At 43.9% G+C, this 144179-nt stretch overlaps 1 protein-coding gene, 1 long non-coding RNA gene and 1 pseudogene across 2 annotated transcripts; all 3 read right to left on the bottom strand.

Moving 5' to 3' along the window:
* Window positions 1-53596: 53596 nt before the first annotated feature.
* LOC117285854 lies at window positions 53597-79994 on the bottom strand. Its single transcript, XR_004516942.1, has 4 exons — window positions 79975-79994; window positions 61374-63360; window positions 57004-57053; window positions 53597-54443 (listed from the first exon to the last, which is right to left on the bottom strand). It is a non-coding gene; the product is annotated as an uncharacterized LOC117285854 (long non-coding RNA).
* Pirt (phosphoinositide interacting regulator of transient receptor potential channels) lies at window positions 77722-93089 on the bottom strand. Its single transcript, XM_010614998.3, has 2 exons — window positions 92546-93089; window positions 77722-79276 (listed from the first exon to the last, which is right to left on the bottom strand). Exon 2 carries the CDS (start codon window positions 79142-79144, stop codon window positions 78731-78733), a length of 414 nt encoding a protein of 137 aa, XP_010613300.1. The 5' UTR covers window positions 79145-79276; window positions 92546-93089; the 3' UTR covers window positions 77722-78730.
* A 44297-nt stretch (window positions 93090-137386) lies between these two features.
* LOC109117750 lies at window positions 137387-137703 on the bottom strand (annotated as a pseudogene).
* Window positions 137704-144179: the final 6476 nt, after the last annotated feature.

Below are 144179 nucleotides of genomic sequence, written 5' to 3'. Positions count from 1 at the left end.
GGCTAAGCCTAGGCACTGGACCACATGGATTCGGACCTCAGCTCTGCTCCCTACGTTTTCAGTTTTCTGCCTGAAATGGGTTTGTGAATGCAGTGGTCCACAGAGGTGAGAGTATTATGTGAGTGAACACAGGCAAAGCATGAAGAGATGCACCTCCCAGGGCTGGCACTCAGGAAATGCCTGCTTCCCTCTTCACTCTGAGGTGAGGAATCCAGGTGAGATGAAGCAGCTGCTGCTAATTGCTAATCAAGTGGGGAGTCAAAATCTCCTCTAATAACTAATCCTTATCGGTGCAGCAACTTCATTCTTTCATACAGAAGCTTGGTCAAATTAGTAAAAATGTTTTGCCGCCAGCCCTTTTTGGATGGAAGGAATTAAGAAATACACAGGATAAAACAAGCAAGACGGGGCCTGGGGTGAAGTGGTTATTATAAGAATGCTACAGGGAAACGGCATTGATACAAGTCTCGGAGGATGTCTAGGTGAGTTCTTGAGTGCAGGACCTGCTGAATGAAATAGGTGTGCTTCACACCTTCTGGAGCCTGGAGGTGGAGCGGCCGTCGCCACGTGGGGATTCTTCACGCAGGACTGGTGGAGTTTTGTGGTAATGGTCCCTACTTCATGTGGCTCTGCTGCCTCCCTCTCCACTCATTCCCAGGCCCCCTCACTCACCCTGTTCTGTCTTTTCCCTCTTCTCCACTGCCTACTTAGGTGCTGGCCCTCACCTCTCCTCTTTCCTGACTTGCTCCATAACAGAGCCTTGTCGCTGTGGCCAATTTCCCGCATGAGATGTGGGCCAGTCTGGCCCCTCTTACTGCTCTCCTCCGTAGCAATTTCCTTCTTCCACACATGTGCCTGTAGTCTGTCCGTCTTGCCGTCATTTGTATCTTGGGGGAATTTGTGCTTTCCTTTCTGATTTTCCATTCTCTGCCATGAGCTTGAGTGGGATAGACCCTACCTGTGTTAGTCAGATTCCCATCACTCTAACAAATATGTGAGATAATCAACTTATCAGAAGAGATTTATTTTGGTTCACAGTTTGGGGTGTTTTAGGCCCCTGTTTCTTTGGGCCTGCCGTGGCACATTGTTGTGGGAGCACGCAGGAAAACAAAGCCTTTCACCTCATGGCTGGGGGAGTAAAAGGAAAGAGGGAGAGCAGAGGCTGGGGTCCTACCATCCCTTCACAGGCCTGCCCTTGGTGACCTAAGACCTTCTACTAGATCCCAGCCCTTCAAGGTTCCTCCATCTCCCAGCAGCCCCAAGCTGGGTGCTAAGCTTTAACACACAGGGCTTTGGGGAAACAGCTCAGGTCTAAACTACAGCACCACCTCAGACATAGGCATACACTTGGCCACACAGGGTGGGTTTAGAGACAGGCACGGGTCTGGTTTAGGCTAATGAAAGAGTGGCTGTTTCTCCTTTGCTGGTCTGTATAGTGTGAGAAGCAGAGATCTTATTTACCTTGAGATTCTGGGCCATGAGCCGGAGACTAAGAATGACATTACCTCTACATGAGACAGGAGAGAGGAAAAGAGAGGCAGAGAGAGAGACACACACAGAGAGAGAGACAGAGACAGAGAGAAAAAGGAGGAAGAAGGAGAAGAAAAAGGAGAAGGAGGAGGAGGAGGAGAAGAAGAAGAAGAAAATATGAGGTCCTGGTTGATGCAGTTAGAAGTAGTTTGAGTTACTGGATCAAGCCTCATTTGCAAGTAGAACTATTTCTGAACATCCAAGGGTTTTTTTTGTTTTTTTTTTTGCTATTACATTTCTTTAGCCAATTTTAATTGGGCTCTTAATTGGGTACTTTAATTGGGTCACTTGTAACCCCAAAGAATCCTACTGAGACACCATCTAGCCAGCAAGCATGAAGAGGTGTCTGCTGTGTGCTTTGCCTCACAAGCTATAATAATGAACCTATTTGGGCACCCATGCTGAGGCTGAATCTCATTGGGAAGGGCAGATAATCCCATGTGCAATGACAACGAACTGTGGCCACCCTACTGTCACAAAATAGGGTGGATGGCTCAGTAGGATTCATTTCTCAAAGCTGGTATTTACATATCTTTATGTGCCTTGTGCAGAGGAAAGTATCAGAGGGCTATGAACTCTAGGTGCTGTGGCAATATGATCTGTTTGCTTCTTTTGCACAGTGCTTTATTTTTGCAGTGAACCTTAATTATTCTAATGATCAGGAGGGGAAATGCTATTAAAATCAAGATGATAAGTATAAGTGCTGTGCTGGGAGAGGTACCAGAAGCTGTTAGGAGCACTTAGCAGGCACTGGCTTTGGGCAGCTGAGTGAATATGCAGGGAGTGGAGGAGAAAGCTTGGTGAGATTTTTGTGTGCACAAAGATCTACCTGCCTCTGCTCGTATAAGCAGACACTCGGAGGGTGACGTGGAATGAGCTGGTCAGGGAAGCCAGAAGCAGGAGGGTACCAGGGCCAGCCCCTTCCACAAACTATCTAGGGTATTGGCTACTTAATTCAGCCTGGAAGGTGGTTCAGCAGCCCATTTCTCTGTCTTACCAGGGGAGAGCTGGTGATGAGAAACACAAGGCCCTTTGCTCTCAGAGCTCCAGAAGCTGAGCATTAAGAAACCATTGCAAATAGAGTAATTGCTCAGAATGAGCGCTAATGTCCTATTAAAAACAGGCTGGTGCTGTGGCTGTAACCTCTAATTCAGCAGCCATTTCCTGAGAACCGTTGTAATGTGATTTGAGCTCATTCTCTCCTTGCTGCCTGGGGGCCTGGTCCAAAATGGTCTCAGGCTCTTGCCCTTCTCTATTGGCAGAAGCACAGGAATCCCTCACTCCCTTTCCTGGCAGGAGTGTTCTGAAGGCCCAAGCAGTGAACTGCGGCCACACTGAGCTTGACCTAGGACTAAGTGCTGAAGAGGTGGAGATGGGGGAGGCCACAGATCCAAGAGGCTTATGAACCCCAAGTGCCTTTGAGACATTTAGCATTTGTCTCAGAAATCAAAACAAGTGCGGTTAAGACACGAAGGAATTGGAGGCCAGTACCATATAGAATCTACTCTTCATTAGTTTATTCCTTCTGGGTGTTAGGGAGGTACACCAGTTATTTTCTCGGTACTGAGGCATAATACCTGACACTCAAAGTTAAAAGGGAATGGTTTATTTAGCTCAGAGTTTGCAGAGATTTTAGTCCATAATCAACTGGCTCCAAGGCAAAGTAACACTTGGCAGAGGGGTATTGCAGAAGAGAAACTGTTCATGGCACCCACACGGTAGCAAAAGCAACAAGGGACCTTAACAGCGTCCTTCGGTCCCTTTTATCTCATCCAGACTACCAGGATTATGATGGTGCCAAACCAATCAGTGCACTGGTTTAGTAATCACACACCCTTAATCCCAGCATCACCATACTCTAGATTCAGCCACCTCTCACCACACGAGGCTTTGGGGGGACATCTAAACCATAACAGGATGTGCTGGTGACTAAGGCAGCTCTGGTCCCCTTGTCATAGCGCTCATATTCTTTCAGGTAGACATTGAATAAACGACTGCACCATGATAGATCTGACTATGATAGTTGTGTACATGATGGGTGAATACGGGGTGTTTTGACAGGAAAAGGGGGAGTAGGGTGGGACTAGGGAGGTCTGGAAAAGTTTTCTGGGGAGTCATCAGAATGAGCAGGAACAGACAAAGCAAAGGGGAAGAAGAGCTTTGCAAATGGAGGGGTACTGTTTGAGAAGTATCTGAGTCTGGGCACAGACAACAGAGTAGAGAGGGGTTGATCAAGCAGGGTTGCTGGCTACCATGGTTCCTGCATGGTGCCCATTGCCAGGAGCTGGGAGTCAGGAGACACGGGTTCTAGTCCCACCTCTTTTGAAACCAGCTTTGCGTCCTCAGAGGAGATATTACACGGTATTGAGAAGCCATTCTGCTTGTGGGTGTCAACTCCTCAGTGGAAAATGATTTCTATTTTCCATGAGATTCTGTGCTGCGCAAGTTCTAGATCCTGGGTCCTTCAGTGACAAAATAGGACCAGCCAGGTCAGCAGGGATGGGTGGGTGAGAGAGTGAAGTGAGATCACATCATATTTTGAAGTCTGGGGGAAGGATCATCCAGCCTGTGGAGTGAGTTCTGTCATTTCTGGGTGCTCCAGAGAAGGACAGCCTCACTTGTAGCCCTGCAGTTGGGCTCTTGTCCAACCCTCACCGCTTCAGCTTGTCAGGTATGCCAGGATGCCTCGGAGTGCCAGTCATGGAGACAGCTTGAGTCCTATCAGGCAGAGGCCTGATGGCAAAGGAAGGGCTTATGTTGCAGGATCCAAGACACAGTGCCACTGTCCTTTGTTAATGAGTGACTGACTGTGGGAGACCCTGGAACCTCCACCCAGATCCCTCTTCAGGAATGAGGGACTTTTTCTCCCCACATTCTGAGGTGGCTCTCAGCTGTCATCTCTAAATTGCTTCACGTGAAAAAAACCCTGGAGGACAATGAGAAAGAGAGTAACAGGTCAGAAAAAGATTGAGATACATTACATGCATATAGGGCAACCCATGCAGGACCCTTCCTGTCTCTCAGGAGCTATTTCTATTCCCCAATAAATTTTCATACTCTTAACCTGTTATTGCTCCTTAGAATTCATTCTTTGACTTTGGAAAACATGAACTAGCATGTTAGAAGTTATATTCCCCCCTATATCATTTTGGGGGCCCCAGTAAGATAATTGGAAGGAGGTAAGAGTCTGTTTTTGTTCCATAGATTCTGGATTGTGAGTCATTTAGATAATGAGAAATTGTCATTCTTGTTTGTCAGTTACTTATGCCTTTTGTTTTATGCTTGTCTTCTTATGCCTTTTTTTTTTTTTTTTGTCAAATGATGCTAAATTTAAATTGAGACCATGGAAATATTAAGATGTTTTCTTCATGAGACATTTTATTTTTGCAGGTAGGGTCCTGTATTCCTGTTCTGTGCATGGATTTACTAGTTCCTGAATTTCCTGGTGTTCCTTGCTTGACTGGTTTGACTTGTTTAGACTGTTGTGATTTGTTGTCTTAGGAGCACTTAGGGAAAACTAATGTCAGCGGGTCCCTTATTGGACTTTAATATGAACCAAGATGTGCATTTGTAAAATGTAAAATGGGTCATTTTATGAAATCTAATTTATATGCAGGAAATAAGAATGCATCTTATAAATTTGGGACTTCCTTGGCCAGTTATTTGCGATAACAAGGCTATTGATCTTCAGTCTGGGAGGACAGGATTACCTGAGGCAGTCTGGCCTGATTCTCCCTTCATGCTCATGGAAGGGAATGTTGAGCCTGTTCTGCCTCAGTTCCCCTCAGGGTCTGCTCTTCCGCTGGTGAGTAGGCGTAGGCGGTCTTGAGATCCCCCATTCTCGCCTTTCTAGGCCGAGAGTGTTGACTTGGGGCAAAATGTCTCAGCAACTCACCGTGAGCATAAGAAGAGAAGACTTTCTTTTCTCTGATCTCATTTTTTGATCTTTTTCTGTCACTTTCTTTTCCTTTTGGAGGCATATTTCTTTGAACGATCAGAAAGAAAGTGAGAGACTCTGAAAAGGTTTTAGTCCCAGTCTGTCTCAACCTTCCCCTCCTATTCAACAGTTAAGAACTTTCAAGTTGAGCTCATAGAAAATGAGTGTTTGTTAATGCTGAAGAGAGAGAAGTCATCTTCGATGAGGAACACATACCTCGTCTCTGGGTCAGATGAGATCGGAATTTTGCCTATCCAGGAGAACACACATGAAGATGATGTCCCTGCCTCATGTTCTGGGCGCAGTTTTCTCTGCAGTGAGTATGGGAAATTGAAACCTGAGACCCAGTGGAAAGAATCAGCTTCTGAGTGACACCAGAAGGAGCTATTTCCTAAGCAATATACTTAAGGGAACAAAACACATTCAGCTCAGGAGAGATTTTCTAAACTATTCTTTTATCTCAACTCTCAAAAGGGGCCCAACCTCTTGACTTTCTCTCCCCTCCTAAGCCTCATCGTTTGTATGTACAGGGAGGGAAGTACTCTCGCTAATGTGTAAGTTGTGGCTGCCAGGCAATTAGTACAGGTTTAACTTTGAGTTTCATAAATGTGTAGAGACACAGAAATCTATAGAGTGGCTTTTGAGTAGCCTTGTCTTGCTGCTAAGGGGAATTGCCAAGGTGATGAGGTAGATAGCACAAATGTCTCAGTGACTGCCTAGAGTCCTAAGGCAGGACTTTTCCAAGCCATTGTTTGTCTCTGTTTATTTGTAGATGTGACCTCCTTTGCAGGCCATGAAGTGCTCCAAACACTTCCAATGTAGCTTTTCTTCCCTGTCTTTCTTTCAAAAAATTGTAATGCAGTTGTTCAGGTCTCTTGATCATTGGTTTAATTTTGCTAGCAAAGCTTCCTTTTTTAAATATGGCTGTTATAGTGGGTATCAGGTGTAGCTTGTGCTATTGGAGACACAATTTCAAGTTAAGAATGTGAATTTCCAGAGAAGGTAGGAGCATGCATTGGTAAAGGGGTAGATAGTCTGGGCCGACCTATCTTCTGGTCACTCTCCAGATAGCAGTCACCTGCTCTGGAGTAAGTCACCTGGAGGGATGCCTTGAGAGCACATAAAAACCAAGTAGGGAGTAAATGTGAGGCTCATTTTCGCCCTTGTTGTTTTTGGGAAACTCATTGTCAATTCTCTTACTCCTTTGAGATGCATTCTTAAGCACTGAAATTTGTTCAACTCTCATGTTTGAGAAAGAGCAGTTTAATATGTTTCTGCACCTCTGCTTGGCCTGCCTACCCCCTAGAGACAAAGTGGAAGCAGAGGGAAGTATTGATTATGATACTATTTTGCAACTAGAGTCATACTATACGAAAGAGGGAAAATGGTCATGGTCAGCATTATCTTATGTTCAAACTTTCATTAAGAGACAGTCCTCATCTTTTAGGACAAGTGCTCTCCCATGACTTGGCCTGATTTAAATTTTCCCAAGTCATAGTTTTGCAATATGTAGATGATATATTGTTCACTAATGATTTTTTTCTTTGCTAGAGAAACAAGATGCCTTGCTAAGAGGTGCCACTGACTAGCTAAATTTCAACAGGTAACAGAAACTGGTATGAAGGGATAGCCGTAGCCTTGGTCCCCAGAAGACTATTACTCTCTTGTACATGTGGCTATCAAAACAGCAGTTTTGGCTATCAGCTGTGGCTATCAAACAATTGTGACTACCAAAATAATGATAAGCCTGTATAGCTGGTTTTCCAGTTAGATAAACCATCAGCCTAGGGCCCATCTTAAAAAAAAAAACTGTCTTCACTTTCATAAGAGTAAAAAGTTTTTGTTCTGTCTTATTCTTATTACAAGAAATCTCTGTTAATTGATCTATAACAAGTTCTGCCTCATCCTATTTATAATTATAAACCTAAAAGCTGTAAAGGGGTTACTGTAATTCAACTTGGCCAAATATATGTGAGTGTACTCTGGCTAATAGCAATTGTCTTAGGTGTACCTGTCTGTCTGTCTGTCTGGTCAATTTGTGACTGGTTGCAACATTTACAGCTGTATTGTTTGAGCTCAAAAATTTTTTTCTTCTTTTTGCTTTTTTGGATTTTAAAAATATTTATGTCAGTAACTTAAGCTGGCTTATAGATAAGTGTCATTAGAGTTAAAACATGCTTCCACCGAGGTTGCCAGCCAATCAAAATGATGTCAAGACTGGTTTTACAAAAACAGTGTCTGTTATTGTCTATGTACAATAACTTGAGAGTCTTTCACTGATCAAGAATAATGTATTAATTGTTATGATCTGATTCTCATCTGAAAAAAAATTGTTAAGATAAAGGAATAGGGACCCTTTAGGCTGGGAGCCTTCCCTTGGTGACTAAAGGAGCAGCTTCCTGGAAACATTTATTCTAGTCTTTAGTCATTAATGGGACTCCAGTAATTTCCATAGTCTTATGGGAGACACACCCCAATAAACATTGCTAAACACATTATTGTAATATGCTTACACTGGGTATTATCAAAAGGTTAGGTTTTCTGTGGGTAGAAAAATACAGTTTTCTTATTAAAAGATACTTGTGGTACAAAACTAAATTAAGTGACAGAGGTTTCCATATAGCTGTGACACTCATTATTGGTAATTTCATGGTATGCAAAATGTATTCATGCCTTCTGGGTATACAGGTCTTCTAATCTGTAAAAACTAGGATTGTTTATAGTGATAACCTTTTCTTTTAGCCTCAGGTGTCTGCCTTTCTCTTGTGCCCCAGCTATTTGTGATAAGAGGCACATGGCAAGCCAGTATGAGACCATCAGTCAAATGATAGTTTTTATTTATTTATTTATTTTTCTTGGTACCAGGGATCGAATTCAGGATCTTGCACTTGTGAGGCAGGCAGTGACACCACTGAGCTAACCTTTCTCTTGTGCCTCAGCTATTTGTGATAAGAGGCACATGGCAAGCCAGCATGAGACCATCAGTCAAATGATAGTTTTTATTTATTTATTTATTTATTTTTCTTGGTACCACAGATCGAATTCAGGATCTTGCAATTGTGAGGCAGGCAGTGGCACCACTGAGCTAAATCCCTGGCCCCAAATGATAGTTTGTTAAAAAAAGTTTATATGATGTATATATTATATGTATGTAACTACACTTAGAGATGCTCACTTAGGGATAAGCAGTACAGACACTCTCATGCCTCCTTGATGATATCCAATTAAAGGATAATAAATTAAGTGAGACTTTCTTTGTTTACTAGACACAGATAATTGTGCTATTTTATTCTAAGATAGACATTTAAATGTGTTTCAAAGATAATTTGATTGCCACTCCACAATAATATGTGTGGCTCTTGATGTCAAGTTTTCTCTGTAGAACTCTATAATTGTTGTCTGTTAACATTCTGTAGGGACTCAACTTCTAAAACAATCATGGTTGGTAGGAAATAATAGTCCTCTGGCTATACTTTATGTATTTGAAAGTGCTTGATATCCAGATAAGGCTGTCATCGTTAAGCTCACTGCCCCACTGCACTACTAATGTCACACATCTTCTCTTCTGGGTGTTCAACAAGTGAAGTTTAGAGACCAGAACTAGAAAGGTAACTGAGCTAAGAGGACAGCCAATTTTTGGTGATGGCCCTCCAAGGTTAATAGTGACCCAGGACATAAGGGAACCTTTTCTACAGGATCCTACAACTTTGGTGAGTCACCCAACCTTCCAAGTAGGGAGACTGGTGGACTCCAGAGGACAGGAATCAAGAAATGTACCACTTGCCAAAAAAGAGGGTCACCAAAGAAGGAAAAGTCTCACATGCATTCACAGGAAGCAATATGACCTAGCAAGACTGTGACCCATCCTGGCAGCTGACACTGACAGAGAAGCTAAGAGGCTCTGTACATGGCTCCAAAAGTAATGCCCGAAGAGACTTAGCTGACCTTGATAGACACCAAGAGGTTAATTTTGATTAACATAGGTCTCACTTTAACTTGGTCTTAAACACCTAGCAGAAAGTATAACCAAAAGATTATAAAACAATACCATTGTAGTAAAGGTAGGTATGAAAGAGGCCCCAATTATTGACCCCTTCTGGCCATTTGTATCTAACCACTGTTATGGTTCAGTGAGGCTAAAAAAGTACAGTGGAAATTATAAAAGCTCAACAAGAGCCTTTAAATTCCTTAGCTAAAAGTGTACTTCAAAAATTATCAAAGTCTCCATCTTCTTACAGCTAAAACTAGAGGGACTTATAGATATAAATATAAGACTTATAGATAATCTCCATCAGCCGGGGGGGTGGTGTCTAAGGGCCAGCTGGTTACAGTCACTATTCCAGTCCCTTAAGAGCAGTGTCTAGATGTAGCTCTTTCCCAAACTTGCCTTTCCATTCTAATACTCACGCTTCAATGTCTTGAAAAAGAAATTCCTGCCAAACTCCAAGTGATCATGCAAATGGAACCAATGACAAATGTGCCAGGCTCCTTTTTGCCAGAATTGACTCGATTGACCTTGTGAAGGGAGTTCATAACTGCTGAAGTGCAACATGACTTCTATCCAAAGTCCATTAGATTATCTCTTTAGAGAAGGTTCCTGACTACAGTCTCCCCTACACTGACTCTTCTCAGTTCAAAGTAGCTAGATGGAAACTATGCCTCTTCTTCCCTAACCATAGTTAGGGCTACCTCTTCAGAGGGGGAAATATTATAGACAGCTAAGTTAGGTAGAAATTTTGTTGGCAGTCAGATAGGTAAGTGAATCTGAAGATCAAAGCCAAAACGGCTAGATTTACATATTTTCCTAAGGGATAAATGGAAGCTTTTAAATAAACCATTATCTATTAAAGAGTATATCTTTCCTCCACTGAGGATGGTCAGCTTCTTTGTCAAAAATGACTTAGCTAAGTACATCTGGATTTGTTTATGTGTCTTCCAATCTGTTCCACTGATCCTCAGATCTGTTTCTTTGCCAGTACGATGCTGTTTTTAATCACAGTGGCTTTGTAGTATAGTTTCAAAGTGGAAATTGTTATACCCGCTACCATGTCTCTGTTGCCTAGGATGGCTTTTGCTATTCTAGGTCTCATATGGTTCTAAATGAATTTTTGGATTATTTTTTCTAGTTCTGTGAAATATAGTGTTGGAATTTCAATTGGCATTGCGTTGAATCTGTATAGCAGTTTTGGTAGTATGGCCATTTTCACTATGTTGATTCTTCCTACCCAGGAGCAGGGGATATCTTTCCATTTTCTCGTATCCTCTTCGATCTCTTTTTTCAGAGTGCTGTAGTTTTCAGTGTAGAAGTCTTTTGCTTCTTTTGTTAGATTGATTCCTAGATACTTCATTGTTTTGGATGCTATTGTGAAAGGAATTGTTTCTCTAATTTCTCTCTCAGTGAGCCTGTTATTTGTGTACAAGAAGGCTATTGATTTCCATAAATAATGAGAAATTAGATTCATTCATGGGAAAATGGATACATATTGAGGATATACTCCTAAGTGAAATAAATAAGTCACACACGTGTAAATACCAAATAGTTTCTCTGGTGTGAAAAACTATAATAGTACATAATAATAGTACATAAGATCCTAATGAGATAATTGATGGTGTGAAATAGGAAGAAAAGGGCTAAAGGTGTAGGGAAAGTGGGAAGGGTAGGGGAAAAGTAATAAGGGAAAAGAAAAAAATATGAGAAACTGAAAAAAATGGAAATAAAGTGTTTGTAAATGGGGAGGGGAGAGGGGTGAAGGGAGGGCAGGGACAAGGGGAAAAACTGAGAATCAAGACCTGTTATGTAAAGGTACAAGATCCCAATAATGAATGTAACTGTACTGTATACCTAAAATGTACCAATAAACTCAATTAAACAAATAAAAGATTAATTATAATAAATAAACCATTATATCATTAGAGGTGGGCCATTCTTTCCTACTCAAGACTAAGACTACTAAGACTAAGACTAAAGTCAAAATTAAGACTATAGATTGTTGCAGGGAATGGTGGTGCACACCTGTAATCCCAGCACTGGGGAGGCTGAGGCAGAAGGATCACTGTGAGTTAGAGACCAGCCTGGGATACACAGTGCGTTCCAGGTCAGTCTCAACTACATAGTGAGACCCTGTCTCAGGAAAAAAAAAAAAAGACTATAGATTATTAACCAAAGTTAATGATGTCAGTCATATGCCTTGCTACTATTGGATCAATATTAGCCAAGTGGCAATACTTGTAATCTTATTTGTTGATTATAATTTGACCCATGTTGTACCCACCCCTAGTGACTTTACTCTATAAAATTTTCTCAGAGAAGTGAGCTCATAGCACCCATTCAGGATCCCTCCTATCTCTCAGGACTTGTTCCTATTCCTCATTCTTATTCCTCAATAAATTTTCCTATTCTTAAAAAGAAAGACACACATATCAATTTACCAAAGTGAACCTTACCATTCTATATTACCAACAGGCATTTAAAAAATAAAAACTAACCAGGCCCGAGGCCCCACCTCCTTCCAGAGCCAGTATGGGATAAATGGTGAATCAAAGGCAGGGTAGAAAAACCTTGTTCCTTCTCCCCAACTTGGGACAACTCTGGAAGTCCAGCTCAGTTCCAAAACCCCACAGCATCAACAGAGACCTTTATGGAGAGACGGCTGTGTAGCTTGGATCCATCTTCCCCTCCTGATGGACTGGCACACAGCTCTTTGTCTCAGCTTTGCCTCCCTGGGAGCCCCACTTTTGACAGCACCCTCAAGCAAATCCCTTCAAAGCTTTAAGTTTCCATTTAATTATCTGTAAAAAGGAATAATTGCTAGTTTAGTGAGACGATCTTAAAAAAAGTGCTAGAGGCATAGCTCAGTATTAGAGTGACTCTAGGTTTGATCCCCATTGTGGGAAAGAGGAATAATAAAGCCTACACCTTAGGTTGTAAGGATTTAAGGAGCTCAGGTGGTGGCATGATGTACGCAGATATCTATTTGTGTTGTGTCCTGTCTTCAGTGCTACCTGGATTTGGAGAGAATGGGAGAAATTCATTGGACTGACATTGGTCTAACTATTTTACCTCTGGGAATTGGCACAAGTGTTGTTCTCCCAGGAGAACAGATGTTTCCAAGCTCCCTGGAGACAATGTTCAGTTTTATCTGGGATGTAGAGGCTCATGGTGTTGGGGGCGAGGACAGCTGGAAATTGTTTGCTTCTCTGTGTCTGCTTGGAGGTAAGACTCAGGTGAGCGCAGGCCACTTTGCCCCTCTTCCCTTGCAGCCCACGGGTGAAGGAGGTGTCCATTGGTGCCTGTGGAGGTCATGGGCAATAAGGAACACTCCGTAGTTGAAACCTTATTCTGTGAAGGTCCAGCTCTGAGCCTGTGTAGAGAATCAGGGCTGGGCAGCCAGAACAGGGAAGACTGGACTTGTAATCACCTTCCTCCTCACCTTCTTTAGTGCACAGAATTAGAAGGAAAGTGCCTTCATATGTGGCTAAGGTTGAATTTTTCTCACTCTGATCAATAACAGTGCCATCCTAGATGATTGAATTTCTATGCTTTCTAAACAAATTCACACTGGCATTGATGACAAAGGGAGGAGGTATGTCAGGTGATCCAGGAAACAGTTCCAGCTGTCCTTTATTGGTGACTGGTGTGTCCGCTCTAAAGTGGCTCCTGGGTCATGGTAGGTGCTCAGTAAATGCTCCTTTCCCTTCTCTGTTTCCTCCTCATCTGTGCCCCATACCCACTGTGGTGTTTTGTGCATGCTTTCTCTATAGGTATGAAAGGATACACAAGTTACACTTTTATATGGCTTCCTACACTTTCATATGACTCTGGGATCTTAGCTGCCTGCACACGCTCATTTCCTCTTAGATAAGGGCTTCTCAACCTTGGCACTACACTGACATTTAGGGCTGGGTAAATTCTTCGCTCTGGTTTTTTTGTCCCGTGCATTGTAGGCTGTTTAAGCAGCATCTCTGGTCTCTACTTATTAAATACCAGTCAGAGTAAGATGTCCCACTCTCTACCAAGCCACAACAATCACATTCTTCTCCAGATATAGCAAATGTCCCTGAGGCATAGGGGAATCATCAACAGTATCCTGAATTGAGAACTGGATTTCAGTACTTCTGAAAAGAAAGCTGGGAAAATTATTTCCAGTGTCCTTGGGTAGTACATGCTTGGGAATAAGCCCCACCTCACACATCCTGGCTCCTCTGATATTGTGTCTGTGTCATCACAGTCACCACCATACCTCCTCACTTGTCATGATGGAGCACCCACTGCTGTCCATTCCACAGGAGGGGAGGCAACTGGCAGCCATTGTTTCTTTCCAGGAGAACATGAGCATCAGACTTCTTGTGATTGCTAAACTTGGTCAGACCCAGGAGAAAGCCTTCAGGACAGGAAACGGTACAGACATCTCTTATCTGGTGGCCAGTAATCCCTGCAGGGTCCTCTTAGTAGCAAGGAGCAGCCATGAGCTTCTGACCTCTGGTGACTGCAGCTCCTCCTTCCGGGAAGCTCAGGGACATGGTCACCTGGCAACAGGTTGGGCAATAGCAGCCCGGGAGCAGAGGAGACCCAGGGTCATGCACCACTCACTGTGGGCTTCATGGAAGAATCTGCTCTGGTGAGCGCCTGGCCTGACTCTTGCCCTCCTCACCCTATCCTCCCTCCACACTCCAGAGCCATTAATCAGAGGTCCAAGCTGCAACCCTGTGAAAGGACCCCAGGGAGGGGAAGCCTTGGGTGTGCTCTCTTATCAAGAGCTACAAAGGAGGCCAAACTCACTCATTCACCCCCTTCAGTAGATACATTTTGTGGCCCTAGTAGGTCTCTTTATTAAGCCACTAATATGTCCCCATCACTAGAACGCTGATTTGGCTGAAACACAGGACCAGTGCTCTGTACAACATTGGGGATTTTAAAGCATAATGTTGATCTCCAGGAGTTCTTTTATTTAGTTGAGGAAACCATGCACTCTTGGCAAAGCATACAAATAATAGGAATATCCCAGACAGTACAAGTACATGGGGAAATGTCAGGCTACCTGTGATGGAAGAGGATGAGCTGGGAGGGTAGACTTCACTTCGTGCCTGAGTATCAGAGCCCCTGGCACCTGTGTGTCTCATTCACCAGACGAGGAACATGGACTCAGGATGAGAAGAATATGTCCAGATGTATTCCCACCTCCAAAGACAAGGAGGGCTTTGGTGAGTTGAGGACTTCTTTCCCTTTTCTACATCTGCCTTGATCATCTGCCTCCAAACACACTCTGAGCCAGGCTACATCACCTCTGGCGTCAGCACCTCTTCAGAGTCCACCTCCTCCAATTTTCTAGAAAATTTGCTCTCCTGGGAAACCAGTCTGGAGCAAACACTGTACCAAGACCACTCGGGCTGGACCTCCTACCACCCGCACTCCATGAGACTCATAAAGGACTCAATGGTCTGTGGCTGGGGGCGACTGGATGCAGTTGGATAAGGATGTCTGTGTCACCTTCAACAGTGAAAGCAACCTAGAGAGGGTCTGTTTTGAGATGTTCACCTGCAACTTCCTTTTGCATTCTCTTTCTTCAAGGCAACTGCACAAATCTGTGCACTTCAGCTGTCTCCAGGAGTTTGTGTTTTTCTCCTAAGAGGCTGGTCCAAAGGGCTGCCTGTGAGACAGGGCTCCTAACTCTGAACTTAATTCTTCCAGGAGCTCAACGAATCCATTAAGGAAACCATCTGCAGCTCATTTTCCTCCATCCATGAGAGCACTGGTTGCTCTTCCAGTGCACCCAGACAACCTCCTTTCTTGTTAATTGCCATTACAAGAGGGATACTGGGCCAACACCATTCAGGCAGTGGGGGCTCTCTGGCAGCAGGCACATCCGGCTCATTGTGCTGGGCAACAGGAAATTCAGGAGATCCTTCCAAGGCACACAGAAAAGGTACAAATGGCAGGGAAGCTTCTCCTCATTAATCTGTGAGCAAACACACTTTAATTAAATCACAAAGATAAAAGTCTCTGGTTCCCTCTTGAAATTTAGCAGGAAATATGCCAGGAAGGAATATTTACCCAGGAAGACTCTTCAGATAAGACCATTTTCTAGTTTGGAATATCATCAGGGGCAAGAAGGGATGGGGAGGAGAGTGGTTGTCTTGGAGGCTCATTTGAAATCCCTTATGCATGGAGGAAAGGCTTATAAAAGAATTCTCACCTCCTACAGGTTGTGTTTATTCGAAACCCCGAGTGATTGTCTCAGTTGGCTGATGCTCCTCTTTAGGAGAAGGGATATGACTGGAGAATGAGGGGGGAGACACCCAGCGAAGAGGGACATTGGAAATATTGTAGTTGCTGCCATAAATGGATGATTACCTGCTCTTCTTCTGCCCTCTGTGGTGAAGAAGATCAGGCTCCAAGGCTCCTCTGATTTCTACGTACTGATGCTTTCAGCAGGGAGGGAGACACCCAGCGAAGAGGGACATTGGAAATATTGTAGTTGCTGCCATAAATGGATGATTATCTGCTCTTCTCCTGGCCTCTGTGGTGAAGAAGATCAGGCTCCAAGGCTCCTCTGATTTCTACGTACTGATGCTTTCAGCAGAGGGCAAAGACTCCTTTCCGCAGAGTCAGAGTCTCAGCTTTCCTGTGTCCTTTCTGAATGACCTCGCGTAAATTACCTAACCCCTCTCAGCACCAGTTTTCTCATCCGTAAAACGGAGATAATCGTCAATGAACCTTTTAGAATTGTTATGGAGATGAACTAACACTGGGTAAGGAGCCTTTCCTTCCCTTCCTCCTCTTCTGTCTGGGGCTCCGTTCTTTCTTTCTAAAGCTGTTCCTCCCCACAGCAGCTTTCTGAGACAGTGCAGAGTACTTGGTGGCTCCTCTCCCTTATCTCTCTATGTCCTTCCATACATCTGGTCTGCCCTTGGAGCCCTACTCAGTGCTACATTTCTATCTTTCACCCTAGAGCGCTGAACACCTGTATTACACTTGACTGAGCACAGAGCCAGCCCAGGAGAGTCCTATAAATGCCCCGGGAAACTTATTGGCAAACTGTCGAAAGCTTCCACCTGCCCTCAGGGATCATCGCCCAAGGTGGTACTTGTCATAGCAAATCCAACCCGAAACGGTCTTGACAAGGAGAGAAACATGCCCAGGTCAAGGCTGCCAAGAGAGGCTGGGGCATGTGTCTCACTTGGGAAAGGAGTCCTGAGTGGCTGCTTCCTGAGTCCAGCCCTCTGCAAGCCCTTCACCTCCTGGTTGGACAGAAGTCCTTCCTCCCTCAACCCCGCAACAGCTCAAGGATAAACGTCTCTGTGCTCCCACAGCAGCTGGGCATAGCTCTGCTAGGCTTCCTGCCCACCGGAGAAGCTTTATCTCCCCAGTCTGAGATTTAAGTTTTATCACCAACTAGCTCTGTGCCTTTATGCAAGTTACTCAGTTTCTCTGAGCCTGGATTTTCTTATATGCAGTTTCTCTGCATAACCAGCTTGAATTATGCCAAAGTGGTATATTTGAAGGGGAACATTTTCATCTCCCTCAACTGACACTCTCAGTGTTGTCCTACTGCAACTCCCTCCCACCTTGGTGTTCATCTCTGTGGATCGTAATTCTGTCACGGACTCGGGCCCCTGTCCAGCTCTGGCTGGCATACGGCTGAGCTCTGAGTTCACCTCTGGCCCTTCTTCATCTTCCTTTCCCAAAGCTCCTCTTGACTTCTTTTTAGCAGTAGTTCTAAAGCTGTAGTAAGCACCAGAGTCACCTGAAAGGCTTGTTAACATGCAGATTTTTCAGACCTGAATTTCTGATTCAGTGGCTAGGATGGGTGGATAATTGCAATTCTAATACTTTGCCAGGTACTAGTGACCCAACTTTGAGAACCACTGCTTTAAAAAGAGTGTGTCAGCCTGGGGACTCTTGACATTTGGAGCTGGATAATTTCTTGCTGTGGGGCTTGTCCTGTGCATTGTAGTATATTACATAGCATCCCTGGCTGATACCCACTAGATGCCAGTAAAAACTGTCCCCAACATCTTACAACCAAAAATGTCCCCAGACTTTGCCAAAATGTTCTCTTTGTGAGGGGTGAAAATCACCCCAATTGAGAACCATTACTTTAAAACCTTGGGGTGGGGGTAGGAGATGGGGCTTGGGTGGCCTTTGTGGGGACTTGACAGGTCCACTAATTCTATGGCCTGAAGTACAGCCCTCTCACACCAAATCAGGTGGCCACCTGCTTTCAGAAGTAAGCGCTTATCAGACCACACGGTCCCTTGGCTTGTTGCCTCTGCTGCTCTCTTGCTATGGCTGAGAGGCAGTGTCAAGCGGGTTTGTCAGAGACCTGGTCTGCAAAGTCTGAAACAGTTATTATTTGGCCCTTTACAGAAACAGTTTGCAGACCTCTGTTCAGGCCCTGTTCAGGTGCAATGTGATGAGAAAGGACACAGGTCCATATCTGTACCCACTGTGTCCCATGCAAGGCAAGAAGAGGTCCTCACGCTGAAGATGATGGGAGCTGCTGCTCCTAGTGGCTCCCTGTGTATGCCAGTGGTGAGCGAGGGCCCAGCCTGTCACCTAGCGACAGGCTGAGGATGTTCTACTGCTGCCTGGCTTGTGGTCAAGCTGTGCTTAGGCCATTTTGACTGGACCAAGGCTCTGCCTGTTTGTGGAGTAAACAAGGGACTTGCATAAAGCCCCCAAAGGAAGGAACTAAGATGGCAGGTACTAGAGGGAATCATAGGAGTACACAGCTTTTGGGAAGTGAGGACGAGGGCAGGAGGAAGGACTCTGCATTCATGTCTACATCATGCATTCATCTGGCATTTATGCAGCACCTGCTGAATCCTAGGCGGTATATAAAAGTCATGGGGATAAAGAAACTGTCCTGGTCCTCTTGGATTTGAGAGAGTTATGGGGAGACAAGCAAAGAAGGGATGGTGATTTGGGGGAGGCAAGAGGGCGATGAAAATAGAGGAGGCACCTGTCTTCATCCTGCTGTGAGGCAGACAGGACTTTGTGATAAGACCCTTGATGCCCATATGTGAGCCCCATATGAGGGCTCTGTTCCCCTCCCGCTAACTGGACCGATGTGAAGCCCCACTGCCCCAGGTCAATTTCTAAGTCTTGATCAACTATTCATCAGTTCAAGTCTGTGCCAGATTTTCACCCCTGTGCGGGGGTGGGGGGCTCAGCTTCCCCCTTTTTATTTTGTGGAAACTACGAGGTATGCAGGCTGTTTGCAGGGACCAAGTAGTCTACAGAGGTGGCAGCTCCACCAGTTACATCCTCCTCCTGCCTTCTAGCCCATCTCAATCCAAGTCCTACCTCAGCTTTTTCTTTATGACTATAGTTGGCAGTGTACTGCGGATGGCAGTTTGCAGGTAGCTGGTTCAACACTAAGCTCTGTATTCTTTATGGCCAAATGTAGCATGATGGTGGTTCACTAGAGATTCACAGCAAACGATTCACGAAGGAATGGATGAGTGAATGAATGAGCCAATGGCATCCTAAGGGCCTGAAGGAGAGGGAGGTGATGTCCATCTCTAATTCCTTACACTTGTCCAACACTTGATAGTTTGCAGGGCACTTTAAAACTTTACTTCAAGGATCACACCTTACAGAAACACTTACTCTTTTGACCTCAAAAACTCTGAGACCCTAGTTGCCCAGAGTCTCAAGCTATAGGCTGGGCAAAGCCTGCTCCGTGTCCTTTGGGAATTGCTGACTCACAGCCCATCCTGGTGCTTATTCTCTCCACCTAACTCTGCCTCCCCTAAAGGCCTCTCAGTCTCCAGCTGAGCCGGGCATGCTCAGTCTCCTAATCATCCACAATGGGAGCAGAAAGCCCTTCTCCTTCTCCTCCAGTCTTGCAGCTAAGTTAAGTTGTACCATTTTCACTTCTTTGGCCTGTAATTCCCCAAACTCTATGTAACACACACACACACACACACACACACACACACACACACACACACACACACACACACACACACACACACACACACACCCCTCTCTCTCTCTCTGCTGAAGTTCAGCTCCTTAACATCATTAAGCAATCAGCCTTCTCCTGAAAGCTCTCTTCTCTCTGGTCTTGTCTTCCTGTCTGTCCAACCAGCAGAGATCTCTGCACATTGCAAATCTGATTGTGTCCCCTTCCCCAAATCTCTGTAAAAAGCTTCAAATAGCACCTTGCTGCCTATGGTATGACTTTCCACCTTCTGTGACCTTGATCCACTTAAGAATTTATATAACCACCAATTTTTTGATCCACTTATTTATATAATGGAAGCAAAATTTATGAGAATCAATACTTACCTGAGTTTCTACTATATATCACTTTTGTAAACTGCTGGTCAGGACCCACTAAACCGATTGCATGATCTCCTAGTGAGTCACTATCAGTTTGAAAAATATTGGCTCCAAGAAGAAGGCTGGAGTCCTTTAGAATAGAACAGAAGGCTTGGTGTTATCCGTCTCCCAGGCCTCATCTGTTCACTCTGCTTCAGGTTCTTCTAAATTTCTGTTTCTTTGTGTTCTTTTATGCAGCCCATGCTGAGTTTCACTTTGATGCTTTTACTCACCCCATTCCCTCATTCCCACCTCCCTACCTATTTCTTCAAGAATCAATTCACTGCCTTGGGGTGGGTGAGACCTTCCTTGATGCCCCAAGGTAATTTGTGCATGCTACTTGTGTCTGCTTAGGTGTCGACAAAGTGGGGACCACTTGCCTCAGAATCAAGGATAGTCCTAGGCCCTAGCACAGGCCTACAGAAGCAGTCTTTGGAGGAACTGTGGTGAATCTGCATTTTTACCTAACCACTCCAGGGAGACTTTTGCACATGAACATCGACATTTGAGACTTACTGTTCTGGAGACCCTCAGATCCGCCAAGCGGAGCTATTCTTCTTGTATAGCCTGTTGTGATGGCTGTCTAGTGTCTCACCTCATCCCACATTTGGAGAATTCTCTGCCATACATCTTGATGGGGGACAAAACCCATTTTTCCACAGAAGAGGAAAGGCCCAGGCTTTGCTTTCCTAGTCCCCCAACACAGGGAACATGGGCATGTGGCCTTGTGTCACCCAACCAGACTCACACACCTGGGACTTTAAATCGGGAGTTGGTGATCAAAAGCAGCACAGATGAGGAAGAGTGCAGTGGTGCTGGAGTCTGCAGGACCGTGAGTGGAGTGAGTTGGGAACTGTAGGATGTGTGTAGCCCCTGATTAACTTCCTGTCTTCAGAAATCGGCTCCCCAGGATTTGTCGAGATTCCAGGAGCCAGTCAGTAGCCTTTCAATTCATTACCTTTCTTAAGTCCAATAGAGTGGATTTCCTTTGCCATCCTCGCAAGTACCGTTACTGGAGATTTAGGCCAAAATGCAAGGCTTGGCCATCTGAACCAAAATATTAAGGAGAAAAGCAGTAGTGAAGGGCAGGAAAGGAGGCTTGATAAGCAAAGCCACATCAGGAAGGATGGATAAGGAGGTTTAAGATCTGCCTTGGAGGGGCTGACAGAAGCTTTGGTGTTTCACAGGACAGGGAACAGGGCAAAAGTTGGGGGTTTGCATAGCAACCTGGGTAGGGGTTCCTGTGAGGTTGCTCCAGAGAAGCCCTTATGGTTGCGGGGAGGGGCATTTGGTTCCCCGTGATGACTGCTCCTGCCTTGGGCTTGGCTCTCCTCTTCCTAGAATCAGGTATGACTCAGGTTTAGGACAGTGACTGGGAACTTCTAGGTATGGCTTCAGACTGGAACAAGATGTAAAAATTGACGACTGATGGCACATGCCTGTAATCCCAGCACTCGGGTGGCTGAGGCGGGAGGATCACTGTGGGTTTGAGACCAGCCTGGGCTACATAGTGAGTTCCAGAGCAGTCTCAACTACATAATGAGACCCTATCTCAAAAAACCAAATAAATAAAGAAATAAGTAATAAAAAATTGACAGTTGAATTTCCCTGCAAATCTCACCTCAGGCTTGCAGAAGGATGGTGGGTTAGATAAATTTAGGGCTAATAAACATTATATTACTAAGTTTTAAATAGACACTCCTTAAGTGATAAACAGGCCCATGTGCAGAGTGGAGCAAGGATCTGATCCAAAGTTTTAAGGTAATAAAAGAGACAGACATAAAGTGGAGGGAGAGATGCAAAATTTTATCCTATGTTTAGTTAACCATTGAACATCTTGAGGCCCAGCCTCTAAGTCCCTGTTACAATATTGGCACTTTGTAAATCATGTAATTTGCTGATACAATGGATTAATCACTGCAAGACTGAATGCTGCTCTTCCAGCTTTCATTTTAATCTCTTCTAAATCCATCCTGGGTCTCCACCCCAAGCACCTAGCAACCAATCCTTTACCGTGGCCATATTTCCAGCCAGCGAGGCCTGATGTTGACAGAGACACAGATGGTGTCTCTTCCCTAGGAAGACATAGTTAATCCCTGCCGTTCTCAGTAGTGGTTGTGGGCAGGGTGTGACAAGTAGGGTGTGGGTAGGAGAATTCTCTCTCTCCTTGGAATGGAAGAAATGGCTTCCAGCTTTTAATGTCCTTATGCAAAGCAAATTCTTACAACAACTAGAATATTCTCTAGCTCTGCTTTGCTAATGAAGTATGTTCCATTCTCCTTGGGAGACGGATTCTTGTGGAGAAGCCTCTCTTTCCTCTCATTACTGATCATATTTCTACTTCTAATGGTCCCAGGCAACCGTCTGAGATTGGTGAGTAAGACTTAGTGGTCCATGAGAAAGAGAGAGAGTCTGTCCACCCAGGGAAAGCCTTCGAGGGCCCTACTCACCCTGTCATCCTTGTTGTTGGGTGTTGGTGAGGGTGGGGGTGTGAAATCACAAGGGGAGTAATAACTCCTCCCTGGGAGGGTCTGATGGGAAAATGGAAGGTGTTTCCCAGGGGAACCATGGAGGACTGTCAAGGAAAGAGACTGTATACCACGATGTGGGCAGGGTTATAAGAAGCCAGGTGAGAAAGCTGATGAAGCTAGGAGCCCATTTCTCCCACTTGACTGACAGGCAAGAGGTTGAAGTTGAGCTCTGCAGAGGGTGTCTAGAAGACAGGGCTCCCAGGGGGACATGGCATGGCAGCAAGGCAGGAAGGAAGTGGAAAAGAAACACTTTAATTTTTTTTTTCCTCCTGCCCTTTGGTTCCTATCAGAGTTTCTTACAGGCTGCACCCAGTTGGAAGCCCCAAGGACAGGCAGTATGGGTGCATCCCCCCAAAGCCAATCCTCTGGGGCACAGAGCAGGGCAGAGGAGACAGAGAGAGAGAGAGAGAGAGAGAGAGAGAGAGAGAGAGAGAGAGAGAGAGAAGGAGGAGGAGGAGGAGAAGGAGGAGAAGGAGGAGAAGGAGGAGAAGATGAAGATAATGAAGAGGGCTGGGCATTTAGCTCAGTGCTTCCACTGCCTGCCTCACAAGCACAAGGGGAGGGGAGAGGAGAGAGAAAAGGGAGGGGGCGGGCAAACAGGGAAAATCCAGCATAGAGTGGTGATGCTGGGTGGTCGTGAGCACAGGGCATACAGCAACTCATGCAATTCTTGGAAGAAGTGTTGTACTGATATTATACCCATTTTACAGATGTAGGAAAATGAGGCAGAGAATGGTTACATAACTAATTCAAAGTAAGTGTGACAGCAGCCGAGATTCAGGCCCAGGCAATCTAGATTCAGGCCCAGGCAATCTAGATTCAGAGTTTGTGTTCTTACTCATTCTGCTGAGATGCCCAGCAAGGTGACTATGGGCAGCTACACATGACTAAATATGAATTAGTTAAAATTAAATAATACGAATGAGCTCACTGGTACCTACCTTTAATCCTAGCACTCTGGTATGTTGAGAGAGGAAGATCACAAGTTTGCGACCAGCTGGGCAATTTAGTGACTTAATAAGACCCTATTTCAAAACGAAAAATAAAAAGGATGGAGGGGGAGGTAACTTAATGTAAAGGCACTATGTTCAATTCCCAGGATCAGAAAAAGGAAAAAAATTATCATGAAACATCCACCCAGTCCCATGAGCCAGATTTCAAGTACTCACTATGTGGCTATTGGCTACCATATTGGACAGGGACGATACAGAGCACATTCATACCTTCAGAGAGTTATGGTGGATAGTTTTGCTCGAGACAATTGACCCTGACCTTTCAAGGCCCCATTTCCTGCAAAATACATCTACCAGTAGCATTGGTGTCACTGGGGTGTTGAGGACAGGGCCACATTGAATTGACTTCTTAGAACCTTTTGTTCCTCTCCTGATGGCTGTCAGATAAGGTTAGCCTCAAGTGCAGCTCAAGAGAGATAATCTGAGATAGTTTTACGTAGGCCATGGTCTTTTCTCATATGCCAAGGTCCTTTTCCTAGCATAAATCATGAACATCTTATAAGTAGAAGCAGTTATATCAAGAGGCAGGAGGAGTGGCTGAAACATTCAGAGAGCTACAGGTCCTCAGGGTCTAGGACATGCTGGAATCAGGTGACACACGGCACGCTTCCCTCAGCTCCATGAGAAGATTCTCAGTTGGGTTTAAGTGACTCCTGAGTGTATCATACTGACGACAGCAATATATCATCTCCTAAAAGTCCAACATCAGTGGCCAAGGTGAGTGTGGAAGATGACATAAATCCTACCCATCAAATAGGTGAGAAGTGAAGCTTACCTCAGCATAGACAGTGGGAACATTTCAAAAAGGAATGCGGATCAATATTGGATGACCTTTTTAGAGATACAGAGATGTAGGGTCTTAGCAATCCAGCAAAGTACTTTCTGGGAGAGGAAACCAAAAGGTATTTCTGAACCATTTACGATTCTGCTTCCCAGCAAAAATGAGTGCTGCTTTTACATGCCTACACACCATATGGCATGTACGAACTATACATACCTTCTCTCTTGCACGTGATCCACATACACACTGTCATTTGTGTGGTTATGCTGTGTATGACCCTTGTTCATTGTATCTGTGAATGTTTATGCATTTCATTTTCAGGCAAATGGTAATCCCAGATGGTTCCTTCTGTTTCTTGTTACTTCTGTGCACTTCACATGTGCTATCTCAAATTTTACAAGAACGTAAAATGGGAGCCATTTTATTCCCATTTTATGAGTGGGGAAACTAAGGCCCAAAGGGAGAAAGTATCGTGCCCACAGTCACACAGCTAGTTTAGTAGCAGAAGTAGGACGATCCCTAGATCTGCCTGGCTCCCAGACCCATGCCATGCTCTTCCTGTAATGACACTATCTGATGACAAGTGTTTTACCAACTTTTTATTTTATTTTATTTTATTTAGCTCGGGAGTGAGTGGAGATTTTCCAGAATCCTGAGATATAAAATAGACAAGATAAGGCTGAATGGACTAAATGGAAGTGGGAAGCTCCCTTTCTTTTTCGCCCTGGCATCCTTCTGCCAGACATGTGGTTTGAACCTCTGCATACAGAAAAGGGCCACATTGGTTCTGTGGTATAGATCAGTGGCGGAAGGCCGGCCAAGCAAGCCCAAGTCCCTGAGTTCAGTCAAAATGAACACCCAAGACCGTTCACTGGAAAAGGGCCATGTGAAAAACACCATCTACACATTCCTTTAACAGACTGTCAGCGTTAACCTTTATGATTATCACATTGTTAATGTAACTGACTGCCTCCTCCTATAATAAGCTTATTTTGTGTCTTTGTGATACATTTTACATACTTTTCTGATGTTTTCTGGATGAATTTCTACAAGTAGGATGTTTGGATCAAAGATATATCTGTTTGAACATCAATATCTCCTTGGAAAGTTAGAAGCATATCAGTTCATATCCACAGGTGTTGAATTCTCCCTGGAATGAGATATTCCTATTTAAAATGAATGTTTGCCAGTTGTATATGAAAAAAATCACATTGTAGCTGTTTTATTACTCAAAATATAAGATACTTTAAAATGTATTGGATTCTTTTTCTTTTCCTATTTTTTTTTTCTTTTTTTGGTAGTAGTGGAGATTGAATCCAGGGCCTTTGCCCTGAGCTACATCTCCAGATTTTTTTTATGTTTTATTTTGAGACAAGGTCTTGCTAATTCACTAAATTGCCCATGTTGGGCTTGAACTTGAACTCCTCTTGCCTCAACCTCCCAGAGTGCTGAGATTACTGTCACCATACCCAGCTACCGTTCTTCTTTTGTACATACCCAGTTCACATTCTTTTTAATTTTTCTCCTATTGGGGGCAATGGTCTTTTATTGTCTATGTGTGAAAAATTATTTATAATGAAGTTATCAATCCTGTAAATGCTACATAGAATGTAAAGTATGACATGTAGTCATGCATGTTATTATGTCACAGGGAATTTTATCTTTTATATGTTTTTGGTCTACAGAAATCTTAGTTTTAGGCCTTGGGATCAGATAAACATTTACCTTTGTCTTTTAATTTTTTGAGTCTTTCTACACTTTTTAAGTTCCTTAGTCCATCTGAAATTTCTTTTGATGTATTCTATAATAATTAACTTAATGTCATTTTCTTGTGTAACTGCAATGACTCAGACTTACAGAATACTATTAAAATTTGGTGTGGTGGTTCTTAACTATGGATAACTTTGTTTCCCAAAGGACATGAGGCAGTTGAGACATGTTTTTGGCTGTCACAATTAACAGTTGAAAAAGAGATGTGTGTGGGACTGGTACCTCGTAGGCAGAGACCAGGATGCTGCTAAAAATCCTGTCATGCCTAAGATAGCTTTCCTCGTCAAATAATTATCTGGCTCAAAATATCAGTATTGTGAGTCCGAGAAAGCTTGTGTTAAACATTATGGAATTGAAAAGTCCCCTTTTGTTCTTGAGCTTCCCTCATTGCAAACCAGAGCATCATTCCTTAAAGATAGAGTAATTTATCCTCTCTTGACTTCTGGGCTTTCAGGGATTCATATGCATATAAAGGTTATGTGCAAATTATCCTTCTGTCACATCCCCCAGAACCTACTGTTGACCACAGAATGTGAAGAGGACACCACTGTAAAAAATGTGTGGATGCTTGGGTCAACCTCAAATGACAAGCAAAGAAAGAAAAGCAACAGACAAAAGTTGTACATTAATAGGGTATAATGTTGTTTTTCCTGTCTTGAGGCACCTGTGTTTCTTTAACAAGGAGAAATAAGAGCCTCTTCAGTTACCCACCTATCAGCTTTCTCCTGAAACATAAGATGGCATCAAATCAAGAATATGAACACTGGGGCCACAAGGATCTGGGTTCAAATCCCAGCCCTGTTGCTCACTGGCTGTACCCGTGAGACCCAGGGTAAGGCCCTTACCTCACTTACTCTCCACGTCTGTTCCCAGGTAACGTGTTTACTTGGCCATTCAAGTCAAGTTAGCCCTCTGTGCATGGGCTCCCCATCTGTGGATTCAACCAACTGCAGATTGAAAATAATTTTAAAAAAATTGTACTGACCACGTATAAAATTTTTCCTTGTTGTTAATCCCTAAACAATATAGTACAACAACCCTTTATGTAACATTTGTATTTTATTTGCTATTATAAGTAATCTAGGGAAGATTAAAATATTTGTGAGGATATGTATAGGTTATGTGCAATTACTGGGTTATTTTATGAAAGAGATTGGAGCATCCACAGATTTTGGATTTTGCAGAGACTCCTGGAACCAATCGCCTGAGGATATTGAGGGACAACTGTAAATACCTCGCTCTGTGTCTAGAAAATAATAAACGCTCATCACACACCTCTGTAGAGCTCCGTTCACATGTAACTAATGCTAGGGCTGTTTTCCTGCCCAGCTCTGAGAAAGGCATAAAAGTATCTGGATTCTCATAGGCCGTGGCTTTGACAAAGCTGCTGGGGCCCCAGAAGCCAAGAAAGGAGCTCAGCAACAAGCAACTAGTCAGGGCTTTGTGTCAGTTAATTTTTAAACAACTGCCACAGACCTGTGAGTTAAGTAATTTTATTATCCCATTTTACAGATGAGGAAACTGGGGCACAGAGTGGCTCAAACTTTGCCCAAGATCCCTCAGTAGGTAAGTCGTACAGGTGGGAAGTGAGAGCCCTGCACTTGCCTGCTTAGCCATGCTGCTTCCTCACCAGGTGGCCCCCTCAGCAGCTCAGCTGGTGGGCCCCCCTCCAGCACCCTCCTTCCCACCTCCAAGGCTCTTCTTGCATCCCTAATGTCACACCTTTGGGCAGCCCAGGGTTGGTGCTGGGGAGAAAGGGGTGGTGTTTCAGCTGTGGTCTTTGTTCAAAGCAACTGTCACCAGTTGACAGAAATAGCTCTCTGATCAGGTGTCATCATCCCCCAAAAGCCTGCCACTTCCCAGCATCCAAGAACTGTCCCCAAGGAGCTCGGATGGCAGCTGAAGGGCTTTGGGATCAGAGGAAATGTGTGTAGCTGCTCCTGCCTCCGCTGGCTTGGAGAGGAGATTCAGCTGTTCGGAATGAGCCCGGATTCTGCAAGGCCTGTCTTGTCATCACCAGCTGTAGTGTGCAGCCTGACAGACGCAGGCAGGCCTGCTGTGGGCTCGTTAACCTAATGCTGTTAGTCCCTCAGATCCTCTTGGCTGCAGAACTGCTGGGAACTGGGCCTTCCACACCAGGAGGTTCTCACCCAGGGACACTCCATCTGGGTGACCTGCTCCTTGGAGGTGGCACTGGTGTGAGCCAGTGGGGCAGGCACTCTCAGGACTGACCCTAGAGGGCACCAGCGAGGAAGCCTCATGTCCAGGTGGCATCAGCCTCCCTCTCTTCAGGAGTCTCACCACGAGCACCATCCTCAGGGCCACATTTGGCCACCTCAGGGCTCTGAAGCAAGGCACCGTGCATACGTGCATACAGTTCAGTGCCATCCACATTTTACAGGCATGGAAGATGGTGATTCAAAGTAGCTGAGCAGGTTTTTCAAAGCATAGCAACAGAACTGGATTTGAACCCAGTTTGGGTCCACTCAAAAGCCCATAATTTTGAAACAGCTGTGAAGGTATTGGGGTGTGTCTACAATGTGTTCTTGGGTTAGAATTTAGAGCATAAGCTAGAGATTCAAAGTTCCCCTTTCCATATGATAGAAGAGTGCTGAGTGCTTAGTGGTGGAGGGGGTTCCTAGACAGTGTAGTGCTGACTTGTTTGAAGAAGAGGGAGAAAAGGAAGAAGGAGGAGGAGGAGGAGAGGAAGAAGAGGGAGAGGAGGAAGAGGAGGAGGAGGAGAAGGAAGAAGAAGAAGAGGAAGAGGAAGAGGAAGAGGATGAAGAAGAGTAAGACAATGACAATGAAGAAAAAAGAGATACCAGGTATTAGTTTCTCAAGGATATGGCTTTGTGGGGTGGTTTGAGCCATAACTGCCCCTTTATGTATGCAGGTAGGCTCCTGCCAGGCACTTCATGCCCTTCTGTGTGGCAGATTGTGTTCTCCTAAAAGTGATCACTAAAATATTTCCATTTCCATCTGTGGTTCTGGAACCTTGCCAGACTTTCAGTGTAGAGGTGGGGCCTGCTCCTCCTCCCCTTGAAACTGCCTCAATGAGCAGAACTTGGCAGCAGAGGTGCTGTGAGGTGCTGTACCCAAGAATGAACCTAAAAGGCAACCCAGCTCCCACCTGGGTCCTGTCTGAGACAGTCCTCTCCAACATAGCTGCCATGTTGTGAGAAGGCCCAGGATGCATGAGTGTGTGGCAGACTGCCTGCGAGAGGCTGTCTTCCAATGATGAGAGCCTCAGTCTCCATGCTGAGTGGAACAGAGGCAAGCCGTCCTCCCTGAGCTCAGCCTGATTTGTAAATATCTGAGCAAAATGGATGATGTTATTTTTAAGCTACTAAGTTTTGGGATGTTTTGTTACATGGCCATGGTAATGGGGATGTCCTGAACTCATGGCTTCTAGGTTAACCTGTTACATTCACATACAGGGATGACACCCTGGTCACACAGGTTGTGGTTTCCCCAGGGTTCTGCTCACCAAACCTTGCCCCAGCTTGGGGCTGCATCAGCTGGGAGGGGAGACTTTTTGCATGTGGTCTTCCCAGGGGCACCAGGACACTGAAGGGCCAGCTTCTTCTTTGCTCTCAGGTCTCCGATCCCTAGAACACTTTTCTTGGTAGTGAATAAAACATCTACTTTTTAATTTCTGCCCATTTGTCCCAATCCTATTGCTGCAGAATGAATCTACTTTCTTTCTGGTGTCTTGATGGTTGAAGATATTTCTCATGGTCTCCGAGTTATTCCCTCACCCAGTTAAACTTTTCTATTCTTCTGGCCTTCCTTGTCAGGAAGAAATGTTCTTGGGTCCTTTACCATCCTGACTACCCTCTTCCTTGGGAGATCTCTGGCAGTCAAGCCCCACATTAGGCACCTCTTTCTAGGACAATGGCTCTGGCCAGCATTGAAAATAAACACCCAACAGGCTCACTGGTGATGTTTGCCCCATCCTCTGGAAAGGTCAGCTCAATCAGGCACTGGCTCCAGGAGAGGAACAGTCTCTGCTCCTGGGGCCTGACATTGGGGACTCCTTGCTACTCAAAGGACACAGACCATTCTCTGTCCAGCGTGCTTACAGTCACCCCATGGTGTCTATCACTACCTGAGGACAGAGAACTAGGCCTGCATCTTTCCATAATGCCAGGACTCTATATCGAGAGTAGTAACTATCAGCTCCATCTCATTTCCAAACATTTCCCTTGCCCCATACTGAGATATATCCTCCCAGACCTTTCTTCTTTAATTACTTGGGACAGGGTTTTGCTAAGTTGCCCAGGCTATGCTCAAACTTGAGATCTTTCTGTCTCAGTCTCCCAGAGTGCTGGGATTGTAGTCATGCACCACCATGTTTGGCCACAAATCATTTTCATCACCTCCAGTAGATACCTTGGACTCATTAAGTGGTTATTTTCCATCCCTTCTTCACTTGCATTCCCTGGCAGTCGCCAACTTGTTTTGTGTTATATTCTGTTGTGTTTGTATTCTGGATATTTCCTACAGGTGAAACCATCCGTATTTGGCTTTCAGAGCTCGGCTTCTTTTACTTATCACGATGTTTCTGAGGTTCATCTACACAGCAGCACCTCTTTCTGTCCCTGGCCCCATGCTTGGTTCCTGCACTCTGCTTTCTGTTCTGATGACCTTAAAATAGTTATTGGTCTGGATAATGTGGGTCAGCAAACATGGGACACTGCATCCATCTTCCTGTCCTTGTGCCCCACCAACATTTCAAGCTGGATCAGCAAGCCCTCAAGCCTTCACTCCCAGACTCACCGCCTTCCAACATCCCGCAGTGCCTAGCCATGAGGGGAGAGGTCCGAGCGATGGCCCACATCTCGCTCTGGTCGTGGCTTGGTCCCTCCTAGCAGGATGACTGTTGTCACAATCAGGAGATTGCACGACACTTGCTTAGACTACGTGAGGTTGCTGCTCAACCATGAGATGCAGAGGGAGGGAGAGGCTGTGAGAGAAGAGCAAGCACCTCTATGGTTTTAAAGCTCACCCCCCTTTGCCTGCCTCTCAGAGACAGACCTCCTATAGGCCTCTTCTTGCCTTTGTTTTCTTTTTTCACTTCTCCCCTGATCTCTGTATGTCTCATCCAAGTGGCTCCATCTTACTGAAAGCAAAAACCAAAGACCTTGCAAGGCTAACAAGCTGGTCTGATTTTCTTTTTCTTTCCCATCCTCTGACCTTATCCTGCTATTTTTTGATCACCCCTCCCAGGCCCATAGCTACCTCAGGACCTTTGTACTTTCTCTTCTCATTCTGCCCTCAGATATCTAAAGCTTGCCTCCTTAGTGCCTTTACTCAGACATTACTTTATCTGTCAGTCTCCTAAATTCCAATGCTTCTTCTTGTCTTTTTATTTTGATTTTTACCCTTAACATTAGTGTGTGTGTTGTGTTGTTGCCTCATTATTGTTGTTGTTAATCATTTTTTTTTTTGTTTCCCCTGCCAGCTAGAACAGAACCTGCAGGTTTTCTGTTTGGTCCACTGCTGTATACCAGTGCTAAGCACACGGCAAGTGCTTGATAAATACTTGCTGAAAGAATTAGTGAATGAATGAACGCTCTGTACTCCTGCTCGGGGGAACTGAAGCTTTCCTGGGGTGCCTTCTCCTACCCTGGTTGAACATACCTGTACTCACCCTGATATCAAGGACTTCAACACAGGTGTGGCCATCCCTGGCTTCAACTTGGCCAGGGGTCTGGTCAGAAAAGTCTGGGGTGAGCAGGTGTGTGGCTGTGGACTTGACTTTAACCCAGTCTGAAAGGACAGGCAGTATGACATGCATGTGAAGTTCAAAAATCCAGTTGGGGAGGGGTATGGGGAAAAAATGAGAGCCAAGGTACATCATGTAAAGGTACAAGATCCCAATGATGAATGTAACTGTACTGTATACCTAAAAAGTACCAATAACCTCAATGAAAACAAAACAAAACAAAACAGTAATACCGCAAAATCCAGTTTGCCTTTCTAGGCAGTAGGAGCTGGTGGACCAACCATCATTCTGAGTGTTGTGGTCACAGACATGTCATCCCCAGAGATGTCAGGGGATGGGCTGAGTTGGGAGATTTTCCTGGGTCCTGATAACTGAACAAGAGTGATGCCCAGGTCTAGTAATAGCAGAGGAGATCTGTGATCCTGGAGGACTGGAGTGGGAACCTGGAAAACTTTTTGAATTTGAGTATGCATCATTTAGAAAACAAGAGAGAGAGTCCTAGTCCAGGGAAGCAGACTGTGTTCCTTATGTACTGCAGAGTTTTTGCATGTGTGCGTTTGTGTGTGTGTGTGTCTGTGGCTGTGTGTCTATGTCTCTGTGTCCATGTGTGTGTGTATCTCTGTGTCTGTGTGTGTGTTGAAGAAATGCATATCAGAGGGACTGCTCCGGGTTCTTCCTCTGTGACATTTGAGACAGTATCTAGTGTGCATGGTGTCCAATTGCCAATGCAGTTCTCTGAGACATAACATAATTGCTCTATGTCCTACTGTTTTATTTCTCTAACACTGGTTTTCAGCCTTGCCTGCGGATTAGCCTCTGTTGGGCTTCATGCAATACTGGTGTGGTGGTGTACCTAAAACACCAGGAAAATCAGAGTCTGGACCTGGGTCTAGGGAACCACGTGTCAAGCTTGGCAGGTGACTGACTACAGTATGTCTGTGATGCCCTGCTTTAATCTCTTGTGGAGAGTGCATCGAGACACTTAGGAAGGATTAGGGGAAAATGTACTGAAGTTGGAGCTTGTGGGTTTCATTAGTGGCTCTGTCATTAAATTTCTTTTGACTTTAAGCAGGTTACTGTGCCCTTCTACTCTGATTTGTACTTGTTGAGATGAGGATAATTACACCTTCCTACTTCTCTTCTGCTCACAGTTATAAGGCCACATGTACGTAAGGGCTTTGTAATGTCTGAAGAGCTACACAAGTGCAAAATAAATCATTAGAATTTTTTGCTAGCCCTTTATAGATAGCAAAAAATGAAGCCAAGGATGAGTGTACAATTACAGGATGGTTGCAGTGAAAGAAAAGCAGAGAGGCAGGTGCTGCTGTGGTACCCTGATTTCACTTTGACAGACTAGCCAAAGCCCAAGGTATCCCTGCTTATAACTCCATGATCTGATTCTAGGTGGCACCTGATTCATGGCCTGGGCAGCTAAAATAATCTTTTAGCGACTATTTTCAACACCTTTAGGTTAGAACACAATCATTTCCTGAATCACCTTGATTAGAGTTTAAATGTTTTTCTTACACCATCTCTGCACAGTCAAATGGTGGGCTTCATTCTGTCCAAATTCTTTTCATCCCACCTCTATTAATACATCTGGCCATTGTAATAAAAACCCTTATTCTTGAGCCTGAAGTTGGCCTGGCAACTCTGATTTCAGAGCAACATCAAAAAGCTTTGTGGCTGGCAGTGAACCAGGGAGGAGGCCTGTTTGGCTTCTCTGCAGACTTAATTAGCTCTTGAGCGGCTCTTTCTGTCAAACCAGCCTCCACTTTCCTCCCTCCCTCTTGCTTTGAAGGGGGAGAATCTCATTTTCTGCTCCCAGGGGCCCATTCTTTGCAAGTCATTTCAGCTTTCTTCCCATCCTGTGATCAGGAGAGCGAGATGTAGATGTCATGGAGGGTAACTGTAAAAGCTGACTGACACTTCTTCTTCCTTCAATTAAGAAAGTCCATACTTTGGTAACTAAGCTAAATCATTGATTTCCTCCATCTCTGAAACTCATTCTTGGGTACAGGTTGCTCAACATAAAATAACTCAATACCTTCATAAAACCAATCCATCAACTTACCTTAGGTTTTCTAATATGAATCTAGGGTATTTTTATTGTATTGTATTTAAGTTTTTTCTTCTCTAAATGTTTGAAAACATATCTGAAATACATGGCTGTGGGTGTTATGGCTCACTTGTAAATACTTACAGAATCTTTGCAACACTGCGCACAAAACAATCACAGTGATGTCTCTGGGGAGATTAGGAGTTGAACTGGTTTGTGTTCTCATTAAAATCAAAAACAGAGAAGACCAGGGGCTTTTCAGGTGATTCAATGCCATCTACCTTCACTGCTCAGACCACAGAGTCAGTAGCTGGAAGGATAGGGAGTCTCCTTACTCTGATCTCACTAGCAGTTTGGGTCCTCAATTGTTATTTCAGATAGGTTCATGGGAGCATAGAAGGTGGGTTTTCCAGATGACACACTCAGGAGCCAAGGAAAGAAGCCACAGAGCAAATTGCTGAGTGACCAAGTGAAGTCAAATGAGGACGCCTCCCAGGTAGGTGAGAAGGGAGGAAGAGCTGGTGTGGTGACTGCAGGCAGCGGTCAGAAGAAGGTGGGTTGTGTAGCTTCTGGACACTAAGACAAGGGCCCTCACTGAGGCCTTTTGTTTGCCCTGGTCGGTTTCTCCCAACTGTGTACCCTCCCCATTCTTGGGAAAATTCCCTGGGACCCTCACCCACCTTCCTGCAAATCCTTCCCCCTTACAATACCCTTCGTCCTCTCTTCTCTTCTCTCTAGACTCTTCACCTTTCTACTTCTAGGCAATGCTTCCCTTTCCAGAGGCAAATATTTTCATCTCTGACCTTGATTTTTCACCATAGACTCTAGTGGTCCATTAGAACTGATCTGAAATCCAATATTCAACCTCTCTTCTTTCAGGGCAGGCAAATCTTCATCTCCTAACGTTTTTCACTGAGGCAAAGATAAATAGTAAAAGCAAAATCAGTTCAAGTTTCGTATTACAAGACTCTGGCCGCTGAAAGCCTACCTGTTTGTGCTTAAACAAAAGCACATCGGCACCTAACACAAATGGTAAATCAAGGCACACTGCCTCTCATCTTGTTTCAGACCCAGTGGGTAGCTACGTGGAGCAGATGTGGCTGCCTCACTTCTAGTTTTTTGCATGTTCCATTCCTTCTCTTTACGTGGGCACTCTTCCCTTTACTTCTCGGATCCCTTTCCTTTTACAAGGCCCTTGGTTAACTTTCCATCTTGGAAAGCAAAATTCCCAGTTATTTGTTAGTACCTACCAAACGTTTTAAAAACTCATAAGTGAAGTGTGTTGAATTGTTACAGTAAGGGTCCCCAACTTATCCGCAGAATTCTCAGAAAGAAAAACGTGACAGGTTCACTAAAGCTTGGAGAACTGGGATTTATATAATCAATGGAAAAAAGAATGCTGAAACAGAGCTGCATAAGTCAGCATAAAACTGGTTAATATCCAACACAGCAATAAAAAGTAACTTTTAGAGTTATCTTCTATCAGACTCAGAGATGGTACATTTAGGAAATGAAAGATGCTTACCATCAAATAAAGCCAGGGAGCCAGACTGCAGAAAGACAAGCTTGCCAAGTACAAGACACAGTGTACACTGGACAGAAACAAAATAAAACTGACATTGGGTGTGGTGGCACAAGCTTATAATATCAGGTTGCTGGAAAGCTGAGGCAGAAGGATCCGAAGTTCAAGGACAGTTTGCTCAATATACAACATTCTCTCCCCAAAGAGGGTGTGTGTATGTGTGGTGGGGCGGTGGCTGGGATGTATGTAGCTCAGTGTGAAAGCCCTGGATTCAATCCCAACCCTACTTATTAACAAAGGCTAAGTGTCTAAATGTATCAAGTTCACGTTAACCTTTCATGGTGGAAAAGATCTTTCTCATATCATCATCATAATCCTAAAGAACATGGCAAGTCTGGAGATCAGCAGAGCAACCACCAGGGATTGTAAAATGAATGTTGCTAGGGAGTATGGGTTTATGGAAAGTAGCCAAAATTTCATGATACAGAGGTCTTATGAAAAAGCTTCTTATTTTTCCCCTAGCTGCCATATATAAAGAAATTAATGATACTGGTATTGGAAAGTATTGGTGTCAGTTTTTATTTCTGTCCTTTTTCAAATGGAAAAAAAAAAACACCTCAGTTTCATACAAGTGAATGTCTACTATTATGTTTTGCCCTTAATCAAGAATTAATCTAACCCAGGTACATCCTCCAGAGACCCTCAGTTGGGACTTTTAGAGAATTGTCTACCATGGCCTGGTTGGTTACATAATCACCTTTTTGTCTTATTTTTAAGTAGTAGACATTTTCCCTAAACAGACCCACGGCCCAGGTGAGGTGTTGGTCCTCTGTGCTGCCGTAACACCTGAGCCCTCTTATCACAGTCTGGTCTTACATGCGAACACCTGTTAGTGAGGCCTCCTTCTCCACACTATGACCTACTTGAGACTGGAGATGAATGTTACTCACTGTTGGATCCCTGATGTGCCTGGATAAACATTTGCTGAGTGAACGTACCAACTGATTGTTTCCTCACATAACCAAGGCCACTCTTTCCCATACTTGGCAGCGCCAGAATTTCAGGGTGTGTTGTTAACCAGTGTCCCGGGTGATTCCTATACAATGACCTGCTGGGCTTGAATAGCACCAGCTGCTGAGAGCTGATTCTGAGCATCTCTTTCCAACTCTGTGCTTAATGATGGCACGTTGGGCCTGGTGGGAATATTTACATCAGCAAGTGCCCAAAATCATGGTTTTGTTTCCAGGAGCCAGTTTGCTAGCACCCCACAGAGTCTACTTATGACCGGTCCAGAGTCTAATGTTTGGAATTGTGGACCGAGGGTGGGGTTAGCAAACTGACCTATAGACCAAATCCATTGTGCTGCCTATTCTTGTACTGCCCATAGGCTAAAAAAATAGGATTTTTAAAATTTGCATTTTTAAAGGACTGTAAAAGAAGAAGGAAGAAAAAGAAGAGGAGGAATGAAGAGAAAAGGAGGAGAGGGGAAATAAAGGAACAGAAGTAGTGATAGACACTATTTATGGCCCTCAAAGCCTAAATTGTTTAATGTCTAGCATTTTATGGAAAACTTTTGCTGACTCTGACCCAGAAAAGCTTCTCAATTTTGCCAATTAAGTCCCCTCGAAGATCTTTTTAACAAATTTTGATGTTGAATCTTTAGTACCTAAGGTGGCATCTGGAGAACCTGTAGACTGACCGTAACAGTTCCCCGAGGGATGCACATATCCTTGTCTGTGGCCCTAGGTTCCCTGGCTCCCACACTCTCTCTCACAACTCCTCCCACTTACCTCAGTTTCCATTCCAGCAAGGTCCCAGCCACACTCGAGTCCCAAGGTGAGGGCCTCTTTAGTGTTGCCATGGATCTGAAAGTCATGAGTTTGTCTGGGAGCAAGTGGGGTGGGTGGGGTTTCAAAGTGAGTTTGACTCCAGAATGAGGGTGTGAGAGGAGTGCTGGTAGCTGGGCTTGCCTCAACCCTGGAAATACTTGGAGCCACCCAAGACACTGGGTAGAAGTAGTCCTGCTTTGGAGTGAACTGGGTAGGGGAGAAGTTGTTGATCATGTCTGATTGCAGGGTGGAGCCTTGAGACATTTCATTTGCTATCTCTCTGTGTACCCCAGAGCAGGAAGGAGGTTCAGGGCTTTGGAAGATGCCCAACTAACCTGCTGTACATATACATTCTTGCTTTGAGGTGTGATTATGAAGGAGTGTGGTGAATCATTTTTATTTGATGCACCAGAGCCAATAACACAATGGTGGAGACTTGGTAGAAGGTACGCACTTGGAAGGCTGCCATTACACCAGAAGCTGTGAAGCTTCTTGGGGAGCCCCTTCCAGGGCCTGCAGCAAGTTCTTTTGAATTTATTTGGGGTTGGTAATTTTCCTTTGAGTATAAGTTACTTTTAAGAAGTAACTAAAATTAAGTTGGAATCAAATGGATTGATACAGTCTGGGATTTAAAAAATCTGATAATCTATACAAAAATAAGAAAATTGGGTATCCATAGAGGAAATGTGGCTTAGAGCTTAAGGGTAGGAATTCTGGAGCCAGATTGTCTGGCCTCAAAGCCGGTTCTGTCATTTACTAGTTGTGGAAACAAAATTCATCTTGTTTCTTATTTTTCTCACCTGCAAAATGGGAATCATTCAGGTATTTACCTCATCAAGCCATATGAGAATTAATGAGTCTGTATACATATATTCTTGCATAGTTTTACACACACACATGTGTATATGTATGGCCAGGATCTTTATTGCTGTGGTTTAAGTCACCGTATAGTATATACTAGGTTGGAAACTTTAAAAAATCCCAGAAATATTTTGGACTGTGATGGCAGCACAAGTGTATCCACCTTAAAGCTTTCATGCTTGGCTGCTTTGAAGAACTAGTTTGTGTACACATAGGCTCTACTGAGATGGATTTACAAACCCTGACTTTTCTGTTGCCTGAAAAGGATGCGGGCTTTGCTCATCCTATCTCCCCACACACATTAAAGGTTGCATCTTTTTATATTTTTCAGCTTTAATTGAGTTTATTGGTACATTTTAGGGATACAGTACAGTTACATTCATTGTTGGGATCTTGTACCTCTACATGACAAGTCTTGATTCTCATTTTCTCCCCTTACCCCTGCCCTCCCTTCACCCCCTCCTCCTAAAGGTTGTATCTTACCGAAAGGTTTTTTCTGATCTTGTAAGGCAGAGCGGACAGCAAAAGAAGAGAAGGAAGGGCGGGAAGGGGCAGAATTTTCATATGGGAAGGGTGGGTGTGCTGGGATGTTGGAAATGGGGAACTTGAAATTGTATTTGACCCTAGACATCACTACTGTCAGGATCAAGAAGGACGGAAGGGATGAAGACTGCAGAAACCCCAAATTACCCTGGGTTCTCTTTAGCACTCTCTAGGGGGACAGGGAGTAGAGGATGAGAGAAGAGTGGAAACAGAATGTGTGAGCAGATGGCAGGAAAAGGAGATTTCAGAGCCGTTTTTCTGTAGCCTACAAGTAGAGTTCCTTTTGCAAATTTCAGGAAGTATAAAAGTTAAAAGACTTGAGTTTATATTCCATTTTATTTTTATAATTAACATACTATAAAGCAGACATTATTTGAGGGAATTATACTTCTGTGATTTATAATATGTATTAACTTTCCACTGTTGTGACAAGATACTTGAAGAAATCAATGTGAAGATTATTTTGGTTCAGTGTTTCAGTCCATGGTCATCTGGCTTGATTGTTTTAGAGCCTAAGGTGAGGTAGTACACCACAGAGTAAGCACATAGAAGGAAAAAGCAGCTTATTGCATGGTGCCAGGAAAGGAGAGAGGACAGAGGCTGAAAAAATAAAATATGTCCTTAAAGGACATAACCCCAATGAGCTACTTATTCCAAGTAGGCCCCTCTTCCTAAAGTTTTCACCTCCGGGGGACATTTGAAATCCAAGCCTTCACATCATTCAGGTACAGATCTGTTGAAATAGTTCCAAGGTCAGTGTACAGAGTAGTTCTATCACCTCCATGGCTTCCTTCCTGCTATGCTTTTGTGGTCACATTCTCTCCTCACCCCTACTTGGTGAATTGACCCTTTTATCATTATGTAATGTTTATCTCTATCCCTGATAATTTAAATTCTCTTTGCTCTTAAGTTAGTTCTGTCTGTTGTTTTGTTCTCCCACATTTACAGCTGGAGTTGCCCCAAAAGTTACAGAAGGAAGTTCTTAAAAGTGGGTGCCCCAGTCTCCCCCGCGATGAGGTTGGCTGGGATTCCAAAGAAAGAAGCCCCAAATGCCAGGGTAATCCGTTCGAAGCATTTACAAGGGGAACTTGCAGAGGACTGCTGCTCATACTCATGGGGGACATTGAGAGGAAAAGAATGTTTCATCTGTGTATGTCCTCAGGAAGGGGAAAAGGGATAGTTTATCTGAGGATTTAAGGAATTTGGGCTCAGGGCCAGGGTAAGTTTCTTCAGTATTTTGGACAACAATTGAAAGTGCTTTATCAGAACATTGGAATGTTCAAAGCCCAGGCACGGGCTCAAGCCTGCTGGAGAAGCCCTGCAGCTGATTGTATCACCCAGAAGTTAACTCTATAGTTTTCACACAGGACATAGGAAAAAAGTAAGAAACCTTACAGGTTACTAAGGCAGGTGCTCTTTTCCTTTTGGTTATGTTTACACACTTATCTTTCCCCATCCATTTGCTTTTAACACATTGATATCACTTTATTTGAAGTGACTGTGTACTCTTGAGTAATTAAAAAAAATACTCCATTTGGACAATCTCTAGCTTTTGTGTGTTGGGTTCAGACCTATCATTTTGCTATTTGTGTTTTTTTGTTTGTTTGTTTATTCTCTTTGTTCTTTGTTCTGTTGTTTCTTCTTCTCTGTCTGCTTTTTAATTATTGAAACTTTTTTTTCAGTATTCCATTTTAATTCTTCCTTTGTGTTTATCACCATGTCTCCTCTTGCAGTTTCTTAGTGGTCATCCAGTGGATTACAATATAAGCACTGGACCTACCATTCTCAGTTGACTTAGAATCAATATTTTGCACTTCCTGAGGAATGCAGAAATCTTCCCATCGTGCTGTGATCACCTTACATCAATTAAACGTGCCACCAACATCCTGTGTATCTGGAATTAATTTTGGTTGCTTGGCTGTGTTGTTTTGTTGTTACATGACTCTGAGATCTGAACAAATGCATAGCTCTAAATATGATGTAGAGAGTGTGGTGAACATGGTTTTTAAATAAAGGAAAAAAACATTTCCAGGGCAGATTTGTATCGATACCTACAAACTTGGTGTTAACAATGGAGTTTTACTGTGCGTGCGTGTGTGTGAGATGGACCTCCCTAAGTTGCCCAAATGGGACTTGAACTTGTGGTCTTCCTCTTCAGGTCTCTCAGTGCTGGGATTACAGGCCTGTACCACTGCACCCAGCTAGAAGTGCTTCCATTTAGTAACTGATTTAAATGTCTGTTAGCAGATCAGGGGCGGGGGGCTTGGAGAAGCAGGGGGAAAGGAATTGCTACAGCTTCAATTCAGGTTAGAAGAATGGGGAAGCAGGCTGTCTAGGCAGAGACTGAGGAGGTGAATAAATAGAGGATGGGTGGAGGGAGGGGAGAGGTTTGGGAGCCTGGGCCTCAAATTCTAGAACAGTTTGTTACTCAAATTCTGGAACATTAAGACTTTTGGGTAGTTGGGTTCGAATCCCACCTAGGAGACACGTGGCCCTATGAAAGGTGAAGGAACTTATGTAGTGGCACATAAGAGGTGCTTCGTAAATGGTAGTGATTATCCTTGCTGTGCTGTAAGTCCTCCTCCACGTGGCCTATGCCCTCACAAACAAACTCTCTCCCTAAACAAACTGACCTAAGGTTCACTGCCAGAAACTTGCCCTTGCTGCTGATTGCTCATATTCTATTTTTGACTGCACATTAGAGTTACCCAGGGATCCTGCAGTATGTCTGGGCCCCTCCCTCAGTGTCTTTTTTTTTTTTGAGAGAGAGAGAGAGGGTGTTACATTTGCTGTATAGCCCAGGCTGACTTCAAAATCATGATCCTCCTGCCTCAGCTTCCTGAGTGCTGGGAGTACAGGTGTATAGCTCAACACCTAGCTAATCTCTTAGAGATTTTGATTTAATGGCTCAGTGACTAATCGGCAGACAGACAGGCAGACAGACAGATTCATTGAGAATTACTGAAATCAGATATTTTTGGAGGGTCAGACAGGTCTCAAGTGGGGATGTTTAGTAAATGAAACCTCCCCATTCCCAGACCTCCCCAAGAAAGGTCTGCGCTATCACAAATGTGCTGAAGAATCTTCTCCACACATCTGTTTTCTGGGGTAATTTTCAATCACTCATTATGTAGAAGTGGTTATTTAGTGACCCTCTATGTACCTCCATGAACACTCATTGCTTGGCTCCAAATCTTGGTTCATATTTCTTATTTCCCCTCCTTTTTTTACTTGGGTCATTTTAAGCATATTCCAGACATCATGTTCTTTTACAAGGGGTATTTTTTTTAAGTAATTTTAATGTCGGTAGGATTTAAAATTCACCAGGCAAGACCTTTTATGGGCAAATGTCTAAGCCATTTTGGAGAACAAACCCTTCACAGTGCTCTCTAGTGAAATAAGACCTTGGAATCCATTGGACACAGAAGTTATATAGTATGTCTAGCTTCCTCATGCTACATTGCTACTTGGTGTTGATGATAAGTAACTCATGTAAATAAGAAATTAGCATCATTCAGTTAAGCTGAGTTTTCATAAAGTTTTTCCTTTCTGAGTTTTCCAAAATCTATAAACACCATGAGTTCAGTTTCATGACATACCCATAACCACAAAAACACACATTATTCATCAGGAGCAATTCTACATATTTTTGGGGAAAAATCATCTCACAATTAAACTATGATTAGGGTCTACTTTTCCTGCCTACAGGCCAGCTATGCTAAGACCTCAATGGTCCAGTGATGCTGTGATACTCCAGGGCAGGATTACACCAGTTGGAGACATTCCTGGAGGAACCAAATCTTCATTGCATAGCTCCTCATTATTCTAGGATTATCACCACTGCCCTCTGCATCCTCTGCGACATTTGTTTCTTCCACGTACTGAATAAAGGTGTGGCAATCTCAAGCCCCATCTGCTGCCCAGAGCAGCACTGATCAGGCCCAATGCTCAACTTCTTCTCCAAGTCTCAGTTCTGCCTGTATATTAATTAATTTGCCTTGTGCTGCTGTGGCTCACAGGAGACTGGTACCTGATGAAGAAGTTCTAGTAGTCTCCCCTCTCCCTGTTCCATACAACTGCTGTTCTTTAACAAAATTAAAAGTGGTATAAATTCTACTCCCCAGAGGCTGGTGTGCAGTACTCCTGGACCACCCTGCCCAGTATTCAGAGGTCTGGCATTGTCTATTCGTACCCTCCAGTTTCCCTTGGGCACTTGCTGCTGTGACCATGGTGCTTCAGATAACTGGCCTCAAGTGGCCCCACATTTGCTAGATCCTGATTTGAAATAATCTGCATTATAGTAATAGACTGTGAACAAATGACAGTGGGTAAATTTTAATCTCAGTTGTAAAAAGAGAGCCACATAGTGGCCATTTAATGGGAAAAAGAAATTTTTAGCATTCATTCCTTTGGTGCACATTTATTGAGCATATACTATGTACCAGATATTGTTCTAGGTATTTGGAGTACTTTGAAGAACCAATTAGACAAAGATCCCTGACATTACAGAGTTTACCAAAGCAGCTATATTGCTCTTCCCAAACAGACCTGGTGTTTTCTTTTGACAACAAATGTATTCTTTTATCCCTGTGGTCTGCTCTAGGCAGCACACCTACCCACAATTCCCTTGTGTTAGGAAGACAGGACTATTAAGCAGCAGCTACCAGCAAAAGGAGGTGGGCCAGATGGGGAAAGAGGTCTAATCCCCTGACATTTCCCCAACTTTCCCAAGTCCAGGCTGGACGTGGCCATTTGGCAGATAAGTTTGACTCTAGAAGAGAAGATGAAGAACTGATTGCTGAAAGCATAGGCAAACTTAAGTGCTTGTCATCTGGGAGAAGACTCAGGGAGAAGATCTCAGGCCAAATACCAGTGGATATTGTGTGTGCAGGAAAGCAGCACAATCAATTGGTGATAGCCACCATCGGAGGTGAGGAGTAAAAGAGTAAAATAAGCAGTTGGTCTCCTGATTCCTATGTTTGTAACCCCTATTTCCCTGTCCAGCTTCCTCATCACTTTTCCCACCACTGGAGATCTGTTACCTGTTACTATGGTTCAGTTTGCATTTTCTAAGCTTTCACAGAGAGGGAATCCTGATTTTGTGACTCATCATTGAACTATAATAAAAAGGATCATGAAATGTTGACATGAAGAAAGACAATTTGTGGAGAAAGAGGAACCTGCTCCATTGCTGGTGGGAGTGTAGACTGATGCAACCACTGTGGAAATCAATATGGAGATACCTCAAAGAATTAGGATTGGAGGTCACATTTGACCCAGCTATCCCCCTGCTGGGTATCTTCCCCAAAGAATTAAAAGAATCATACCACAGTGATATATGTGCACCTGTGTTTATAGCAGCACAATTCATGATAGCTAAATCTTGGAAGCAGCCCAATTTCCCATCATCAGGAGACTGGGTAAAGAAAATGTGTGTGTTTTTAAAAAATAAAATGGAGTACTACTCAGCCATAAAGAGTGAGAAACTAGAGACATTTATAGCTAATGGGTGCACATTGAGATGATACTCTTAAGTGAAAGAAACAGGATGCATATGTGTAAATACCAAATCATTTCTCTAGTGTGAGAAATTGAAAGTGTAAATAAGGACTAAAAGGTGTAATAGATAATGTGGAAAAAGAAGAAAAGGTGCAAAGGGAAAGTGGGAGGGGCAGGGGAAAATAAAGATGGGAATGGAATTAACATGAAATAAAGAAAAACAAGGCAACAAAGTCTTTGTAGATAGGGAGGGGTGGTGGGGTTGAAGGGAGGGAGGAAAATAAGAAACAAGATAGTTTATGTAAAGCTGCAAATTTCCAATGATGAATGTCATTACAATGTATACCTTAAATGTACCGATAAAATTAACTAATGTGAATCTTAGAATGAACTTTCAAATTTCTTTAAAACTATTCCTGCTGAGATTTTGTTTGGGATTGTTTGAAGCTATACGTCAACTTGGGGAGAACTATCTTAAAAATATTAAATCTTCCAACCCATAAATATGTTATATCTTTCCAATTTACTTAGGATTTTCTTAATTTTTCTCAGCAGTATTTTACAGTTTTTGAAATAAGTGAATTTTATTTTTCAGAAGGGTTAAAAATACAAATCCATTTTGTTTAATAGGTAAAAGATTATTCTGCTTATATATTTCCTCCTGAGTATTTGGAGATTGTCCTTTCCAGGAAATGTGCTCTTTTCATACAAATGTGTTGAATATGTTGGTGTGAAGTAATTCAAAGCATTCATTTAATACCTTTTTAGCATTTTTGGAATCTTTGGAGTTTCACCTTTCTCATTCTTTATTTTGATCATTTTTGTCTGATATTTTCCTAGTCAGTCTAGCTGCCAGCTTATGAATTTTATTTATCTATGACATGACCCATTGTTTGGGTTATATTGTTTTCTGTTGTATTTCATTATTATCATGTCCTGATTACTTCATTTGTTCTTTATTCATATGTCTAGTTATTCTGTCCCTCCTTCCTGGGTGGAGATAAATCTTTATGGTCTACTCCTAATTCCAAGAAACTCAAACTATAGCTTAATAAGAATCACTTGGTGGAAGTCATTAAAAGGCAGATGCTTCTGCCCAGAAATATAGGGCCTGGGGAGGCAGCAAAGAATATGGGCCATCATTTCAGATATGCTGACTTTAGATCTCTGTTCACCTTTGCCCTACACTACAGTGATCTTTGTAGATCTCAGAGTACTCTGGAATCAGATTACTTGGTTCTAGTCCCATCTCTACTTATTACCGACTATAATCTTGGAAATCTTTCTCAACTTCTCAACCTATCATAACTTCAGCCTATCATAACAATCATGTAAAGTTATGATAAGGTTATAGGAGATAGAGGTGATAGGAGATATTACTGTGGAAAGTGCTGATACATTATGGTAAGCACTCAATGGATATTAGTTATTATTGTATATATTACCTCACCCAGTAGTTATAAAAACCCATTTTATAGATGGAATTGGAAAGGGGAGGGTGTGGTGACAAAATCATTTTATTAGCAGGTTGCACAGCTAAAAATGGAACTGAGGTCTGACTTCAAGTCCAAAGTTTTCTTTACCTCAGTTGACTCGAATGTATAATTACCAGTAGTGGAACAAGGACCGTGTGTGTGTGTGTGTGTGTGTGTTTGCAGAAATGAGGGGAAACTTTGCATTACCATAAGGGGCAAGTCAGCTATTAAATTTAAACTTAGTAGGGGTTATCTCCAACCTATGAGGTTTTGTACCTTAAATTCCAGCAAATTAAAGCCTCTATACCCTTAGCTCCATTGACAGTTCATATTATATCACCAATATTCAGGGAATTTAAAGTATATGTGAATGTTAGAGGGAAGGAGGGAAGACTCTGGTTTTATGGTCTGGTTCCCTTGCTATGTCCTGTAGTTCCACCCTCCTCCTGCCTGTCCTAGTACAGCACATTCAGGAACCTTTCAAGTGTAAAGCTATTTATAATACAGAGTAGGATCTATTCATGGATAAAGTAAGTTACAAACAGAACCTTAAGCTACTAGTCATGCTTGTTTGGTTCAGGTTGAAAGTACTGAATAGCCCATTCCAAGTAATCTACTTCTTCAACTACTGTTTCTTGATTTTTATATTTTAATTCCATGCCAAGACTTTCTCTGAGTTCTCTTTGTAAGCTGCTGTAGCTTGTGAGGAAGCAAGATATTTTTCTCTGTTTAGAACAGGATCCACCAAACTCATTTCAATAGGTATGCACAAAAAGCAATAAAGACTTTCACTCTATCAGGTAGACAGAGAGAAATTCAGAATGGAGGATAATAAAAGTATAAACCTTACAGATTTATTTCAGAGCTACATTGGTTAATAAGTTTGCAGTTAATCAAGGCTCTTCCCAATTTGAATCACTTGTGATACACGTCAGGTAGACAGTCATTTGTGGGCAGGTTCATCCATTACGCAGTTGGCCCGGGTTCACCTGCACAGGTGACCCCTGACATTTGGCTTATATCAATGGTATGCAATAGCAAAGATGAGTGGATTTCAACTCAGAAGCTAATTTCAATGGCCTGGTGGTGGCTCCTGTGATCCCCAGGAGCACAGATACTCACATTTGTTGATGACTTTCACTGGCATTGGAGAGTTTGTTGTCTGTTACAGAGTCAGGCTCCCTGAGTTTTCCTGCACTTCCCTGTGTGTTTGTGTGTGTGTGTGTGTGTGTGTGTGTGTGTGTGTGCACTGAACTATGTTTGTAGTCAACAGGGCAGAGAAGGGAGAAGAAGGGAATGAGCAAACCTCCACCCGAGCCTTTCCTGTAGCAGGGTCAAGAGCCACACTCCATTTTGTCACATGGGTACACCTTTCCAAACTCCTTGTCTGTGCCACCCTGAAGTTTGCATGATCATCCTCTAGAGAGTGTGGTGCTAGAACTGACACTTCCATTTTAATGAAACAAACCAAAACAGCAAGCTTGCTTACCAGTGCCCAGGAGGAGATCCTGTTTCACTGCCAGTCCTTTGCCTTCACGCAGAGAGGAAGAATGGAAAGACAGGAGGGCAGCAGGTCAGGAGTGAGGAGATGTGGGTCCCAGGCCAGGCCCTGTGGTAACAGGTTGGACGGCCTTGGGTGAGTCACTGTATACCTCAGAGAAAACTCGGAGCTTGGGTGAGAGAGGTGCTTCTTGGTCTTAGGTAGGAGTGACTAGGCATGGTTGGACCTGCCTGGTGAGCTGCTGGGGTGAACCTGTGAGCTATCCATGTATGAGATGCTGAGGCGCCTCTGGAAAGAATGACTGTCAATGTGTGAATTCCTTGTCAGCTGAGCTTTGTGCCTCTCTGGAGTCTACGTCACTGGGCTGGAGGAAGATAAAATCATGCCAATTTTACTTGAAAATCTGAGGATATTTAAAAAGTAGTAGATAGACACAGATATACCATATGGAATAAAAAGCAACATTTGTACAAAATTTCAGGTTAAAAAGAAACTTTCAAGACCTTGTTGGAGGCAGACCTCTCCCAGCTCCATCCGTTGGTGGACCCTGCTTCTTCCCTCTTGTGTTATTAAGATATGTTGCTAACAAGTATCCTAAGCAAGGGAGGAGGCTGGCCCATCCAGCTTGAAACAGGAGCAAACCTCTAGGTGTAGGAGGGGAAGAAAGACCCTGAGCACTATGGTCTCCATCACTGCTCTGCCTCCCAGCTACCTCTGTGAATTTCTACCTGAGCAGGACTCTGCAGCTGGAGATGGGAAACATTTCCCTAGCACCTTGCATGATGCTGTGATCCAATGAGTATGGCCTTGAGATTGCTAGAATGGAGGGGAACACTGGGTACAGGGGCATGTCCTCCTTGCTGTCACTTACCACCCCACAGCCTACCACTCTCAGGTGGCTTCAATGGTGAACACCGAAGATGGATTTTGCAGGAGGTGGAGGCGAAGTCTAGTGGGGCAGCTATGCTGGAGGGTGCATGCAGGACAGTCCGTGCATAGCCTCCCCGGTTAGTACTGGCCTTGTTTGTGAGCCCATGTGAGATATCCTTTGGGGGCTCCCAGAAATGAAAGAGTATGGCATTTGTGGAAGGAGTCAAAGCCCTGAGCTGGCTCAAGGGTTGGAGGGGAGTGGCAAAAAGAGCCACATTTTGTTCATTGCTCTTCATGAACTGCTTTTGTTCATACAGGCCGCTGAGACCTGGAATCTCTAGTTTCCTTTGTTCCTCTTGCATCCCTAGTGGTTTATGGAGGTTATGATGGATTGTATTAAATGTTTCAAAAACTCTAATGGAAATTATAAAATGTCTCTTTTCTGCTTTTTGCACACCCAGTTATGGATGTTTGATTAATAAATCATGGAGAAATGAACTAATTATTCCTTAATGATTACAGTCACCTTGGCAGAGAATACATTTCAAGATAAGAGATGCGGGAGAAAGAGAAGAAGGCGGTTTGGTGCTGATGAGGTTGGTAACTAGCATAGCTCCAGAAGAAGGTCTGCAGGGCTCTCTCCAGTAAGGAACATCTTGCAGGAAGGGTACAAGTTGGCTAAAGCTGCCAATGTCAGGAGTGATGGAGTGCGTGGGAGACGCTCTCACCATTTGTTCCCTTCATTGCAGACTAAGGAAGTCGTTAGAGCCAGAGCCAGAGGTTGTGTGCCCATGCATCTCACTAGAGGGATTTCTGTTTCTCTCTTCTGAGTCAGTTTCAAGACAGACAATAAGCATGGGGCAAACCTACCATTGGGGCTTCCTACGTGAGGAAATAGAATTGTTCAGCCCAGTGGTTCTCAAACTGTAGCCTGCATCAGAGTTACTGGGAGGGCTTCTGAAAATGTAGACAGATGAGTTTAACTGCCAGAATTCCTAATTCAGTAGGTTTGGGGATAAGACTGAGAATCTGCAAGTTAAAGAACACCCCAAGGGATGCTGATGTTGGTCCGGGAAGACTGCGCATTGAGGAACACTCTTTCTCCACGCACTCCCGCGTCAACTTCTCTCTTCCACGCTTTCTTCAGTTCCCCATGGCAGCCTTATGTGAATCTCCCTCTAGACCGCTTCATCCCTCAATACCTCTCATACTTCCTTCTGCCTGGACTTCTCACTTGCCTCCTCCCTCTTTTTCCGTATACCAAACCCGGCCATAACCCCTACCTCACCTGGCTGTCTTCCCAAACAATGAAAAACTTCACACTTGAAAAAACACAATCCAAAAGAGACAGGAGGCATATCCTGTGCCTCCCCCTCAGTGGCCAGAACACCAACTGCAGGCAAAGTGGGGCTGTATAGGGGCCAGAACATGAGATTCTGCACAGCTGAGAGAGCTGCCTGGGGCTAGTTTAGCTTGGCTGGACTTCATGTGACAGACAGCAGGACAAGGTTTGCTTTTCTGCTACCAGGAGAGGGTAGAGAACACAGAGTCACACAAAGGGTTCACTTTAGACAGGTCTAAGATCAGTGCCCAGAACCCTTTAGGGTTTAGAAGTTCTAGTGCTTGACGGAGCATGAATCAGAATTCCCTAGAGGACTTGTTGGCTATGTGTCACTGGGCCCCACCTCCAGAGCTAGTCATTTAGCAAGTCACGGATAGGGAGAGAGTAGACTGAGTAAATCTTGATTTGCCCAGGACCAGGGGGTACCTAGGATGTGAGACCATCAACCATAAAACCAGGGAAGTTCTGAGGGAATGAGAATACGGTCATGGCCTTTTGTGAGTCTGGAAACTATTTCTACCAAGTTCTCAGGTGAGGTGACTATTGCTGGCCCCTGGGCTGCACTTTGATAACCACAGCTTTCTTGCTCCCAGGCAGTCAGAGAGAGCCTAGACCTCGATGCGGAGTCCCTGGACTCTTCATGAGAGAAGCTGAAGTTCCGCTTCTAAGTAGCTGCCGTCAGGAAGGTACACAGGGACTCGGGAAAGAACAGTGGCAAAGTCCAAGATTGCTGATGGTGAAGACGATTGGTGAGGAAGATGGGGCCAGGGGTGAGAGGACATCTGAGCTGAGGCTGTGCGTCAGGGGCATGCTCCAGGGAATTCAGTCCAGGGGCCTCTGCCCTTCTCACTGTGGAATAGGACTATGGCTTGGGCTCGAAAGCAAGCTGGGTGAGGAGGAAAACATCGTTTCTTGGGGCTCGGGCTAGTACAGGAGTTGCCAGTTGGGAGAAAGAGAAGCCAGAAAGAAATGAAATAGAGATCATTGTAAACTGGATGTCTGTATCTGGGAAGCAGGGTCAGGCCAAATCCAGTGGCTAAGTGGTTAACTTGTAAAATAGTGTGTCATGTCTATATTTGTGTCATTTCTCCTCATGTTGACAGGGAGAGTTGTGAGGCCAGCAGCTCAGTGAAGAGGGGAGCAGAGTGAAGTCATCTGCATCCTACTGCCTCCTCTTTTTTCTTCAAGTACCAGATTCAAATGGAAGGGATCTCTGAGGAGGGGCACTCCTTGGGACCCGGGTGGAATGAGGCCAGAGGTGACTATTAGTTGCATAAAGGAATGAATGTGAGTGTGAGGCTATATTGTTTCGGTGCAGTCAGTCACCGTTGGACTTCCCTTTGTTTTAAGAAAAGGGCTTTCTCACACAGCAAAGCATTGGCATCCTGGGACTCATATTCAGCATTCTGAGCCTTTTATCCCAAGCCTCCCCTCAAAGGGGTGATTGGCTATTATCCTTGTTTTATTGGCTGGCCTTCATTTCTTTTGTATGATGACCCTTCCAAGAAACTCCTGGGAATCTTGGAACATCCTGTGAAACCCCTACACAATTTAAGTTAGCTACAAGTCGTCACTTCCTATTTCATCTTCTTCTGGATGGTCAGTGTGTCTACCAGGAACCAACACAACTGAAGTCTATGCTGGACACTTCTCACTGCTGAACTGTAGATGCCAGTATTGCAGATATTTTTTTCCTCCTAAAAGCCAGTCTAACCCTTAGTACAGATTTCTTTCCGTAAACAAATATGGACTCTTGATAGATGAAAGGAGATGAACGTACCTGCAGAAAATCTCTTTTACTGAGGTGAGTTTGTCTGACTAGCTCCCTTTAGCTTCAGGTTATGTATTTGGTCTTTTAGGCAAATACATTTCAAAGACTGCCTCAACCTTGATGGAGGTTTGTATTCCAGCCACAGTAAGCTCCCCTTTTGCTCCCATATTGTAATTACACTGAAAGATGGGTCAAATATGAGGTTCTTTAAGGCTTTTAGTTGGGTCCTCTGGACTGTTTAGTTCCCCATTAGTCATGTGTGCAATAAAGCATGGGAATGAAGTTATATGCAGGCTTGATTATTAGTGGCAGGCTTTACTCTAAATAGCTTTTAAAATGACAGGTCTTACATTTCTCGAATCATTATGAGCCTGGCAAAATGATTTTAAGATTTACAGCTCTACGTTTTGATTTCTACAAAGGGAAGATGGGATGTTCAAAGTTATTTGCCAGTTCAGGAGGTTTCAGAAGGTCAGTGCTGAATCACCTAAGATACTTGTGTTTGCGATGTCACTATTAACATCTTTTGATTGGTTAGGGCCACCTACAAGGCCACTCAGCCCCTACGAGGCAGGGTAGATTGAGTTCAGGTATGTGAAAATTCCCATCTGTCTTCCTAGGGAACCAATAGGAAGAGGGGCTGAGGAGGTGGTCCTGGAGAGCAGTAGGAGTTACCAACCCCAGCTCCTTGGAAAACCTGCTGGGACGACAAACTCAGATCATACATAGCACAGCTTAGGGAGCCCCACCTGTCTCCTCATCTGTATGGGCACCTGTGCACTCAGCTCTCTGACATCTGGAGTGACGCAGAGCAGTGTGGAGTGCTGCTCACTCCTTGGCTTGAAGCACAACCAGATTGGTGCCCGAGGAGTGAAGGTGCATGACTCACTTGCAGTGTGAGCATGCCTCATTTCCCCTGGCTGATTCTCTGCTTGCTTGTTCTCCTCCTCCTCGTCCTCCTCCTTTTTTTTTGGTATCAGGGATTGAACTCAGGGCCTTGAGTTTGCCAGGCAAGCACAGCACCTCTGAGCTAAATCCCCAGCCCAGTTTACTTGTTTGTTCTGCCTGAGGCCCTGCAGGGCTTGGGAGAAGCTAGTTAGCTGTTTCTGGAGGAGAATGAAAACTTGGGCTCCAGACCTGGACCAGGTGCTTTCAGCTACTTGAACTTGCAAAAGCCACTTCGCCTGCAGACTTCAGGGTCTCAATCTCTGAAATGACTGGGTTGCTGAAGATCTTTGCTCTTCATGGGTCACAGGCTTCACCACCAGCAGAACCTTAGGGCCTGTTAGAAAGGCAGGATCTCAGAGCCTCACCAGACCAACTGAATCAGAATTTGCCTTCAACGAGATACCCAGGAGATTTGCATTTAGTTAGAAGAGCACAGCTTCATGATCTCCAAGATTGTCTTCCATGCTTCTGTCTCTAATTCAGAACCCTAAGGAGTCTCTGGACACTGTCTCTACAGATATGCAGTGTTGGACCAAGCCTCACCCTACAGGGATTGTCCTCCAATATCTGCATGCACCGTCTAGGTGTACCTTCTCTATGCCAGCTTTGTAAAGGTGCTTCCAGGGTGGTAGAGGATAAATTCCAAAGTCTTTTCACTGTGAATCTTTCCTTTTTCCCTAAGGACTAATCTAAAGGCTAGTAAGATATCAGCTGGAACTGAATTTTAATTTACTTCCTGTCCTGTTATCACACATTTATACTCCCCTCCCAATTTCCAAAGACTGCTCAGATGCTCCATCTTGCAAGCTCATGTCTTCTAACGTGGGAGAAAAAATTTAGAAGTCAAACATCGTATGCCCTATATGAAGGACCATTGTATATACATGTCACTGTCTTTATGTGATACAGTAACAGATAGAGGAAGGAGAGAGAGAAAGAGAGAGAGAGAGAGAGAGAGAGAGAGAGAGAAATTCCCTGGAGTGAGTGTGTTGTTTGAGGTGGAAATCAATTACTGCTTAGCCACTCTCAGCTCTTTTAGTCTTTTTTAGATGTGAACATATGTTCTGGGCTGAGTGTGATCCTAGTTTTTCAAGATTTGCATATTTTGAATAATGTGGCTTCTGCTAAGTGAAAGCCAATGATTGCATTTGATATCCAACCAAAGAAATAGCAAACAGTTTCATTCCTAGAATTAAAAAAAAACAAAAACCCAAAAAACAAAGCACCCAACTAGTCTCACCAAGAGTAGTTACGAGGCCTTAATACAGAGTCTTCCTGAGGACAGAGTGATTTTGATTATTTGTAACTTTTCTTCTATGCTCACCTCAGAATCCCAAGTAAGAGTTGCACTCTCATGATACGCAGTCAGTTCAGACCCACAAAGAAATCACCGTCTGGGGTGATAACAGAAGTACCTGTAAATTTAGTCAAGGAAGACTCTGCACAGGAGAGGAATCTTTCTTTCAATGCCTTCACTGGAATGTTCTTTCGTGCAGAAATTTTCATATTTCTGAGCCCAGCGTAACTCTGAGAAGCCAGGCTGGTGGCTGAGGACAGAGATGGTGAAAATGGCACACGTTGGGGTAATTTGCGTTCTGCTTCCATCACACCGTGATCTGCCATGGTCCATGAGTAATCTATTCACAGGTTCAATCAACAGTAAGACAGTGCCTTACAACTGGGGCTTTGAAATCACGCAGATTCAGAATTATGCTGCCAAGTGAAAACACCAGTCCAGATCTGCTTCTTTATTTAGCTAACTGCCTCACAACATAAAATATATGAGGCAGCTTAAAGGGAACATGTACACATTTTGAGGAGTGGTAATATAAATACAAAATACAAAACTAGACTCGGGGAGATATAAATTAGTGAGACATGTCAAGCCTGGGTGGTAAAGCAGAGCCCATCTATCAGATCACCCGAGGAATGCTGACCCTCAGGGTTGCTATAGTTGGGCTGCTCTTAACCACATGCAATTTCAGCCAAAAATTAAGTCTTGCCTTTTTAAGGTCATGGAGTGAATGACACACGCACAGCACAGCGGAGACCTAGCTTGTCAGTCAGACAAATGCTCAGAGGGTTTCAGCTGATTTAGAGCTCAATGTGAGCCAGGCTGCACAAGTGGGTGGGGCTGCAAGCAGAGTGCTCAGCTCTCCCCGTGGAGGAGGAGAGAGTCCTCTCATACACACCGTTGGTTGTACATTCACATACTGTTCCATGCGCTCACTGGACAGTGTGGGCAGGGTGGAGCCCTCCAGGGGCTCACAGAATCTGTCCGGCCAGTCAGAGAAGTAGCAACAACATGAGGGATGTGGGCTTGCAGGGAATCCCAATTGTCAGGTTTTTTTTTGAAGGACACTGACCAGAGAAGTGGCAAAGATGGGACTTTTCTTTTGGCATCTAAGTCTGCAGCAGCGTGGCTGCCATTAAATCCCCACTAGGAAGACTTCATGGTTCCTGAGGCTCTCCACGAACAGCTGGGGCAGTGGCAGCCATGCCAGTATCCTGGCAGAGTGCTTCTGGGCTCTAGATTGAGAGTGGCATTCACAGTCATTCACATCATTCTCATGGGTGCTTTGATTCTTTTCCATCGGACAGGTCCTATATTGAGTAAATGAAAATGGAATGCATCAGCTGAGACTCAGCGCCATCATTTCAAGCTTCTGTGTGGTGAGACAAGCATCGTTCTTGAGGCAGCCTGAATCAGGCTTGGATCCTGGTGCTGTCCTTCAATAGTATGCTTCCCTTGGACTAACCCTGAAACTGAGGCTCAGTCCCCCACCCCACCTTGTAAAATAGGGATTTATATCCCTTACTCGAGAGTTGTAAGCCATGAATGAGCTCAGGAAAATAAGTGACTGGCTGAGCATACTCCACTGTGTTCTCTCCACCCTTCCCTGTAGGCAAACCGATGGCCTTGCTGGACTCGGGATGTTTCCCTCCGTTCCCACCTGGCACATGTTCAGAGGTCTATCTTCACTTATCGCCTCACTATCCTCTTTATCTCTCTACTGGGTTCCCCTCCTCCATTTACCAGCCTGCCCAATTTTCGGTATCTCTTCCTCTACAAACATCCGACCTCAAGCCAGCTATGCCATCAGGCAACAGCTGTCTCTCTAATTTCATCACAAAATACTTGGGAGTCTCCTCTGCACCCACTCTTTGTGCCTCCCAACTGTCTCTCAAAGAGTAACATCAATCTGATCTTTCCCCATCTATTAATAGAGGCCCATTGCCAAGACTTGTCATCTTTCTGTAGGCTTCAACCTCTTGGAGGCATTTTAAGGTCAGCTCCCCTCAGTGATTTTTTTTTTCTTTGTTTTTTTTTTTTTGGTACTGGGGATTGAACTCGGGTACTTGCGCTTGCAAGGCAGGCCACCGAACTGCTGAGCTAAATCCCCGGCTCTCCCCTCACTCTTAATATGATCTCCAAGGTTTTTTCCTCTTTTTTACCTTCATAGTATCATTCCCTTATTATTATTGGTGACTTCCAGTTAGGCTCTCCACACTGCCTTCCTCCTCACATTTCTAAAATATATACCATGAGTGGGCCAGAGATTGGCCAACTTCTTGTCTACAGGGCCTGCTAGTCAATATAATATAATAATATAATAATATAATCTCTGTGGGGCTCATAATCACTGTTTTAGGGCTCATAATCTCAATCCTGCCATGATAGCATAAAGAAGCTATGGCCAAAATATGAGGCAATGAACTGGCTAGGAGCCAATAAAACTTGTTTTACAAAATAGGAGGTGGGTCTGATTTGGCTATGGGCCATAGTTGGCCAGTGCTATCTAGTAGAAAGAGGATGAACAAGAGGCAGATATAACAGGTTTTCTCTGACATGTTGGTCAAGTTACTTCACCTCTATGCTCCTTATTATCCTTATCTATGAAAGGGGAACAATGATGGTGGTGATTATGGTAATGATACTTTCCTCAAGGTGTTGTTTATAGGGGAAGGGAGATAATGTGCAGTGCCCTAGGGCTCAGTTCAGTGAATTTTAGTGTTCCTTTCTTTCTACTCTTCTCCCTCTTTTGGTTCATCTCTCTGCTCTCACAGTCCCTGTATCCTCCCCCTTTCCTTCTGCCTCCCTGCCTTCTACTGTCCCATTCACATTCCTGTCCATGTCTGACCTCTCTTCTCAGTTAAAAATCTGTCCGCTCAAATTTGGACATGGTGGCGCACACCTGTAATCCCATGTCACTCTGGGAGGCTGAGGCAAGAGGACTGAAAGTTTGATCCTAAGCTGGGCAATTTAGCAAGACCCTGTTTCAAAATAAAATTTAAAGGGAATGTGTGTGGGGGGGGTGTAGCTCAGTGCATAGGCCCTGGGTTCAATGCCCAGTACCACAGATAAAACAAAAAAACCTGCATATTTGATGACAATCAGTTCTGCCCCACTTTTCTCTAAGACTCTCCATGTTCAGGAGAAATTACATCTTTTAACCTTCTCCTGAACTCTTCATGCCGTGGAAGTCTTTGGCATTGCGTCCCTCCTGGAAGAGACTGCTGCCTCTGCCCTTTTCCCCTCCACTCATGGCCATTATTTCATTTAGAGTCCTTATTACTCTTGCATTTTGTGTCTCTGTCTCTGGGACTCTCCTGATTAACCCATTGTGCCCACAATACCAAGTTACTCCTCAAACAGAGTGGATTTGCATCATTCTCCAGTCTGTAAGGTCATTGAAGGCTCTTCCATCCTCCCCAGAAATCCTCACCTGGCATTCAAAATCCTGTATGGCCAGTACCGAAGGCCCCAAATAAATCCCAAGTCCAATGTGTTTTTTCTGCCTTTTCTGGACTTGCGAATTCTTTAGTCTCTGCAGCCTTTCCCTTGCCTGGATAGCCCTTCCCTACTGTCTCTGCCTGTCACAGTCTTATCTCATCCCTAGGAGCCAGGCCAGATCTTTAAAACCACTGTGGCCAGACATATGGCCCCTTGCCTCCTCTCGCAGCTCTGTGCCCCGTCCTAGCTTTCAGAGCCTACTTACTACTGTGTACTTTTGTGAAGTATTGTGTGCTTGCCTTTTCTCTCCCTTTTGATTAAAAATCTCTGGAGATCTGACAAATGTTTCACTGTGTACCCGGCCCCAGCCCTGTTTCTGCCCAGGGCATGAGCTTGTTGTGCAGCTGTGGGGGCCTTTAGCCAGCTCACCTTTGGGCAGACTTGGCAGTTTCCCCGCCTCCTCCACCGGCAGAGTCTGTCTGTTGGAAAAAGCCAAGACGGAAAAACAAGTTTCACTTTCCAGGGCTCTGGCTGCTAGTGGACCTTCCATGCTTTTGACTTTGATTCCTGGGTAGTGGCTTGTGTGGGTAAGAGTGTGTTTCTGGGTGGGTGTGCAGCAAGTGTAAGTGTATGTACATGGGGTGCTGTGGATGTGGAGGATGGGATTAGGTTTATGTAAGTGTGTGTGGGTGCTGTGCTGTTGTGTGTACAACCATGTATGTGCACCATATGCATACAGGGTGCTCATGTGTTAATAAGGTGAAAGAGGAGACTTGTGTGTAGGCTCGCACGTGCATGTGTACACTGGATATGCTGGATGCATGGGAGAGCAATAAGGGAAGTAGGCATGCATACAGGGTGTATGTGCATGTTTGTGGGGTGCATAGTCTTGCATGGCTTGTTGTAAAAGAGCAAGAGTCCTCCCCTGACTTTCTCTGGGGGCTTATTCTTATCTATGGGAAAAGCCTAAGAGTAGAAAGTAGAGCAAGCAGTTCTGAAAGCATAGCTACTGAGTGATAAAATCCAAGGGTGAATGGTGCTTGGTACCGGGTAGTCAGGGTGTAGAAACGAGCCACTCTTAAGCTTCTGGGTGGACTTTGAGGATCAGTGGCTGGCTGCTCTCATCTCCAGAGAAGTCACAAGGTACAGGTTCTGCTATGTCCATACCAGCTCAGGAATGTGACCTCCTTGTGTTGGAGACCCGGCAGGGCAAGTCCTATTCACCTTCCCTTTCTGATTCCTTGAAGGACACACAATGAACGGTGGCATCAGCTCTGAATTGAGGAGTCTACATTCTGTCCTTTTCCCCCACTCTGAGAATGGAAGAACTGGCAAAGCCAGTTGCCATCTGCCCATAAATCATAAATATGACTCGTGATTACACCCTGGCCAAAGGTCATGGAATTCAAGGGAATTGACACTAGGTGTTTGTGAGAAGTGGCATCAGAGACTTGCATTCATGCAAAGCTTTATGTATGAGTTCAATACATAAAACCACCAAGAGCACTGCTGCTTTGGTAAACCAGGGGAGTGCAGGGGGCAGGGTGGGGCTGCTGGAGTCCTGCCCCTCACTATGCCCTCACCCCATCCTCCTACTCCTTCCACTTTGAAACCTTCCTCCCATGGAGACCAAAGGACTCATTGTAAAGGAAAGTAAAATGAATTGTCCAAGGTCACAAGGGGTTTGGGGTGCAGCCCCATAAACAAGCAGCCTCTGGAACAGCAGGTCTCAGTCACACTGACCTGTTACTCTGGGTCAGCCCTGACACCCTGCAGGGGATGGAGGAATAGAGAGAGGCTGGATGGACATGCTAACTACCTGTGAGGGCTTCCTCAGCATGGAATTTGGAGAGTAAAAGAGTGAAGGTGGTAATTGCATATGTGTTCAATGAAGACTGCAACGGAACTTTCATCCTCTAATGTGCCGAGCCTAAGCATAATACTCGCCTTCTGGGGGAGCACATACTCTCACTTCTACTGACAAACCTTAGTACCACAGAGGCTATCTTAACAAATGATAATCATAGTTCAAAGGTTTCTACTTTGGAGGAAGTTCTCCCCTTCTGCCCGAGCCAGCTTTCTGCATTGTAACCAAGGTTTAATGACCTTTTGCTTTACAGAGCCATTGTGTTGAACAGATAATAATACACTTAATCTGAGCAGCATCCTTAGGAGGGAGGGGTTGTTATTAACCATATCATCTCCACTTAACAAATTTGGAAACTGGGGCATGGAGAGGTAAAGTAACTTGCCCCTCGGGTCATACAGCTAGAAAGGAACAAAACTGGATTCAGGTCAGAGTCTGTGTGGAGTTGGCCTGTGGTCCTTACCAGTGGGCTGTTAGGTATCTGTTGGCTGAGGGAAGGGTGAGTGAGACAACGAGCCTTGTGCTGGCCTTGGGTCTCAGCCCCTCAACTGGTGGCACCATGCAGGGCCACCATCTTTGCTGTGGTCTGGGTAGTCTTTTGGACACACAGGTCCAGTTATGTCAAGTTCCACCCATGCTCACATCTTGTGTGTGTCCCTTCTGGACAAGTGTAAGTTAGTGGGTTCTTATTGTCCTTAGAGTAATAAGCAACATCCTTCATGAGGCCTTCAAAGTCCTGCCATATTCAGCCTTTACCTACTACAGGGCCTAGTATTCGCGCTCTGCCCTTCTGTTTCCCTTCTCCAAGTCATTTGGCTATAGATTTTTCCAGTCCTACTCTTCATTTGGTGTTCAGCTTAATGTCACCACCTTCTGGGTCCATTTCAATATTGTATATTCTTGTGGCTTGATGCTTCTTTCCTTCCTGGGCCGCACCTGACTGTGTTATTACACTGTTATTAGTGTGACTGTTTGGTTGAGATGTGTCATTCTCACCTGACAGTCAACTCCCTGACAGCACAGCCCTCATGCGTCTTGGCATCCCTAGGGCCTCACACAGTAGCTGACCTATGCCAATGAAACAGCAAACAAATGAGGATGATGGCCCTTGCTTTAAAATTTCATAATGCAAAGTATGAGTTGACCCCCTCCATTATTAGCTTCAGGAACTCCAAGTATTCCCAGATTGGATTCTGGTTCAGTTTACTCACCCCAAACCACGTGTTTAATAACAGCCCTTGATGTTTGTGGGAACCACAATGTTACTGAAGGAGATAGCAAGTGACCCACAGAAAGGCAGCAGAATGGAAGTAAAATAAAAAGTTTACTCCATCGATGGGGACTGATCACACCTAATGGTGGTGCCCTGATCGACTCCCCCATTGGGTTACAACTCCCTCTTTTATAGGGTTTTACAGCTTTGATCTTACTTAGTTAGTTACACTGCATTTTTACAGATACCCAAAACATGATAGCAAGGCACTTGAATTTCAACCCGGATGCAGTTCTTTGTCAGGGAAGTTACCTTTAAGATTCATTGAGTTACCCACTCTAGCCAGGAGGAAGGGAGCTTGTTTGATTAACAAAGCTAACAATGGTTCTTTTCACTTACAAACTTTTGTGGGTGATTAGGTGTCCCTGGTACCAATTCATTCTGAACTAAGCAGAGGGGCAGAAGTTATTTTACATTGTGACATTTCCTAAATTTTCCCTATTAAAGTTTTCCCTATCAACATCATTTGCAAAGAGCCTTTTCCTGCCTTACCCGTGTTTGGTCCTTTTAACAAAGGTGGGGACTACGACCCTCCATTTACAGTTGAGAATACTGAAGCTCACGGTGGATGCAGACTGCCCAAGGTCACCCAGCTGGATGTGGGAGCTCAGAGTGGGTCCTAGGTATTCCGATGTCTCCTACCAGGCATGCCACGGGGACCTCCTGAATGCGCTGCTCTTTACAATACTTTCCCATAAAAGGTGCACTCATTATTTCCTGCTTCCAGTTCAGCAATGACCTTTGCTTCTACATCTCCTAATCAAAAGGGCGAGCCTGGCTGCACCTGAGTGCAGGTCCTGGCCCATCTGGGGAAGAGAGAATGACAATCAAACCAACCAAGGCTCCAGCTGTAGTCCCCCGGGGACACTGCCCGTCCTTAATTCAGAGTTGTAAGGGCCAGACCAGCACTATATTCTGGACATTGTCAAGATGGAAAATATATTACAACTGCTGCCTCTTTGGCACCGTACAGTTAACGGAGCTGCTTGCCAGGCTGTGACACAGGTCGACAGAGGAAACCCATGAATCCATGGTCTGTTGACTTCTGGAGCTGAGGCTGGCTCAGGCATATATGTTGGCTGCATGTAATGTGTATGAGGAGGTGGGATAGGGGCGCTGCTAAGTGAACATGGGGGCGGGATCTGACCCTGCCTTGTGTGTCCAACCCAGGCAGGTGTAGGAGGAAGCAAGTGAGAAGGGCCGTTCTGGATGGTTCTGCTCTGCTTGCTCCTCTGCAGCCCAGCACACACCCCTCCAGGCACGCAAGGGCATCAACAGCCACTGGAGAACTTTCCATCCTTTCCTTTTTTTTCCCCCAGCAGGAATTTTCCCCAGTGGAAAATCAAGATGGGTTCTGTTCTCCCCAATTGCAAACTAAAGGGATAACTTCCCTTTTGCATGGCAGACAGGATTGTTAGTGGTATAACAGAGGTAGAAGGGGTTGTAGAGCTGCTCTGTCTGGCCTCTCTGAAGAAAATAGTTCCCAGAGAAGAAATACTTGCTTCAGATTCTTTGGCCGGTCCAGCATAGCACTGACTAGAACCCAGGTTTACCGAATCCCTAGCCGGGGTACTGTCCAGCTGCTTGCCTGTTCTGTCCTGTCCTGGCCTTGTCCCCTCCTCCCTGACCACCCTTCCGGGCAGGATTGTGTGAACTCACCTGGTCCCCGTGGAATATCCTGGGTGGGCGCCTGTCAGCTCCAGGTTCATGGTTGCATGTGGCTCATGCATCTCTCCACTGCCCACGGCCACGCTACAAGTCCAGTTTCTCAAGAGGCACTTCGATGTTGAAGGTATACCAGGACACCCAGAACAGCAGGCTGAATGCCAGAAACAGGGCCCCGGTGTAGACCAAGAAGTCCCAGTAATTCAGTGTGGCAAAAATCCCCAGCAGCAAAAGGACCAGGCCCACAGCGTCGCACAGGAGACCAAGAACAAGGATGAGCACACAGCGCCCAGGATGGCATTTTCTGCAGGGCTTGCCCAGGAGCATTGCCCGGGAGCAGCAGGAGGAGTCCAGCTGCACTCTCAGGGCTGATTTGCATGTGAGGTGGAAGTGCTGCCTGCTGCTGCCTTTTCTCCCTCTGGGTGTGGGCAAATGAGTGAGCCAGTGTGTCTTGGAGCCACAAGGAAGTACACGTGGGTCCACCTTTATGAGTCTGGCAATCAGTGGGGCAGGATAGCTCTTAACTGTTTCATGGAGCAGGAATGAACCTGACCAAAACAATTGGACGTCACTGATGATTGGGCGGGTCATTACTAGAACCAGCCCTGCTATGTGGCAGAGGACTCAGGGTGCTTTTGGATAGGTTTGACAATTCAGGGGTCCTTTGGCCCTGGAGGTGGGGCTGTTCCACATCTTGTTCTCTGATGTGGGAACCAGAAGGCTGAGTGTCCTTTTTGGAGACTCAGTGGCTTCATCTAATGGGATATAATAGGGTTTTTGTCCCTCTGCCCCTTCCTCCCTCTCTTCCTTGTGTGTAAAGGAGGTTTTATGTAAAGGACATAGACAAGCATTTATAGACATCAACAGATCTTGAAATGATGCCCTAAGGATTGGTCAATATTAGCAAAAGAAGATGTGCTTGTCTTGTAGATTCTCTCCTTTCAAGACTGAAGGAACAGAGAGTCCTACAAAGTTGGATAGGCAGATAACAGATGCAGGTAAAGATAAAGGCAGACTTGGGAAGTTTAAGTGGACAGACAGAGGATAACTGTGAGAGAAGGGATCCCTGGCCTCTATCAGCACTGGGTTCAATGTGGATCAGAAGGCAACTTGCAGACAAGAGTGAAGAGATGATACGTGGTCTGTTGATTCTGTGTGTTCCATACTGACTGACTTGAGGTCTGCTTTTTCTCTTGTCATGGGATATACCCGTATGCTCTTCCAGACACTGCACGCCCTTCTGAGGAGCTGTGTATCAAATGGGTGACCTATCACTGCGGCCACTGTGTAGAGTGCACATCACATGAGAAAAACGCAGTGACAACTCTTGGCCTCCTTGGCTGTGCTGCACAACCTATCGCCTTTCTATTCCCAAGCCAGGCAGGATCTCCAACAAGATGCCAAATCTTGTCAGGCCTCAGTTTTTCCAGATAAATGAAGGAAATAATTTCTATTCTCTCTTTCACCTTTCCCAAAGGGTGAAAACAAATAGGAGGTTCAAATGTAGTTTCCTACATGTAAAACAGAGCCAAGATGAGAGAGAAACTTTCAGAGAAGGTAAGGGGGAGACCGAAAGGGGGGAAATTACATGCATAGCTAGAGGTTTTAGGATTTGAAACACTGCAAAATTTGACCCAAGCCAGGCAGTCGATCTGAAACATCTCTAAGGAGGAAGTGCTGAGCCTGAGGTCAGCCTCCTCCCCGGGATCTGTGGCCTCCCCAGCATATTCTGAGAAGGGGTCAGGCACCTCTGCAGGAATACTTCCCATTGCTGGGGAATCCGTGGGTTCTAATCCACAGTCCCAGCTTTGGCTAGGAAAGAGTTTCTAGGGCAGAGCAGTGATGAACAGCAATGGTCTCTCCTCAGGGCAGGTTGGGCACTCTGTACATCCCAAGCTGGCTGCATACAACTTCTGAGGTACCTTTCAGAGTTCTGTGTGTGTATGTATGTACGTGTGTGTGTGTGTGTGTGTGTGTGTGTCTAGTCTGAGGTGGACAAAAATTTTAGCATTAAAATTTTTCGTGCATAGGAAAAATCCCTTAGTCTTGGTCCATTAGGATCATTGGTCAATGCACTCTCATCTCACATTCTGGGTCAAAAAAGAGCTGGGAAGAGGAAAGCATCTCCACTCCACCCCCATTTCAGGATGGCCTCACTCAACACAGATACTGAGCATCCCAGGGAAAAGTTGGCTAGGCTCTAAATCTCCTCAAGGGTTTTAATAGTACAATGGACCCTCCGTATACACAAGAGATTGGTTTGCTCCAGGACACACTCCCTCCACACATACCAAAACCTGTAGATGCTCAGCCCACTATGTTAAATGCTATAGCATTTGTATGTAACCTATGCACCTTCTCCTGTACTTAAAATCCTCTCTCAGTTACAGTACCTATAATATGCAATGTAATATACATTCTAGTTGTTATGTCATTAAACTGTTTTGTTTAGGGCATAATGACCAAGAAGAGCCCATACATGTTGTGCACCGATATAATTTATTTTAATTATTTTGGATCTGATTTTGGCTGATTCATGGATGTGGAAGTTACAGAGGGCTTGGCTATACTATTTCTTTCTCTCTCTGTGTGTGTGTATGTGTGTCTCTCTCTCCATCTCTGTCAAACATGCTTATGTGCACATGCACACGCTTCCAGCTGAAAACCTATGATATATTCACAAGCAAAAGGAACAAAATCTATACTATTTGCTGCTTCAGTATCCAGAACTCAACAATTCCTTGGTATGCACTGTCCAGACCGTAGACACCTCTTATCTCCCTTGCAGGAGCAGGCTGCGTTGCACACTCTGTTCTGCGGTTGGCACAACACATGGGCATTCTTGGGTGTTTCTAACCGTGGGCCCCAGCAGACTGGCATGAGGAGCCCTCCACTGTGCGTGGGGCAGCTCTCTTGCTCCCGATCTGGCAGTGGCCTCTCCTGCGTGTGGAGCCAGTCTAGGTATTTGCACATCTGGGACCTTTGATGGAAAGCCAGGGGAGTGCACGTTGAGCTCTGGCATGGCCAAGCTGGGAGAGGAAGTAGGAAGTGGGAGTGAGCAGGAAGAGTGGCTCAAGGGATGTGGAAAGGGACACGTTTGAGGTGGAGGCTGGCCTAGTCTCAGGGGAAGCTTGTCAGCAACAAGCATTCCCCTAACCTAACAAGGAGCAGCTTATTGTATCCCTTTTAGCAGGAAGGGTGCCACCGCCCTCTTTCCACAGCAATTCTCCATGACTCACTTGCCTGCCACGACCAGAGTCCTGTTGGAAACAGCCGTGTGGCTTTTCCAGGGTGGCTGGCATGGACAGCCTCAAACTCGGTGGCTTGCCAGGGGTGGTGGTGCATACCTGTAATCCCAGCACTCGGGAGGCTGAGGCAGGAGAATCGCTGTGAGTTCGAGACCAGCCTGGGCTACATAGTGAGTTCCAGGTCAGTCTCAACTACATAGTGAGACCCTGTCTCAAAAAACAAAAAAACAAAACAAACAAACTCAGTGTTTTGAACAACAGACATGCATTCTCCCTTGGTTCTGGAGGCTGTCTGAGGTGGAGTGTTCACAGGGTTGGTTCCTCTGAGGCTTTCTTAACTTTTCTGGTGGTTCACTGGCTTCAGGAGGCCACACCCTAGCCTGCTGTTGTCTTTACTTGGTGCTCTCCCTCTGCCAAATTTCCCCTTTCTCATAAGGACACCAGTCATATCAGATCAGGAGCACACCCCTTTCCAGGTGACCTTATCTTAATTAAATAAAACTAGAAAGACTTTCTGAATATGGTTACCTTCTGAGGTCATGAGGGTTAGGACTTCAGCATTAGGACTTCTACAGAATTTAAATTATATACCTTTAGCTAAAATATGTGTTAGTTGGGGCATACTTTTAACTTTTAGCTGTCTTACAGATGGAACATTTAGACTCTCCAGCCAAGCCTTCAGAAACATCCATAAGATAAACATCCATAAGATAATCCATAATAATTATCAGTGCCATAATTAAAAGAGGCCCACCCTACCACTGGGTACTGGGAAGAACGTGACAGGCTCCAGCTCACTGAGATTCCACAGTAGCATTGGAAGAGGTTGAGAAGCAAGACTCATCCTACCTGGGCTCTGGGTGGCTGTCCCCTCCATCACCAAGCCAGAGAGTTCAACTCCCCTGAGGGACCCCATACATTGAATAGCTTGAGCTGAGGTGAGGCTTCAATTAAATGAATATTATTGAGCATCTACCATGTGTCAGGCAGCATAGAACAAGATCAGATAAAGAACACAGCCCCACAGAGGAACAGTCTAAAGGGAAGACAATTAATATTTAAGTAGTGCATGAATGGTATAATACAATGGTAAATACAATGGTAAAAAACACAAAACCAGAGAAATACAGCTAGTAGCCTCTGATAGGCCATACTGAAAGTTTCTGAGCTGGGAGCACAGTGTGCAGGGCAGAGTTGGGTGCCCAGCCCTTGGCCTGTTACCCAGGTTTGGTCCCCTGGGGCCCCTTTGTCCCTCTGTTTCTGAGGCTTCCCTGGTCCTTAGAGGCTGTAGCCACTCCTGGCTCAGAGAGATCTGACCTTTTCTGGCTGCCTCACAGCTGTGCCTCTTCTCAGCAACAGAGATCTTGTCACTCTTTTGGCAAAGTCATCGCCTGTCATCTCCCTGTGATGTCACAGGATGACAGCCTCTCCATGACTTAAAGGGCTGGCTGGGGTGGGGAAGGGAGGGAGGTGCTCAGCTGACCTGGTGTGCTCATTCCCAGACCTGACTCCATGAATGACCAAGGCCCTGTCACCTTCTGGGTGGCAGGACTCAGGTGCTGGGTGGAGCTAGCCACACCATCCTGTTCACTAGGCCTCCCTGCCCTTTCATAATGCAGAGCTTACTAGTGTCCGGCTGCACCACTCACTGGCTGTGTGACCTTGGGCAAGTCACTTAGCCTCTCAGTACCTCAACTTCCTCATTGTAAAAAAGATCCATATTTCACATGGTTCTTGTGAAGATTGAATGAGTTCCTAGATGTGAGGTACTTGCAACCTGCACACATAAACAGACAAAAATCACTGTTGTCATCGTCACTGTCATTTGTACATGCCTTCCTTCATGACACATCTGGAGGGAAAACCTCAGGCTAGAAGGAACCCCCTTGACTCTCCTACACCATTACTCTCTCCCTTGATCCACCATGGGCTTTGCTTTGCAGCTCCCCAGGCCAGTGCCTCTATGCCACCTCCACCAGATCCTTGAAGACCTGTTGAGCCCTCTGTCCATCCAGAGATGGATATGAACCCTTTATTCTCATAAAAGCCCCACCTGGACTCCTGATTATCCTTCAGATCCCTTTCCTCTACCAACACAGATGTCTTCATCCTCCTCAAGTCCCTCACCTTCCCTGATTACAGAGCAGCTACGTGTGTTCCTCCCTGTGCCTCGACGCAGCTCACTCTGCTTTGATTACATATCTCAGAATGCCAGTAAATTAATCTGTTAATACCATACTACTTTGTTCTTTTTTCACTAAGTGGATTTTAAAATTTCTATTAATTATTTTCTCTATCAGTGAAAAGCTAGTATGCCCTAATAATAGAAAGTATTATGTACACTGAAAACAAAATAATGTAAACTACAATGGGGATCTTCAGACTTTTTCATTATTATCAGAGGAAATATTTTCAGCTGTGTGGGCCACAGCTGTTAGGGTTACAATCATCCAACACTGCATCCTCCTTTGTGACTCACCGACCAGCTCTTTTAGAGTAAGCAGTACTGGGTTTTGAGTGCCAGAGGCTACTAGCTATCATCTCTTTTAGTGTTAGCAGTTTTTTCTGCCCCTGGGCCTGAGTGGCTCCCAACAGGTCTCAGGATGCTTTCGGCCATCAGAGATGGTGGCTCCTGGTAATTCCTTGTTGCTTCCTGTCACTCTCTGGCTGCCAGGTGTCTTCATTGTAATCAGCTCCAGTGCCAGCCCCTCTTGACACCAGCAATGATCAAATAAATAGATAAGATAAATAGATCACAAATAGATAAGCATATGCCATCCAGGAGAGGCTTTATGAGAACTTAGGCAGACGGGCAGCTGGTGTCACTAGCTCAGCCTGCACAACTTGAGACAGAGATCACAAATAGATAAGCATATGCCATCCAGGAGAGGCTTTATGAGAACTTAGGCAGACGGGCTGCTACAGAAGGGGCGGCAGTGTACTAACTGACCCAGACTGACTTGCAGGAGGTTGACTGGGCAGGATGCTCATGGGTAGGAGAGGAACCCCTCCTGGAACTGACTGAGGAGGGCCGCAGAGGGCACAGTCATCCATAGGGGCTGCAGGGCAGAGTCATCTGTGACAGGTCCATGACCAGAGCCTGCTGCAGAAGGAAATATTTCCGGGAGAGGCCATGGGGTGTCAGATGTAGGTATGGCCTGACCATAAGACATGTGGGGCAGCTGTGGAATACAAGTACCTTTTAGGGCCCATCCAGGCCCTCTTCTTGGTCTCAATAACACCAATCAGATGTGTGGCCCTGGAATTTATAGGAAAGACAGAATGAAAACTGAAATGGCTAGATCTTTTAGTGTGAGCCTGTGTGCCAGCTGAAATCTTTTTTTCCTCACATATCCTCAGGATTACAGTGCCAGAATTTGGAAACACATTCACTCTGATCAATAGCTCCCATCAATCTTCATTTATTTGTTCTTTTCTCCAGGCTTGGCCCTCGGGTCCAAACTTTTAGAAATACATCCATTCATATCTTAGGACAGCCCAACAATCTTCAGTGTGCCTAATCCTTCCTCTGTTAAGCTACTAGGAGGGTTTAAGAGCATTCTCTAAAGTGTGCTGCCTGGGCACCTAGAATCCCTTCCTGATGCCCAGCTACCTCCCTTGGTCTTCTTCTCGTATTTCCTGTGGGGCTGGCCCCAAATGCCACGGATTTCATCCAAAAAGCCCCACAAAAGCGTTCCCCATTTCCCTTCCCTCTTGCTCATCACCATCATTTCCAGCAGGTTGATGACCTTGCCCCTTATTTTTCAGAGAATTCGTCCTCCCAGCAACTTGCTCAGAGCCGAGAGCAGGGAGAGGCTCTCTGTGGGTTGTGCAGTGTCCAAGTAACAGATGCCTGAGATCCTGGTCCCATGGGCTGGGTGTGTTAAATGTAAACACCACTCCTTCTCTTTCTCCTGCTGCCTGTCTTTGTGCCAGTTCTTTCCCCAGCATCCTTGGATAGTCAAACTTTCTCTTATTCTTGCTTGATTAAAAAATTAATTAAAATTGTCTATTTTAATTATGGCCAAACACAAATTTACAACCTCAGTCGTTTTCAGGTGTGTGATTCAGTGGCAGGCTTATGCACCCATTGCTACCTTCTATCTCCAGAACTTTTTTGTCTTCTACACTGAATATCTGTACCTATTAAACACTAACATTCCATGCTCCCTCTCCCCAGCCCCTGGAACCGCCATTCTGTTTTTTTGACTACCCTAGAGATCACATGTAAATGAAATCATACAATATTTGAACCTCTGTGATTGCTTATTTCACTTGATATAATGTCATCAAGGTTCACCCATGGTGTAGTGTGTGCCAGAATTTCCTTCTTTTTTTTTTCTTTTGCAGCAGTTGGGATTGAACCCAGGCCTTTCATAGTGAGCTACATTCCAATTCCTTTTTAAGTTTTGAAACCAAGTCTTACTAAATCTGTAAAATTGCCCGGGCTGGGCTTGAACTTGGAATCCTCCTGCAATTACAGGCATATACCACCACTGTGTGCACAATTTCCCCCCTTTTAAAAACTGAATAATATTCTAGTACATGTGTATATTACATGTTGTTGATCCATTTATCTGTTGATGGACATGGGTGGATTACACATTTTGGCTTTTGTGAATAATGCTGATAAAAGCATGGGTGTATAAACATCTGTTTGAGTCTCTGCCTTCCATTTTGTTCAATGTACACCCGGAAGTGGAAATGCTAGATAATATGGTAATTCTGCTGTCCTTGGCGGCTGCATCATTGTGAGAGGGTTCTAAACTCTTTACACCCCCACCGGAACTTGTTTGCTGAATTTTGATAACAGTTATACCAATACTTACTTATCCTCAAATGAAAAGTGGATTTCTCTTTAATTTCACAGTTACTTTTATAACAGCACCTGGTACATTTATTGAAGTAATTTGCTTAGTCTTGTCTTCCTTATTGGACTGACTTCCCTTTTAGTTAGGGAATGGCTCTGGCTTCTCCTTGGTGACCTAGTGTTTTCATTTTATAACTCCTGGAACACTCCTAGCACACTGGAAAGACAGGCTGTTTATTTGAATCCCTTCAATTCCATGCAAAGTCCTTCTGTATCTTCCTCTTTTCTTTTTCTACCGTTTCTGAGAAAGTGATCCCCCATGATTCCTCCCAAAGCAAAATGCCTCCACACGACGCCTTGCAGTCTTCTCTTGGAGAGAAATCCTCTCTCAGGAGAGGAATGCTATCTGTTGCCCTCCTAAGTTTCCCCCATGCCCCTCTAGTTTTATTGACCACTTCTGCTGGCACTCAGCTTTGAATTCATGGCTGGGCACCATAGCAAGGGCATCAGAGATACAAATCCCTTTGCCCCACCACTGAGATATCTGTGGGTTTGATGTTAGAACTGTCTTTCTGTCACTCCTTTCTGGCAAGCTCATGGATGCTTCTGGTGAAAGCAGGTACAAAGCTTGCATGCGGAGTTCTAGGGTTGAGCTACCACAGGGCTGGGCTGAGGATGATCCCCTTCCTTTCCCAGTCAGGCCCAGGGCAAAGCTCCTGAGCCTCCACCCATAGCTTCTGGGGCCAAATGCTCAGGCCTCTCCGCCTTTGGGCTCCTGGGGACCAGGGCTCAGTTTTCTTGAGCTGCTGATACACCTTCTGGTGCAAAGCCAGCTACAGATGCTCACCAACTTATATGCTAGTAAGCCTATCATAAGTTGAAAATATCCTAAGTAGAAAATGTATTTAATATACTTAATCTATTAAACATCATAGCTAGTTTATCTTTCCTTTAATGTTCTCATAATACTTACATTAACCTATTGTTGGACAAAAGAACCTAACAGCCTATTTTATAATAAACTTCTGAAGGTTTTATATTTATTCAATACCTGAATCCTGAAACTGCTGAGAACAGTACTCTGCCTCGTATCAATTGTTTTTCCTTGTGATCTTGGAGCTACCTGAGGGCTGTGGCTTACTGCCACTGCCTGGCATCTCCAGAGAGAATTGTTCCCCATGTCACTAGCCTGGGGAAACATCCAAATAATACCAAGTCAGGTTTCTTCTGAATGCGTTTCTCTTTCTTACCATTGTAAAGTCAAACCATACTAAATCAAACCATCGTTAAGTTGGGAAACCATATGTATAGCAAACAAGATAAACTTGATGCCTGGCTTCAGGGAGCTTGAAGGAGAGAGGGGAAGCACAGTATCCAATTATGTAAATTACTGTGTCCATGCAACAGAGATCAGTGGTCAGAAGTAAAGGACTGTGATCTTGCGAGGATGTGAAAAAGAGGACAGACCAAGACATCCCTAGGATCTGATCTTCCCACAGAGCTGCAAGGATGGGCTGGAGGGGAGGAGGTATTCTGGGCCAAGATAGGCAGTGAAAACTGTGGTGACTGGTGCCACTGAGGTGAGGCTGGGACAGAGAGGAGGAAGGAGGCAAAGAGACACGTCAACAGCCTTTTCTTATGAGAATTAGAAATCTTTTGGGGAGCTTTAAGCAAAAGTGGGGTGATCCATATTTTTTTACAGGAGGCCACAGGCTGTTGTGTAGAGAACAGGTAGGAAGTGGGAGGGCAACAGTATGACATGCAATAAACATGTTCCAGTGGACCAGGCCGGAGGAGGGTTGGGGACAGAGTTGGGAAACAGGTACATCAATATGAGAGACCACTAGTGAATGAAATCAACAGAGCACAGTGACAACTCGAATGTAAGAATGAAGGAAGTGGGAGGGATCCTTGCTAACTACCAGCTTTCTGTATTGCAAAGCTGGATGCTAATGTGTGCCTCCTGATTCACTTACCATAAGATCTACTCATTCAATAAATGTGAAGGTACCTGATATCTTGTTAACCATTGGTATAATGTTCTACAGCAGATATCTAAAATGTATTCATCTTGCATGTGTAAAACTTTATAGAATTTTGATTTACAAAATTTATTTTAAAGCCACTGTAAGGATTTTCTTTTTTTTTAAAAAAAAAGTTAGACATATGAATCAAAGAAAGTAGGAAGAACAACCTGAATGGCAGGCGTCCCCCGACCAGGCTACAGGTCAGACAGCACGGTGCCCAACAAATTGCATTCCAGGGCAGGGGTGGAGTGGCAGTTGCAGTGAGGAAAGAAGTGAGATAAGAAGAGAAATGGTCCACTGGTAAGCTCTCTCTTACTATAGCAACACTGGAACAGTCAGCTTATAAAGAGAAAAGTGTATTCTGGTTCACAAGTTTGCAGGTTCCAGTCCATGCAGGATGAACTCTTTTGCTCCCGGGCCTGTGGTGAGGCTGTGCACCACGGTGGTGAGCCCAGAGGAGAAACAGCTGCTTGCCTCATCATGATGGCTGAGAAGCAGACAGAGGGAGATGAAGGGCTGGGTTCCCTCAACCTGCTTTAGATGCATGTTCCCAATGACCTACCTTTTCTGCCTAGGCTCTGCTTCTCAATGGCATTTCCTGATAGTGCCATGCTGGAGGTCAAGCTTTCTTACGCCTGTGCCTTTGGGGTACATTTAAAATTCAAAGTAAAGGAGATGGTATCTTCAGTTCCCGGGGGTCTCCTCTGAACCTGCTTTCCTAGTACGTTCTGCCCCAGACTTTCAGCTGACTGCCTCCTCCTCTTCACTCATCTCAATGCAAATGTCACCTCCCCAGAAAATATTCATATGACCACACTCTCAGGTAGCGCTTGTTCCCCTTCAGCCTGCTTCTTGACTTCACCGTGCCTACTACTATAATCCCCTCCAACACCACCTTATTCAATGGAGGATGTCCTTATTTATGGCCTGGCTCCTTTTCCCAGGGAGAAGTTTCTACAATGGGGGACTTTTTGTCTCTTTTGTTCATGTCCTTCACCCCGCAGTCCAGAGCAGCTCGCAAGAGGTGCTCAATAGCTAATTGTGGAGTGAATCAGTGAGAGAATGCTGCCTTCACAGACTGTATGGGAAAAGTGCTTCACACATCATCCCAGGCCTTTCCCACACTGGACCTCATTCTCTGGCCAACCTCTTTCCTCCTCCCAACTGAGTGAGTGCTCTGCCTCCTCCTCCAGCAGCCTGTCTGGCCACACCCACTCTACCCACAGCCAGGCTAGTCTCTTCTCACGCGCCGGCTTTCACAGGAACCCGGCCTCATTTCCTGTCATCCTTCTGTTGCAGAGAACTGGGACACAGCTGTTCTGGGCTTGACTTTGGCTTGCATCTGCTGCCATTCGTTAGTCTGGTTGCTAAGCCCAGTCCCAGAAAGCAGCCGCACCCTTTCCCAGTGGGTAGGAGATGACTGCAGGCACCTTCAATGGGCCTTTCTTCCCTCTTCCCAGAACCGCAGAAAAAGGTAGTTTCTGTTCCAGAGTGATTTACTTGAGGTTCTTACTTGAATGCTGTGAAGGTCTTGTTTACGATTTTGAGCAAACTTCTTAATGAAAATGTGCATATGTGAATTAGTCTGGTGTTAAGATGTCTAATAATTACAATAATGTTAAAGATACGAACTGGCAGCTAGTTGCCAAAATGTTGTATTTTGTTGTTGTTGCTATTGTTAAAAAATCGATATCTCTCCATGTCCAAATACTTAGAACTTGTGAATGCTTTACATGGCAAAAGGAATTTTACAGATGTGAGTCAGAGCAGAACTGAATCTCTCCTAAATTCATGTTTGAATTCCTAACCCCAAGCAAGTCAGAAGGTGGCTGCACTTGAAGGCACAGTTTTTAACCTGGTAATTAAGTTAAAAGGAGGTCACCAGTGTGAGCTCTAATCCAGCCTGACTGGTGTTCCTACGAGAAGATGAAATTAGGACACAGACCCACACAGAGGAAGAACCACATGAACCTATGTGAGGACATGGCATCTATAGGCCAAAGAGAGAGAAACTTCACAAGAAATCAACCTTGCTGGTACCTTAATATTGGACTTCTACCCTCCAAAACTTTGAGAGCATAAAGTTCTCCATTTAAGCCCACCCAGTCTAGGGTACTTTGCTAAGGCAGCCCTAGTGAAGTCATACAAGGGTCTTGAGATTGGGAGATTACGCAAATAAGATCTCAATATAAAAGCCCCCAGTAAAGCCCAGAATAATGAACTTCATAGCTGAAAGAAGGGTCAAGATAGTCAGAGAAGGAGATGATAGCAGATGAGGCTGGACTGGTCAGATTGCTGGTTTGAGATGGAAAGAGACCACCAACCAAGGAATGCAGGCAGCCTCTAGAGACGGGAAAAAGCAAAGCATAGTTTCTTCCCTGGATCCCCTAGAAGGAACATCACCCTGACTACTCGCATTTAGTCCTCTGAGCTTCACTTTGGATTTCTAACCTCCAGATCAGTAAGATAATAAATTGTGTGCCTTAAAGCTCCTAAATTTATGTTGTTGTTTTTTGACAGTCACGTTAGGAAGCTAACAAAGTGCCTAGTAGGTATTTAGCTGATTGGGGATGTTTTGGGGGCCCACCATCACACAGAGAAGAAATGCGGCCATTGATGAAAGGAATCATTTATAGAAGTATTTAGCACAAGGAAGAGATGAGGTTTAGGGGAGAATCTTCATTGAGCCAAACATTATAGGAGAAGGCATTGCTGTTTCTTTGATGGCCAGGTCCCTGGACGCTGTAGGGGAGCCACTGACAGCCTTCCCAATATATGCCTCCGATGTGACACCTCTGCAGAACCATTGAAGAAAGACTGTGATGAACAGGTTCTAGAGGAAGTATGAGAAGCAAAACTGGGAAGTAGAGGAGTGACAGTAATCTGAGAGGTGTTGTTTTTGCTGGGTTGACTACCAGCCACTGACCACTAGTCTGCTCCCTTTTCTCCTGTTCCAGGCTTCTCCCTCTCAGCTCCCTCTCTTCTCCCTTTCTCCTGTGAAAGCCCAGCCAGGCTCTGCTCTAGAAGGACAGACAAGCAGGTTGGGGCCACAGTGGTGTGGGTGCCATCCTGAGAAATCCTGCTTCCTTCTGTCTGGGTCAGACCATGTCACACTAGATGATTTCTTTGTTTTTCTCCTCTGGGGACCAGTATTTCTGAGGTAAGAGTTCACACCTGCATCCCTGCATCCCCCTTGCTGATGTCTGGCACATGGAAGGTGCTCAGCGGACTGATATACTTGGCTAACAGGGCTACACCTTACCAAGGAATGAACCAAGAGGCCACATTTGAGGAAGGGATCAGGGAAGGGGAGGGCCCTTGGATCTGGGCAGTGGGCTACATGACTGCTGCCATGACAGAACCACACTTCTCTTCTCCTTCAGGTCTCCTTCCCATGTAGCCCAATGGGAGAAAGACCATGATTTTAGCAGTTTTTCATTTATTGAAGACGAGTCCAACTTAGTTTATGTGGTTATTTAGGGACCACTGGTAACTGCTCCCCTATTCCTCTTTGCAACCATGTCAGTGGTTTTACCAGAAGACTTTGCAGGGCAGAAGGAGATAGTCTTATTATTGGGGTGACCTTTGGTAAAAATTCTTCCTCCTTGGAGTAGGAGACCTGTACAGGGAGGCAATCTGAGTCCTTCTACCAGCATCTGCAAGCCTGGGGGGCGGGGAAGCAAGTACAGTCCTGCACACACAGCAGTCCTCTTTTGGAGACTTGGGGAGCCAGTTGCACAGTTCCAGGTCCCAGCTGGGCTGGTGGATTGAGGCAGTGTGCAAGTCTGTACAGGAGGAAGCTTCCAACAGGAGTGGGACATCCCTACAGGTGTTCAGAGCACAAGCTCCAGGCTCTGGGCTGAGGGACAAAGGCAGGGGCCCTGATAGGGGATTCTCTACTTTGGTTTGCACTGGGAGCTTCTCTCCAGGACCTGAGACATCGACAGGCTGACCCTGGAGCAGCTGTGTGCCTCACCTAGACCACTGATGCATTTTTGGAGGGTTCTTTCTCTGCATCATTTATTTGGTCTCAATACTGGGGTTGTAGGGATGGAAAGAGTCAGAGGCTGGTCTCCAGGAAACAGACAGGAAGCATTTGGGTGAAAAGAATATGGTGAATTGGTGGGGAATTTTAGAGGAGCGGAGAGCTGGTGAATAGTCTTGGAATTCCTGTTGGAACAGAATGAGAACACAGCAGATACTGTTAAATAGGACACATATCTATATGAGATTGATTCCTTTAGGCTTCAGATGAGATTAAATTTTCCAAAATAAAATAGCTATGCAGAGCAGGACAGACAATACAGCCTAGGGAGCCAAAGATGGGCATTCTGGTCCTGTCCTCTGATCCATGGGCACTGATGGAGTCATTGCGGGGGTTACTTTGTTGCAAAATTGTGACACCCAATCTGGCCGAACTCACAGATTAGGCCAGTTCTGAGGTTCTTGTGGCAACTGACTGTGGCAAAAGTCTCTGCAATGTCTTTGTCTTGGGGTGATCTTAGCACATTCCATGGCCCATATTCATGTAAGGAATATGAGAATGATGTTTGGGGATCTCTCCTTGGAAGCTTTTCCTTCTTTTTCTCTTCTTAGAACCTCACTTGAGGAAAAAGGAATAGAGGCAGGTAGTTCTGGAGTTTGCAACAGGATTCCCAAATTTGGACACCTTCTAGAGTTGTAGTTGCCCCTGAGTTTCTTCCTATTAATACATGTGTGAGAGTTACATCTTCAAAGGTCTTCCATCCACACCTGTGCCCAGACTTCAGTTTTCAGATGGGTGAGAAGAGGCACAGGGAGTGTGGGCTCCAGACAAGCTAGATGGGAGCCTGTTGTGTGTGCTCCTATGTAAGAAGGCATTGAAGAATGTGAGCACAGTATTAAAGGGCTGATCTTTAAGCTGTGTTCATCTTAGAAGAAGGGAAAGGATCTGCAAGCCTTGCTGTTTGAGTCACTAGAGTTCTGATTAGTGATATAGCACTTGAAACAGCCCTAAGATTGGTCCTCATCTGCCTAGTTTAGGGGACTGGGAGGCTAGAGTACCTGGTCACACAGATGTGTCTCTCATCGATGGACCTGGTCATCCTAGGTGGGTCTTAGAGGCTATGGGCACTCCAGGCTCTGGCTTCTTAGGAAGGCAGGGCATATCTCCGCAGAACAAGCACTGTCTCTATGGAATTTTTCACAATGCAGCAAACAAGGATAGATTCTGACTCTGCATAGGGAGATGCTATGAGGAATGGAGATTTCTGGAGGCCTGTTAGAGAGAAGGTGCCCTGGTGCATGGAGAGGTCTGAAAAGGCTGAGAAGTAAAAGGAGCCAGCTCAAGCCAAGGATGGTTCTAATGCAGCTCTTCTGTCTCACCTTGCCATCAGATTATTTCCTCTGGGCCTCTGGCTGGGTGTAGGGCAGCCTGGGCAGCTCTCTCCCAGGAATCGCTCTTCACATAACAGCGTCTTGGTTGCTAGAGGAAGTTCTGGGAGAATTTACCTTATGGGTACTCGGCTTGGCAGGTTCTCTGGAGACCCCCACAGCAGCCTCCAAGGGGGGTCCATGAGTGCCCCAGGATAAACTGCATAGAAGGCACTTGGGGCAGTGGGTGTGAAGCAGGCTAAGAGGGGATGAAACACAACATCTGGGAGTTTAGGGAAGATGTCGTGACAATTCCTAATTTTGTCATATTCTTTCTCCCCCTGAGCTTCCGTGTATGAAAGGCAGTTCTTGCTACCTTTGATATGTTTCTTTTCCCCTCTTTGCTAACTCTGACCTTTCCTTTCATCCTCAGTTTGGTTGACATGGCTTACCAGAAACTCTCTGTCCTCTTCCAAGTTTGAATTAGACATCTGTGTCCCCACAACCCCTACAGTAACTCAGCGCAGGACTTTTTAGTTGCCATTTAGTTTGGCTCTGTTTCTGACTTTGGGAAGCATGATGAGAAAAGGGACCGTGTCTGGTTTGCTCTCACCCCAGGACCTGGCCAAGAGCAGGGCACTTCACAAGTATTTATTTGTTAAAAGTGTAAATAAGATCCACATTGTATAACCGACAATGTGAAATAGGAAGAAAAGGGCTAAAGGTGTAGGGGAAGTGGGAGGGGTAGAAGAAAGGAAATAAGGGAAAAGAAAAAATATGAGAAAAGGAAAAAATGGAAACAAAGTCTTTGTAAATAGGGGAGGGTGGAGGGGGTGAAGGGAAAGCAGGGGTACGGGGAAAAATGAGAACCAAGACCTGTCGTGGAAAGGTACAAGATCCCAATGATGAATGTAACTGTACTGTGCACTTAAAAAGTACCAATAAACTCAGTGAAAAAAAAATTTGCTTGTTGGTGGGCAAGGGCAGGAGTAGCAGAAGAATTTTAAAAAAGAATCCAGTTATTAGAAACCTACAGACCTTTTGATTATGGGAGTTGATTTTTTCAGTTTGGGTGTTGATGTAAATGAAGGGGAAAATAATCATACAGAATCCATTCGTAGCTTTCCATCTCGCTGCTCTAGGACTACGGGTAGAGTTAGGGAAAAGAGGAAGTTGGGACCTGCATGTGTTTATCCTTCGCTAATTGCCAAGATAAAAGCAGTTCGTGAGAAGGGGGTTTGTAGGTCAAAGGGAAAGCATGAACCCCTGTTGTCCAGCCTACCATTGCTTCTGCTATAAATACTACATAATCTAGAATGAAGCTTCCTCTGCTGGGTGACTCCCAAGGCCATGTCGAGGGAGATGTGCCATCTTGGACAGTGCTTTCCCCAACCTCCCTTCATTGTTCAGTTTTTGGAATGTTTGACACTTGTAAATTTTGATACTTCTGATACTGTGGTCTCTTGAAATGTAAGTCAATATCTCACTGGCTCAGGGAGCTGGGGCTGTCCAACCTATTGAGTGAGAGCTCAGCCTTCCCTCCCCATAAAGAACCTCCACTTGTCCATTTTGGTTTCAAAAGGATGTAAATGTGGCATCCATTCCAGACACTCAGGTGTACACACATGAGGTTCTCCTTGGAGAATAGTCCACCCTCAAGGAGTTTCTTAGAATCCGCTGAACTTGGCTGACAGTTCTATGAATGGCGACTGGACTTAGGAGCACAGGATGAGAGCAACAGAAGGATCTAAGGGAACCCTCAGTGGAACAGAAACCAAGTGAGATTCAGACCACAACACTCCCAGGGTACGTGGGCCGAGAAAAGAGTTTGCTTGCATTAGTTTTGTGGCACCTCATGGACGAGGTGGAGATGTTAGATGTTGGTCATCATATCTCCTCCTGGTCAAGCCACCATCAGCGATTCAGGAGGAAGAACTTGAGGCTCTGAAAGAAATTTGACTTCTGCCTCTGCTTCTGCTTCTTTTTGATGATGGGCACCCACACCAGCCCACACACGACTGTCATCAGTCCCAAAGACAGGAAAGCGGGCCCTGTCATCTTAAGGACTGCAGTGGTCTTTGCATTCATATTTAGGAGATAGGCCAAGCAGGTGATGACCACACCAAACAGCAGGATGGCGCTGCCCACAGACATGATGACAATGGGCTTGCGATAGATCTCCCAGTTGCTCTTGGGGGTGGTGGTCCAGACGGACTCACTTCTGGAGCTGATGCACAGAGAGCTGGCAGTCTGGCTGGGCAGCAGGTCCTTGGATTCTGGGGAACTCTCATCGACTTCCAGGACCTTGGGGAGCTCCTCCATTGTCATGGATGCTCAGGACCAGAGGCCTGGAGACAGAATCAAGGATGAGGCTGAAGGAATCTTCACTTGCCCTTTGTACAGTCAGCATCTGCCGCCAGCCTGGCTCTCAGGGGGTAATACAGGGTTTTTGTGCTGAAGCTAAAAGAAAAAACAGTTAAAAATCCACATTAAGTAACACACTGTCCAAGCTGGTATATTTAGTTTTTCTCATAAGTGATAAATGTATCATCATTCTAATCAACTGCTTTTAATATTTAAATCAGGGCCTGATATAGCTGTATAATTTTTTTCTTGAATGTATCCACCAGAAATGAGTTCTAGCCTTACTATAAAAACCTTATGTGTCATTAAAACATAAATGTTGAAACACTGCATATATTACCCAAAAGACACATTTGCAAAGACTAGTAAACCAAAGCAAGTATTCAGGAAAGTATTCAGAAGATAAATAAAAATTGTGCTCAACCAGATTGAATTATAGTCAAGCAACTGGGATCAGCAAAAATGTTCAAGAAAGACAAAACAGTGAATGAAATGCTTGCCCATCCCCAGTGAAATATAAGGCAAATATTAAAATCGTTAGCATACCATTACATCCTATCACTGACCAAAGGACCTTGAGTTATTTACATTAACTGTGTGATCTTGAGGGAGTTACTTAACATCTTGTACTTTATTTTTCATTTTTATAAAATGAAAATACTAGTACTACTTTTCTCGCAGAGGTTTTGAAAGAGTTAAAGTTAAGGCATGAAATGCATTGGGCCAATGTCTAGCATATTACAAGTCCTCTGTAAATGACATCACTTTCCTACTGGAGGAGAGATATTTTATACGTGTGTGTGTGTGTGTGTGTGTGTGTGTGTGTGTGCGTGTATGCATGCACACATGCTGGGCACTGCATTAAACTCTATCAAACAGTGATGTTTTATTTAGAACTGTACATTAAGCTTTAGCCCAGTTTTATAGATAGGAATCTAAGGTGAGGTGAAGAATTTGTTTATAAGCACAGGGTAAGGAATTGTCAGAATAGGAATTTTCTTTTGCTCTTGAAACTGCAGGCTATGTGTCATCTGGGAACATCATTTGGTGCAAGCTGGGATTTCAAGGGCTTTGTAGCCACAGGACAGTGATGTGTCACTTACAGCAATGGAAAATGGACCAATACACTATTCTTAGTGTTGTAAAGGGGTGAGTCTAGCTCAGCTGCTGTCTCTTCCACTTTTTCATCTAGAGCTCTCTACATAACTCTCAGTCGCTGGGGCTCCCTTGTCTCAGGGGATGTAGATAGTCATCTGTGTGGAGCAGTTCATAGCTGCTTAGAGGCACTGCTTGTCTGTCAAAAATTTCTCCATCAGACCTGTGCCTTCTTGAACTCTTTCAACATGGCATCTAATCCTTTTATTCCATAATTAGAAATTTGGGTTTAAGTACAGTGTCTGCATATATAAGATAGTAAGATGTGAATGACTGTATTAGATGCAACATGCAGACAAGCTTTCTTGGGAGGAAGGAAAGACTGAGAAGGTCCAGGATCTCTGCCCAGAGGTTTTCTCTAAATCACTGCTCTGACTGATATCTGAGCTGTCACCAAGCATCTAGCACAGAGCTTCACACCCACAAGAGTCTGCATATCTTTGAATGAGTAAGTGAGTGAACAAATTCCCTCACTTCCTCTCCTTTGCACTGGTCACTTAGGTCACACTTAGGACCTGCCCTACTTGTATAAGCCACATTTCTCCTTGCAGGAGCCTGGTACCTCCTTTGCCAGAATCCCAGGCCCCACTGACATGAGCATGTATAGACTATGCCTACTTGGGAGTGGGATTCAAGAAATGTCTTCTCATATCAAAAAGTTTATTGAGGAAGGAGGGCTGGGCATCACAGTCAGAATGGATCTTCCCTTCCCACCCCTGGCTACAGGGCTAGAGTCAGACTCAAATATGGAGGGAGCTGCATTTATGGAAATCAGATTACCAGCTCCAGAGCAAAAGAGAAATTAAGGTAAAGGAAGCAATGTGTAGAGCTAGTGAATCTGAACCCCCCTCATGATATGGTACCTGCCCCTTCCTCTCTTTACTGAATGCTTTTTTTTTTGGTACCAGGGATCGAACTTGGGCCCTTGCACTTGCAAGGCAGGCAGTGGAACCACTGAGCCAAATCCCCAGCCCTCCTGAATGCTTTTCTTTTTCAACACTTCTTACTATATTAGTTTCAATTTAATCTTTTCAACTTCCCCCATTGCACCCCTGACCACTCAGCCCTGACCTCTGGGTTTATTTCCCACCATCCCCAAAGCAAAATGCTCCCACTGTCAAGAATGAGGAGTGACAGATCTCTCCCTTTTGACTGGTAAAATTACCACTGCTTTCAGAAGTTAGATATTCACAGTCAGATATACTTATCAAAGAGAGGATATGTGACTCTGCTTCCAAATGTTTCTGTAAAAGTAGTCGCCCAGATGTTAGCTTCCTTTTGCTGGTGGTATGTTTTGCAGAAGCTACATTATCATATAAAAAGTGGTTTCTCCAATGGGTCTAGGTGGTGGGGAGAGGGTCACAGAGTGCATCAGGAAGCCTTGAGTTGCTTATTGCAAGCTGGTGTCAAATGAAGATGCTAGGTCATCTTCCCCAGGGTCTTTATTCCTAGGCAGCTGTGTCCAGCCCACAGCACACAGAAGACCCAGACAGACATTATAGAGACGTGGGGATAAGCAGTTCTCTGTTGTGCCTGAGAAGAGAGTGGGACTAGGTGGGAAAGCTTGCTCTGCCAGTGGCCCTGGCCCTCTGGGTGTGAAGGGGCCATCAGCCTCCAGAACAGGAAGTGTCAACTGGCTGCAGTCACTGCTGGAGCCCTGAGTATCCATAAGATTCTGGTTTGTGTGTGTGTTTATGGCAAGGTTTTTCAACAGAGGCACTGGTGGCATTGTGGAGTAGATAATTCATTGCTGTAGGGGGACTGCAGGATTGCAGGATGTTTGTATAGGAAGATGTTTAGCAACATCCCTGGCTTCTATCTACTAGATACCAAACACATCCTACCCATGATAGTTAAAAAAAAAAAAAAAAAAGATGTCTCTGTACATGGCCATATTTTCCCTGGAGGCAAAATCACCCTACTGGATAACCACAATTCCTGGACAGCTTTTCCTTCCCTCTTGGCCTGCAAACTGCCTTGGGGTGGCGGCTGGGTTTCCCTTGTCCCAGCCCACAGCACCTGGCTCACAGCCTGGCACTTGGCAGGTGCTCAGAGGACTCAGCCCCACACTGTGGCTCTGAGGAGCCAGGAAGAGGGTGACACTGAGACCTGGTACAGTTAGAAGAACCGGCTTTTCACACATCAGTTAGGTTACTGGGGCTTGGTATGTGTGTTTCTCACACACAAGAAATCCCTCACCCACTGTAGTATGTTGAACTGTGCTCCCTAAAAGGTGGTCTAGCCAGCACTTCAGAATGTGACCTTGTTGGGAAGAAAGATCATTTTGGGCAGATAAGGTTCTTGAAAATAAAAGATAGATGATAGGAAACAGGGCCTATGTGGAAATGGGAAGGGGATCTGGAGATGGGAGTGACAGGAGGGAGGAAAGAGAAGGAGAAAGAAAAAGGATCAAGATATGGTATGTATATGTATCACTTCTCCGCGATGAATGGATTTATCGTACATGACGCACATATACTAATAAAAAGTGGAAGTAATAAATTGAAAATTTAAAAGTACACAAATAGAATTATCTGCTTTTAAAAAAAAGGCAATCATATCACAGTGATGTATCCACACCCATGTTTATAGCGGCACAGTTTGTAATAGCTAAATCTTGGAAACAGCCCGTTTGCCCATCCGTGGGAAACTGGATAAAGAAGATGTGGTTTTTCTATAAAACGGAATATTACTCAGCCATAAAGAATGAGAAATTAGATTCATTCATAGGAAAATGGATACACATTGAAGATATACTCCTAAGTGAAATAAATAAGGCACATATGTGTAAATACCGAATAGTTTCTCTGGTGTGAATAATCTGCAATAATACATAAGATCCTAACAAGATTACTGACATTTAGAAATGGGAAGGAAAGAGCTAAAGGTGGGATGGGTAGGGGAAGGGTAATAAGGGAAAAGAAAAAAATGTGAGATAATGAAAAGATGGAAATAAAGTGTTTATAGATGGGGAGGGGAGGAGCGGGTGAAGGGAGGGCGGGGACAAAGGGGAAAAAATGAGAATCAAGACTTGTCATGTGGAGGTACAAGATCCCAACAATGAATGCAACTGTACTGTATCCCTAAAATGTACCAATAAACTCAATTAAAGCTGAAAAAAAAAAAAGGCAAGGCTCTTGAGATGAGATTATCCTGGGTCGGATGGGTCCCAAGTCCAATGACTGCTGCCCTCATAATGGGAAGGGAAGGTTGGCACATGAAGGTGAGGACTGGATGAAGAGGAGGCAGAGGCTGAAGGAATGCTATAACATAGCATTCATAGGAGAGGGGTGTGGAGTGGATTCTCTCTCTGGACCTCCAGAAGGAACCAATGCTGCTGTCTTGGCTTTGAACTTCTGGCCTGTAAAAAATGTTTGAGAATAAGCTTCTGATATTTTGAGTTACTGAATTTACGGTAATTGTTTTATGGCAGCCATTAAAAAAAATGCATACACCCAGCTTCCTCTAAGGTCTCCAGAGGTGGACAAGGACCCAAGAGAGGCTGGGCCTATGAAGGGCTGGAGGAGCTGGGCCACCTGAACTAACCAGGATTTGAATGTCAGCTGGCCTTGGGGCAGCAATTTGAGAAAGGCTGATAGGTCTGTCCCCCCACCCCATACGCCAGGTCTGGAGTGTCAGGAAACTGGTTTGGTGGGTGAAGATTTATTTAGATATGCATCCAGGGGTGGGCAAGTTACAGGCTGGCAGCACGAAGGAGCCCTGCTCTGGAATTATACTGAACAGTGAGAGTAAACTTCACTCAGGAATCTCATAAAGAAAGCCAGACACAACAAGAATACTGCCATGTGATTCTATTTACATACAATTTAAAACATGTAAAGCAGTCTATGCGAGGGGAGGTCAGGATAGCAGTTCCTTGGGTGGGTGAGGGGGGCGGTGGAGACTCTGGCTCTGCCTGTGTTCTTGTTCCCGACCTGGCAGCTGGTTCCATGGGTGTGTACTCATGAGGAGGCACCCTTGTGGCATGACCGCTTTCTGTGTGTGCATTCACAGTCCATAAAATACTTAAAGCAAGAAAATCAAAAGCTATAACTGCATGAAATGTGTTGTTTCCTTTGGATTCTGATCAGAATAAAACAATTGTACAAAGGCATTTGAGATAATTAGGGGAATTTAGCTTTAGTGTAAACTATCATCCTTTCCCTTCTTCCTTTTTCACAAATAAGCCAATCCCTAGAGATCTGTGTCTTTCATCCTCCAACCAGCATGGCTTTGCCTAGGTGGCTCTTGACCTTCAAAGTCAAACTAACAGCAGCCCCTTTTAGGGCTAAAACAAGAAGGGCAACAAACACTTCTCAAAGGGGTAGTTGCTGCAAAGGTGGTTTCTACCTTCTGTTTCAGTGGCTTCTCCTATTGTTTTACAACTTTAATTCACTTATTTAACTGACAACATTAAAACCATTTTTTGATTGCCAGATAAAAGGCGATGCCTCGATGCTCTGATGCTTTGATCCAGGTGTATAATCAGAGCTCTGCACCGTTTAGCATCTACAGGAATCAGTGCCCCACCTATGCTAATAAATCAAGGTAGTCAGCACAGCCATCATCTTAAGCATTATTGTTTTGTGTGCGTGTGTGTTGAGGACAGTTAAAACCTCTGTTTTGTTCTGAAACCTGCAAATATTTATGTAAGCTTTTCATTGCCGAGCACAGAACTGGGCATTGGCTAGGCCAGAGTGAGGAGGACGCATAGCAGGGGTTTGGAGCTCTCAGACAGTGGGGCAAGACCGAGGAGGAAACACTCTTCATATTGTAATGACTGCCGCAAGAGGGCTAAGCGTGGAGCACTAGGAAGCGACAGAAGGAGTCACAAATCCAGTTTCTGGGGTCCTCAGAAAAGCTCCTGAAGAAGGAGCTGCTGGAGAACAAAGCCTAGCAGGAGTTGTGCAAAGGCTGGTGAGAGCAGAGACTGCTAGGCTGAAGGACTCTGGAGAGTGTGACTTGACCGGGGCACTGTAACGAGCTTCTTATTGCTACAGGTTCGAGTAATTGCTGAGTGTTGGGGAGGGAAAGTTGAGGGTGGAAACAGAGACAGGAGCCAGAGACCAAGGATCCAGGTTTGGACGCCCGTGATTCACTTCCTGCTTCTGGACCTCTTGCGAGCCAAGGACATTCTTATTGAAACGTTCAAATAAAAACAGCCAACAACTGTGGCGCACGCCTGTAATCCCAACACCTGGGAGGCTGAGGCAGGAGGATCGCTGCCAGTTGGAGGCCAGCCTGGGCTCCATAATGAATTCAAGCCTGGCCTGAGCTACATCACCAGACCCTATCTAAAAAAAAAAAAAAAAAGTAAAAGAGATAATATTAAAATTCCATGACATTTAAAAGTTTGTGTCATAAATAGCAAACATTTTTAGGACATGGTTAAGTTCACACCAACTTTTTTTTTTTTTAATACACGGGATTGAACTCGGCCCTTTTTGCTTACAAGGCAAGCACCAGAACCACTGAGCTAAATCCCTGGCCCTCGGACATGGTTAAGTTCATTCATATGTGTATCATCTATTGCTGCACTTGAATGATAATTTCAGGAGTTTCAGTAGAGGTCATATGACTTGCCAAACCTAAAATACTCGCTCTTGGGGTTTATACAGAAAAAGTATATACCTCTGACCTAAGGTTTTAGAGGCCATGAAAAGAGTGACATTGGAGAGTGGTGAATGAGTTCTTTTCTTTGGGTTCTGATGAGAATAAAGCAATTGTACAAAGGTAGGAGAAGTGATGTGGACTCCTTTTCCCAGTGGGTAAATCACCGCAGCTACAGGATACAGAGTGGAGAGAAGCCAATCCTGCAGAGCAGAGAGAGCAGTAGTGTGTTCTTTTCTTTGGGTTCTGATCAGAATAAAGCAATTGTACAAAGGTAGGAGAAGTGATGTGGACTCCTTTTCCCAGTGGGTAAAATCACCGCAGCTACAGGATACAGAGTGGAGAGAAGCCAATCCTGCAGAGCAGAGAGAGCAGTTTGAAGACTGTGGTAGTACTTCAGGAGACACAGGATGGCCTGCTATTCCGTTGTGACAGTGGAGATAGAAAGATGTATACGGATTGGACGTTTATGAAGCAGGGAGAAGGGACACAGGATGTGATTGAAAGGTAGAATGTGAGCTGAAGTACAAAGTCCTTGGACAAAAATTAAGTTCTAGAGATAGATGGAATAGACACAGGGTTGTCAGAGAAAATAAAGGAACCGAGTTAAGTTTGGATTTGTGATAAACAACAAATACAAGTACTTTTTTTTTTAGTACAAGTCAGTTTGTCCAAGTAGTGTGTGGATCACTTGTACTACAGAAGTGTTTATTGTTTTTCTTAAACTCAAATCTAAGTGGATGGCCTTTCTTTCTTAAATCTGGAAGGTGAGAGGGTTGCCATTGGCTTTCACGTCAACTTTCAGTGCCTCTCCTATAGAAATCAACAGAAGGGGTCATCCCAAGCCTTCAGTGAGGTGTACAGCGAGAGGGGTGTGGCTGCAGGTAGCAGGTGCTGTCCACCTGTTCCAGGGCTCTGACTCTTTTGAATAAGTAAATTTTATTTCCTCCAGGTAGGGGGCAAAAGCCCTGCATTTTGCAGTGAATAGAGGGAGTACTTACACCTTTTTTGACAGTCACTGTTTTTTTTCAGTCTTAATGTTTCAGTCTCAAAGTAAGATCTAGGTTGAAGGGGAGCAGCATTCAGAATGATGAGGATACATGTGTGGTCTGAAAAAACACATGGTCAGAGGTGCGCCTGTCTTGGCATTAGTCAGGGATGTCAGAATCGTAAGAAAAAACCGGCGATATTAAAATTTGCAGGAATGAATACTAGCTACCCCCTAGTAGACAGAGGACCTCTCAGGCCCTTTTGTGAGGTATCAAGCCTCCCTCAAACTTAGATGTAGTGAAATCTTGCTGGTACCACCAGGAGTTGGCAGTAGGATTTGCTTCAGTAGCAGAATCTGGGTGAAGGGGTTTATAACTCTTGGGTTTGGTCTGGATATGAGAGGGTTTGGTTCCCACCCAAGACACTCAGAACCCTGCAGTGATAGCTCTTGGCTCTGTAAATTTGGGCCCACATCCTTGTTTGGAGGAAGAATTATTCATGATTTAAGTGGATTTGTGGTCCGGTTAGAGACACCAGGCAAGGGAAAAGAAGGAAGGAAGGTGGAAAAAACATAGAGGACAATTGATTTTCAACAAATGCACCAAAAGAATTCAATAGGGAAAAGACTGGCATTTCTGCTAATGGTGCTGGAACAACTCGATATTCATATGGAAAAAATATGAAACTTGACTCCACCTCACACCATCAACAAAAATTAATCAGAGGTGAATCACAGACCTAACTGGAATGTGAAAGCTAAAACTATAAAGCTTTTGGAGAAGCAATAGGAGAAGATCTTTGTAACTTGGAGGCAGACACAGATTTCTTAGGAGAGAATATCAATAGATTAGATTTTATCGAAATTTGAAATGTCTGCTCATTAAAAGATACTCCGAAAGAAATAAAATGCAAGCTCTGGACTTGAGGTGAATCATAGACCTAACTGGAATGTGAAAGCTAAAACTATAAAGCTTTTGGAGAAGCAATAGGAGATCTTTGTAACCTGGAGGCAGACACAGATTTCTTAGGAGAGAATATCAATAGATTAGATTTTATCAAAATTTGAAATGTCTGCTCATTAAAAGATACTCCGAAAGAAATAAAATGCAAGCTCTGGACTTGGGAGAAAATATTTAGACCTAACTGGAATGTGAAAGCTAAAACTATAAAGCTTTTGGAGAAGCAATAGGAGATCTTTGTAACCTGGAGGCAGACACAGATTTCTTAGGAGAGAATATCAATAGATTAGATTTTATCAAAATTTGAAATGTCTGCTCATTAAAAGATACTCCGAAAGAAATAAAATGCAAGCTCTGGACTTGGGAGAAAATATTTATACAATATGTATCTTTCACTGCAGCTGATGAATAAGAAGGCAAGAAGTCCAATTAAAGCACAGGCAAAATATTTCCATAGCTCATTACCAGGTTATAAATGAATGAGAAACCCATGAAAAACCTCTTGATGTTGATATTTAACAGGACAGTGGAAATTACATTCACAAGGAGATATCACCACACACTCCCAAGAATGGCTGAACATTTAAAATCTCACAGTGAGAATGTGAGTGAGGATGTGGATCAACAAGAGGTCTGCGAGAAATGAAAGGTTGGGCACTTCTTGTTCAGTTAAACATGCATCTTTTTGTTGATGGAGCAATTCTTGTGTCTCGATATTTATTTGGTCAACAGAAGTGAAAACGTATGTCCACACAAAGACTTGTTTGAGAATATTCATAGAACACAACTCATAATAATTAAGCCTTGGAAGCAGTTTATATGCCCATCAACAGATGAACAGAGTGGGATGTGTATACACAACGGGGTATTACTTGTAGAGAAGGATAAAATCGCCATGGACAGGAAAATGGGTGTCCCTGTAATGCTAAGTGAAATAAATCAAAACCGGAAGGCTAAACATGGCATAGTTTCTCTTATATTAGAAATCCAAAGTACAAGTCATTTAAAGAGCAAAATAAAAGATAAATAATAGAAAACAGGGAGATAGAGTCTGTGGAGATTGGAACTGGGGGACTTGGGGTGAGAGGAAACGACGGGGGGAGAAGGGGAAGGTGAAGTAAAGAGGATCAAAGTGTGATGTGCATGTGTACCAACTTCCTACCATGACTGCATTCACTACGTATCACACCAGATACTAATAAAAATAAAATTTAAAGTAGTCACAGGAGCTTTACTTATACTAGCCAAAAAATAGAATCTAAAAATCCACTTCAGAAGAAAGGGAAAAAATGGATGTATATTTTCACAACAGAATTCGACTAAACAATCAAAAGGAACTGATTTTTTGATAACTCACAGACACGCTGGAAAAAATCAGATATAAAAGACCACATATATTGCTTGTTACCTTTCACGTGACTTTCTAGAGCCAGCCAAGAACTAACTGATGTGATGAAGCTTGGAACTGGAGGTTGGGAGTGGGGGACAAACTGGGAGCCTGGGGGATTTCCTGGGTGGATGGAAACGTGCCTTCCAGTTAGCTCTGAGCCTACCTCAACATGAATGTGGGACTGCATGGAGGATGAAGACATTTCTTAAAGAGAGGGGAGAGGAAAATTTGAGATGCTTTCTCACATATTTATATATTTATACCCCATCTTACAGTTTAGTGCTGAGGATTTGCCAGCAGATGAACAATAATGCTAATAAGGGGTAATCTGAAAGGGATGATTTAATGGGACAGTGGTTATAAGTGAAATCAGCAGTCCTTGCAGATGACTGGATATGTGTCTGTTCTTAGAGTTCTGGAAACCCTCCTTTCTCTTTCAGAGTCCTTCAAGGCTTGGGGCTGAGTTTCCCTCAACTTCTTGTAGAGCCTGGGACTCAGTGAACAGCGTTATATGCCTGATTAAATACAGGAAGTGTGTTGGAGGAAAGAGAGGGCTTTGCAGGTGGCTTGCAAAGCAGTTTACTCTGAGAATTTGCTTTCTTTCCATTGTCCAGTTGGGGCTGTAGAGGGTTAGAACCTGGCTACTGTTGCATGGCAGGATCACTATTCTGTGTCTCCCCACCTGACTGCTGAAACAAATCCCCTCTGACCTTAGACCAAGGTAGTGAGAACAGCTCTGATGGTGGTGGTGGGGTTTGGGGCACAGAAAGCAGCTGTGCTGAACAAGGTGCGACAACACCTTTCACCTCTGCTCTTTCTTGGCCCCGGAGTCACGGCTCTTGAAGACTGATTACCTTCTGTGGACCAAAGTTCTTAGATTCTCCAAGGACCCTGAACTGCTGCCTCTCCAAAGCAGTAGCAATGTCACACAATAGTAACTACTACTTATCCAGCCTTGCCTGTGCACCAGGAACCATGCTGAGTGCTTTGTCTGCACGGCCTCCCCGAATCCTCCTGACATTCCCTGAGGAAGGTGCAACTGTTACCCCAACTGTTACCCAAATAGAGGGTCAGAAAGGTTTAGGTGATTTACACTAAAGTTACGCACAGGTAAGTAGAGAGACAAGATTGGAATTTGAGTTTTAAACTTGTCTGGCTCCAGAGTCCAGATTCAAGTCTATCCTGCTCCTCTTATTTGGATTTTCTTTTTAAATTGAGGAAAGAGGATCCTCTTACTGGATGTGGCCGGTCAACAGAACCTTAAAGGCAGCTGCATTAAGAGAAGGTGTGGCAGGCCTGGGACTGTGGATGTGGGGAGGACTGAGGAACCCTTGAGTTGGGGCCAGTTGGGGACTGAGAGCCCTGTGACAGAGTGGCCACAAAGCCACCACCATTGTTATCCTGCCAATCAAGCACAAGGTGCCCTGGTATGAGCTGCTTCTGTTCACCAAGTCCTCCTGGTGCTGTGAGGGCTGGTCCTATCACTACTGTTCCCATTTCACAGATAAGGAAGCTGAAGCTCGGAGCTGCTTGACCCCAAATCCCAGTCTTTTAGATACTGGCTCATGCTCTCTCAAGGATGAACCCCTGCCTTTTTGTATTTTCCTTCACTAGCAGTCCACCTCCTGTCTCTCTGCTCATCTCTGCTTTAGAACTTACTCCTCAGCCCTTCCGTGAGGCTGTCCTTCTTGGAATGTCCTGAAACCTGGTCAGTATGAGGTACAGCTGCCAGATTTTGCAAATATAATTGCAAGGTGTCTGGTTGAATTTGAGCTTCACATAAACAACAGAAGCTTTGTTTAGCATAAGAATGTTCCGACCCTGCATGGGACAGACATACACCAAAAGCTGCGTTCCTTGTGTATTAGAAATTCAAATTGAATTGAGCGTCTTGTGATACATCTAATGACCATAATATTATCAAGGGCGAGGCTTGGGTGGATGCACTTGGGCCTGGCGTTATCTGGCTCTTCCCTGGCCCCACTCCACCAAGAGAGTTCTGATAGGAGTTGGGCTATTCTGGGCATGGCAAGGACCTGAGGCAGAGCACAGGGCACAGATGACCTCACAGTGGGGAAGCAGGGCCAGCCAGCAGCGTGGTGGGAGAAGAGGGGAGGGCAGGCTGTAGGGCGGAGGTGGAGGAATGGCACCACTTATGCTCAAGCAGAAGCTGGCGCGAGGGAGAAGCAGAGGTCTTCTGTTCTCCCACGGGGTCTTCCCTTGCCTCACCCAGCTCCGGCTCATCAGCGAGCATCTCCAGGGCCTTTACCTTCTTTCGCAGGGCTGCCCTCCCCTCCCCTTACCGGGGCACGAGTTGGTGATGGTTCACTCCTCCGATACGGTGAGTAGGGCCCATGCCCAGGCTGGGAGAAGCTAGAGTTGTGGAATCTGCTGCTCTGTCAACACGGCCAGCTCCTCCCATCCGTCTCGAGCTCACAGCACTTCTAGGAAGGGAACTGTTCCTAAGGTCATAGTCAGTCTCAAGGGTGCCACTCACCTCCCTCTTCAGGACACACAGCCAGTACCTGGGCCCTGCTGAGTGACAGGGTGGATAAACAGTTCTGAAGAATCAGCTCTGTGTGTGACCGTGTCTAGCTTTACTCAAAGATAGGGCCCCTACAGTCCCTGTCGGCCTGAGTTCGTGGGCCTGCCCTGCTTTCTCTTCCTGAGATGAAGACCGCCCTAGCTACTGTGTTCCACCTTGTTTTCCTGGCACCTGCTCGGGTCACTGGCCACACCTACAGGAAGGAGGGATTGGTCGGCAGCTGCTGAGAGCCGATATGGGATGCCCAGGAAGACAGGTGGAGGCTGAGATCAGCTCATGTCACCCAGGGTCTGCAGGCAGCCTTGCAGGTCGCTCTCTGGTCTTTCTGCTCCTGCCTCCACATAGGCTGGGGCAGAAGGTCCCTGCCCACCCTCTCCTCCACTGGCTCACAGGGTGAGCCCGGTTTTGTACACTGGGTGAATCAGCCCTCAGTATGCATATTCCCTTCATCTCGGTGCACAGCAAGGGATACTCCATGCACCTCCCCTTGTCCACCACTGTCCCCTCCAGCGCAGTTAGCAGGCAAGGGAGTACTTCCCTCCACCCTGCCAGCTTACCGGCAGCTGGCCTTAATGTGTCCCCACCCTGAGTCATTCACATTTTCCTTCCAATTAAAGTTCAAAGATTCAACCCTCTCCAGAGCAAAGTTAAAACCAGCTCTTTCTGCCAGGGAGATGGTAAAAAGAACAGAGGGGAATATTCCCCTCTTTACTTACTGTCCTTAGTGTCCCAGAGGATGACAGAGTTCCTGGGACTTGCTCGGTGTTCATCCAGGGCAGAAGCCAGTGATGAGTTTCTGCTCAAGTCCTTCATCCCAGCCGGAGAAAGGTGCCCCGGCCACATCCAGAAGTCAATGTGCTGCGAATCCCAGCAAGGGAGCAGGCAGTCCCCAGCCAGGATGAGCTCACCAGGATGTGGCCTAATGGGTTAACTCTTCGCAAGCTGCTGGCACAGGCACTTGACTGTGGCTTTCTCAGCTCTGCTCAGCCACTATTAGACAAATCTTGTGAAAAATTCATGAAGCTTCTCCGCAGTCTCTTTGAGTTTTGGTGGAGGAATGCCTTCACTCGGTGGAGCCTGGGCAGGGTGGCTCCGCTAGACCCAGCCTCAGAAATCGGAAGACCTGGCATTTGGGGTTAGAGGAGACAGATGTGTGGTGGTGATGGTAGGTTACGCCTTGTGCCTGACACAGAGGGTCTGTCATCTGTGGTCAGTGCAGGGTTCGATTGTGGGATCTGGGAGCTCCATTTGCTGGGTTGCTGGAGAGGGCAGGAACCGACTTAGGGAACAGCCTCAGTTCCAAGATGGCAGGAACAGCTCTGGGAAGGTCCCAGTGCTTGTGGTGGGGACCCTATGTACAAAACGCTGGGACGGCACAATGAAACTACCCTCGCTCCAGGCCCAGATGTGTCTGAGCTGGAGTCGAGCAGCACGTTCACTCTTATTTTCTGTCTTTCCCAGTGTGTCCCTATTGCTTTAAACACAGTGCCTGCTGTGGCAGTGATGGGAAGGATGAAAATCACTGCAAGTGGGGAAAGATGTTTCCACTCTGTCGGCTCTTGTCAGACTGTGCTTGAGGGAACCTTCTCCCTGTGCTGGTGGATATGCCAAGGTCAACAACATTGTCCATGATTCTGAGTGGACAGCCTGGCCCTCTCTCTCTCTGCAGTAACTTGGGAGTGTGGGGCACCATTGCTCTTCTGGGCAGAGAGGTAACGAGGGTCCTTGCTACCGATAACAGTACTTTGGATGTTTCTTCTGTGGTCTGTGAAATGTTCTCAGGCAGCTGAAAGTCAAGCAGGCGCAATTCTTCTGTCTTGGGCATCTTGATTTCCTTACCTGTTCAATGAACGAGAGATTCTCAGACTGGGAAGGTGCCGCAGAAGTTGCTGTACAAGTAATGGCCAGGGAAGCAGGGAGCTGTGAGGACAGGCCGGTCCTCTGAGAGGATCAAGCCGGACAGGCTCCTCTGTCCTCTGTGAAAGACGTTGTCTCTCCCCGGGAAAGTGGGGATGAGGAGGCTCACGTAAACTCATGAGCTTAAGACAACTTGTTTTGAGGGATCCTGGAGAAGTAAGTCACTCTGTGGCAGATGCTTCTGATCAGCTTATTAAACCAAAGTTCAGAGGGGCTAATTATTCTGCAATGCATATAATCAGATCATTGTTTCCTCAAAATGTGGGCTTTTTCTCTTTCTCGCACCCTCTGCAGGGTGTGGCAATGTGGTGCAGTACTGGCTGTCAGCAAGAGTCAAGCTCTTATTGCTCATTTTCCTCTGTGTCAGGCACTGTTCTAAGCACTTTATCTGTATAATAATTCATTTATTCCCCACACAACCCTGTAAGGGATGTGTGTGAGGTTTATTGCTGTCTATATATTGCCTTGTACAAAGTAACTTATCTGGGTTTTAATAAATTCTATACTGTGGAGTTTTGTAAGAACTAAATGAGAAAGTGCTGATAGTAAGTATTAATAAATATAAGAATACATATATAAGTATAATGTAAATATATATATATATATATATGTAAAAGGCAGGACTCAGGATAGAAACTGTGCTGTCCAAGACTAGCAGAACAGAGAAGGAGACGTGAGAATCCAGCTTGTTCCCCAGGCCCTGGATTTTCTGGATGAGGAGCTGGCTGCTGATGTGTGAGGCCTAAGGAACAGAAAATGTGGATATCACCGAGGGTCCCTCTTGGGCTCTTGCTCGGAGTGCCCTAATTCCTGGTCCTGTGGCTCTCAGCTGCCCCAGCTTGGCTCTGTGGAGCTGACCAGGCCAGTGCCACATTGAGCTCCATGGCGTGATGGGAAGGTAGGGCAGCCAACTGTCAGGGTTTGCTGAGGACTGATGGATTTCTCAAAGTGTGGGGGTTTCAGGGCTCACCTAGGAAGGTTCCAAGTAAACCAGCATCAATGAGTTGTCTTAGTAAAAGGTTTTGGGCAGTGGATGCCATTTGGGGCTCCTGTGCTTATGCAAATGGGCTTGTTCCTTCTGGAATCTTCTTTCTACCCATCTGGACTCAGTTAACCCAAGGCTGGCTTTACCTTTTCGGAAGGCTATCGCTCCTGGTGGCCAAGTCTCCTAGGCTGCTTCTCGCCTGTAGGAACCACTGCCTCCTCTGCTCTCACCACCCATGTATGAGTGACATCCGCTCTTCAATTAGGAAACTTCCCACAATCTAGATTTTAAAAAAAATATTTATTTAGTTTTAAGTCGACAAAAATCAAACATATTTATTGGGATAACACGATGCTTTCCAATATAGATACATGGGAGGATGGCTCAGGGGAGGTACTTAGCATATGCCTTACCTTCTGGTCTGAACTGTTTTCCCTGCATTCTCGATTTGGCTGGTCGCCTTTTCCTGTGTCCCTTGACGTTTTCCTCCATTCTGTGATGTCTGTGTCTCCATTTTCACTCTAGCTGGGTTCTAGCACACTGTGTTGTTACAGAAGAGGTGTCCAGATCTTTTTTTTTTGGTGTGGGGGGGTACTTGGCATTGAACTCAGGGCCTTGTTCTTGCAAGGCAGGTAGCGGCACCACTGACCTAAATGCCCTGCCCAGTGTCCAAGTTTTTGATGGTGAATAGATGACCATGCGATCATTTGGTAGGCAGCTTGCCCTTTCCATGAACAGTGGGCTCTTGCCTGTATGTCAGTCGGTCCTCACGGTGGCCCCATGACATAGGCAGGGCTGCATCTTATGTCCTCTCTGCTGTGACACGGGCACAGGTCACCAAGGCCAAAGACCAGACTGCAGAGCTCAGCTCGGTCCTCCTTTGCAAGCCTTTCAGATTAACTCTGCTTCCTCTTCAGAGGAGGGTGCTCTGAGCAGAGTTTCTGCAGGGCCCTGCCTTCCCTTGCAGATGACAGCCCAGAGTGGGAGCAGGGCTGTAACCAGGGCTGGCACTTGGGCTAGGTGTTAGTTAGCTAGAGGGGAGTAGCAGGTGTGTGTGGGAGTCCTGGGGTGCTGAGGGAGGTGGAGAAGGCAGGGTGTTTGGGTGTGGGGAGGTGGAGGCACCTGTGAGCCTTAGCTATGGGGTAAAACAAGAGCAACAAAGAGGTGCCCTGTGGAATCCCTGCTTTCTACACAGTCTGATAGCTTTTCATTGTTATCTTAGAACCACCACCATGGCCACTGATGATCTTTTAAAAATGCAGAAGAAAACACCAAGACTTTTAGAAAATGAACTCAGAGAGAGTCCCGGCTCCCACCCCACCCTCTCCTGGGTATTTTTTTCCTTGTCTGTCCCTCTCCTTCCTGGACTGCCTCTGTCTCATCCAACTAACTGTCAAGGCATCTTATATCCTAGGGAGAGCAGAACACAGTCCCTTCTCTTCTCCAGAACTTTTTTGCTGTTTCTTCTCTTTTTTTCTTAATGCTAAAAACTTTGAAGAGAACTAGTGTATGTTCTGGTATGTAATAATTACATTCCTTATGGGGAATTGGTGCATGTATATGACATATCTTGATTATTTTCAATCCCTCTATTACCTTCCCTACCCTCCCTCCACCCTCTGATCCCCTTCCCCATCTTACTAATTGAACAGGACTGGAGAGACTGCAGTCAGCAGGCCCTGCCTGGAGAAAAAGGACACTAGGTGGGTAAAAAAATGTTATAACAAGGGCGAGGGAGGGGAAGGCTGGGAACAGGAAGCATGAAAGGGCTGTAGAATTTATAAGAAAGGATGCTGAGGGGCTGCAGGGCAGGACATCATGTTTTCGGTGGGGAGGGAGTGATTCCCAGGGTGATCGTTATCTTCCAATGAACTGCCCTCTTCCCTAGGTGGGGTCAGAGTCCCAGAAAGGTATGGGTCAGGATGGGGTGCTTTTCTAGGGCTGGGGTGTGGCACACGGAGGTGGCTCGCTCCTGGGGTGCTGCTGCCATCTAGTGGTAAATTTTAGGTAGAGTTGCCGCCCAGTCCTGTTCCTTGGTCATTGCTTGCCCAGCGATCCGCCTCTGGCCTGGTAATTTACCCTGAACTTGACATTAATACATCCAATTTTACAGTGTGTGGTGACAAGTAAGATCTCACAAAAGCGTTCTTAACAGTTTCCAGATTTGAAAAAATGAAGACTTCGTAGCTTTTGAATCGCTTAAAGGATTCATGTATTCATGTTCTTTGTATCAAACACTGATTATAGGTCTACTATATGACAGGTACAGTTTTAGAATAAACTCTGCAAATAAAGAGAGACAACCTCAATGAACTATGTAATCTATGTGGAGAAAGAGGCAATTTCGCCAACAATTCCAACTTAGAAGGAAATGCTTTTAAGACCTATATGTCTGTGCTGTGCTACCAGGGAAGCAAAGGAGTATTGTCCTCCAGTTGTAACTAGGGAGAAGAGAGGCTTCCTGAAGGAAATAAAACATGAGCCTTGAAGGGCATGTGGGAATCAGAAAAAGGTGCTGCTGCTGCGTGAAAGAGGGTTTGATAGAGAAACTGGAGCAAGGAGTTGGTAAAGACTCTGGAGGCTACAGAGTCTGGAAGTGAAGGTGGAGATGACAGAGCTAGAAATGGTTTGAGATTAACATAGCACCAGCTGCCTGAAGCACTGTGGAATCCTATTTGCGAGAGGAACTGTTAGGACCTCCTCAACATACAACACTGTGGGGCAGGACTTGGGCCATGGAAAGATGGTCTTTGTCGGTTTTCAGGTGCTTTATAAGTGTAAGGGCTGGACAGTAACTATGGAGGAACTTCAGTAAAGAAAAAGTGACCTTTATCCCCGGTGACCTCACGGAGTCGCAGAGAAGAGGAGTTGGGGCTAATCATCCAGGAGCCAATTTACCTTGCGTGCGATCATCACATCTTTATTGTTTAAGCTGCTCAAAATGGTCTTCCCATGATTGTCAGTGGAAAGATATGTGGCTAACTTCTCCTAGAGCCCCGGATGCTACAGGGTCATGGCTTGGACAGGGTTTATTGGGTGGGGACAAGGAAGGTTGAGTGTATAATTGTAATTAATAATATCATTTCCTTTCCATCTGCATGACATATAAGAAAGATTATGCGTTCTTTTATGATCACTCTAGAAAGTCTTCCCTGAAGCTGTGGCTACTGAATGATCCTCATTGTAGCCCAACTTTCACTAAGTCAGATTTATTGAAAAGAGGGCCGCCTATATGCCCAATTCAAAGATATGTATTCACCAAATAGAACACTATGCACTGATTTGTCCACATAGTTCTTTTCATTCTGGTCAGTTTAGGTCCTTCAGGATGAGAGATTCTACTCCTACCTCCCCATCTTTAGCACACAAATTCATTTAAAAAACATATCCTCACTACCGGGCTCCAGGAAGCTTCTGTTACTGGTAAATCAGAGCCACACATTCCTTGCCGTCTTCAAGCATTTAGACTAATGGGAAAGGCAGGCACTAAACAAGTTACTACGCCACTAATTACTTGTTACAAAAACTTGAGGTAAGGAGCTATGAGAATATATAAAGGGGGAGATATGAATTAGTCTGGGGATAAGGGAAGATGCCCAGAGAAGGTGGAGCCTTGCAGTGAGGTCTCTGTAAGCTGGGAGGATGCCCTATGTCAAGACCTAGAGACTGGAGGAGCTTAGCTTAATTGAAGAGAAGTTAATAGGAAGAAGGAAAAGATCAGCTCAGGATGAAGCAAGAATCATATGGGAGCAGGTTATATCCCCGCACTGAGCCTCGTTAGCCGTGATAAATCATGAGAGAGTCTTAATAAATGTTAGCTTCCAGGTTTGGGTGAATGGAATATGAGAAAGTCCTCCTTACTCAGTATCTTCTGTAGGTTTTGGGATAATAATACAGTGGTGACAAGATCTAGTGAAGGTGAAGTAGAGTACAGTTCTAGGTAAGTTCAGGAGGATGTAGAGATGGGCAAAGGCTGTATGTGCTTCTTAGTAGGTGAAGGATACCTTGGGGTGAGGATAGCCTGAACTCAGCTTCAGTGCATTATGGCTATTGGGTGATAAGAAAATGGTACAGGCCAGCAATCCACCTGTCTCCCGAAAGCCCAACTGCCAAAGTAAGGACTTTCTAGAGATCAACTTCAATAGAGTGAAAAACCCCCAAACAGCTGAAGAAGAGTACTCAAAGTCCAATGAGATCAAGAGTCACCCCAAAAAGACCTAACCAAAAATGAGAACTACAGGCCAATCTCCCTAATGAACATAGATGCAAAAATCCTCCATAAGATACTGGTAAACAGAATACAAAGGGTCATCAAGAAGATTGTACACTCTGACCAAGTCAGATTTATCCCAGGGATGCAAGGATAGTTCAACATACATAAATCATTAAATGTAATACACTATATTAACAGAATCAAGAAGAAAAAAACATATGATCCTCTCAATAGATGCAGAAAAAACACTTGACAAAATTCAACACCCATTCATAATAAAAACCTTGAAGAAAATTGGAACTGATGGTCTTTATCTCAACCTGATAAAGGCTATCTATGAGAAGCCACAGCCAGCATCATACTAAATGGTCAAAAACTGAAAATCTTCACTCTAAAATCAGAAACAAGACAAGGATATTCACTATCACCACTCCTGTTCAATATAGTTTTTGAAACATTAGCCGCAGCAATTAGACAAGAGAAAGAAATAAAAGCAATAAAGATAGGAAAGGAAGAAGTGAAACTGTCATCATTTACTGATGTGATACATAGAAGACTCAAAGAACTCTGCCAAAAGACTTCTAGACTTCATTGACAGATCTAGTAGAATAGCTAGTAGGATACAAGGTAAATACCCAAAAATCAATAGCCTTCTTGTACACAAATAACAGTCTCACTGAGAGTGAAATTAGGGAAAAATCCCCTTCACAATAGCATAAAAAATGAAATATCTAGGAATCAATCTAATGAAAGAAGTAAAAGATCTTTACACTGAAAACTACAGTACTCTGAAAAAAAGGGTTGAAGAGGAAATAAGAAAATGGAAAAACATCCCTTGTTCCTGGGTAGGAAGAATGAAGATAGTGAAAATGGCCATACTTTCAAAACTTCTCTACAGATTCAGTGCAATCCTGATTGAAACCCCAACATTATATTTCATAGAACTATAGAAAACAATCCAAAAATCCATTTGGAATCAGAAGAGATATAGAATAGCAAAAGCCATTCTAGGCAGCAGAGACATGGCAGGAGGTATCACAATCCCCAATTTAAAACTATACTACAAAACCACTGTGATAAAAATAGCATGGTATTGGCAAAGAAACAGACCCAAGGATTAGTGGAACAGATAGAAGATGTAAAAACATCTCCAGACATACTGAGCTACCTCATCTTTAACAAAAGAGCCAAACACCCTCTCTGGAGGAAAATAGTCTTTAATAAATGGTGTTGGAAAAACTGGATTTCAACTTGCCAAAGATTAAAACTAGACCCCTATGTTTCATCATGCACTAAACTAAAATCCAAGTGGATTAAAGATCTGAATATTAAAATAGAAACACTAAACTTGCTGGAAGATAAGTTAGGTAGAACTCTTGCAGATATTGGCATAGGAAAAGATGTTATGAAGAAATCCTCAGTGGCATGGGAACTAGAACAAAGAACCAACAATTGGGATCTCATCTTTTAAAAAGCTTCTGCAATTCTAGAGAAATCACCCACAAAGCTAAGAGACAACCCACAATATGGGAAAAAAATTTTACCAGCTGTTCTTCAGACAAAGGCCTACTATCTAGGCTATATAAAGAAGTAAAAAAAATCAGACCTCCCAAATACAAAGACCCAATTCAAAAATGGGCATCTGAAATGAACAGACCTTTCTCAGACAAACAAGTAAAAGCAGCAAATAAACATGAAAAAATGTGCAGAGTCACTGGTCCTTTGAGAGATGCAGATGAAAACAACACCGAGATTCCATCTCGGCCAAGAAGGAATGGCTGTTGTCAAGAAATCAACCAATAACAAATGCTGGTGGGGTTGTGGGGAGACAGGAACCCTTCTCCATTGTTGGTGGGAGTGCAGATTGGTGCAATCACTGCGGAAAGCAATATGGAGATACCTCAAACAACTAGGATCAGCGGTCCCATTGGACCCAGCTATTCCTCTGCTTTGTATCTTCCCAAGAGAATTTTAAAAAATCATACTACAGCAATATATGCTTACCCATGTTTATAGCAGCATAGTTTGTAATAGCTAAAATTTGGAAACAGCCCAATTGTCCATCAACTGGAGACTGGGTAAAGAAGATGTGGTTATTTTATAAAACAGTACTACTCAGCCATAAAGAATAAGAAACTAGAGAGATTTATAGCTAAGTGGATGCACTTTGAGGTCATACTCTTAAGTGAAATTAGTAAGTTACACGTGTGTAAATACCAAATAGTTACTCTGGTGTGAAAAAGTACAAATGTAAATAAGGATTAAAATGTATAACTGATATTGTGTAATAGGAAGGAAAGACTAAAAGAGTAAGGGAAGTGGGGGGGTAGGGGACAGGTACAAAGGGAAAAGAAAAATATGTGAAAAGGAAAAACATGGAAACAATGTCTTTGTAAACAGGGAAGGATGGAGGGGCTGAAGGGAGGGCTGGGAAATGGGCAAAAATAAGAACCAGGATAAGTCATGTAAAGGTACAAGATTCCAATGATGAATATAACTGTACTGTATACCTAAAATGTATAAATAAATTTAATAAAGATTTTTTTTAAAGTCACCCTATGTCATTTTGACCTCTAGTTCAATACAACATGCTGAATTTCAGAAAGGCTAAAGTCACTGCTGTGGTCTGCATGTGGTTTGTCCCCCGAGGGGTCCTATGCTAGCAGCTTGGTCTCCAGTGCAGAGCAGTTAGGAGATGGGGCCCAGTGGAGGGGCTATTAGGGCTGTAAGAGCACTGTTCTCAGAAAGAGTTTAGGTCATTCTCATGGGGCCTCGATTAGCTCTCGGGAGAGAGTGCCACACAAGAGCAGCACTAACCTCTCTCTTCTGTTTTTGGCTCCCTGCCTTGCTGTGTGCTCTTTCTCTCTCCACACCCCTGCCACGATGCCATCTGGTGTAATGTGATGTAGTCAAGAGGGCACTGGCCAGAGGCTGAGTTGATGGGAATCACCCACTCCTGGACTTTCAGCCTCACAAACTGTGAGCTAAATAGGCCTCTGTCTTTACAAAGCTTCGGTCTCAGCCTCGGGTATTTTGCTGTGGCAATGGAAAAGAGACCGATGCAGTTTTCCCTTCTCTGTCCTGTGACAAACTCCTGACAGCAGTGGTGAGGGTATAGGGACTCTGCTCAGGAGGCCTTGCTGCTCCTCCCTTCTCTGGAGCACCTTGAGTGGTCTCAGGGACAGCCCTCGCTCTGCTCACCAGCCAGTAGATGCCTGTATTCATCTGCTGCAGAACTGTTCACTCACTCTTCCTTTGGCAAAGTCTTCTAGGCTCTGCTCACTGTCATTTTTTTCTTTCTAGCAATGATAATTTTGTTTGGGAAGACATGTTTCTGTGTTTAGAACAGTCTAGGTTGAACAATAAAAGGAGTGCAAACTTTTCCCAACATATTTATGGATGTTCTCCTAATAACTTTTGTCAGGTATTCAGCTTTCAAGGCAGCTATTTTCTACTTGCTCACTCGGGGACTCCAGCTTTTTCTCTCTAGGGGGCTCTGCCTTCTACTAGAGCTTCACCATTATTTTCTACGTTGAGCTGACAGAGGAAGAAAAGTCACACTTGGCGTAAAAACATATTTGGAAAGGGATATGTAGATCAATTTGCCATGCCTAGAGGTGGTATATATTACTTCCTTCACTCTCTCCTGGAGGGCATCTAGTCATACTGCACATCTAACTTCAGGGAAGAGGGAAAATATAGTCTAGGTGTGTGCTCAGAGAAGTGGCAAATAGCTTTTGGTGGAAATTTATCAGTCTCTGCCGCCGTGTTGACCAGGACCAGAATTTCAGTCTCCCATTGTGTTAGTTATCTGTTGTTGTGTAGCACAATACCCCCAAACCTAGCATATTTCCACCGTAAGTTTGTTATCTCGCATAGTTTCCGTTGGTCAAGAATTTGGAGACAGCTGAGGTGGACGTTTCTGGCGCAGGATCATCTATGGAGTTGTGGGTAAAATGTTGGCCAGGGCTCTGTGCGTCCGTCAGTCCCCAGAAGGCTCACTGGAGGATAAGGTTATGTTTCAAGGGTGGTTTACTCTAGCTTCAAAGGGCAGGGGAATTAACGCTGGCTGCCTGCAGGAGGCTCCAGCTCCTCCCAGAACCTCTCCACAGGGGTGTTTGTGTGCACTTACATGTCAGCCTGCTTCTCCCAGAACAGTGACTCTGGGTAGAAGCTGTGATGATGTTAGTTATTTAGCTTCCGAAGTCACACATCATCGTTGACTGCACATCTTATTTGTTTAGAAACAAATCACTGAGTACGGCACACAATCAAGGGAAAAAAACAGGCAGTATTTTTTTTTTTTTTTTTTTTTTTTTGGTACGGGGATAGGCTGTATTTCCTAGAAGGAGGTTTATCTAAGAATCTGTGCACAGGTTTTCAAATTCCCATGGTTTTAAAGAAAAGTGTGGCCCTGAGATGCAGTTTGGGGTAATGAAAGATCGGGCGGAGACACAGACAGGGCTTCAGAAGTTCTCACAGACATTTGCTGTCTTGGCCCGCTTTCTGTGCTCATAACTGAACACCACAGTTTAACACAATTCTGGCTCACAAGTCTGGTGTCTGAAAAGCCTACGAGTGTGGTGTTGATGGGGTGAAAGTGTCGAAATGTGGCTCAGACACATGAGCACACCAAGTCAGAATGAGAAAATTGGCTAAACTTCATCGTTTTAGTAGGATCCCTCTCGTAACGCTTTAATCCATTAACGAGGACGGAACTCTCATGAGTTAATCATCTTTTAAGAGTTTCACCTCTTGGCACTGTTATAACGGCAATTACATTTCAGCACAAGTTTAGAGTGGGACATTCAAATCATGCATTTGCCCGGTGTGACTATTTTTTGCTGAGTGGACAGTGGAGGACAATGAGAAGTTTTCGAGAATGGAAATTACACGTTCTAAAAAAGTGCGGTAGACAAAACAAAAAAAAAATGAGCCTGGGACTTTGATGATATTGTAGAGCCACGGTGACCTCTCAACAGCTTGCTTTTGGAAAAAAATGATGCAGGAATCAGCTGATTTAAACCACTATGTACCTGGGCGGTAGTGCATCTCTGTAATTTAGAACCAAATATGGTTCCTAAGTGATGCAATGGCCTTGCGCCACATAGTCCGAGATACTCCGGTAAAGTTTGAGCTAGGATGGATTGTTGTCTTTAGTTTGCAACAAGGGCAAACCCTGGGTAGCATATGGCAAGAAACAGAAGTTGTACAAGCAACTTATGAGGCAGCCCGTAAGCCCCATGGAAGTGATAATGGTTACTGCTTTACATTTGTCCTTAAATGGAACTGAAGGTATTCAAGTAGTAGGCGTCCAGTGAACAAAACAGAAGTACAGCATAGAAGAAAACATCTGCTGCGGGGAGAAAATGATGATGGAGGACTCGACTTGGTAGTCGGGTTGGAAGACAAAGGCTGTTGGGTAGGGCACCGAGGAGGAGCTGGGTTCAGACAGGGAAACTTGGCAGGTCCGGGGCAGTGGGGGGGGCAGAGCTGTGTAATCTTGGCAGTTGTTTTCTGAGCACGCAGGGACTGCGGTGGTGTTGATCACTGAAGACTCTGAGTATTCAGTTTGGCTCAAAAATGCCTCTCCCAAAAGTCAGAATAGCAATTAAAGACAATGTGGTGGAAGTACTAACCCATCTAATTACAGAGGTAATTTGTTTTGCTGAGAATCTCACTGAGGCCTTTGAGGAGGGCTGGCTGTGATGGTTTACAGCCCCAGAGGATAGATACTTTCTGTTTGGCCCATGAAGTCCTCATCCCATCCCACAAAGCCAGTTGCTGGTTTTAATTGACATTGGCTTGTCCTTTCACATTAATTTCTCTGTGGATTTGTTTGATTTAAGCTAGTCTCCCTGATGAGGTTCTCAAAAATGGATTAGACAGTTTCAGCCAGAGTTTATAGTGTCCTGGGCCCCTGTCCTAAGAAGAAGAATGAAATTCTACAACTCTGATGCCCAGTTTTTCCACTTTGAAGTTTTTTTTTTCCCATCAAGTTTATTGGTATATTTTAGGTATACAGTACAGTTACATTCATCATTAGGATCTTGTACATTTACATGATGTATCTTGGTTCTTATTTTTCCCCATACCTCTGCCTCCCCTTCACCCACAAATTAATTGAAGTTTTAAAATATGTCTTCAAAATCCAAAAGAAAATATTTATTACCTTTTTCAAGGTAACATTAAGTCTCTGGGTCTACTAGAATACAATTCACTGCTTACTGAGTTATCCATGAATTTTTCCAGCAACGTAAATTAATAAATTCCCTTTCCCCCTCTTAAACCAATAGGAGATGGTTTTTCTGTTTATGGAACTAGAAATAGCCCTTACTAATAACCCAAGTGGAGGAGAATGAGCCTGCTTTACAGCAGAGTTTCTCAGATATTGGTGTGCCTGAGAAGTACCCAGAGAGTATGTTCAGACAAAATGGGCTGTCTGGGCCCCTCTTGATTTTGATTCAGCAGTATTTCTACCAAGCTCTCAGATGCTGTTTGTAGTACTAGCTTGGCCACACATGTGTAACAAGGGCCATCCTAGGGCAGTGGTTCTGAATCCCTGGAGGGCTCAAGTTAAAACAGAGCACTGGGGCCCACCCTTGTAGCTTCTAACTTAGGAGCTCTAGAAGTGGGGGCTTTAAATTTGCACTTCTGAGAAGTTCCCAAGAGATGTAAATACTCACCTTTTGAGCAAGAATGCCCCAGAGGGGCCTCTTTGGATTCTCTTTCAGCTGTGTCCTCCCCAGAGGGGGTCTGTGGGGGAAAATGCCCGTCCTCTTCCTCCCCAGATCACACCCTAGGTACTTGGGATCCTTGAACAATCACCCCAAGCACTCTTCCAAGGCCTGCATGGGGATCATTCATGAGAACAGGAGGGCAGTGGACAGAATTGGATGCACAGGCTGAAGTGTTCACACACTTACAAGGTCCTTGAAGTTCATGAGGTTGGGAAGGATGAGGCGTAGGACCAGAGTCCAAACATTTTTGAGCATCTGGAATCACTTTTCACATTTATAAGCCATTCTGATCAGAGAGACAAGGTGTGAAACTTTTAGCAGTACAAGTTCCAGAGTCAGATGTATTTCCCTTTGATCCTCAGCTATGGCCTTTTTTTTTAACGGGCTGATTTTAGACAAGTCAGAGAAGTTTTAGGCAAATTTCTCTGACCCGAGTCTCTGCATCTGTGATATTGGAATGTATAATGCCAAATACCTATTTCACTGGTGTTTTCGCAAGAGTAAGCTCAGTAAGGCACAAAAAGCATTTAGACTAAGCCCCGGAATACAGTAATGTTAGGAGTGTCCTTGTTATCTATAACTGCTTTTTTAAGGCCTGGGCAGGGACAACATGTTATCCTTACTGTTCTCCCCCTGCACAATGCCAAAGAGAGCCAGCCCCCTTCTGAGGAGAATTCTGCTTGCTGTGGCTCTCGGTGGTTACCCACCTCTTTCTGCTCAGCCCCGAGTCTTAGTCTTGCAGGACCCGAGCAAAGATATTACAGTCCAGAAGATAACATGCCCTTTTAGCAATGCTAACCTAAATGAATGATTTTATAGAGAAATAGCAGAGTAGTTATTTTTCCCTCTGTAATTAGAGTGTTTACAGAGCTATTTGTGGGCCAGAGAGTGGCATTTATAGAAAGCATTGCACCCATGATTTTTTTGACCTTGCTCCTATTTGTCAAAGCGTTAATTTATGTTTTCATCACTTTCATGACTGCGTTGGATGCGGTGATGAAATGTGAGTGCTTAGGCAGCACTAACACAGGTGCATGCTGTGTGCAGGGCTGTGTGGCCAAATGTCTCTCCTTGTGTGCATATGGGAATCCCAACCTCCAACAACAGTAATAACAACAGGGCTTGCATTTGTACCAGAATTTATAGTTGAAGAGAAGATGGTCTGGTAGAATTTTCTACAATGGTGGAAATGTTCTTTCCGTGCTGTTCAATATTCAGCCACCAGGCATAGGTGGTTCTGAACACTTGGAACATGGCCCGTGGGAGAGAAGAAGTGAATTTTTAATTTTGCCTGAATTTAGTTCACTTAAATTTGAATAGCTGCTTGGCATTAATGGTTCCTACACTGGACCATGCAGGCTGAGAAGGTACTTACTTATTTGATCTTCGCTACCCACCTGAGGAAGGAATGGAGAAATGTTATCATTTTATTGGCAATGAAACCTCACGATGGGAAAGAGGTACAACTGGTCCAAGATCACAGTGCAAGGATGCTGTACAAATGGCAAGTGGTTACTAACATCATGTGATTTAATATGTATATTACAGAGGTCCCTCCCCACATTTACACAAAGTAATTCTGCACCTGAGCTACTTTGAACAATGGCATTTTCAGTAATTTGTGTAAAGGCGATGTCTGGAATTTTTTTCCTTCAGAGCACTGTTTCTATGCTACATCCCTAAACTGCCTATGGATATGTAGTACACAATGTAAATATATAAAGAAAGATTTAAAATATTTCATTCCTGCTTTTGGAAGGAAAATTGATTAATATGCACTTTAAGTGGAAAGGAGAGTATCAAACATGGGGGACATATTTGAAATAAAAACGATTATCAAAGACTTCATGTGCAAAGATTTCTCATACATTACTTTAAATATGCCAAGAAAGTTGTGTGCTAAATTCTGTGTCATCATTTCAGAACATCTGTAACACGTTAAAAGACACCTGTTCCTAGATATATTTTATTTCTAATTCACAATGCATTAAGTCAGTGGGTCTGAACTAGCAGTGATTTTGCTCTCCCAGAGAATATTTGGCCATGTGTGGAGCCATTTTCAGTTGTCACAGCATGGGAGAGAGGCGACTCCATCATCCAGTGGGCAGAATCCAGAGATGCTACTAACTGCCCTGCAGTGTACATCATGGTTCCATACAGTAAAGAATTAGCTGGCTCAAAATGTCAATCAAGCCAAGGCTGGGAAACCCCACTGTAAGCCCTGCTACTCTTTCTCTTTCAGAGTTTGGGCACAAAGCACACAGAGAAATTTACTAGTCCATAGTGGGAGGGCAGAATTAAGAAGTATCCATGTGAGGGTTAGAACAATGTGTGATGATTTTTGCCTGAGGCAGAGAAAAACTGGGGATAACACAGGGTACCTGAAAAACAGCAATGGTGGTGTGCAAAACAAACTACTGGAAACTACAGGTGAGAGCATTTAATCAGGTCATTGAAGTTACCTTGAACTTTGAATTATTTGTTAATTTCTTTTCTCTCACAAGACCCAGTTCCTTGACTACTCCTGTGTTTTTTACCTTCTTACACTATCACCAGAAGCATCCTGTTTCTTTGGAGTCTGAGAAAGTCTGAGTAACACACGAACTTACATGAAAAAGAAAAAAAAATAAAGAAGATTAAAAAATCAACATTGAGTGTTCACTTTGGCAGCACATATACTAAAATTCAACATTGAAAATTTCACAAATATTTTTACATATTAGGATTAAAGAATTAGAAAATATAAGCTTTCTCTGTGAAGAAAAGCTATGAAACTCCCTAGAACCTTAGAAAGACACAAGGAAAAATGTGGATTAACAGGTACCTACTTTATTCTTGAGGGGAAGTTCCTGTAGGTCAGTTCTACTCACATGAACCTGTAAATGCAATGTAATTCCCTTAAGAGCATTTGGGATTTTCTCATGATTTTTTTTCAAATAGAAGGAAATAGGCATCTGGAACAAAAAATGTACATGAATAATCTAGAAACTGTAAAATAAAAGTCAAGGGCTTGGAATGTGGAGAAACATGTTACAAAGTTGTAATAACTAAAACAACAGGGACTTGATGTGCACATGGGTAAAGTAGCTTGAAAGACAGAGGAGGGCCCAGAACAGGTGCCTGTCTGTGTGCATGGAAATTAATCTACTAGGGGAGGAACATGTCAAGCCAATGGGAAAAGATAGCTGTTCCCCGTGTTATGCTGTGTATTACACTGTGTATTATAGTGAAGTATTTGAAACAAATGTCCCACAAAAGGAAATTAGTGAAAACCTTTTTAAAACTGAATCCACTAGAGGACAGCTTCAACCACTTTAAAACTATGCAGCTGCTCCATGACAAAATGAAGAAATAAGCACTGATTTAGAGAGCTATTCTGTTAAATGAAAGCAAAAGTGCAGTTTGCAAAACAGCGAAAAGGATAGTACTAGATCCCCACCTGCTAAAATACATACACATATGTGTACACTTATATTAGTCATAAATCTAAAGGTTTATCCTGCTCTATTTTTTTCTTTTTAAAAAATTTTATTAGTACATATTTGCAGTACATAATGACTGCATTCATTGTGGGGAATTGGTACTTGTACATAACACATCTCAATTCTTTTTGTTTTTTTTTTGCCTTTCTGCTCCACCTCCATTAAAAATTTTTCTCTTCTTTGTCAGCATCACATTTATTAATTTTGTCATGTCCTCATCAAATGAATTATCATAAACACACACTAACACCCAGACTACTAGGCTAAAAAACCATATAAATGCATAAGACAATTACACTAAATCAAGGTACACTTTTTTGTTACATTGGCCATATTGGATTACAATAACTTTTATTTTCTCTCTTTTTCCCCTATTTTGTTTTTCTATTTTGTGTTTTGCTTACATAGTGGGTTTTTCATAGTTGAGAAATCGTGCGATATTTAAGATTGTGTGTCTGATTTATTTTACTTAACATTGTGGTCTCAAGGTGCACACATTCCCCTACAAGTGACTCGTTTGTCCTTCTTTGTGTCAGAGTAGTACTCCATTGTGTACAAACACCACATTTTCTTTATCTGTTCATCTATTGATGTACGTATAAGCCAGTTCTGAGATTTAGCTATTATGAATTCTGCTGCTATAAGCATAGGTGTACATGAGACACTATATCATGACTTTAAATAATTTAGGAAGATACCTAGAAGGAGAAGAGCTGGGTCAAAATTTCTGGTTTCAGTTTTCTTTTTTGGTACCAAGGATCGAACTCAGGACCTTGAGCTTGCAAGGCAGGCGGTGGCACCACTGACCTAAATCCCCAGCCCTCTAGTTTCAGCTTTTTAAGGAATCCCCATACTGATTTCTATAGTGGTTGCACCAGCTTACACTCCCACCAACAGCAAAGAAGGGTCCCGCTCCCAACAACCTCTCTAGAATTTGTTATTGTTTGATTTGTTGACAGTGGCCATTCTTTCTGGAATGGGATAGAATCTCAGTGTTGTTTTAATTTGTGTTTCTCTAATGGCCAGAGAAATGTTGAACATTTTTCATGCATTTGTTGGCCATTTGTACTTATTCATCTGAGAGGTATGTATTTCAGAACGGACCCATTTTTAAAATCAGCTGTCAAAGGAGTATTAAACATTTGATCCATCTCCAGCCTCTGCTTGGTAGGGTTCACATGAAGCCACCTTTCCATCTTGGCTTCAGGCTCTAGCCTTGAAGGCTGGGCCCCCAACACACAGCTCCATGAGTCACTTTTGATGTTGACCATGCTACTAACAATGCGCCTTCCCAGAAAAGTCCTGTGAGCCATTTTCTCTGGGTCAGGACTCTTTTTTATTACCTCCCTACCTGTCTTCTCCATCATTCCAGGTCCTGCCTGCTTAGGCCAGGGAATCATTGCATTTGAATAGACTTCATTATCATTTTAAAGAAAATGGAGTGGCTCTTTCCAGAAAGTAAACACATGCAAAACCTTAGAATGGCAATGAAGTAAAAAAATACTCTAGAAGTGCTGGGTCCACATCCCTGACCCCACTGGAGGGTACAGAAAATTCTCCCAGTCAGAGCACATTTTGCACCTCTTCTGTTCTCCAAAAGAGTTTCTGGACTTGAAAATGAGGGAAGTACAGTTTTGAATATTGAGCTCTGTACATCCAGCCTTACACGCTGAGCTAGCCTCCATCTGGGCCAGTACACCCGATTGCAGCCTCTTTTTAGTGAATCCACATCACCTGTGTCCCGGGACACTTCACTGTGTCTGCTGCCCACCCTCAAATCCTTTCTGCCTCCAAGTTTCAGGCAAATGAGATTAGGGACACAGGAAAGAATGGGGTTCTGCCATAGCTGGATACTTTCTAGACCAAATTCCTTAAAGTGCTTCTAAAGGCTCCCTCAGCCTGGTAGTTAGCTGAAGGAGCAAGAATTAAGTGGCAATGAAGGAGCTAAATTATCACCTCTTGCTTCACCCAAATCATTGGGTTAATAATTAAAACATAACTAACAGCAAGCTCTTTCACAAGGGGTCATTACGTGCTTCTCTTTCAGACCTCTGTCACAAAATATGAAAACTACATCTTATAAAGGTGATTGTTCTCAGAGCTGCTTAGCAACCTCAGCTTTAATTGCCACCCAGTTTATCTGAACGCACAATTAATTATCGTGTCTCATACCTAGAATGTTAGGTATGTGAAATAGTTCCCCAGATTGTTTTCCCTGTTGGGAAACCAAGTCAGATGGATCACCCACTGTGGGGTTTGCCTTGGGAGGATATTTCAGAATGTGTCTGCTTCTCTCTTGAACCAGCTTTGTTAAGATGCATAATTCCATAATAAAATATTATGGATTTTCCATGGAAGAACATGTCTATCTCTAACCATATGGCTATTGTTATAATGGTACAATTGCTGAACCAGTCCAGGTTTAATATACTCATTAGGGACAGCTATTTGGTTTCCCATAACAGTTCTAGGGGAAGCTTAGGGGTGATAATGTAGAATTTAACACTGGGTTGGAAAATAAGGAAACTTGAGTTCTATTGTCACTGCTTCTGCTGCTGGTTATGGGCATTTCTTTAAACACTGCCTCCTCAGCTCTCAGTTTCTTCATCTGTTAAATAGGTAGGACTGAGTTAGTCTGAGCTGATATGCCTTGGGCTGCTGCTCAGAGCTGGTAATCATCAAATACAGAAAAGTGCAGCCTCTGCAGATATTAAAACACAGGCGTAGACTTGGACCTCTGTATGTACAGGTTCTGCATCCAGAAATTCAACCAAGCACTAATCAAAAATATTCAGAAGGAATTGAGCAAGTACTGAGCATCTAGACATTTTTTCATGTCATATTCCCTGAGCAATACAACAACTATTTACAGAACATTTACACTGAAGAAGGTATGCTAACAATAACAGTGGCTGTTTACCTTAAAAATGTATTGCAGCAAAAGACACATGGTAATTAATCCACCTCAGAATACTCCTCTTCACTTTGAATACACTTATTTCATCATTCTGACTACTTTCTGAAGAAGTCCCCTTTCAAGAGTGCCTTTGATTTCCCTGTCATGCAGCTGAGAGACAATGAATGAGCCATTGGCCTCATTGTCTTGGATTCATGCAAAATACTTACCTTTTCAAGATCATTTTGACTTTGGTGAAGAGCCAGAAGTCGCGCCGTGCCAGATGCAGTGAGTAAGGCAGATGTGGACACACAATGTTTTTATGAGCTTCCCTTCTTATTGGAAGGCACTCGGCAGCAGCCGTCAGCACATCTTATCTCTACAGACACTAATGAAAGAGGACTTCCAGAACAGCTTCAGAAAATGGGAAGATCTGCGGGATGGATGTGTGTCTTCAAAGCCAGAGGACTTCTTTTCTGGAGATTAATGACAATGCGTCTTTCATTGGAGTAGATTTTAAACAATTAAACATTTACTGCATGTTTTGATCGTGCCTTGTACCTATTGATGTATGCAGCTGGGTTGAATAAATAGAAGAAAATCATGTAAATGACAGAGTCTGCATGATTTAGGCAAAGGTTAGACTGAGGATCAACTTAGCTTTCCGGATCATAAATGCTGCCTATGCAAATAAAATTGAAATGCTAATAAAAGTATGTAAATAAAGTTGCTTTGAAGTGCCCAAGTCACTCTGTAAGCAGTGGCCACTGAAAAAATTATGATCATAACTGGGAGGTCTGTGAGAACTGTCCTCGGGTTAATCACATAAAGGACAGCAAAGAGATTGCATGCTTTTTCAAAGACACTATCAAGTTCCTGGTTCATTCATTGCAAATTATTGAAGATTTGCTATATGTTTTGTGTCTCGTCCAGAAGAGAATTTTAATATATTTAAATGCCTGTGGCTTATTTATTCACTCATTTCACTAACAGTTATTGAGACTGTACTCTGTGTCAGGCATCTTGGTTAATAGCTGGGAAGAAAGGCATGAAAACATCTTTACTAAAGGAGCTGCCAGGAAGACGTGCTAACAAAAACTGCAATACCATAAATGAGATGTTTTAATGGACACTTTGCATTCATTTCTCCTGTCCTTTTAGTTGTGTTTGTCAAAGACATTTTTATCCTTGAAGCAACCATTTAGCGTGGTTCTCTCTTCTGGTTTTCTTCCCATTTCTCAGGCTGTTCTGTCTCAATCTACATTGTGGCCTTCTTTTTCTTTGTATAAACAATGAAAAATTGGGATCCCCTGGGGCCTGTCCTGAGCCCCTTTCTCTTTTTCATGACCTTTCTAGTCTGCCCCCTTCACCTCTGTTGTTTCAACTACCCTCTCTGCGCTCATATCTTAAGAGCAACATTCTCTATTAGATTTATATACCCAATAGTCTACTGGATGTTTCTAGACATCACACAGCCTGCTTCCAACAGACCATGTCCAGAATAGGATCCCTGATTCTTTGAACTGTGCGCATCTCAACGTATTTCTCTTCCAGTGTCCTGGATGTTTAACCAACGACATTACTGCGCACCCGGTGGGTCAAGCCGGAATACCAGCAATCGCTTGGGATTCTTCTCCCATTTATCTCCCCTTATGTCTAACACATCATTGGTGTATGTTAGCTCTCTCTCCTTAATGTCTCTGGAGAGTTTCTTCAGTCCCACAGCCACCACCTAAGGTGAGTCCTCCCTTCTCATACACTAATGAGGGAATGTTCTGGTATTTCTAGCTCCGCTGGTCCTCCTCACACAGGAGCTAGAGCTGCGTTTTAATTGTGTAAAGGCTACCGGAGTTGTCATTTGAAATCGGCTGAGCCTAGGAGCTAGCACCCCTCCCACAACACCTGCCCCATCTCCTGGAGGGCAGCAGACAGTATGAGATCTTGAGACTCTGGTGCCTTGCCCGTTGCTCACTAAATTAGAGAAATACTGTGGAGCAGTCCATCTCACTTGCATTATTTCTCTACGGAGTCTGAATTGGGGTCAATCTTTCTGTGTAAAATGCTCTTCCTCTTCCTCTTTTCCTCCCCCTTCTCTCCCTTCTACTCGCCCTTCTTCTCTTTCTGCCTTCCTTTCTCCCTCCCTCCCTTCCTTTCCTTCTCCTTCATTTCTTCCTTGCACCTTCAGCTTTATTAAGGTATAATTGACAAAATTATATATATGGAAAACAAATAAGATATTTCTATATCTTATACAAACTTATATATACTCAAATGATTTCCATTATTAATCTAAATAGCATACTTATTACCACAGTAGTTGCTATTTTGTGTGTATACAATGAGGTGAGAACAATTAAGATATATTCTCTTAGTCTATTTCAAGTGCATGATATAGTATTGCTAACTATATTCATCATACTGCACAGTAGAGCCCCAGAACTCATTCATCCTGTATAACTGAATGTATGACATGGTCAGGTACCCAGTAGGGGCGTGGCTTTCAGGTCAGTTTTTTTGCACTAGCTGTAGAACTCAAGTAAAGTTCTACCCCCAAGAGGGCTAGTGAGAGGGTTAGAAGTAGCTATTTTTTCCCGGGATTGAACTCAGGGTCTTGAGCTTGTGAGTCAGATGCAGCACCACTGAGCTAAACCTCCAGCCCAGAAATAACTATTTTTTGAGGAATCTCCACACTAATTTCCATGGTGGTTGTTGTACTAGTTTACAGTCCCACAAACAAAGAAAAGGTTACCTATTCTTTGTTGTTTAAGAAATATTTTAATATATATGCTAATTTTTTTCATTTATACTACAGGTTTCTCTTAGTTCATTGAAAAGAAAGCTTTGTGCTATTATCTCTTTGTTTCTTCTTTGTAAGAGAGATTTTTTTTTGTCTGTCTTGTACTCCGAGTAACTACTTTGAAGACAATGATACACAGTGCATTAACTATTATTATTCTCTTATTATTGTATTATGAAAATTTGTTTATTTTTTTTTATAAAATGAAAAAGGAGAAAAAAAGAAATAGCAAGTGCACAGCACCTGGTGTTACTTTTTAATAAGTAAAAGCTATTATTATTTTCTTGAGATCTGAGTATCACATAATGCCATGGGGCTTTGCATACGTTCATCATTTCAACTCTCTGAGGCACATTACCATAATCCATTCCATTATTTATCCTCTTACCACATTGAATTGTTGGAAGAGTAGCATTTTAATTTCAAATAAAACTGTTATTAATAATTGCATCATTATTAATTTTTACAATCTTCAGAACCCAAGGCTCCCGGGGAGCTGCTCCTTCCTTCGAGAACTGGGCAATCAGGTTTAGGGATGTAGATCAATAGGGGGATACTTGCTTAGCATGCACAAGGTCCTGGGTTCAATCCTCAGTAGCACACGCCCACACCCATGTACGCAAAGAGACATTCGCTCAGAACTGGCAATCGCTCTTTTCCTGTGAGAGCTAAACTGTGAAATATGCAAAGTTGGAAATGCACAGAATGGTTCTCAGGCCAGTACCACTTGAATTTGACTTGGTCAAATCCATGAACATATTTAAAAAGAGAATGTCAATCAGGAGACAGAAAACATAGTCATGGAGAAAAATGGCTTAACTTGGCCTGTGCAGGGCGCGGGGGAAAAGGCAGCTGCGCCAACTGAAGTGATGCATTTGTTTCCAAAGATAAAGCTGTCCCTAGGGTGCTGAGAGGATTTGAAGATGTCAATCATTCCCTCCCTGACCCCTGATGACTTCTCAAAGTTCCTGTCCAATCCATAGTCAGAAGAGGCAGGTATTTGCAGCAAATGCTCCAGCCCTGGCCCTTCTACGCCGATCATGACTTACAGAATTAGGAGTGAGCACCAGTCAGGTCTTGGGCTTATCAGTTGCTGTGTTTAGAATATTTGGATTATAGACAGGGAAGCAGCTGTGGAGGGAACAAGGCGGGAGGGTTGGAGCGCTGCTGGGACAGAAACCACTGTTAGGAAGGCCATATTGAAACATTACACAGAGGATTAAGCAAGTAAGTGTCTGAAAGAAGAGAAGAGTAAATAAAATATGCTATGCATGGCAAATTTGGGGAAAGAGTGGGGGGGAGAGAGAGAGAGAGAGAGAGAGAAAGAGAGATCAACAGTCACCTACCGAACTTGTTCTGTAAGTCTTACTTGGGTTCTACATAGGCTTCCCTTTTCACTTAAGGGTCAGTGAGTGGGGATAATTCCACGCAGCCATACCCTCCCCATACAGGATGATTAGTTGACAAGTTCTGCAAAGTCAGCCTACTGTGAGTCAGATGGATGGATTGAGTACAGGTCTACATTCATGATTCATGTAGATTCATGGCCTACCACCATAATAGAGAAAGCTAGCACCTTGGAATGTCATGATTTGGTTCCCCATTTAGTACATGAGGTTTCTATTGCTGTGATTAAAAATTTCTATACCTTTAGTGGTGTAAAATAATGCAGATTTATTACCTTGCCTTTATTGTTGGATACTGATTTTTCTTGGAAACTATCAACGTTTCAGTGTGCCAATTCTTTCAGGTAGATCTAGAGAAGAATCCACTTCTTTGTCTTTTTCCAGCTCTGAGAGGACTCTCACATTGTGTCTTGTGAACCCTCTGCCATCTGCAAAGCTGGTGATATAACATCTCTCTGACCCTGTTTCGATTGTGGCATCTCTTTCTTTGACTCTCCCTTCAGACTTCACTTTTCAGGCCCCATGTGATTGTATTGTGTGAGTTTAGATAAATCAGATCATTTCAACATCTCAAGATCAGCTGATTAGAGACCTTAATTCCACCAACAACCTTAATCCGCCCCCCATACCAGGATTGAACTCAGGGTCTTGTGCTTATGAGGCGGGCACAGCACCACTGAACCAAATCCCCAGCCCTTTTAATTTCTATTTTTCCATATAACCTACTGATTCACAGGTTCCAAGGATTAGGTATGAGAATCTTTGGAGGATGCTCATTATTCTACCTCCCACATGGGGCTTGACAAAAGGAAAAAATAACAAAATGTTGACATATTTTTATTCTTTAATAATGCTCTTTTGGCTTGGGAAAATTTGGAGCTCAGTTAGGAAACTTGTAAATTTCTTTCCTCTGATTGTTACTTGAAGATCTTCTGAATCTATATTTTAGCAAGCAGATTTGGGCTAGGGATTTCTCAGTGGCAGTGTGCTTGCCTCATAAGTACAAGATTCTGAGTTCAACCCCCGATACCAAACAAACAAACACACAAAAGAAAGTTAGTTTTTCCATTCCTAGAGCCTGGGTTTGATCCCACCCAATCTAAGAACTGAGTTGCATATTTCATTTCTCTGTATGTCAGTTTCTACTTCCATAAGATGCAGATAACAATAGTATTATCTGAAGGATTAAATAAAATCCAATGTTTTTTTATTTTTGGCTTAAAAAAACAGACAAACTTCATTAATAGCACTTTCTTACTTTTCAATGCCTTTTCTCCCAGATCTCAAGAGCCTAAAATACAGAACTGAATATACCTAGAAAGCTCCTCAGTCTGTCTTGGTTGCAGAAGTGATATTTTGCCAGAAATCTGAAGCCAATATTATGTCATGATGACAGTCCACAATCTTCTCCTTTTTCTGTCTATTTTTGGGTCTTTTTAATCTCTGGGAATGGGAACCTCCTAGGGCTTCTTTTTTTCCTCTCTCTCTCTTTTTTTCTTGCAGCATAAGATGACAAGGCTCAGGAAGCCAAGAACGTAATGCCTTAGCTTTTGCCATGTAGGAACTGCCAGGACAGTAATTTGGGGTCCTGTTCAATTAATGGGAGGAATCAGAGAAATCTCAGTAGATTCCAAGCTGGCCATGGCCTAAAGCACTTATGGCAAACCTTTTAGAGACAAGTGTCCAACTGCAACCCCAAATCCACCTATTTATAGCAAATGCCAATAATGCGAAACCTGAGTACTGAGGTTATAGTTTAGAAAGAAGAGCTCATACATTAACAACTTCTGTTGTAAAAGAAAAACATGAGGTGTGCTATAGCTTCACCACTATTGGCCTAGAGAAAACACTGTCCTTTTCTTTTTGAGCAGCTTTTTATTTCTTTAAAGGACCCACTGCCCGCAAGTGTAGGTGAGCTCTGTGCACAGCTGTAACCACAATCATGGGCTTTTGAGGGAGAACAGTGTTTTCCTTTTGTGTCTGAAAGAAGTTGACAGCTTTGGACTTCATTGTCCTTGTGCTCCTGAATGAAATTGGGTGAAAGATCTGCTATGCTGGTTTGTAGCAGGAAAACTTGGTCTGACTGCGTGTAAGCACTGATATTACAGAATGCTACCAGTTCTGCCATCACAGACTCTGTGAACAATGCTAGATGGTTACTCCTGCTTTAGCTGGATAAGTAGCCTGCTAATTGGAAAGTATTGCTTCCTAATTTTCTTTTTAGCTTTAGACACAGTGATTCATAACTATCGGTAGCTCATAAGCATGTCAAATACCTTCTTAGCACTTGGTTCTGGGGTGCCCAACGGTCTCAGAGTCAGACAGGCTGGAGCAGAGATTATAGCTGTCCTGGAACCCATAGCCACACCACCTTTCTGAGTTTTAGTTCTCTCAAGTGTTGAATGGTGACATGAATAAACATTTCGTGAGATTGTTGTGATGATTACAATAATCCCTGAGCCTTGCATATGTCTTAATTTAAATTACTTCTCCTCTTTTAGAAAAACTAATATTTTTCAGAATATCCAAGAATAAAAGGGTCTTCACAAAGAATGCACCTGCCTTTCCCTCAGTTATCTTTCCTTGGGTGCCATACACATTTGACTATCTGTATTTGGAAATGGAGGAAGTGAGATTGCCTTGTGTGAGTTAACTGTAGGAGAACACGTTGGATCACAGTAAGATATGCAGCCGAAGAAATCTTTCCCAGGTGGACAAGCCTCCACAGTTAACTAATTGAATACTTTTCCATCACGAAGGGATGTGTCCATCAAAGAAAGAATTGTGTAACTCTGAAAGCAGAAAGATATTAGTGTCCTGGAAACACACGTCAGCAGGATTAATCTCAGCATGAGAGAAGAGGGAGTCTTAACCAGTGACTGAAAGATTTCTTGACCTATGGGGAAGCAAGAAGAGGCCTTTTAGATGTATCTAGCTAGAGTCACTGTTAAGACCACCCTCCTTGTAGAATGGAAACATCAGCCTTTCTCAACTGGTTGCAAGGTTTGTCAAATTACCCTCCATCTGATTCCTGTCGTAGTTACTTTTCTGTTTGCTGAAACAAAATAACCAACACCCAAAGTTAAAGGAGGAAAGGGTTATTTCAGTTAAAAGATTTATTCCATTGTTGGTTGATCCCAAGCCAGGGCAACTTGGCAAAAGGGCATCTCAGTGGGGAGAAACACTGCATGGTATGGTAAGCAGAAGGAAGTGAGCAGCAAGTAACAGCAGCAGCAGACACCTCTCCCTTTTATCCCATCCAGGCTACAAGCCTTTTGGGTGGTCTCACCCAGCCAGAGTAAGCCTGCCCATTCTGCACACACAGATCTATGCTAAACTAATCCTCACACATCCTTAAACCTATATCACAACCCTAATCCAGCATCAGACACCCATGTTCTGTTTTACCCCCGCCCCCAAGTCTCACCTATAGCCTTGCAGTGGGTATCTAGGTAAAAGCTATAACACAGGCTTGTCAGAAATTTAAAAATGTGACTTGGCTCTTGTTAAAATCTGCCTACAAGGAAAAAATTGGTTAATCTTATGAAATTTAAGTTTTTGGTTTTCAGTCTCTAATTTACCACTGCGACCACAAGGTTGGAATTGAGGTTTTTAGACAGCAGTGTTATTTGTTTAGTTAAGGTGTCATTAATGAGAGATGGATTCTTCAGATATTTTAGTTTCCAAATATCAGACCTAGGATCTTTCCTAGAGTAGAAATTTCCTCAAGGCAAGAAATACCAGTTTATGAGATATTTTGAAAGACATTCTGCTGGTCTTTCCTCTTGGTTGTGACCATTTGGAGTTTTCAAAGAGCAACATTTCAAATTTTAACCATATTCCCCATCTTAGTGGACTCTGAACAGCTTATGTAGCAGTGGCACATAGTGGAAAGATGCTGGGGCTTGGAACCAAAGAGATCTAGGATTGATTCTGTTGCTTTTTACCTATATGATCTTGGGGGCTGTAATCTTAATATGTCTAAACATCAGTTTCCCCATCTGTAAAATGGAGCATTTCATAGAAGCATTGCAAAGAGGAAAGTGACAAGCCTCAAAAATTTTGCCTGCAATTATCATTTGCATTAGAGGGAGATTTACTTGTGTAGAATTATGATCAAGTATGGAACAAATACGGATCTTTCACTCAAATATTCAACCAATCCATTATGTGCAGTGCTGCCTTTATAGTTTTTCAAAAAACATGCCTCTTCAGGGGTGGGCTTTTCCTTAAAAATAACTGGTGGACATTTGCATCTAGGAATCCATGGAACCTGATGAATTTTAATTTTCCCCACAAACTCACAAAGTTTGAATTCCTCAGTCTGGTTTCACTATTTTAGCAGTTGTTAAAACTAGGGTTGTTGGCGGGGTTGTGGGGAGAAAGGAACCCTTCTCCATTGTTGCTGGGAGTGCAGACTGGTGCAACCACTATGCAAATCAATATGGAGATACCTCAAAGAGCTTGGACTGGAGGTTCCATTTGACCCAGCCATCCCTCTTCTGGGTATCTTTCCAAGAGAACTAAAAGAATCATATCACAGAGAAGTATGTGCACCCATGTTTATAGCAGCACAGTTTGTAATAGCTAAATCTTGGAAACAGCCTATTTGCCCATCCGTTGGAAACTGGATAAAGAAGTTGTGGTTTTTCTATGAAATGGAATATTACTCAGCCATAAAGAACGAGAAAATAGATTCATTCATAGGAAAATGGATATATATTGAAGATATACTCCTAAGTGAAATAAATAAGTCACACATGTGTAAATACAGAATAGTTTCCCTGGTGTAAATAATCTGCAACAATGCATAAGATTCTAATAAGATTACTGACATTTAGAAATGGGAAGAAAGGAGCTAAAGGTGTAGGGAAGGTGGGATAGGTAGGGGAAGAGTAAAAAGGGAAAAGAAAAAAATGTGAGAGAATGAAAAGATGGAAATAAAGTGTTTGTAGATGGGGAGGGGAGGAGGGGGTGAAGGGAGGGCAGAGGTAAGGGGAAAAAATGAGAATCAAGACTTGTCATGTAGAGGTACAAGATCCCAACAATGAATGTAACTGTACTGTATCCCTAAAATGTACCAATAAACTCAATTAAAGCTGAAAAAAAAAAACTAGGGTTGTTTCTCTTTGTGGACAGGCCTGTGTTGTAATACTTTGGATCACAATGGGAGATTATCTTAGCACATCCAGAGATGGAAACCTGCTCTCTCTCTCTCTCTCTCTCTCTCTCTCTCTCTCTCTCTTTGGAAAGTTCTGATTGCATTGCCCAATGATAGGCAGATTTCCTGCATTATTGTCCTTCTCCTATGTATCCCTTTTCTGTGGTCTGAGCAGTCTTAAAACTCTATGGAAAGTGTGATGATAGAAGTGGGTATAGAAGGCCTTTGTTCATAGCTTTGAGCAGAGTCTTTGGAAGTTTAGAGAGGCAACTACCTCTACAAAGCGAATTTGTCTCCAAAGTTGTGAATACACATGTCCACTTTTTCACCTGAGGGCAGAAACTGCTTTGAGGTATCATTCAACCAGAACTAGGGCAACTGGTTGTTTGAATGAGCTAGATATGGGCAGAAAAATTTTAATTCTTTCTCATATTAGCCTATTCTCCCTATTCCCTGCTCCCGGATAACATTTTGGGTTAATACAATTGATTTTCTTTTTACTCTTTAGTAACAATAAAGTTATTTGGCTCCTTTGAGGCAATGAAAATTGAATCCAGTATAATATATAAACTGCAGATTCTCCTTGCTTTGCCTTGGCCAATTTCAGGTTTGGAAGTCAGCAATGGGGATTGTGTTTGCTTCCTGTCTTATTCCACCTCACATCCTTTAGCCCTGTCTGGCATTTGAGAACCCTCCTGTAGACAGGAAAGAAGAAAGACAGAGAGGTGGTCCACATTCAGCTGCAACCTGTGTGCGGTCAGTGTGTTAGTTTTTCCACTGCTACAATGAATACCAGGGCCTGGGTACCTTATAAAGACCAGAGGTTTATTTAGCTCACAGTTCTGGAGGTGATAAGGCGTGATGCTGGCATCAACGCACCTCTGGTGAAGACCTCACAGCAGATGTCATGACAGTGGCATGAGGTTTTGTGAGAGGAAGGTCCCTTGGCAATACAGGAAGTCAGACCAAGGAGAGTGGCCAGTCTTGCCACTTTTATAATAGTCCTCTCTTGGGAACCTCACAGTTGTAAGAGAGCTGCAAGGGCAGTGGGTCCAGTCACTCCCCAAGAACCTTGCTATCAGGCCCCACTTTACAGGTCCCACTGTCTCTCCACATGGCCAAACTGAGGAGGAAGCTGTCACCACATGAGTCCTTGGGGGACACAGTCCATACCCTGTCCGTAGCAGTGGGTGTGCATGGCACAGCTTCCTCCGTGGGGCATCCTGTGAGTCTCTCAGGGAGCATTCTGACTGCAACTCCTAAGTGGATGCAGCCACCGCAGGTTGCCTACCTTTGACTCCCTTTTTTTTTTTCCACCACTGCCCTTAATCTGACGCCCATCAACCCTTCCCACTGAGATCCTCTCATTCCTTGCAGGAAGCACTCATGGACATACTCTTTTTAAAAAAATCTTCATTAAATGGCCAGGGATTTAGCTCAGTGGTTCCGGTGCCTGCCTCGCAAGCACAAGGGCCCAAGTTCAATCCCTGGTACAAAAAAAAAAAACCCAAAAAATTAATTAAAATTTAATTTGTATACTCATTATAAAAGCAGTACATGTGACATCAGAAAAAATTCCTAAAAGTAATGAAGCAGAAGAGAGGCGAATTCCTGCCACCTACAACCAAAATGACCACCAACAGATGAAGAGAGAAATGTTTTGTGGCACCTTTTCACAGTGGAATGGCACTTGGCAGTAACAGAGAGTGCACCGCAGACGCATGCAACATAATCATGCCACAAGAGAGATGGTGGACAAAAAGATGCGCGCTATGACACTGTGTGATTCCCCCTCCCTAAAATACCCCCAAATACCAACAAGTTTGTAGGGAAAGAAATAAAGAGGGAAGTGATTGCCATTTAATGGGGGAGGAGAGAAGGATGGGAGGGACGGATTGTCAAGAAACAGGAGGAAATTTGGGAAAATATGCTTAGTGACTGTGCAGTGGTTGTATCGGTAGCCAGTTCTACCCTTCTAATAGATAGGGCTTATTATATGACTGTTATATCTCAATAAACCTATTAGAATCCTTACCATGTGACCCCCTGAGACAAGGACTTCAGTTAGAGGGTTCACGGCTCTCTCCTTCCTCCGGGTTTCCATCTGGACCACTGCTTGTGGGCTGCCTGTCCAGCGCAGTAAAGTGCATTTGCTCCCAAGACATGCTTGCTTTGTCATCCTCTGTCTGTCTCCAGGGAGCACCAACCCCATGTCTGACAGTTCTCCCTAGACCCTCACCCTCCGTCTGCCCTGAGATGGTGACTGCAGAGCAATTTTCTTCTGCATCTTGACCGCCTGTGGTGAGCAGCCCACCCAAACTGTGAACGTCTTTTCCAAAGCCCTCATCACTTCTCATTTCTTTTACCTCCTGTGAGGCTTGGCTTTTTTTCCTCAACACCCGGAAGATGGGTTGTGGTCTAATGGATGCAGAAGTAGCTTTTGCCAACACCCCTGGTCAAGCTTGCGCTTGGGATTCAGCACCTCAAAGGAGGAGGACTACACAGCATCTATTGTTTTTCAGCTTTCAGGCTTCGGCACTCTGAAATGGGAAGTCTCATTTTAATAATCTTTTCCACTTCACTTCACTGGGATAGAAAGAGATGAATTTGTCCCCAGCCTATTTCTGGAGGCATATTTGTCAAAAAAAGAAAAAGTGGCAAAGGGACTCTAACTTGCAGGTATATGGAGCGGGGGGAGGGAGGGAGGGGAGAGACAGATATTGATTCTCTTTAGAAGAACACAGTACACCTTTTGGCCTTTTTAAATTTGCTCTATCTCTGGACAATAATCACAGGTATGAATCTGGCAATAATCACAGGTATGAATCCCATCTATTTCACATCCTGGGGAAGGGAAGATGCTACAAACACCACAAGCATTTGCTGAAGGGCCCACATTCCAGGAATAGTGCTCAAAATGGATGCTCAGGGCAGCCATCTTGTCTCCTGCTTTGGGGAATCCCACAGTTTGGTTGACCAGGGGACAAGACAGCATCCTGGAGTGCAAGGTAGGACATGAGCTCATGGACAAAGGGATGCATAGGTCACCTTCAGAAACATCTTTTAGGGAGGAGTTTGGGGGGCAGTGTGAGGCTGAGAAACTCCTGACAGAAGCCAGATATACCGCCGAGGCCCAGTTTCTCCCACCCCATAGGCAGCAGCATGATGTGAGTCAGCCATTCCCTGCCTCTGTGTCAGACCACTCCCAGGGTCACATGCGAGCAGTCTCAGTAAAACCTTCCTCCTGTCCTCACTGCCAGCCACACAGGAGGATGGAGGGGAAAATTCAGGAGACAGAGGAGAAGGGGGAAGATTAGAAATCCTTTTGTGCAGCCCCAGTTCCCAGTGCCCTAAAAGGGTATGCGAGGAGTGCTGAGTTATACAGGAGAGTGAGATTTTCAATGGGCTAGACCAAACTTTAAGAACAGAAAATGCCTAAAAGTCTACAAAATTGGGCCTAGATCTCATGAAGAATTTAGGGACTTTCTGCAGAGGGCAGTCAGTGATATAAACATGGAGGGTGCATGTTCTGACTTAAACCAAGTATAAGCCTAAGTTCATTGAATCTCCATGAAAACCACTCCTTGAGGTAGGTGCTATTGTCACTCACTGATGAGGCTAATAAAACGCAGACATCAAGTAACTTGCCCAATGTCATCCATCCTGAACCTTGCCCCCAGAAACAATAGCCCTAAACTCCCCTCTGCCCCTTGAGTGACCTCACGAAGTTTCCTGACCAGGTGCTATCCAAGGTGCTGACAAGAGGCCCAGATGCCCCGTAGAGGAATAGCCAGGTCCCATCCTGTAGATCCAGGGTAAGGACCCTGATTGTGTTGTGAATTGAGAGAAACCACAGGCATTTACATGGATTGATAACATTTCTGTACTGTTGTAGCCAGCACACTGGCTCTGACTCATTTAACACCTGAGGGTGAGCAGTCTATGTGCCTACCTTTCCCAGGGCTGGAAATATCCTAGAGTGGAGACCTCATATGAGCCATTTTTATCTATTCCCCACTCTGTCTCTGCCACCTGGAACAGTGCTGACATATATTAAACATTTAGTACCTGTTTATTGAATGAAATTAAAGCGGAAATGGATTCTTAATTATCTTCAAAAATTTCATTTTCCAAAGTCCAATTAATTTCAAAGACAGCTATTTCCGCAGTAGCAAGGCACTAATAACATTAGTAATTGTTCACTGAATGTTATACACCAGAATGTGTATATGAATATATGTATATAAAGAGAGAACTTCTAGGTCTTGCCCCTCTCTGGTACCTTTCCCAGTAGAAGACCCCAGTGGGTCAAGAGTCTCACAGGCAAAGCTGAATTCGTATAATTTCTGAGAAATGGACACTAGGTGGCGATGCAACACCATCATCGCCTCGGTACCTTGGATCCTGAGAGATTGGGGCCCACTCTGTGGGGCTGGCAGGATGGCTGGGGGCCTCTTGGTGACCAAGATGGCCAAAATTGGGCCTAAGGCACAAAGCCCTGTATCTGAGGATAAGGCCTCAGTAGTGTATGCCTGTAGCAGGTCCTTTTGATAGACGCCCTCACTAAACCAGTGTATTTTTAATATCTGAAAAATTTTCCACTTTAATTGAGCTTCACAAGGCATATTAAGTCTCAACTCTCACCAAAACCCCCTCTGCTTCACACCTTCTACTTTAGAATAGAAAGGGGTTGAGGAACACGAAGGCCATTAATCCCAGTTCTCACATTTGTAAAGGGCATGTTTAGGCATTTAATGTTGTGTCCGAGTAAAGCTGTACATAAGATTTTGTTTTATTCCTTCCAATGTGAGAAAAGTTCACTTGTTCCATGAAAAATACACTATACTGCTATTTTGTGTTTCCTTTTAGCATATCTTCATTTTAAATATATGAGTATCTTCAAGAACTGAAAACATCCAGGATTTCTCTTTCAAGTTGTGAAAAACTACTTGGTACTACTCAACTGAAATGCTCATGGTTTCGCCAGAATGTCTACCTGGTCGTACTTTCTCTCATCTCATGGTTTTTGTGCCTGTCGATGCTGCTTTCTGTAACTGTTTCCTTTCCATGTTGAGCATGCCCATGCCTGCTTGTTCTCCTGGTCTCAGAATCACCTCATCTGCAAACCAAGGCCTAGAGCTTCTATGTGCAACTTGTTGTCATATTCACTGTACTTTGTGGCCAGTCATTTTCCTTTTCTGTGTCCTCTAAACCAAGGATTCTCAACCTGGGGTATGCAGCTCTTTCTTTAGGTTATCCAGCATGCCCTTAAGCTTTTGTATTATTTATTGACTGCCATAATAGTGTTGGGTAAAAACAGTCACATTAGTGGCCTCCCCTAATGAATGAATATTACCTAGATGCCTGAAATAAGCTGGGCTTAGGCTGAGAGTCTGTTGTTCTCAGATGGGATTGTTCAACATCTCTAAGTTTACCTGGTACCTAGTGGATCATGGCTAGCTTTTCCTGGGCTTTGTTTTATGTGTTTATCATCTCCCTTCTGGACTAAGGGGCCAGCCCAGCCTGTCCTTATAGTGATGGCAAGCTCAAATGTTCATGTGCTGATGCACAAGTCCATGCAATGGGCTTCTGTTTGGGTCATTCTCACTGACATTGCACTAACCGAAGCAAGTGACATGGATAAGCTCAAAGTCAAATCACCCCACTCACAGGAGAAAGGTCTGAGTAAGGTACGTGGTCAAGGCCATGAGGCAGAAAAGAGCCAAGCATAGGGGTTGCTGTCTGCCACATATTGTATGCTAGAACACTGTACTGACCAGAAAGATCATCTAAGTCTTGCACCAATATCTCAGTGGAACTCGTATTCGCAAAAGTTCAAGAGTTCCAGTATTGGTCCATTCTTGAGTTCCAGTTCTGTATCTTCTTCATTTGTGCATCTTCACAGGCTAGAGTACGTGATGGTGAGCTTAGCAGGTGCTCAGTACATATAGACTGAATGAATGGATGCCTTCTGTATGCAAGCCTGGTACTAGGTTTTGGGGACAGGAAAGTGAATCAAACAAGATCTTCACTGTTAAGAAGTTTTTACTACAAGTGCCTTCCTCCATGCTATTGCTCAGAGGCTGCAGTCAGGAGGTGAGTGAGCATCTTGCAGCCTCAGCCAAATAAAGTTTGCACCCTGGAGGTGAAAGCCAAAACAGGACAAACTTTAGCAGAGACACAATAGAGGTAAGAACTCCACTTCTGTGGTTCCAAGTGTGGGTTGCCACACAAATAAACAGATATGCAGGCTTAAGAATGTAAGCAGAGACCTCCTAGATATTGGTGTCACAAAGTGAATAATGAATTTTCTTAGCAGTTACTACCAGAATCCTTCTCTGAGAAGGAAATTGCCTCTATCCAAGAAAATATCTTGATAAGATGCTCAGGGCAAAAGGTGAGACCCCGAAGGCATAGGTGTCCAGTGAAATGAGTTTTATTTTCTCCTCAGAAGAGGGTGGAGGGAGGAGGGAGATAAAGCATGGGAGAAAGAGCAAGATACAGAAGGAGAAAATAAGATATCACTGTGAGAAAACTGGGAAGAAATCCCAGGACCTTGGGAAAAGCTAAGAGGTGGCTTCCAGTGGATTGCAGGGAGATGTTGTATGTGTGGGACCCTCCCTTGCGATCTGAGAGTTTATGACTCACAAATGCATCTTGCACTTTCCTTGATTTTTGCCTTATTGTTTGTTTTGGTTATGGTTTCATGGGAAATGAGAAAAAGACTGAGCTATTCATCAGGATCAGTGTGGTGCAAATAGAGCAGATTTGGTAGCATGAGGCACTAGTGGAGATTTCTAGATGCAAGTACCCAGTGTTTAAGGAACCCAGCAAAATCTCCAGATATTCAGAGACTGTGAACCTGGTATGTTAGGGGATTTGTACTGGACACCAGATCTGTTACGTCCTCTGATGGGGGTATGTTGGGCTGGGCTCCTGTCTGTGTTTTCTCACTGCTGAGCTGAGGATAATAGCAGTATGCCTTTCACAAGGTGGTTGGGAGTGTCCTACAAGTTATTAGATACAAAGCTCAAAACAGTATCTGGCACATACAGGAGTGCATGTCAGCTCTCCATGTTTTAGTTGTCATCGTTGTTGTTACTAATCTTTTTGTCCTTCCTCATAGCTGACATCTGAGTAGCATTGGCCCGGTGGACTGGAAGTAATGCGAGACTAGGAATAAAAATCCAAGGTCTTATCTTCTCTTTCAAGCTAAGCAAGTTTCCTCCTGTGACCTTCAGGAAGTCACCTTGCCCATTTAGGCTTTGGGGTTTCCCTTCCTCTATCAAGTGAGGGAATTTGGCAAGGCTTTCTCCAATGGCTGTCCTTTCCTCTCATCATTCCGCAGGCACAGTGGCCTCATAGCTCCTGGGTCCAGGACACCTGCCTTGACATGGGGGTGGCGGGTGGGAGCAGCCCTGAGTTGCAGTTCACAGTCCACTCAGAAACACATTTTCCCCACTCAGCGTAACATTGAAGCGAGACTGACTTGGTGTGTTTCTTTACATTCCTTGGGAAGTTATTTCCCCTTTCACTTAACTGCCCAATACCCAGACATTGCTGTGCAAAATTCGCCTCAGATACATTTTGTAAATTTGTCTAGACTCGCTCATTCAGTGCTTTGATTAAAATGTGCAATCTTCCCCAGGCTTCAGCACCTCGTTAAATAATTGCACCTCCGGAGACAAAGTAAAACAGCACATGCTGGGGCCCAGGAAACGAGATGGATGTGGTGCACGTCCAGCAGGTATTTTACATCCCAGCCCCCAGGAAAATGTGCCTCCTCTGGGTTAAGTGCTAGACCTAAGGAGGCTATGGGTTGTTTCTTCATCGCAGTTTTGTTCAGAGGGAGCATGACCCGGAAGCAGAGCAGAATCCCCTTCGCCCACCCTTTCACAGCTCCATCACTGCTGGACTTGACCCGAATCCTGGAAGAAAAGTTGGCCAAAAGTTGGTTGTGTACTGAGAGCCTGACTCTTGGCAGTGTTGACAGCAGAAGTCTCCCTCCACTGCTCCTCAACCCACTTGCAAGGGCACACAGAGTGCGTCGTGGTGCTGAGAAGTCGGCAACTTTTATTTCCGGTTCTGCCTCTCCCGCTGATTAGTGATGTTGACCTTGGCTCTTTCACTCTACCTTTTCTTTGTCCCCTCCCTACTGCCTGCTTCTTTTATACAAGTAAGTCTGACATTGCAGACCACCTGGGGTCACACGCACCGGAAACGTCTGCTTGCACTGTGACCGTGAGCAGGAGGTTTAATGTCCCTGAGATTCAGTTATCTCATCTGGAAAAGAGGCTCTGAGTTGATAGTAAAGATTAAATCATTTGAGGTGATATCTTTGAAGCATAACACACAGGATCAGGCATAGATGTGGTGTTTGGGGGCAAATAGCGTGGGGGATTGGAATGAGCAGGGGTTGAGGGTCAGGTTTGGCCTTGCATCTTGGTTCTATCAATTCTTAGTTGTGACCTTGGGCAAATTACTTACCTTGTATGAGTCTCTGTTTCTTAATCTGAACATAAGAATAATATATACCCATTTTTTGTTTTTTTATTAGTACATATGCATACCACATAAGTTTTACATTTATTGTGAGGAGTTTGTGCATGTACATAACACATCTTACTTCTTTACCCCAAGATCTTGACTCTGGTGTATTGAAATTGGGAATCTAATCACCAGGCTGACATAGATTTATCTTGAATTTTCCTTCTTGTTCCCCAGGGCATGGCAGGGATCCTGAGGAACTCAAGTGAGAAAAAAGAGCTTTGTCCCTTTCTAATTTGCTAGCTGTGCATCATTATAAGCTTCAGTCTTCTTTTTTATCCATCCTTCTGTCTTTCCATCCAACAAGATCAAGCTGTCACTCTGTGCTGAATACTGTACAAGGTCCATTAAGAGACGTTTTGGTAGGGACACAGGCAGAGAGGCTGAAAGGATTCAGTTTAAGAGGAAAAGGAAGTGAGAAAATGCAGACAAATTTGCAAAGGGGTGGGCAGAGAAACGAGACGGGAGCTGAAAGGGTGTGAGGGTCAGAAAAGGACCTGTCTTCTGTATCTGATGGGAAAAATCAAGAGGAGAGGGAAAATTTGATGATAACTGATCAAGGACCGTGATATTAAAAATGACGAGGCAGGGTTTCTGGCCTTAGAAAGGAGAATGTCAATTTACCCTGAGATTGGGTGGGGAGGCAGATTGTATGGATGGAACAAACGCACTTGAGTTGGTCGATGTGCAGGTGAGTGTCTGTGGAATTTTGTTCTGATGGCATCTATATTTTTAGCTGAAAGTGAGGAGAGGGAAAGAGTAAGATTTATGGAATAAGTTTAGTCCCTTGGTTGAATTCTTTCTGAAGTATACCATGCAGGAAAGTGCATGAGTGAATGGCTTGGAGATGTAGCAAGACTGCAACATATCACTTGGTTCCATTTGAGGTAGGCCATTATGCACTGGAAGTAAGCCAGTCAATATGGTCGCACAGTTTTCTCCCACAAAATTCAGTAGCTTTGGTAAAAACTCAGAATAGTGACATTTAATAAAGTTTGGGTTTCTTTCTTTTTCTTTCTTTTTTCTTTTCTTTTCTTTCTTTCTTTTTGTCCATGTGAGTCTTAGGAAAAAAAGAAGAAAGGAGTTGGAGAATATGTTGGAAGGTAAGGTCAATAATACATATTTGCATGTAAGAGGGTAAAAAGAAAATGATATGCAGTAGTTAAGAGTAAGCAAAAAGGTGGTGTAATAGTGGATTTAGGTTATAAATGAGTCAGTAGTTTTTGGAACTGGAAAACTAAAGATGAGAGACAGTAGTTAGAAAGCAGAACCCTTATAATAGAGATAATGAAGGGTGAAATCACTTGTATGAGAAGGTCTAGGAGATGGCTATGAGGTTGAGTTAGGGTAGATAGAAAAATCTTTGAAAGACAGGACATAGAGCTGGGAGTGCAGGGCTCTGTTGGGGTTTCTCTATGGCAAGTGAAAGCATTCAGAATCCTAACCAAGGCAAGATTGGAGAGGGTGACAGTATCCATATGCTAAGACCTTGTGATGAGGGGAATGATTTGGGGCTATGTGGATGACTAGAATGGAGAAGTGGTAGGTTGTTCAGTCTGACAGTGTGATCCATCAAACCCAGGAGTGCTTGGGACAATGGCGTGGAAGAACATAATAGTCAAGGAGGATTCGGAACTTACTTCAACCTAGTGGTACAAGAGGTATGGGAATTAATAGAGCAGCAGCTAATTCTTGAGAGGATAGACTTGGGTTGGAGATATTTGTAGGTGTTGGTTCTAGACTCAAGCAGACATGGAAACTTCTTAGCGCTTCCTGTTGTTGCACAGGTTTCAATTTCTTTAAGTTGTCTTCTCAGTGGCTGCAGAACCTTCTGTGCTGCAATAGATCACAGTAGTTACACGCACAGGATTTGGAGTCCAACTGTTCTGATTCAACTTCTGTGCTTGTGATTCCCTATGTATTAATCCTATGATTGTGTGCTAATTGATTAACTTCTCTGAACTTCAATTTCTTCATCAGAGAATGGGATAGTAGGGGCTGAGCATAGCTTAGTGACAGTGTGCCCAAGGCCCTCAGCATCAGCAAAACAAACAAACAAACAAAGAGATATTAATGGGCTTAATTATGTAGTTGTAGAGAAGATGAAGGGAATCAATACAGACACTATGATTGGAACAAGCCTGGAATATCATGCATATATAAGTGTTTGCTGTCAATGCTACTTGTAAATGGGGAGGGGAGGAGGGGGCAAAGGGAGGGCAGGGACAAGGGGAAAAAATGAGAACCAAGACCTGTCCTGTAAAGGTACAATGTCGCGAGCCGCAACGTCAGGATCCTGCCAGCAGGTCCTAAACCTGAAAGGAAAGGCAACAGGAGAGAAAACAGTCTCACGGACTTGGTTCCAGGCTCATGCTCTCTTCATAGCAAGGCCCCGTTTGTTTTTCAGGGTGGAGTATACATAGGCTAAAACGGAAACCAAAAGTGTGAACAGGGTGTAGCTGACTGCAAAGGTCACAATGCTCTACAAAACAACTATTATGGGTTACATTACTATGGCAACATAGGGTGATGGGCTACCCACTGGAAATCAGACAACAGGCTGCCATGGCACAGGCACGTAGGCTGGGTCCAGGTTTAATCACAGGTGAATCATGGCTGTTCTTATGTCAAGGCTCACCATAGTACAAGGTCCCAATGATGAATGTAACTGTACTGTATACCTAGAATGTACCAAGAAACTAATTTAAAAATAAGATAAGAAAATATAAAAAAATGCTAATATTTTAAAATTAATATTCTATTCTCTATAGACTTTCTTTTGTGTTAAAACAGCAACATGAAGGAAATGTTTCAAATTGCAGTTGAAGATGCATGGAATTTGGTGGTAGTGAATCTCAAGCTCCAGAGGATTCAGTGTGAAGGTCTGGGAAGTTGGGAGTAGTCAGATTAGGGGATCCACAGAGGTTTAAGGGATGAGGACATAGTGACGAGGGTGAGTGTAGGAAGTGTTGTTTACAGCAGGGTAACGTTGGGTGAAGAGCAATCTTGCCTAGACAACAGTGAGCTCAGGGGTTCTCTCTTTACTTCTGCTGATGGACATTGCCAGTGTGGCTCACTGGTGTATCCCTAATTTGGCATAAGAAGAACTGTTCATCCTTACTGAATGAACTAACAATGTTTCTGGGGATGAGCATGCTCTGGTGAGTTTTTCCATTGACGGCCTCTTCTGACACCTCACACTACCTTTTTGGAAACCCATTTAATCTCTTGGTCAGAGTCTCTGTGGATTGCACCAAACGTCTAGGGATACCTCTGTACTTTTGACTGTCTTGATTAGAAACAGTTGTATTTGTAGCTGTTTTCATCCAAAGATCTGAGACAAAAGGTGTTATACAAGGTTCTCAAAGCTGTGACTCCTGTTACCCACACAGATGCTAAGTCTGCAGTGACAACCCAAAACATTACAATCAAGAACAGTAACCCTGGTTGAGCATTGTAATTTCCTTCCAGGACAGGTCATTCCTTTTTATCTCTGGCTCAGTGTTCACAGCGCCATCAGCCATGGGGCCCTCCTGGTGCCATCACCTGTGGCCTTGCCTGCTCAGGCTGATCTGCTCTTAGGGCAGTGCTGCATAGCTGCTTGGAGAGCTCATTGAAGACTTGTTTACTAAAGTCCCTTACAAATGATAGCATAAGGGCCACAGACTGTGTGAAGAACTACTCACATAGGTATAGGCTTTTAAGTTCACATAATATTTTCTGAGTCAGAAAATTTAATGGAAATTCCAGATTAACTTTTTAAAATCAGAAAACCCAACCACAATGATTATGGCTTCCTACCCAGTCATCATCATGAAGTTGAGTCATGGTGCCTCCATGCAGACAGAATCCATGCTCTGAGTCACTCTGGACTCTGGGCACATGCTCTGTGGGATGCAAACTGTTTTTTTTTTTCTGTTGTAATTTTTATTAGTTCATGTTCGCATTATGTAATGATTATGTCTCTTGTGGGGAGTTGCTACAGGTACATAGGCATCTTAACTCTCTTTTTGTCCCTTGCCCTCCTCTCCATACCCTCCCTCCTTCTCTTGGTCTCCCTCCCATTTGCAAAAGATCTATCTCCCTATTCCCTATTATCTAACTTTTATTTTGTGCATTATATAACACCTTATTTGTATTTTGGGTCCTCATCTAAGCCGTATTAAGCATACTGTGTTTGATTTATTACACATTATAGTCTCAAGGTCCACTTTTTTTCTTCAAATGACTCATGTTTATTCTTTATGGCAGAGTAGTACTCCACTGTGCATGAATACCACATTTTCTTTATCCATCCATCTATTGATGGACATATAGGCTGCTTCCAATATTTAACTGTCATGAGTTGTGATGCTATAAACATGGGTATGAATTGTTGATATGATATCGTTAACTCTTTTGGGTATTGTGAGTCTGCTTCCAGTGGGCCCTGCAATTTGTAACTGGAACCACCCAACTGAGAGAAAGGAACATGGGAGGGAATGTGTAGAGTATCGTCATCTGTGAATAATTAATGACTACATGAATATTGATGTGCTGAACCGAGTCCAAACTTTTTCTGGCTATTTATGAGAGTAAACAAGTTATGTAATCTCTTTAGAAAAGAAAAGGGAAAAAGATCTGAACAGATCTAACAGAATAATACATTCTGCTTGTCTTGGAAATCTAAACTTAAATCCATACTTTGTTCTTGAGAGCACCACAGTCATCAAAGTAGAAAGTGCCCAATTCCTTCCCAGGACAGTGAAGAATTTCATAGTTCTCTTTGTTTCGTGCTGTAGCAATACCCATTATCACCTGCTGGACTCTTTGTGGTGTGTGCGTGTGTGTGTTGTCACCCACAGCTTTTAGCAGTGAAGTATTGCAGGGCTCTTTTTACCACAGCAATGCAAAATGCTTAACAGTCACATGTTGGAGGACATATTTTTCTCAAGACCAATTCAGCCTCTGACTAGCTGTGACCTTGATCCAGTTACTTAACCTCTCGATGCCTTGGTGTTCACTTCTATAAATTTGACAGTGATGGTTTTATCTCGCATGGTTCTTACAGGGTTTGAATCAGGCACTCTATGCAGAAGTGCCCGGCACAAACCCTCCCATTGAGAAAGTGAGTCTTTCTGTGTAGAGCATTCATTAAGAAAAGTCCCTGAGCACAGGGAGCCCCTATGGGATGCCCACCTAGTCAGTGCCAAAGGGCCAGCCTGAACAGGGATGTCAGGGATGAGGGTGCTGACACTCTTCTTTCTGGAACCTGTGCCACCAGATTCTCCAGAGAGGGTGGCTGCTCATCTGATGATTGGAGTTAACTGCTCTGGGAGGTTTCTCCCAGGGCTAGGCTTATAACACTGATTCTGAAGCAGTGATTTCCCCTGGGAAATATAGAAAAATTCTTTGGCCACAATTCTCTGGTGATATCTGTTTGCTTGGGGCCATTTCCCTCATGGAGGTGGGACAATTAGCCCAGACTTCCTAAAGTGGTCCATATGAAAGCTTTTCCTTCCTTATAAATCATGAAACCTGTTGAGGTAATAGCATTTCTGGACTTCTATTTAGTTTTCCTGGCTCTGCTTTGGGCTCTGGGGATACAATGATGGTCAGGACATGCTCTGCCCACAAGTACCTGGCAGTGCATTGGGAAAGATGGACAAGTATTTGGACAGTTAAACAAGGTGGTAAATGCAGTTATAACACGTGAGGGCTTGGGATGCCACCGGCTTCACAGGAAGGTACCAAAGCATCAGAGGAAAACGAGATATTTTCTGGAGGAGTGCTATGGTTTGCATGGTTATGTTTCCCTCAAATCTATATTTCAAAATCTTCATTGTCAGTGTTTTAAGAGGTGGGATCTTAGGGAGGATTAGCCGAGGAGAATGGCGCCCTCATAAATGGGATCAGTACCCTTGTAAAATGGCCACAGAGTGGGAACAAGAGATCCTCACTCGTACTATGTGAGGACCCAGCTGGCTGACAAGTCCCTCAGCAAGGGGTCCCTCACCAGACACTGGATCTGCCAGGGCTGTCACCCTGGGTTTCTCAGACTTTAAACTGTGAGAAATATGTTTGCTTTTTTTCTAAGCTACTCACTGCATTTTATTTTACTAAAACACCTCAGACCGAATAAGACAAAGTGGCAGGTTCAAGTTGAAAGACAAACACGGGGTAGCTGGACTGATAAATATGGGGCAGAGGATGCAGGCACAGGCAAGAGTCTGTACAGGGCTGGGGATGTAACTCAGTGGTAGGGTGCTTGCCTTGTGCGAGTGGGGCTTTGGGTTTGAGTTGTAGCATTGCCAAAAAAAAAAAAAAAGCAATAATAGCAGAAGACAAAAACAAAACTGATCATCTGCAAAGACATGGAGCAAGTAAATGTGACATGTGTAGAGTTTCCAGTGTTCACCAGAGCTGCAGAGCTGTGGGGAAGTCTCAAGGGGCTGGTTATGGAAGCAAGGTCCCACCCCAAGAGCTCTGCTGCTCATACTAAGGAGTTCAGACTTCATCCGTGAATTGACCCCAACATTTTGGTGTCCAGTCTCTCTCTCTCTTTTTTTTTTCAATCTGATTTTGTTTTTAATTATTATGGTCACATACAAATTTGTGCTGATGTTGTACTTTCCCCACTTTAATCCTTCTAATGAGCTGACAAAAAAGCACTGCTACCAATCACACATAAAACGGTAGTTTCAATTTTGTGTTTTTAAATAGCTGTTTAAATTCTCTTGTGAATAATAACTTAGTCCAACTTCAAGAATTCAAAAATATAATCTAACTTGCTATTATATCATGTTGACTTTTAAAATGATCTGAATTTATAGATCAACTATACAATGTGTGAAGTGTTAAATATTCTTTATTTAGTGTTATACATATACCACACTAACATGCCTTTCAGTAAGTAAAAGGCAGACATTTTTAGATATAGGGAATTCTAATTAAATTGGCATAGTCAAGATAAAAATATAGATTTTTCTTGTCTTCAGCCACTGCCTTTAACAGGTTAATAAATTGAAACAAGAGTCTTGCTTAGCTCTGAGACTGTGAAGGACTTCCCTGGTATTTAAACATATTCACATGACCAGTTACATAAATTGAAATATAAAACCAAACCACCAGTAGGTTTTGAGATAACATTCTCCATCTTTGTGAGAAGTCGGGAACATTACTAATCAAGTCCAACCATATATTTGGAAAGGAAAAACAGTGATAGTATTTACTCAACTGGAATTGCTATCAAAACTTGAAAAAAAAAGAGACCCATTTAACTATAAGCCTATTTTACTTACATCAGCACTGTCCAACAGAAATATTCTGTCAGCCACTCATGCTGTGAATTCTGGTGTATGAGATCTATTAAATTATGGTACACATAAAAAGCCATGAGACATTTCTGTTCTGTAATAAATAAGGCAGTGACTATTACTCATTAGTAGCTCTTTTGAGGTAAGGTATTAAGGCTGCCCTTTCTCCCTTCTTCTTAATGCCAGTGAACATCGTTGTTGTCCCAGCAGTGTACTTCTTGGGATTCTCCAAGCACTCCATCAATGCATCCTCTCCCCAGGTGATGCCTTTGTTCTTGTTGGCACCTGTGTAAGAGAATCCAACAAGCTCGACCTGTCTGTGTTCTTCCCAAATAGGCCATGGAGATTTGGGCCAGTCTTGTGTTTGCCTCCCTTCTCCACAGCGTGGCACTGGGCACACTTCTGTACAAAAATCTTGCCTTTCTCATCATCCATTTTTCAATCTGCTGTGGCTTCCGCGTCCGATGCTCACCGCTCTTTAGTTGCTACCACGGAGAAGGTTGCAGCTCAGAGGCCAGCTGTCCTTCTCTCTTCCGGTCTATATTTTTGTAAAGAAGTTGTACACTTCTCCATCTTTCCGAACAGTGGACAACACATCCATTTCCTGGTCTGAACTTGCTGGTCTCTCAATGCAGAAAGATGTACTATATACCCAGGTGCTGTGTATCATTGGGGAAAGTCCCTCTTCACCTATACCATGGCTACCGTAGTGCATCTCAAATTTTTATTTGGAAAACTGCCTGAAATTATCCTGTTGCTCCTGCTGCTACCACTGATGTACCTATACTTTATCACTGACTCTTCAGGAATTTAAAATATGTTAAGTGTCCATTGCACAGCCCTCAGGGTCGAGTTTGCAAAATAAAGAGGAATTCTCTTTATATTTTCATAAAGGACTTTGAGTTTGGTCTCCAGTTCTATGTCACTGAACTGATTGTGGAAACTTAATCTTAACCAATTCAAGCAATTAAAATTTGTTTGTTTTTTTCCAATCACTTCACAGTTCTGCCCTTTCCTTTTCCATCCATGGCTGCCCCTAATTTCCGGGAGATTTGGCCTTGAAAAGTCATTAAGAGTGACATCTGGTTCTTGGCCACCTTCTCTTCTTCACCTATTACTACAGCCTCACTCCCACTGAGCCCATCCATCACTGCCGGCCATTGCTCATGTCCTTTAGGATACCAACCAATGCCTCACATTTTCTCTACTCACAAGGTGGTCAGGGAACATTAAGGCTCATCAGCTGTAATTTTTTTTTAATTTCTAAAATTTTTTATTAACTTTATTGGTACATTTTAGGTATACAATACAGTTACATTCATCAATGGAATCTTTACATGGGTTATTGTGGTTCTTATTTTTCCCTACTCCTCAGCCCTCCCTTCAGCCCCTCCACCCTTCTCTAGTTACAAAGACATTGCTTCCATGTTTTTCCTTTTCTCATATTTTTTCTTTTCCCTGTTTACCTTTCCCCTACCCTCCCGCTTCCTCTACTCTTTCTAGACTTGTCCCTCCTATTACACAATGTCAATTATACATTTTGCTCCTTATTTACACTTTTAGCTTTTCACACCAAAGAAACTATTTGATATGTACATATTTGTGACATTAATTTCACTTAAGAGTATGGCCTCAATGTGCATCCACTTTAGCTATAAATCTCTCTAGTTTCTTATTCTTATGGCTGAGTAGTACTCCATTTTATAAAATAACCACATTTTCTTTATCCAGTCTCCAGGTGATGAGCAATTGGGCTATTTCCAAAATTTAGCTATTACAAACTGTGCTGCTATAAACATGGATGAGCATGTGGTATGATATCGCTGTGGTATGATTTTTTAAATTCTTTTGGATGATACCCAGCAGAGTAATAGCAGGGTCAAATGAGACCTACGATCCTAGTTGTTTGAGGTATCTCCATATTGCTTTCCACAATGGTTGTACCAGTCTGAACTCCCACCAACAGTGAAGAAGGGTTCCTATCTCCCCACAACCCTGCCAGCATTTGTTATTGGTTGATTTCTTGATAGCAGGCATTCTTTCTTGGTCAAGATGGAAATCTCAGTGTTGTTTTCATCTGTATCTCTCAAATGACCAGTGACACTGAACATTTTTTCATATGTTTATTTGCTGCTTTTACTTGTTTGTCTGAGAAAGGTCTGTTCATTTCAGATGCCTATTTTTGAATTGGGTCTTTGTATTTAGGAGGTCTGATTTTTTTGACTTCTGTATAGTAGTCTAGATAGCAGACCTTTGTTGAAGAACAGCTGGTAAAAATTTTTCCCACATTGTGGGGTGTCTCTTAGCTCTGTTGGTTATTTCTCTGGCAGTGCAGAAGCTTTTTAAAAAGATGATATTCCAATTGTTGATTCTTTGTCCTAGTTCCTGTGCTACTGAGGATTTGTTCATAAAGTCTTTTCCTATGCTGATATCTTCAAGAGTTCTGCCTATCTTCCAGCAAGTTTGGTGTTTCTGTTTTAATATTCAGATCTTTAATCCACTTGGATTTTAGTTTAGTGCATTGTGAAAGATACGGATTTTGTTTTAATCTTTGACAAGTTGAAATCCGGTTTTCCAACATGATTTATCAAAGAGGCTATCTTTCCTCCAGTGAGGATCAGCAGCCATGAATTTGAATGGGAAACATTCAGCCTCTTACCTTACCAGAGGGCCTGAGAAATCAGGTCCATTTCCATGGACTCTTCTTGCTAAGTTCTCTCTCAATGCTGCTTCATAGTGAATAGAATTGGAGTACTCCAAGACCCTGTTCACTTTCCTAGGTTCTGATCACCAGGAAAGCTTTGGTTCCTTCTACTCTTGGTTTTATCTTTCTCCCTCACCATGAACCTGACCCCAAAGAAATAAGATACAGAGGTCCCTTTCAGGCCCACTCATAGTTTCTTCTTTTTTCTGTATTTGGGGATTTTAATGTAGTATGAGTATTAGTAAAAGCTGTCTGTAACTGATCATGAATTCATTCCACCAAAGTTTTGTCCTGAATCTTTCTGAGTTCTGTTTTGGAAGTCCAATTACCCTTTCAAAGTTTTTCCTGCCATTAGTTCAAATGTTCATTTTTTAAAAAAGAAGCGTGGATTTATCTTTTCTTTCTTTCTGCTGTATCAGTCTCCCCAAAGGGCAGCTGGAATAGAAACATCTCATCATTGGTCAATGGAAAGTAGGTATAAAGGAATAAATGGACAAAACTGTTGTGGATTGACTCTGTAAAAGAGCATCCTTTCATCATGAGGTGCGTACTGTGCATTATAAACAAGAGATATCAGCAAATCTTAACATGTACTGAAGCTTCAAGAGGACAAACTGAGTGCTGACCAAAGTCTATAATGTTAGGTAGAAAGGACCCATTTCTGTGTGTGTGTGTGTGTGTGTGTGTGTGTGTGTGTGTGTATACTGGGGATCAAACGAGGGTCCTTGCATTTGTGAGGCAGGCAGCAGAACCACTGAGTTAAATCCCAGGTCCTGGACCCATTTTTTATGTTCTTAAAAGGTATGTCAGAATGAAAGCAAGCAATAGCAATGCTTTCTACAAAAGCATCTTCTCTCTCTCACTCTCTCTCTCTCTCTTTCTTTTCCACATCTTTTTAAGTATATTGTTTGAAGAATGTGAACTTTTTCTCACTGTGCTCTTGTAATACAAAAGGATGATGATCTCACTTCTGTCCAGGGAATTCACTGCAAACTTAGGCCAAAGCTCAACAGCAGCTTCCTGGTTGCTGTCTTGCTTCCTCAGGCTGGTGCTTAGAACTAAGAGATTTCAACTTTTAGATACATGATCTGAGCCCACAGTGTAAAGAAAGAAGCTTTTGGTTCTTATTGCTCTACATTTGCAGTGGGTTTCAGAAACGTCTCCTGAACTTTTCCCCCAAGGTTAGGTGTTAGAATTTTCTGCTTATTTGTTGGCTTACTTCTTTTTATGGTAAATGGTAGATTGGGCCTTGACTAGAGAAAGCATAGGATGACCTAGAACACAAGAGTTCTTGGAGTGGCCTTAGAAACTGAGCTCGTGATGAACCACCAACTCAAAGGTTGAGTGCTATAGTTTGGGTCATGAATGCCCTCATATTCCATGTGTTAAAGGTTAAGTCACCAGTTTGGCTCTCTTGAAAAGTAATGGCAGTTTTAAAAAGTAAGTCCTATTGGGAGGTCTTAGATCACTGGGACATGCCTTCCCACAATACCCAGGATTGTGGGACCCTGATCTTTCCTGTCTCTGTTTCTCTTCTCAGTTATCATAAGGTAAACTGCTTCTTCTCACAGTAATGTGCAGCCTTGACACAGGTCTGAACACTGAAGTCCCTGGTTGATCATCTCAGGTATTTCATTATAGTAATGGAAAGCAGACTAGAACAATGACATCATGTTATCCTATCCTTCAATGTAAAATGTACTGTTAAGTGACCGGCCATCCCTCATCCAAGGTGGGTGTTCTGAATCAAGTGATTTATGCAATGCCTGATTTTGTTTGCTTGAAACCCAAGGCCATGTTATGCAAGCTTAACTTCTAGAAGGGCTGGAGATTGAGTAGCTAGGATCAGTCATGTGGGGGCTTCATGCCTACAGGGCTGATCCCCCATTAGGAACCCTGGACACCAGGACATAAGTGAGTTCCCATCTGATTGTATTTTGTATTTGTGGTCACACATCTTTGCCGGGATAATGAAGTTGCATTGGAGCCATTCCACTAAGAGAACAAGTAGAAGCTCATATCTGGTTTCTCCCAGACTCTGTCCATCAGTATTTCTGATTCTTTGGTTGGAATTTCTTACATTGGTTTTCCTGGGTCTCCAGCTTTGAAGACAGCATATTATGGGACTTCTTGCCCTCTGTACCTGTCAGAGCTAATTCTTTGTAATATATCATACCTTTATCTACCCTCCTGGTTTTGTTTCACTGAAGAACCATGACTAATATAAAGCCTTACACCCAAATATGTTCTCAGACAGAATTGGTACTTGCTCTGCAGGCTGTCAGACCTCTCTTTGCCTTGCCCTTCCTCCTTCCTAGCATAGATTTAATCCCCCTTCCTCCAAAAGCACTCAGCCATGACCTCATTCTCCTCCTCTCCATTCCCCGTGTCCACAGCTGTGCCTCTCTTCCATCCCCAGGGCTGTGTCAATCCAACTGCTTGTTTTCTCTTTTCCTGTCCTGGGCCTGCTGGACAATGCTAAAGAAAAAAAAATCACATAACCATGCTGAATGGGTTCCATTACCAACCAATTTATGAGCTTCCCAGCCTCATCTGGGCCACCAGGACTGCTCAGTCATCTTTTAATATCTCCTGTTGCCTTTCTTTTGCTTTCCCTGCACTGGATGCCCCTGACCTATACTTGCTCTACCCAACCTGCCATCCTTCCTCTCCTTCCCAGCATACCGCAAACCAAGGGTCTACAGAGAAGAGAGAGAGAGACCACTGGAGGTATACTTTCCATGTGTGCCCCTTCTAATTTGTACTAAATCTGACTGCCTTTTTCCCCCCTGCCGGTACTTCCTTCATGATTGTGTCTGAAGAAGTTATTACTCATCCCCGAGCTAGCCTTTCCAGCAGTACTGCTGACTCTGCTTCCTGTTTTCTTTTCTAGGAAAACTTTAATTCCTTCCTTCACATCTTTATTGCCTCTCTCCATCTCTCTGGTCCTCTCTGTGTCTCTCTGCCTCCCTGCCTGTCTCTCCCTGTCTCCGTCTCCCCACTTCACTCCCAGGCTTATACAGTGATGTCCTCATTGCCTCATCCATACGCAGGCTTACTGTTTTAAAATCAGGCATCGATTTATTGCACTCCACATACATTTGTGGCATTTACAAATTGAAGATCTGTGGCCATTTCCCAGAGCCAGTCTCTCGGGGCCATTTTTTTTCCAATAGTTCAGATGATTCTTTATGTTTTTAGCAATAAAGTATTTTTAATCAAGGTCTTTACATCATTTTAAAGGTAGAGTGTTACATCGAACTGAATAGACTGCAGTACAGTGTAAACATGATTTCTATAAGGGTTGGGAAACCTGAAGTAGTGTGACTCATTTTATGGTGATATTCACTTTACTGCAGTGGTCTGGAGCCAAATCTGCAGTACCTCTGAGATTTGCTTGCTAGTTTTCTTTTTCTTTCTACTTTACTTCCCCCTCAAGATCTTCCTTATATATCTCTCTTTGTCACTTCCCCAACAGTTCATACCTGACCAGTGGTTCTTGATCTTTATTGTCCAGTAGAACCATATGCTAGAGCTTTCAAAATTAGACACACTTATTCCTTATTCTCAAGCAACTGAATCTGAATCTGGGATTGGGACCCAGGCATTGGCATCTTCTAAAGCTTCCCAGGAGATTCTAGTGAGTGGCTAAGGCTGAGAACCTCCATTCTATTTTCTTACCTCCATTTCAAATCCAAGTGTACCACCATCCAACTTCTCCTTGCTACCTCTCACTAGGACTTAACTTCCTATGGTTACCAAGGACTTTTTCACTCTCTAGTTCTATCATAACCTTCACCTATTCAATATTTATGGACCATGTGACTCTTAATGAACATTTTCCTTGTGGCCTTCTATGGTACTGTTCTTTCCTATTGTCTTCCAACTTAGACTTTTCCTCCATTGTCCCCCTTGGCTTCATTTCCTTTGCTAGTCCTCTCCAGTCTCTATCCTTACCCATTTTACACCACTCTCTAAAACTTTAGCACTAACATCCATTCCCAGCTCTTTCTTCTCTTGCATTCTCTTTTCATTTTCTATCAGTGTGCTCAGCATGGGTATTATTCAGATTTCCCGTTTCTGGTACACAATACCCAACACCCACAGTTTGAATGAGGAGAAGTTTACCTTGGCCCATGGTTTCAGAGGCTTCAGTGTATAGTCAGCTGGCCCCAAGGTTGAAACATCATGGATGAAGGATGTGGTG

Source organism: Fukomys damarensis, unplaced genomic scaffold, assembly GCF_012274545.1.
Source record: "Fukomys damarensis isolate Sample0158 unplaced genomic scaffold, DMR_v1.0_HiC HiC_scaffold_13, whole genome shotgun sequence".
NCBI lineage: Eukaryota > Metazoa > Chordata > Mammalia > Rodentia > Bathyergidae > Fukomys > Fukomys damarensis.
The sequence above is the reverse complement of the archived record's forward strand: the minus strand, read 5'-3'. Positions and strand labels throughout refer to the sequence as shown.

Coding starts and splice junctions, on each gene's coding strand:
- Pirt (XM_010614998.3), bottom strand. CDS start 79,144: ATGACAATGGAGGAGCTCCCCAAGGTCCTGGAAGTCGATGAGAGTTCC.